The 121,896-nt window shown below is 41.2% G+C and overlaps 8 protein-coding genes across 10 annotated transcripts; 3 read left to right on the forward strand and 5 right to left on the reverse strand.

Moving 5' to 3' along the window:
• Nucleotides 1-11,278: 11,278 nt before the first annotated feature.
• On the reverse strand, nt 11,279-41,635 carry rai14 (retinoic acid induced 14). Of its 2 annotated transcripts, XM_028417202.1 has the most exons (22): nt 41,039-41,635; nt 39,915-39,997; nt 23,903-24,033; nt 22,749-22,837; nt 22,550-22,614; nt 21,722-21,779; nt 21,481-21,551; nt 18,788-18,894; nt 18,522-18,706; nt 18,084-18,109; nt 17,660-17,746; nt 17,212-17,301; nt 16,498-16,632; nt 15,927-16,028; nt 15,064-15,786; nt 14,506-14,975; nt 14,255-14,423; nt 14,007-14,174; nt 13,697-13,717; nt 13,559-13,627; nt 13,399-13,464; nt 11,279-13,144 (listed from the first exon to the last, which is right to left on the reverse strand). In XM_028417202.1, the coding sequence occupies exons 2-22, from the start codon at nt 39,948-39,950 to the stop codon at nt 13,058-13,060; spliced, it is 2,955 nt and encodes a 984-aa protein (XP_028273003.1). In that variant the 5' UTR covers nt 39,951-39,997; nt 41,039-41,635; the 3' UTR covers nt 11,279-13,057. The 2 variants fall into 2 exon arrangements, with proteins under 2 accessions (XP_028273003.1, XP_028273002.1); XM_028417201.1 differs by having other exon boundaries at nt 13,559-13,717; nt 41,039-41,626.
• Nucleotides 41,636-42,812: 1,177 nt separating this feature from the next.
• scarb2c (scavenger receptor class B, member 2c) lies at nt 42,813-50,856 on the forward strand. Its single transcript, XM_028417246.1, has 12 exons — nt 42,813-43,039; nt 43,519-43,676; nt 44,633-44,777; nt 45,020-45,211; nt 45,425-45,516; nt 45,790-45,909; nt 46,513-46,691; nt 46,805-46,923; nt 48,136-48,209; nt 49,042-49,093; nt 49,316-49,468; nt 49,683-50,856. The coding sequence occupies exons 1-12, from the start codon at nt 42,917-42,919 to the stop codon at nt 49,719-49,721; spliced, it is 1,446 nt and encodes a 481-aa protein (XP_028273047.1). The 5' UTR covers nt 42,813-42,916; the 3' UTR covers nt 49,722-50,856.
• A 627-nt stretch (nt 50,857-51,483) lies between these two features.
• On the forward strand, nt 51,484-52,548 carry LOC114443364 (liver-expressed antimicrobial peptide 2). The gene is made up of 3 exons (XM_028417309.1): nt 51,484-51,635; nt 51,714-51,853; nt 52,064-52,548. Exons 1-3 carry the CDS (start codon nt 51,570-51,572, stop codon nt 52,083-52,085), a joined length of 228 nt encoding a protein of 75 aa, XP_028273110.1. The 5' UTR covers nt 51,484-51,569; the 3' UTR covers nt 52,086-52,548.
• A 10,164-nt stretch (nt 52,549-62,712) lies between these two features.
• Nucleotides 62,713-64,917, reverse strand: cimip2b (ciliary microtubule inner protein 2B). The gene is made up of 7 exons (XM_028418509.1): nt 64,817-64,917; nt 64,435-64,569; nt 64,322-64,353; nt 63,746-63,900; nt 63,358-63,478; nt 62,971-63,159; nt 62,713-62,870 (listed from the first exon to the last, which is right to left on the reverse strand). Exons 1-7 carry the CDS (start codon nt 64,870-64,872, stop codon nt 62,713-62,715), a joined length of 846 nt encoding a protein of 281 aa, XP_028274310.1. The 5' UTR covers nt 64,873-64,917.
• A 994-nt stretch (nt 64,918-65,911) lies between these two features.
• On the forward strand, nt 65,912-69,519 carry LOC114443325 (uncharacterized). The gene is made up of 6 exons (XM_028417253.1): nt 65,912-66,596; nt 67,601-67,753; nt 67,949-68,120; nt 68,237-68,319; nt 68,413-68,501; nt 68,767-69,519. The coding sequence occupies exons 1-6, from the start codon at nt 65,970-65,972 to the stop codon at nt 68,846-68,848; spliced, it is 1,206 nt and encodes a 401-aa protein (XP_028273054.1). The 5' UTR covers nt 65,912-65,969; the 3' UTR covers nt 68,849-69,519.
• Nucleotides 69,520-69,719: 200 nt separating this feature from the next.
• On the reverse strand, nt 69,720-76,768 carry rnf208 (ring finger protein 208). Its single transcript, XM_028417280.1, has 2 exons — nt 76,049-76,768; nt 69,720-71,805 (listed from the first exon to the last, which is right to left on the reverse strand). Exon 2 carries the CDS (start codon nt 70,848-70,850, stop codon nt 70,074-70,076), a length of 777 nt encoding a protein of 258 aa, XP_028273081.1. The 5' UTR covers nt 70,851-71,805; nt 76,049-76,768; the 3' UTR covers nt 69,720-70,073.
• A 1,919-nt stretch (nt 76,769-78,687) lies between these two features.
• slc5a1 (solute carrier family 5 member 1) lies at nt 78,688-83,863 on the reverse strand. 2 transcript variants are annotated; one of them, XM_028417226.1, is made up of 15 exons: nt 83,685-83,863; nt 83,240-83,311; nt 82,972-83,076; nt 82,740-82,799; nt 82,546-82,650; nt 82,356-82,461; nt 81,875-81,955; nt 81,579-81,787; nt 80,975-81,110; nt 80,789-80,896; nt 80,557-80,707; nt 80,308-80,476; nt 80,012-80,227; nt 79,658-79,763; nt 78,688-79,580 (listed from the first exon to the last, which is right to left on the reverse strand). In XM_028417226.1, the coding sequence occupies exons 1-15, from the start codon at nt 83,820-83,822 to the stop codon at nt 79,366-79,368; spliced, it is 1,977 nt and encodes a 658-aa protein (XP_028273027.1). In that variant the 5' UTR covers nt 83,823-83,863; the 3' UTR covers nt 78,688-79,365. The 2 variants fall into 2 exon arrangements, with proteins under 2 accessions (XP_028273027.1, XP_028273026.1); XM_028417225.1 differs by having other exon boundaries at nt 80,789-81,110.
• A 10,882-nt stretch (nt 83,864-94,745) lies between these two features.
• On the reverse strand, nt 94,746-117,848 carry gnaz (guanine nucleotide binding protein (G protein), alpha z polypeptide). Its single transcript, XM_028417271.1, has 3 exons — nt 117,551-117,848; nt 102,973-104,289; nt 94,746-95,753 (listed from the first exon to the last, which is right to left on the reverse strand). Exons 2-3 carry the CDS (start codon nt 103,693-103,695, stop codon nt 95,409-95,411), a joined length of 1,068 nt encoding a protein of 355 aa, XP_028273072.1. The 5' UTR covers nt 103,696-104,289; nt 117,551-117,848; the 3' UTR covers nt 94,746-95,408.
• Nucleotides 117,849-121,896: the final 4,048 nt, after the last annotated feature.

Genomic DNA, 121,896 nt, shown 5'->3' on the forward strand with positions numbered 1-121,896 from the left:
TTGTGTTATCATCTCATAAATACTAGGCTGACCTTGAGGTTCCGATCGTGGACATCTGTTCCTCTGTTAACCCAACAGATGCAGTGATCCTCATGGTGGTAAATCTGTCAATACCTCTGACGTTATATACGTCTGTCCCACGCATCTAGCATAGCCAGCCACTAGCGTGAAATCAAGAGGAGTCTTCTTGATGTTGGGAGGTGGAAAAAGTGTGCCGAGGATATAGAATTCTCTATATCCTCGGCACATAGTGATGGTGCTTCTTTAGTGCAGTGCTGGAAGTTGTTTTTATTTCACATGGACATCGTGTGTCTTCATCAGGGGAAGCATTGCATATTATCTCTAAATAAGTCACTAGTTTTGTCATGGCTCAGTTGTTTTCTGGGTTGCTAAGGTGATAACTTCGTTTAGAATCACAAGCATGCACAAGACTATTAGGTCACTTACACTTAATCTTTGTGTTTGTTAAACCACCTTCTGGTTGCCTCATTTGTAACTGGATATTGAAAAATTAATTTAGCCTTTATGTAAACAGAAATGAAAACATTTCTTTATATTTCTATTTATCTTGTAGGTTAACCCAACAGACAAGTTCATTTTGTACTTATTAACAGCACTTTTTACGGTAAAAGCATATTTTACTGCTTGGTTGACAGCCTTTGAACAGATCTTATGTTTATTTTACACTTAATTACTTGAAGGAAAAAAATGGCGGCTGGTTAAAAACTCAGCAAAGAACTCGGGTTTTAGGGATGTCAGCTTTCAAGCGCTGTGTGTGTTAAGAGTGGGAGTGTGTGCGTTTTGATATATGACATAACAAATGATGTCACGGCAACAATTTGTCTAGGAGATAAAAAGAAGACGTGAAGTAGTTACATCAGAGGACGATGTGCCACTGATACATATTAAGATAACTGCAAGCTTTTTGTGTGCATAATGAAATCTATATAAAGAGTTTTAAAGTGCGATTGTTAGTTTATCATTTTTCCAGATTGTGGCCTCCAGTGTTGTGCAGAGTTTTAGCTCTAAGATTAAGCTTTCAGTATATTTTCCTTTTGATAGATTATGTATCATGTTATTTGTGATGTCCAAGACGAACTGTTGCAACACTGCAGTGCTCTCCCATTTCTTCGTTTGTCACTCCCTTTGCAGAGCCGGGAGATCTTGTAAAAGTCCAGCTGGGAAGACAAATTCCAGAGCTTCCAGGAAAAATGCTATCAGACAGCATAAGCCCAAATAACATTGCTGATTAATCATTTACTAACAGGCTCTGACGTCGCCTCATATGAGAGACATCCAAAGGCTAAGGCATTACTCACGCCGCCTGGTCTAACACACACACACACATATATACACAATAGAAACTGGACTTAGAGCTTGTGCCGGCCGCTCTCAGGCTCTTTTGGCCTGGTACCTGACTGTAGCTCGCGGACTAAGTTTGGTTTGTAATTCAAGCCCCCTTTTCTCTGAACAAGCAAAGCTCCAGCAGGTGACAGAGACGGAGAGGACCAAAAGCTGATTTGAGTTTTTCCTCCCAGTGAGAAATTAACCTTACCCAGAAACAGTGATTAATTTAACTTATCAGAAACACATGGTCAAACTTCTCTGATGAAAAAGCAAAGCAAAGCAAAATCAAAGGGCCAGATACTCTAGATCTAATTCATTACTGTATGTACATGTAGATGAATTGCCTCATCGACATCAATGGATCAAAGCAATACAGTTTCAGCAGATAGGATTACCAGACTTACAGTAATGATGTTTGCCTCTCACACGCAGATAAAAAGGGTAAGAAGAGGGTAAGAAAAAGAATTTAGTATCTCAGTAATCCATTGGTGCAATAAATAAATGATCTTCATGCTCATGTCTCCCTCATTACCTTAAAGCAGAACATATGTGCGCGGTGTCGTTTGTTTGTGTTTGTAATTAAAGACCTGTCACTTAGTCACACTTAAGTCTCCTCAGGCCAAGACACACACTAAGAGAGATGTCTGTTCTATAATAAAGCTAAATGAATCATTGTAATTATAGTCAGACGGGCGCTGGAAGGCAGCACCTCAGAGGCCTGTGAGCATGGGCCTTCGTTTGTGTGTATGGTGCCTTGGATGCAGGTGTAAAGCAAACACAGGACATCAGCCCAACAGCAATTATCACCGTAATACAGTCCAAGAAAGTATCCAGGAATTTAATGGCATACCTGCTAATGTGTCATTGCACCAGACAAATGGCTTTAAACAGCACCGTAATACCTTTTTTAAGATGGAAAATGATGCACACAGGCCAAGTTGGTCCATGAATGATGTTTTCATTTTTTGGGTTAAATCCTTCAGTGCAACCACTGTTAAACTAAGAGGGGAGTAATCAGGGTCAGGTGAAACAACACGACGGACCATGAATCACTAGGAAAATACCACACTTGATTAAAACTTGTATTGGGAATGTTAAGCAATGCTTTGGATTGCTTGTATTATTTCAGGGTTTCAGCTTTACTTATGAGATGCTGCCTCTCTTCTATCTGCCACTGTGTGCTGCTTTCCGCAGAGCATGACAGATTAAACACCTGCAGGGATTCCAGCCCATGTTTCTCCCTCTCAGGGTTTTAACTTCATGTAGAACACAAGGTGGTTCACATTTCTTCATGGACATAAATCACACCTCGTTATTTTGAGATCTATAAACATGTGCTCATTTATGTTGCCTGTATGGGACTGAATGACTTATGACACAATCTTAGTTAAATTTCCATTAGAAATGTGCTGACTCGTAGTAAACAAAAGAGATCCTAGGAGCAACTTTATCTTCACAGGATGACGAGGAGTAGTTAATGTCTGTAGATCCTACACAGCAGATTGTTTTGATTTTCTGGCCCACAACTTTGCTGCTTGTATTTCACTCTGTGCTCTCATCAGTGTCGTTTGCAGACGGATGAGACGCCTGTTTTGAGCGGAATGATCTGAAGATAGACTGCATGCTTACGAGCTCATCACTGAACAGTACACAGTCAAAATGATCGGCTGGCTTGTAAACACAGTGGAGAAAATGTGCTTTGTTACTTGATTGGCCAACATTATAAGACTTTTGATATGTGAGATATGTGATTATATATGAGATTTGATATGTGTTGTTTTCAGCTTGCTTTTATTTACCTTTTAGTCGATGGCACTAGAAACTGCAGTTCCTTAAATGGCCACTTGAGAGTGGCTCCAAAATGAGTTAATCCTTATAGACCTCAATGTTAGAATTATCAAGAACATTCAAACTTGTTTACAGCTGTTCATGAGTTTAAGTTATATTGTGGCATAAAGGCTGGATGTAGCTGACAGACGCTACCAGGCTAAAGTAAAAATCTAAGGTTAAAGCACAAGACCTTTAATCTCCAGTTTGTATTCTGTTCATGTTTTTTTTTTTCTAAAATTGATGGCATTTTGATGGGTTTAGTTTAACACGCATTGGATAAACAGACATATTGTATACAGTCATCAGGCGGAAACTAAAGTATTTCTAAAGTTTAGATATTGGAGCTTTTCACACACAGTGGTTGTGCTATCAGAGAATGTGAATCCGTCTCCTCTGGCTGTGGAGTGTTTAGTCTGAGAGCCTCAAACCACCATCTGCTTCACAGCTGCCTGTCAGAAGGTCTAATTAGAACAATGATAATGTCCAATCATCTATGCTACATTAGCCACAACCAATCAGGAGGTCAAAGTCAGAGGACTCAAAGAGCTAAATGAGTGGATTTATAATCATTACATATAACAACCAATCACAAACATATATCTGCTGCTTTGTTTAGCTTATGTGATGTATCATGCCAGTATAATCTGTACACTAGAGGTGGATTAATCCGTTAAGTCTTTCACAGCAACTCAACTAGAGGTCCATAAGTTGGGAGGGAGATATCTTAACATGGAGGGATTAACCTGCGTTCAGACAGAGCCTTAAGTGCCGAGGGACTTTTACACTCACTGACATAACAGCCCTTAAAAAACCTGCACTCTAACAGATTAGTATAACCCTGACACTACCTTCCCCTGAGTCTGACCCTTTCTCCGGTTATTCCCCTAAACCCCCAACATCAGTTACAGTACATTTTCCTCCCTCCTCCTCTTCCTCTTCATCCTTTCTCTCTCTCATGCCCCTCAGCCCTGACACCAGCCTCCCTTTGAAGTCCTCTTTTAAGAGCACAATTAACCCCCTCTTCCAGACACCGCACTCACTTCTCACCTTTTTAATAAGGCACTCATAGACAAGTGTCAGACCTTTTTTCTTTTTCTTTCCCACTCACATGCACACTTAGATCCACAGGTCCTTACAGCATGCCTGTAAATTCTTTGTCACTTGGCTGCAAACTCAGAGACCCCTTCCTGTGTGTGTGTGTGGATGGCGGTACTGTAACTGTGTGTTTGTGACGTTGAGAGACGGCAATTGAAAAGGAGACAGAGGTGGTTTCTGGTGTTTTGACTCAGTGTTAATGTAACTTCCGGTGCTTTGATACGAAGTGAATCAGTGGTGACTCGGGGGGGTGACAAGAAGCTATTAAGGCAGTCGACCACCTAATTGTTTCTCAGCATTGGCATTTTTTGTACACAATATCTACACAGTTCAATTCATTTCACTGACATACACAGAGAATTCCCGTTTTTTGGTCAGGAGAGAAGATCTTGGAATCTTGAAAAGAAGATGTGGTGTTCATTCTCTTGTGATTTGACCCAACGCTGCCAATTTCTGTACATGCTCAGGGTTTCCTGCACTGGCGGGATACATGGCCTCAGGCTCCCAGGATAATTTGGTGCAGGTGAATCTGGCTTTTGTGACTCAGCCTGTAGCACAAGGATGTTTCCTTTGTAATCCAGAATGAAGACACTAATGTGATGCACATCACATTTCGGACACTGCAAATGTTTACATGCTCATCCGTCACACAAAAAACTGTTCAACTTAAAGCAGCAGTTAACAACCGAGTCATATAGATATATTTATTTTGCGGCCTGCAGTGCTGTTTATGCATAGAGACCATTTTAGTTTTAAGATAATGGAATGAGAGCACACAACAGCAATGTGACTTCCACAAATGGCTCGGTTACTCAAGACAATCCACAGACCATGTGGTGAGCAACTTCATGGAAGAAGTATTTTTTACCACACTTTCAGCCCTCATCTACAAATATGCAGTTATAATGCAATAATCTCTAGTTAGATTTTCCAAGAGAAAAAAGGATCAATCCAGTTCAGATAATGAAAAGTTGTTCTTTGTGACAAAATATATTTATATCAATGACATTATTAATGTGCTCTAGCCACTTGCATGAGGGAATGAGTTATTGACTTGACTGTGCCCTTTCTGTCCCCTGTTTAAGATTAAACAGCACTCAAGTGCTGTTTAATCTTAAACAGCACTAATTTGCTAGAAATTCTTGGAGCACACTGTTTAGTCAGTGAACACCTCCTCTCTCTCAGCCAAAACTACACAGATTCCACTTACGTTTGAGCATGAAACACACATCTTTTCATCAGTCAAACGTGTGCATTGGGGTCCACAGCTCAGCAGCTTTACGAGCACTGACATGGATCTAAGCCTGCTGAGCAATGAGTTAGATTGAGAGGATATTCCAAATGCAAACACAGACGTGTCATTTTCCTATAATAACTTCCTCAGAAGCGGCAGCAGCTCAGTGTTGAGCTATTTAAGACCAGCAAGCATTTGAGGAGGCAGGATTTTCCTTCCCCACTCCTCTCTCCCTCTGTCGCTCTCTTTCTGTCATTAATAATATGATATTGTCCCATCTGTCGGGGGAGCCAGCGTGGAGCACGTGTTTCCAGTTAGGCTCATCAGAACCTGATGTGGGGAGGCCGAAGTGAACGAGAGGGACTGAAACTGGGAAGCCTGCATGGCTGGCCTGGAGTGGGAATGTCAGCACAGGGCAAGATAATTAAATCACAGGGTCTCCATTATTTCAGGTATACACTTAAGTGATACGTGAAAATTCACAAAGTCTGTTTGGAATCAAGAGGAGCCGTGGGAAAGATAGTCAGAGCAGCAAAAATTATTCAATAAAAAGTCAAATAAACCTGCCGTTCTCACATGATTGAACATTTTTTCCTTTACTGAATCTTTTTCTCATGGCTCTCTGCCAAATATTTATTCTTCACAGTATACAAGTGATTGTGTAATTATGTTGTGAATGATTGGTTCGGTTTGTAAGGTGCCCTGGGACACGAGTAAGTCGACATCACCATTAACATATTTGTAAGATGCTTTAATGTAAAACCTAAACAAGAAAATGGCCTGATCAAAGGCCCTGTTCTCCCCACTGCTATTACCCCACCTCCAGACTGTATTGCTACAATCATTCTGTGCTAAATCAGATGCAGAAATAAACATCTCCAGGGTTTGCATCTGTAGCCAAAACTCTCTCAGATCAGGGACCGTGTCCAACTATCCCACATCTATTACAGAGGAAAGCAATAAGTTTGATCTGTGATGGTGCACATTCTTAATGCTCTGAATATTATCAATAACTGAAGATTACACAAATTACACTAATAGAAATTAGGAACCAAATTATGGCTTTTGTGACCAACGATGCACTACTTCTGGTGTTTTAGTGCCGTCTTCCACAGTCCTGAGTGTAACTGTATCTCTGTGACCTGGGTTATGGCTGTAGTCGGTGCTATGATGTCAGGCAATATCATCAGTGTGCGTCGAGATGGTGAAGCAGTTTGTAGGGAAATACCCTTCAATTTAAAGCAATCTATAGAAATCATCGAGCTTTTCTCTCAAAAGCCAGAAACCTGAGAGCCAAGGCCGCAGTCTGTGATGTCATCCTGGTCAGTTGCCCGTAGTGACAGATAAGATGTAGTTGAATTTTTGGAAGTGATATAAAATGTTTGTTTCCTCACAGGAAATGTTCCAGCGTCCCACTTTTCCAACTTTCCCAATTGATTTTCTATGGACCTGTGTGAGCTGGTCGCAGAGGGACGACATTAAACGCTCTCATGCTGAATATAGATTCAGCAGTAAGGAAATTTTATATTGTAATGGTGTAATTCAGATGAGCTTCCTGTGCCTTTCATTCCAAAGATCTGGCCTCCGTCCTGTGTCAGTACCCTCCCCTCCCTCATTATTTCTATTGTGTAATGTTTCACGGGCTCCTACCAAGAGCCAAATGAAAGGCTGCTCAAAAGCATCTTTGCATTAATATCATCTTTCATCTATTAAACACAGGTTCAAGGGCCGACGTAAGATGCCTTAAGGGAACACAACCCGTTGATTTCGAATCAGTTCGATTTGGTTTGCTTCACAGAGGAGTGCTTTTGAATGCTTTCCATCAAAGGATGGTCTTGTAGTTGAATTAAAACCTTGTTTTTCACCAGCAAAATTTCCAAAGTTAGTGTTGTCTTCACTGCGTACACTGTGTGTGTGTGTTTCGTGCCTTTTTTGGTGCATGCCTTCACATGCATGAGTGTGTGTGTGTGTGAGTGTGTTTGTGGGCCACAGTAGGCTGCAGGCGAGGTTACATCTTGCAGCAATTAAGCTGCATGCGTCTCTTACGCCCCTCCATTCATCTACTGCAGGCTCTTATTTCAAGGCCAGCCTGCATTACACAAACTGAGAACATTAGATGCCTTGGTGAGTGAACACAGCAACAAACATGTTGCACTCATCAGTTAATTACTCGACAATAAAATGTGGTTGCATTAGATGGAACATGAGCGTGTTAACAATGTTGACAAACCATAGCGTTCTGAAGCGGGGAGGGTGGGGGAAGGCAGAGGGGCAGGTGAAGCAAGGGATGTTATGCAAAGTTATACAAATTTGTTCATGTGTCAAACACATCTTATTTCATTACCAGACCTCCCATTAAAATACCCCTGTGGTCTCAATGTTCTGCCAAAGAGAGGAGCCACAGGTCAGTGAGAATCACTCTTTTTCCTCCCTGCTGACAACATGCAAGTAGTTATCATGGCTGAGATTACTGACATACCGAAACCTTTCACTGTTGATAGAATCCTGGATAGTAAAAGGAAATTCCCCCTCAGATTGCTAAGAGGCACTTAACTTGACTAAATGTCACCAGAACACAGCAGATAATCAACAAACAAACAAGCAGCCCATTGGGGGTGTAGGGCTGCATGCTTAAGTATTGTTTATGGAGCTTTGGAGCTGTGTTTTTGGAAATTAGTGCGTAGCAAGCTCCACACTGCCTGTACACAAGTGCTGCAGTGGGTTCTGTTATTCTGCCTACAATCTCGGTCACATTTAATAGATTCCTTTGTAAATTGATCTAGTGCCGTATCTTGGAAAACAATGAAAAAATGTTGATGACTTATCCTGCAGTCAGGGCTGTTAACATCTGCCTCTGTGAACAAAACATAGCAGATATCTTCTGCTGACAGCAGTGAATCTGCTGCATCAGCCTGGACGATCGATCGACTGATGCTTACACTGTCATTGATGCATCAAACGACATGGTGCACAGATTACTGTAATTTCCCACCATAGGAAAATGTTATGACATCCACAACAGTGACACATGTTGCTGTGTGCACATCTTTTCATGTACAGATGTACAGTAATTCCTGGTAGGGAAAGTGATGCTCCGTCACCACGCTTTGCTGTTTGACACACATGTAGAAGAAATCTCTGAACACAAACTAAAAGGGTTGTTGTTTGGATGTCTCTAATAGCAGCTAAAAATGTTCAGAAATACTTCATTAGCACAACAGCAGGAAGGAACTGCACACACAACAGGCAGACACAAGTACCGACACTTGAGCAGATATCACAGGACAGCTTGCTGAGAGCAAGCATACGGCTTATGACGCACATGAGCAAGAAGCCATTCAACAATATTTACTAAGCACACAACCCCTGATTAGTCGGAAATACACAGTCTAAACAAATAGTTAGAAAAGTCACGGATAGAAAATTTAAAAAATGTTGTAACAGAGGCGATGTGGCAGCTGAAACTGCACAACTTTATTGCGGCCATTGTTAATCAATAGTAAGACATGGTTGTCAAGAAAACTCAGAGGCTGACCTCTTCATCAGCAGCTTCCTTCTCAGGCTTCTGGCAGCTGATTCACGTTTGCGCGCTGCTTCAGGAGGAGTGTGTCGGTGGCAGATTAGTCATCCTCCCAGTGATTCAACATACACACTTGTCCCTCTCTCCTGATCTGCAACTTCTGCTTCTCCATGTTTTTTTCTCCTGGCCACAAACTCTTCTCATTTCCTCCCCGAATAGGCTCGTTCAGCTGCCTTCCTCTCCTGGGCATTGACCTTTGGTTATGACTTCCCAGCATCATCTGAACTCCTCTCCGCCACATGTCATTTCTGAATTGTCTTTTTTAGACACAGTTCATCTTTGAACATCTGTATAATTACATCTGCATAATTAACTCCATGTAGACCTGATTTGTGCTTTGAGGCTCCTCAGGGTTTGGTCTCAGATGATGATGATGATTTGCCATTATATGGGCTAAATCAATGAACTTTCAGTTCAGCAGTGTACACTGCTAAATTTCAAATTATATATAAAATTGGAAATTACCTAAAAAAAAAAACCCTGAAACAACAAATACTAATTTAATCTTATTCAAACAACGTTTGAAAGGGTCATTTCTTTTCCATCCTTGTCAGATATCCTGACATTAAACATTCAAGTTGAGCAGAGTTCATCCTGTCACTTACACACTCCAGACTTTGAGATTTTTCTGCTGCCCAGGATGCCTGACAAATATAGACCCTAACTGGATTAGAATCACAGCACCAGATCTCTCTGCACTAACCCCCAAGGCCTGAGGGCAAAACGTGTGGGAAAGCAAGATTGACAGGAAGTTGTCGTGTAAAGGCAGAGGTGTGTGTGTGAGTGTGTGTGTTTGCCCAGCGGGCAGAACACCAAGCCAGGGCAGGAAACGAAGTGGTTGTGCCACCGATTAGAGGAAACAGAACAGTGGATAAATTACTCTGAGTCAGGCTGGCAGGACTTCTAAAGGGCCAAAGCTGAGTGGACATTGAGGGTGGACGGAGTGTTGACATGGTGGATGGTGTGGCCTAGCCAACAGGAAAACAAACAATGCATTTGATATTTTTTAGGGCTACAGAGTCTGAAGTGTGTGCTTCTTTTGCTGATGTTGGAGGATGATCAAGAAAATGCTTGTGCAGAATGACACATTTAAGGGGAAAAACCCTGACAGTGAGTTCCCATGAGTAGCATCAGAGTTCCAACAGATATCCCCTTGTTTGGTGTCATCAACAGAAGTTCTCAGCTTCAGAGTGATCAAGCAGTCTCATTTATTTAATAATTTGTTTATTTTTTTTGCTGTTTCCTATATCTGCGAGAAGAGACCACTCACACTGTGAGCAGTGAGAGCAAGTGTTGACAAATGCTGCCATCTAGTGGTCATTTATTGTCTGTCCAGTCTTGTTCTTCTGATTTTTTTTTGTTGTTTGTTTTTTACTAAATAACCAAAGCAACTTACACAAATTCTTTGTTATAACAGACATATGGCTCTGAATCATGTAACATGTTAGTGTTGGAAAGCTTGATGATTGTTGAGAGCTGGAATTTCTCGTGTGAATACAGTGTTGGCAGACAGTGAAAATATTTCAACAAGCTGATATGGGAGGAATATGTTTTCTCTCTGTTAAAACCTCAAAATATTCTTGGGTTATGGGAATGGAAGGATTTACCAGTCTGTTACAAAGATTGAATCTTAATTGCAGAAATCAAACATGCACTTAAGAAATGCCATTTTGATTAAAGCTTTGAGTGCGCTGGTGGTGCACTATTGCCTCACAAGAAGATTTCTGGTTCGAATCTGCTTGTGGCCTTTTATTGTGAACGTTACATGTTGCCTATTGGTGTGAGCATGACTGGTTGTCTGTCCTATGTGTTAGTACTGCAACATACTGGCGGCCTGTCAGGTGTGTACCCCGCCTCTTGCTCATTGACAGCTGGGCTAGGCTCCCTGTCACCCTGTAGTACAGGACAAAGCAGGTTAAGAACATGGATGGATGGATGAAACAGTATTACCAAAGCATTTGATATTTTTTCTCTTGTAGGAACATAACTGCATGTAACAGGAGAAATGCACTACCAGCCATGACTTGCATGGTAAACTGCAGTAAGAGGAAAAAAAGTTGTATTTAATGGGAAAAAAACTGCAACTCTGTACTTAATCCAACATGAAACAAAGCAGCACATAATATCTTCAGACTAAAAGATTGTATAATTTAAATGCTCTTATAACAGATAGACACAAACGGATAACCGCATAGTATTTTTTACATTTATTAAAGTGGGCAAACAGACATTTTTTTCTTGTCACTACAAAACTGTTAGTAAAGAAACAACCGAAGCTGTTTGTTTTCCCTTTCTCAATATAAAACATTTCAGTCAAAGCCTAGAGACAAAAAATAAAGTGGTTGATGACACTGTACCCTAGAACCTATAAAGACACACAAAAATTCAAACAGATCTCAGTCAGGTGTGAAAAAACAAGATACAAATTCATTTAATGTGCCTTCAGTTACACAGTGTCAGTGTGTATGCTGGACACCGCAGAGAAGTAAGGTGATCTCTAAGTGCATATGGCTTTGAGAGAAACAGCAGTAAGGCAGAGGAGTGTGGTGTGAAACAGTTTAGAAGCCTCTAAATGAAACCTGTTCTGTACCTACAAAAAGCACTGACGAGAAAATGCAAATAAATTAATAAGGTGGTGGAAGGAAGCCAGGTGAAGATCATGTATAGCCAGAAAGAATACTGTCTGATTACAGGCACGTGTCAGGAGAAACCTCATGTCAGTCATGATTTATATACCGTTCAAACACCACACTGTAAGATGAGACGAGAGGAAGAAGTAAAAGTCTTACTGTCCTCTGAGTCAAAGTATTGCGCTCATACTGTTTTGTTACAGTTAAAATGCTTGTTTTTACTACAGTAAACAATGTTAGACAATTATCTGTGAAATATGTATAACAGGAAAAACAACTATTACTGAGGTGACAGTAGAAGAAATAGTGCGTTGTTATACTTGAGGAAAAAGAACCACACAAAACACACAAGGCCAGTAAAAACACAGCTATTACACTCTAAGTACAGTTACTTAGAAAACATCACATACAATTCAGTAAAATATATATTTTACGCTTCTTTGCCTGGTAGGAAAATCGCAATAGAATCTTTTTCTTCATAGAAGTGTGGCCAAAACTAAACAATCTGTGGGATTTTTGGACCTGGGCACATGCATTGTTCTGAGGGCACAAATAATTTAGATTGCATCAGGAAAACATAGACAACATGAAACATTTAGAGGAGAAATAAAATAATACTAACACTGTTGTATCATAAAATAGATACTTAGAACAGCAGCGCCAACTGTTGTTTTTCTAAGCGCACATTGTAACAGAACCTCACTGAACTGATTAGAGCACACACAAAGTAAACACACAGGTTCAAATTACACATGTGCAACTGCATTTGATTTTTAAGGTGAGTGCACATTTTCAGTGTACTGTTAACATGTACTTTAAACATTTGGCTGGTACAGAATGCTGGGCTGTTCCCCAAAAACATTTTCCATTGTAACATCGATGGCCTTTAAGTCCCATTTATACCTGGTATGAACATGAGATCTGAACATGTGATCATTTTTCGGCTGCTCTGTTGGCTTAGCTTAACTTTGCTACCTGTAGCTTTTGGCAGACTTGCTTGGGTTAGGAAAAGACACCAGGTGTTAGAATTTATCCATCTGGAGGGTCACACTGGTGTAAGGATTGAACTGGTGTTTGTTGTGTTATGCTTCTATTTACACCTTGCAATATAATGCCTTTTTTATCCAGTTGAGATGTCCAGGAGCAGATCACGTGTTAGCACCAGGTGTACTTGGGTCAAAATGACATTTGCAAAAGGCAATGAACACATCTTTGTAAACCATTTCCTTATAACAACGAAATACTTAGGGTTTATCCAGAGGCACCATGTGTCAGGGCTGTCCTGTGATCACTTTTCTTCAAAGACAACATGCTTTTTGGGAAACTGTTCCTAGTGAGCCCTCAGCAGGCCTCCTTGGCTTGGCTTGGCATCTTGCACATCATCAGTATCTGCTTCAAGGCTTTTTGCACATCCTCATCCATCTGACCCTATCATAACAAAGCACAGATTCAGTGAATCAACCAGATTAAAATAGAATTATTTTAAATATTCATGAATTATTTTCATTATTGATGTAAGATCTGGGTAGATGACGATTAAAAAATGTACATTAAAGTAATATTGCCACTACCACTGTCTAATGTAGGGAGACAAAATCTTTGTATTTGTCATATTTTGGGTGAACTAACCCTTTAGAAGTTACCACTGACAAGGATTTGTGAGGAAAAAAAAAGTAAAATACCTGAACAGCATAGAGGAGGTGCATTCTGTAGACTGACACTATTTCATGGTGCTGCTTCTTTGACTCCTACAGAATAAAACTGTATTAGTATTTAAAGTACATTTACATTAGGCTTGAAAATGGTTACATTTTATTCAAAGATGAGTGGAATAAATCTTACAGCTAGCTGGTACTGCAGCTGTTTGATTTGTTGCTGCATCGTCTCCAGCTGTTGGTTTTGCTGCTGCCTCTTGGAAGGGGAACATGAGCTGTATGAGAGCTGTGACAGGCTGTTTAAGGCATCCTTTAGTTTCCCTACCTCCCGAGACAGATCATCTATCTGAAAGGAGACAAAAAAAACAGGTTAATGTATGTGCTCTCATACCCACTGTTAAGAAGCACATTGGTTGAGTGGTGATTATTTGGGCTTGTTTTGCAGCCACGGGACCTGAGCAACCATGAACTCCTCTGTATACCAGTGCATTCTAGGAGCAAGTGAGGCTATGTGTCTGTACATTTAAGCTTGCTTGAAATTGTGCAACATGACTTTGATGATTTTTGAACATGACTGTAAATGTACTGTATGTCCAAAGGGAGCTTATCCTATAATCTACCAGCTTGTTACTGACCCTCTTGTTCTTTTCTCTTTCAGAGGCGACGTGATTTTCCACCAGCTGCTTGAGCTGACACACAGCATCCTGCGACTCGGCCAGTCTGGAGGTTAATGTCTGGTTCTCCTTCTCCCTTGACATCACCAGCTCCTGCAGAGCTTCCAGCTCTGCATGATTGTCCCGTGCCTGGTGGATAGATAAAAGAGGTTAGTTAGGTAAATGTTTGATCCTCTCTGTGAATATCTAGATTTGTATTCTCCTCCCACCTTTTGCCATGCACCAGCAGCCTCCAGAGCCATCTCATCCTGCTTCCTCAGTGCCCCCTGGAGGAGCTGCGTCAGATTGTTCACCTTGCCCTCCAGCTGCTCTCGCATTGTCTCATGCTCCACACAGGATACTGAGTCATCTGTTGTGACGTCTTTCTCTGTTGTCAACCTGTTTTTGAAAGACACACAATAACTATGTGGTACCAGCTATAGCTGAAGTGCAGTTGTTTCATGCAAAAAGCTCTACTCACCTGGTCTGAAGAGCCTCCACCTGCATGGTTTTCTCATGCAGCTGCTCTCTCAAGGCTTCTAATTCGCTTTCCAACTCTTTGATGGCATTTCCAAGAGATGACATAACCTGTGTGTGGTCGGCAAGGGCCACAGAGCTCTGTGCCTGAGCCTCTGCCTCCTGCTTCAGGAGTGAAATGTTCGCTTGAGCATCTTTGTACTTTTTCTCAGCTTCAGCTAGCGATGCCTGCAGTTCCTCCACCTTACTGTTCAGGACCTGAACCTGTTGTTGCTCTGAGGAGGAGGATGAGGCTGCGCTGCTCTCAGCCAGCTCTTTGTGAGCAGCACTCAGCTGACTCTTGGTTTCACTATAAGAGTGTGAGAGCTCTAGCAAGCGACGCTGCAGCCCTGCAATAACCTCATTTAGCTCAGCCTTCATCTCTTCAAAGTCTTTGGCTGCAGCTTCAACAGGCACTGTGCCCCTCAGAGCCTCCTAGAGAACAGGAAGGAATAGTAGAGATTGAGTCAATAATGAGACAATATTTAAAGATGCAAGTAGACAAAAAGGATGTTATTATTACCTGGAGCACCCTGACTTCCTCCTGTGCCTCCTTGTACAGCTCCTCAATCTTTGCTGCCCTCTGTTCTTTCTCCTTAACAATGCATCTTTCTTCCTCTGTCCTCTTCAGTTCCTCTTCCAGCTGCCTGATTTGCTGAACTGCTTTATTCTGCTCAGATCCTGATTGGATGAGCTGGGCCTTCAGCTGTTTTACTTCTTGTTCAAGTGTGGATGATGAACGTCTGCCGACCTCCTGTTTTTCTCTAAGATCACTGTCTGCCCTCCCCATCTGTGTTCTCAGGTTGTCTACTTCCTCCACAGCTTGGTGGTATCTCTCTTGGGTGTCTGTCAGCTTTGCCTGCAGTTCAGCTAGACTCTCTATCAACTCTTCCTCTCTTCCTTTTTCTCTGATGGCTTCATCCTCTTCTCTCTCTCTGCTTCGCTCAGGTTTCAGCTGAGCCTGAAGTGATCGGTTTTCCTTCCTTGTTTCAAGCAGTTTTATTTGAACACTCTCAAGTGCCTGTCTCAACAGTCTGATCTCCTCTTTGCTCCCTCCTCTCCCTCCTTCACTCTCCTCTTCCTCCAGCATTACAGAGTGGTGTTCCCCTTCTTCTTGGGTGGTGGAAGGGACCTGAGGCAGAGGATCAAACTCATCCTGGGTAGAGTGGAAGGAGGAGTTGGAGGCCATGCTGTCAGGACGACTGGCATCCTTCAGGTCCTCATTTGCTTGGAGGCATGGATGTTTCTGTGAGGCAAAGATTGCAGAGGTAATCATGACTTCCTCACTTGCTTTGTCTTAAATACATAGTGTACTAATGTTCCTTTGAGTATGTTTAGTAACGTTTTTTGGCAAAACCCTTGCACATGAATGAAAGGGTTACATACCTTAATCTTGCTTGCAAGTTGCTGGTTCTCCAATGTAAGAGCAGTAATCTTGGCTTGCAGAGCAGAAACCAGAGCTGCAGATGCTGTAAAACTCTGCTCGACCTGCCAGCACAGACACACATACATTAACATGCCACATAGAGGCAGTGTTAAGGACCAATAGCTACCTTCTGAAAAACAACACAAGTCCTGACACGTCTTGAGCTTAGGTTAGACCTCCTTTAAAAATGCTGAAGGTTAAACAGTTCAGTTGTTTGTCAGATAACTGAACTAAACAAAAAGTTAAGTGTTAATTAAAATGAACAGGTTCTTTATGTAAGTTTATCATACATACAAAGTTATTTAAGATGAAAGTCAAAATATCCACTATGTGCATTATTGCCAACATAAAAATCTATAACATGTTTTCTTCACATTGGAACTCTTAAATTAGTTATTAGTAAATTAGTTTGTTTCTACAGCATGAACATAGTGAATGTATGCCAGTGTACTTTTACTCTGATGCCATTATTGTTGTCCCACTCCTTTAACACACCTGGTTTAAAACCTGCTTATCTGTGTCATTTTTTACCTTTATATCCAGCTCAGGACCAGTCGCTGTGTCCACCGTCTGCTTCAGGTCTTCGATTGTCTCCAGCAACATGTTTCTCTCCTCATGAAGCTTCTCGACCTCCTCTCTCAAAGCTGCTCCTCGAATCTCATCCTCCTTTCAAAAAAGGGGAGGAGAATGAAGCAAGGAGTGGCGGGAAGGAAGAAAACAGACACCAAAGAGAAAAGCATATAAAAAAGGTAAGAAAACCTGGTATATGATGTCAATGAAGTGACAGGTCAATGACCACAAACAAAAAGCTTCAACTGATCCTAAATGTGGCTGCCTGTGTTGGAGAGTAAATCCTGTTCCAAGAGTCTTATCTAAACAGTAGTTATGCAGTCTTCAAGTGTGGAACCAAAGCAAAACACAATGCTGACTACTTTTAAATCCAGCCTAAAGAACTACCTGTTTATAGTGGATTGTATGTGTTTTTTATGTTTTTAGTATGTTTCCCATGCTTTTCCCTGGATACTCTCAAAACCCCCTTTGATTGACATCGGACATAAATGCTAAATTAAGTAAAATTGTATATGTATATAGAGCATTCTACTAAAAAATATTTCTATATCTAAGCATATACCCCACACATCAACACATAGACATGGTGGGGAGTTGAACTGCTGATCTTATGGTTGGTAGACAACCACTCTTACCACCTGGGCCACAACCACCCTAGCAGCCTTCTTGTCGTACCTTGTAGTTGAAACTCTTGGGAGTGTCACTTTTGTTAGATGCAGGAGTTCCAGTAGATGTAATGACAGAAGGAGAGGACGGTCCCGAGCTCTGAGGAAGGATTATGTTTAAGGATTATTTTTTCTGTATATGATGTCTTTAAAAACTAAAACTCATTTGTTCCTGAGCTCTAAAACGTAAACCTCCTGACACATGTGTTTGCAATCTGTTTGCATAGAAACAAAGGACATATTTAGATCTTAGAAAAACAAAATATCAAAACATAAATTAAAAAACAGTAATTGAGAAACTCAGTAATCTGTACATACACAAAAACTTTTAGACTATACTCACATACTGTAGATTGGACTACTCATTTTAGGAATATACTGCAGACATGCATTCATATTAATACAAAGAGTGGCACACTGATACAAGCTGACAGATACACAGAGAGACATGCTTTTACCTGCAGTGGGCTAATAGGAGGTGGAGGTGCTTTTCGTTTTTTGGGAGTTGTGATCCGTTCATCACTTAGCTTAGCTACTTGATCATGCTGAGGAGCCAGCGGAAAGAGGCAGAGTGAAGAAGGCATCAAAAAGAGAGAAACAGAAAGGTGGGGGGATCAGTGCTGGTTAGTAAGAGGGAAGTTGATCAATGAGTGCTACAGTAAGAATTGTTTTTCAAAAATAGAAAACTAACAGATTTTAGGAAATTTCATACTACACAACACAGGAGCAGTTGATGTGTAGCTACACTATTCAAGCTTTCATTCATTATTTTAGCTCTTTTTCACATGAATCATCTTGTCATACAAACATATTTAGAGGTATACACTCTTCACACTTGATTGGTGGTATAAAAAGTAGTGAAAAATGAGAATAGTGTCTTACCGGTGGACTTCTTGGACATTTGGAATCTGTCAAAAAAATGGAAGGACACCAAAAATAAAAAAATTAAATCTATTAATAATTCCAGACCTTTTTGAATATGTTACATGTCTGCTGCAGGGTATCGTTTATAGAGCACTGCATACAGGTCTGAAAAACAAATCATCTGAAAAAAAACCTGGCAATTACAGGAGTGGTACTGCAGATGGCAGTGTTGGCTTTGTTGAAACTAGAGGAGTACATAGAGGCAATGCCTTTATGTGTTTATATTGTATTGTTCATCTTGTAATAAAAAACGATCTAAGGACCAACTACATCTGAGGTGGGAAAACTGGACAAGGCAGGATCAACCACTATTTGATAAAAAAAAAACAAGCAATTTTGTGATCAAGTAAAGTACTCATGTTAACTATAAGATAAGGTGTGCAGTGTAGCCCTTACCTGAAACTGGGTGTCTGTTAAGTGTAGCCATGAGAGCAATTTTGGCTTCAGCATTGCCTGACAGCTTGATGTAGTGTACAACATCGTGGCCTTCTAAGTCCACAGCTGCCAGGTCTGCTCCTCGCCGAACGAAGACTTCGACAGCAGAGACTGCATTAGACTCTGCTGCAAGCATCAAGGCTGTCCTACAAAACAGATGGACCCAGGTATGTATTGATGAACAAAAGAATAACCAATACGTGCATTTTTGTTTTTTCTGTTTTTACCTGCCAGTGTTGTCAGAAGTGTTGATTTCAGCACCACAGTCCAGCAAAGTGCTGCAAACTTCAGCATGACCATGTTTGGCTGACAACAGCAAGGATGTGACACCATCCTTTGGAACAGGCAATATAAAGGCATTAGATATGACCACGGCTGAAGCAGGACAAACTAACACATTCATAAGGGCACACACACAGGCAACATATCATTATGACATTGGGATGTGGGCCTTGACAGGGAGTATGGTAACTATCTGTATCTGTGTGGTGAGAGAAATCTCAGATCCATGTGAAAATGGACTGAATGTCTCCTACTGTAAATGATTTTCCCAATAGATAAACAGAAAGTCCAAAGTTGTTCTTCTTTCTACAGTGCTGGGTGTTTTAATATAAGTGAAATATGAGCAAGGGAAAATCCCCAAATGATGTAACTGCCGTTTAAATGAATGAACTCAGTGGTTGACTGCACATAGCTGACAGACTGCAGCTGTATTTCATGCCACAATTTTCCAGCAGGATTGATGGATCCTAACCCCAAGTATGACCTTTAACCTAACCTCAACCTTCTATTACCCAAGTCCAAGCTAAACAGTCGATTGGCTAAGATTGTTGAGGGTGGTGTCCAGGCTTAAAGGGACTCCTGAGTCCAGGACAATAGTGCTGAATAATCAAGTAACTGACTTCACAGTGAAGAACAATGCTTTCTACAGAGCTTTCAGATCATTAACAATGAAACAAAAAGTCATTTTCACTGAAAAAAGTAAAAGAATGTGAAGTAACTGCAAAGTGTGTCAGCATACTTGTGTGTTTTATATTACAAGGCTGCCGTTTCCACGCACCACAGAGAACAAAACTATGTTCCTGGTTCCTCTGAGTTCAGCTAAAGACTTTAACAGCCACATGTCTGCTCTGCTCAGTCTGTGTTTCAGGTTCTCTGGAATCTCTAAGACAAAAGTAATTCTGTTCCCCTGTGCATAATAGCTTCAATGTGTGTGTGGATGTATGAGGCTGCACAGGTGTATTAATGCTTTACTTGTGTTTACGACTTGCTGTCATGCTGTCAGTTATTTAAAGCCAAGATTATCCGAATTTGGGCAACAGGGTAAAACCTTGGCAGAGTTGAAGTGGGGCAAGTATCTAGTGTTGGAGCTGAGGAGGCCTGCTGATCATGACAAACCATGACCCTGTTTAAAGTTTAAAGCAATTCTACATGGAACAACACTGCATCCAGACATTTGCCAAATCAAAATTGGCTTTAAATCTTAACTATTGATTTCAAAAAACAGCATGTTGAATCCAACATCTATTATATTAACTGGACCTTAAATATTCCCTCATGGCCTGACTTTAGCTACTTTAGCCTCTGCAGATGGAGCATGGCAGATCTATTTTATATACAAGTGGCCAGCTTAATGTATACCATGCATCATATTGAAGCATCCCTGTGTAAAATAAAAAAGCAGTAAATACAGTCTTGCCTTCCATTCCTTCCACAGGGATGCAAGAAAATTACAAGGCCATGTTGTGTCTGTTAAGTTTTATAGTACATAATTACCACTGTCTCTGAGCAGAATTAAGGTTTACACTTACATGATTTTTATATAAACATTCTTTGTCCAACATATGTTTGACCTGGCAGATGTTACTTAGTTTCTTTCTAGATCCTGCCTTGTATTTATTTAAAACGAATATAGATCAGGTACAGATACAGCATACTGCAAGCCCAAGGCTAACAAGCTGGCATGATATACTCTGCGTAAAAACACATCCGAATGAATGAGCAATATGTTCCAGACAACTTTGAGGTTTGCAGTCGGCATGTCCACTAAAGGAAAGAACTTCTCAAACCTCCCATGCACATTTGCAGATGATTAGGTCAGTAAGACCAAAGGCTGTTCGATATAAGCAACATAAGACTTTCTCCTGTTTTATCAGAAACCAGCAAAACTATGACAATAGGTCTGTCATGTTACATGTAAAAACTGTAAAACATATTGCTTATAATCTCCTAAAAGCACTGACTGCATTATTTTTTTAAGGTTTTCTACAGGGGATGTGAATATCATAGATAAAACACTTCATATCAGCATTTCAGACTTTAAGGGGGTACCCAGCTAGCTGTGGTATCTTTTAGTCTGTCTTCTGTCCAGTATGGGACAGAAGTAAACTTAAGACAGCATTGGCATCCTAATGAAACAAATATCAACATATCAATCACCTTTTCTTTAACTTTCTCCCTTTACAGACAACTCGAAGCACACACATAATTTCATGCTTACACACCCCGGGAAAAACCACAAGCATGGTGCGTCACTGCAATGGAGACCACATGTCTGCGGCTTAGGGAACAGAGTTCCCACAGTACACTGACCTTCTACCTCACGCAATGTGCGGTATTAATCTAACAAGAGCACACAAACAAAATGGAAATGGTTTTCATACTGTAGGTTAACAGCTATGAAAAATAACAGCAATCAGTCTAGATTTTGAGGTACAGTTAACCGTTTTACACTGCTGTCCAAAGCAGTCCTCAAACAAATTCAAGAAATTCCTCCCTGGAAATATCACAGAACAGTGATATGAATGAGACTAAATGGAGCATTTTTGTGGTCTTCAGTCTGGTTCTGAGCTCGTTACTATCATGCCAGGAAAAATAAGTCTGGGGAGGATAAAGTGGAAGTAATAACAAAAGTACATACTGCATCTTTTAGGTTGATGGGACTTTTGTGTTCACACAGCAATTGGACAATCTGGATATTCCCACTGGCAGCTGAGGATACAAATACAAGCATTATTGGGATAATTTTAAAACCTTAGTGTTTGATTGAGCCTAAATTTGATGATTATATCAAAATAAAATTCCAGCTCAAACGTAATCTTGCAGTATATTTTGCACTTAGTGTACAATATATTTAACACTCTGGATCCTGAGACACCTACCAGCATGATGCAGAGCAGTCTTTCCTGAGCCATCAACAGTATCGATAGGACATTTGCCCTGAAATATATTGAAACAGAAGTCTTTTATTAGGTCAATTAAAGTGACTGTGATAATGTCAGTGGAAAGGTATTTTTTAAAGGTGTACACAAGAACACTTTAGCCATGCTTACAATGGTGCTTCATGTGGACACATTTTGCAAATTCATTAGAAATGCACAATATTTCCTTTGCATATTTTGGTTTCTCTCCCCATGCAGAAGGGTGAAGCGAGGCAACTTCACAAGTCCAGTTGCCTGGCTTCGACCTTCTGAATGAAAATGACCTGGATCACTGAGAATCTTCAACATCTTCTCTCCCCATACTTTACTAACAGTGATTACCCTTACTAACAAGAAACAAAGGTCGTCTCTGGCTGTTTGACCAGGCATATATGTGCTGCTGTAATGCTGCAGACTGCAGATCAGATAAGGAGATCTGCTGACCTACACACACACACACACAATCAGCAGCCTGAGGAAATGAAGCAGTGAAACTGTCTGGTTTCAGGAATCCGAACAGAGCAGTAAGACAATTCAGACTGTTGGTTTCACACAGTTCATGTTCCTGCTTTACCAGCATTCATTTTTTCCCCACACACCAACTAATGCCTCCAACGAGATGTCCTGCTGGGTGACAATGATACACACTGGCATTTAACACACTAAGAATCATATTTCTGGTACTTTTTGTTAATAGCACACATTTTTGTCGTGTTACTGCAAACTCGGGTACTAAATCAAAGATTTCTATGGACAAAAATTATATTGTTTACTTTGAAAAAAACTTACCTGAATGAGCTTTTTGCAGCATTCAACATAATTGTTTTTGGCAGCGAGATGTAAAGGACTAAAACCTGAACATAAATAAAAACAAGACAACAAATCATTTGACTTCACCATTTACAGTATTTATAGAGGAAAAAAACAGAGAAGGATAGAAAACAATAGCATATATGGTAACACTATTAAATGTAGCTATAATACATACCAGCAGCATCAATGATTGACAGGTCAGCTCCATGAGCCAAGATTACAGATAGGCAGTCTGTCTGGCCACGAGCAGCTGCTACATGAAGACTACACACAAAGCAAATAACAAATTAGAGGTGCAGTACTTAAGAAGTTGCTACACAATAAAAGCAGGAATTTACACTTGACCATTAAACATTGCTCAATTAGTAAAACGCTGCCCGGTGTGCAGGAATGTCATAAGTTGATATCAGCCGCCATGTAGAAAAAAAGCTCTTTCTATGAATTGTGTGGGCCTGTTTGTGCATATGTATGCAGAAGGCGATCAATACAACCCCTTTCCACTTCAGTGAGCAGAAAGAAAAAAACACTACACATGCCCTCCCTTTCCTTAGTGTGTGTGTGTGCATAGAATACACACACACACACACACACACAACTATGCCCACATGCCTTTCAATCAGGTTTTATCACCATAGAGATACTGTAGACTCCTCCTTTGTGTGTCCTGAAAAGATTGGAGCAGTGCGATTCCAAACCACCACATTCATTTTGATTTACAAAGGCTATGAGTGTGCATCTGTATGTGTTTCAGTGTTCCAGCTGCGCACGGAGAAAAAGGTCAAGGATGTGAACTATTCGTGGAACAAAAAACCAGTGTGTGTGTTTCAGCATGTTTAGATATGTGTTTTATGTTGCTGGCTCAGTATGATCTCCTCAACACATTGAGGTCACTGGGTGTTGTGTTTCAGAAAAAGAAAGGGGTCAAATATTAACACTAAGCCTCTGTGTTATCAGCAATCTCAACTGGTAAGCCAGAAAGCTCTGCTGCCTCTGTGGCAGTCTGAAAAAGACTGAATGTCATGGAGGCTGAGAGAATAGTTGCAAAATGTCAACCTTTCAAGAACTGAGGAAAACAGACATATTTTTAGATTGGCCATTCATTTTTAACAGTGTGCTGTCGAGCATGAAAGTAGTTACATAAGCCCGTGTCCAAGAGGTATGTGTAACCCCTAAATTTAAAGGAAAACTACTAGAAAAAAAATTCTAACTAATTAAATGACTTCTTAGTAAACTTTGTATGGGCCTGCTATTACTAAGCCATATTTTCTCCACATTTTTACAGACTGTTGTCTCTCTAAAGAATTACGGTGTGGAATTCAGAATTCTTACGCTGATTTGCCTTCACTGTCCAGCTTTACAGCATTGGCACCTTTCTTGGCAAGAAGAGACGCCACTTTTTCTGCCTCGCCATGCTCCACAGCAGCAAGCAGGCGCTCGTCATTTTTGTTCCACTCGTTTACCTGGAGAGGATGACAGAAAAATGTGATTAATATATCTCAGACTAAGTACAAGGTTTTTTTTTTGTTCTGCCTTGGCACACAGAGTGTCTAATGTGCACATGCTCCCTGACACGCACACATACAAGCCAAATGGCCACACATTTGTATCACTCACATGCGGTTCAGATATGGAGAAGTCAGCTATTGGAAAGCTCAGAGCATGATCTCATACACAGACAATCTAGCTGTGGTACAAGACAGAACAGCAAGCAGCTTTCCAAGCAGAAAAAGAGTAGTATGGCCAAAAAAAGTTGTATCATTCCAAGGAGAACCATTTTAAAGACAACAGAAAAGGACCTTCAACAAATGTAATGTTTCCTTTTTCTAACAACAGAATAAGAAATGAACCCATGTCCCCAAACACAAGGTTATTAAGTCAGGTCTCCTGACCTGTGCATATTAGGATGCAGTACAGTATTAGATTTGACCTGATAGCCCACTGACCTACACGTGATAAAGAAGTGAACTCTCTGACTCCATAAATACTTAGGGTAGCAGACTGCACCCTATTTCAGGAGCGCAATCAGCTAACATAGCGATACAGGGTGTAAATAGCCTCTGTGGCAAATACCCAAATGCAACCACTGCATAACATTTTGCACACCTGGTGGAAAAATGCAGTGCTATATAAATCTCTAGCAGCTAGGATGACCCATAAGCTCTGCAGCCTGTCCAGCAGATTATTAAGAAAGATCAGGGGAGAGGTGAAACATCTTTTTATAATTATGTTATTTTAAGACAGCAACAAATCTCTTGCTTTTCTAACAAGGACCTCTCGAAAAATGGTTCTCATCCAGTTGTAAACTGACACCCATACACGATAGCTACGATTACTTTTGATCCTTCAAATCACCAAGGATGAATTACTATTGTATGTGTATGTGGGCTAAGACGGGAATGTCCTCTGACAGATTTGAAGAACATCCTGTTATGATCCTGTGTTTGTTCCTGGTTTTGTATTCTTATTGTTTATCCCTCTTGTCATTTATTAGTATTTTTGAGATTTGGTTCCTCTTTCTCTGCTCTTCCTCAGTCCTTCCCTCTCTCCTTCTGTTCCTCCCTCCTCCTTCTCTGCTCCTCCTCAGTCCTTCCCTCTCTCCTTCTGTTCCTCCGCCCTGATTATTAGCTCCCCCCTGATTGTGTTCACCTGTGTTTCACCCTCCTTATTTAAGCCTTGTGCTTCCCTTTGTCTTAGTCAGATCATTGTGTTTGTCACTCCCCGTGCCATGAACTTCTTCTCCCCAGGTTTGTTGTATTGCTTTGTACTTTTTGTTGCTCAGTCATAGTTTAGTTTGGTCCTTCTTGTACCCTGGACTGTATTTTTGGCTTCATTAAAGCTCACCTTTGTTTAAACGCTACTTTGGTCTGCATTTGGGTCCAATTTCCTCACTGAACACAACAGAATGATCTGACCTAAAAATGGACCCAGCAGACCAATTGGTTGACCCGGTGGAGCTCTTTTTCAGTTGGAGGGTCTTAAACGATCACATGGTAAGGCTCCATGATGCCGTGAACTGGGTGGACCACATGCCATCTCCCCCCTCAGATGAAAGGGAGATTCAGCAGTGGTGTGCCCACCGAATGTCCCTGCTGCTGCGCTTAGGGGACCTCCACGGGGAGATGCAGAAGCTGCGGGTTAAGATGGAGGAGGTCCTGGTCACTGAGCCGTGGATGTACTCAACCTACCACCCTGTGTTCCGGAAGATGGAGGAGTTCCCCCCTCCGGTGGCTCCAGCACTCCCTGCCTGGGCCGTTCGCCCAGCCCCTGCTACCCCTTCAGCTACTCCTTCCTCGCCTGTTCCTGCTTCAGCTGGCAGGTCGACGATGTCGCCCCCAGCTCATCTCTCCCTGGGTGTTCCTGCAGAGGCCGAGGGCTCCGTTCAACCCAGGGGGGCAGGTCTCCCCGCTCCGTCAGAGCTCCTCCCCGCTCCTTCAGAGGGCGGACTCCAGACGACGTCGCTCCTCCCCGCTCCTTCAGAGGGCGGACTCCAGACGACGTCGCTCCTCCCCGCTCCTTCAGAGGGCGGACTCCAGACGACGTCGCTCCTCCCCGCTCCTTCAGAGGGCGGACTCCAGACGACGTCGCTCCTCCCCGCTCCTTCAGAGGGCGGACTCCAGACGACGTCGCTCCTCCCCGCTCCGTCAGAGCTCCTCCCCGCTTCTTCAGAGGGCGGACTCCAGACGACGTCGCTCCTCCCCGCTCCGTCAGAGCTCCTCCCCGCTCCTTCAGAGGGTGGACTCCTGGCGAAGTCACTTCCTCCCGAGCCACCCGAGGGTGGTCTTCCCTGTGCTGCCCCTTGTGAACTGTCTAACGAGACAATGGATTTTTTATTTTGTGGAACAGCTGTGGCTTTGACGTTGACTCTGGGGATAGTCTATTCGGATTATGTTGGACTTTCAGCCTCAGCCTCCTGTTCGGTCCTGGGTCACAGTCCTGACCCAGTAGAACCTTCAGCCATTGTGACCGGTCTAGTCACCGAAGTTTCCTCGTCTCTGGTTTCCTGTCCGGCCCCCGGAGGGTCCTCGTCTCTGGTTTCCTGTCCGGCCCCCGGAGGGTCCTCGTCTCTGGTTTCCTGTCGGGACCCCGGAGGGTCCTCTGCCTTGGCTTCGTCTCGGTCTTCCTGTCGGGACCCCGGAGGGTCCTCTGCCTTGGCTTCGTCTCGGTCTTCCTGTCGGGACCCTGGAGGGTTCCCGGCCTCGTCTTCGGCTCTGGCCTCCTGTCCGGACCCTGGAGGGTCCCTGGCCTCGTCCTCGCTGGTGTTCTTCCGCCCTGACCCTGGAGGGTCCGCGCCTCCGTCTCTGGTGGTCTTCTGCCCGGACCCTGGAGGGTCCGCGTCTCCGTCTCTGGTGGTCTTCCGCCCGGACCCTGGAGGGTCCGCGTCTCCGTCTCTGGTGGTCTTCCGCCCGGACCCTGGAGGGTCCGCGTCTCCGTCTCTGGTGGCCTTCAGCCCGGACCCCGGAGGGTCCAGCTCCCTGTCCCTGCTGGCCTTCAGCCCGGACCCCGGAGGGTCCAGCTCCCTGTCCCTGCTGGTCTTCCGACCGGACCCCGGAGGGTCCAGCTCCCTGTCCCTGCTGGTCTTCCGACCGGACCCCGGAGGGTCCAGCTCCCTGTCCCTGCTGGTCTTCCGACCGGACCCCGGAGGGTTCAGTTCACTGTCTCTGCTGGTCTTCCGACCGGACCCTGGAGGGCCCATGACTCCGCCTCCACTGGCCTTTTGCCCTTCTCCCTGCCTCTGTTGGGCGTCTGTCAGGACCCAGAAGGCCCCAACCCCTGAGTGTTTTGGCCCCCTGGCCATTTTGACTCTGTGGCCTTTGGCCATTTCTGTACCTCGTCGTCCTCCTGAACTTTTGCCCATTGGGTCACCCTTTGTTGAACTTTGGCTCCTTGTAATTTTGTTTTGGTCCCTCCTCCGGGCCTCCCCCCTCCCTCCCGGCTCAGCTGCGCCTTTTGGTTTTCTTTCCTGGGACGTCTGGGAGCCGTCCCTTGAGGGGGGGGTACTGTTATGATCCTGTGTTTGTTCCTGGTTTTGTATTCTTATTGTTTATCCCTCTTGTCATTTATTAGTATTTTTGAGATTTGGTTCCTCTTTCTCTGCTCTTCCTCAGTCCTTCCCTCTCTCCTTCTGTTCCTCCCTCCTCCTTCTCTGCTCCTCCTCAGTCCTTCCCTCTCTCCTTCTGTTCCTCCGCCCTGATTATTAGCTCCCCCCTGATTGTGTTCACCTGTGTTTCACCCTCCTTATTTAAGCCTTGTGCTTCCCTTTGTCTTAGTCAGATCATTGTGTTTGTCACTCCCCGTGCCATGAACTTCTTCTCCCCAGGTTTGTTGTATTGCTTTGTACTTTTTGTTGCTCAGTCATAGTTTAGTTTGGTCCTTCTTGTACCCTGGACTGTATTTTTGGCTTCATTAAAGCTCACCTTTGTTTAAACGCTACTTTGGTCTGCATTTGGGTCCAATTTCCTCACTGAACACAACACATCCAACATCATGCCAATCACAGACAAAAACTTGAAAGAAATATTAATTTATTGAGCAAAACAAACAGAATCAAACAGAAGGGCCCTGCAAAATAGCTGTAGATCAATTGAAATATTCAAAAATGTGTTTTTGTAAATGGTGTGCAAAACATAGCAAAACACTATGATCACCTCACCTGAAACTTATAAAACATAAAATTCTAACCTTCAAGAAAAATAGAGTAACTATTTCACATAGCAGCTGCAAGAAGCAGGAGAAGCGTGAGTATCAGTCACTAAGATTGGTGTGCAGTGAAACATGATACAGTGGGAGATAGTTGGAGTTATAAAGGATGTGTCCCATATGGTGTAGTGGGTAGGATTTCTTGTTTTCACAGAGGTGAGCTTGCTTTTTCTCCCAGTATGCTAGCATGGAAAGTCTCATGATTTTCATACAGTCAGACAGTCATGTGTTGTTCAGCATGCAGGTCATCGAGGTAACTGTATACTAAAAATAGTTTAGTTTGAGAAATTGTATAAAATCAAACACAAAAGATGAAGATGGGCCATGTGAACACATCCCCTGCCTGAGTTACAAAATTCAAGAAACAGGATGTAACTGGAACTTCAAAGAGTTGTTTGTTTAGATTATTCAACACATATAATTGAAACAGAGGCAGTGCTTGTTTAACAGTGAGCAGCACTGTTCTTATCTTGTTTTGTGGATACCAGGAAGGGCAGAACCTTCTGTTGTAATTGAGTGCCTTTGAGAACCGGAAATAGAAACAAAACAAATCCACCCTTATAGATGACAGAATGTAACAGGAGCAATCAGAGACTCAGGAGGGTAAAGTGACACTTAATCCTTATTTCAGGCTACTAAAGCTGAATTTAAGCATGCAAACCTAAAGTTGTGTTACTTAGATCTAAAAAAGAATTCAAAGTTGTATCCATTCTGTTTGAATACAATATCCATCTATGAATCTACCTTAACCTTAATCATGTTGCATTTAAGATTTCTCAAATTAACAAGATGCAGCAATGACCTCTGATATATTCTCCTGAAGCTGACCTTATCTAGGTTTCACTCAAGCAGCAAATGTTATCCAATGTTAACCAGCATGTTACAAATTACCCTAAATGACCTATTGTATGGAAGTGTAGCTCAAAGTAAAACTAATCCTGCATGTAAACTCCTGTCATTTATATGGATAAACTCAGGAGCTTATCTATATAAATGTACCCACTCAGGATTTACACACAGTCCAGAGGAGATGGAACAAAGTTGTCATAAAACCTTAAGGAGGACAGAGTGAGGAGTACTGACATGCAAATTAGAGCTTTTCAGTAAGGGGAAACCACAAAAGAATGGCATGTTGTATATTTTCTTAGGTTTTGCACTGTCATTAAATACACTAGTAAGAAGAGGAAAAACCCCTCTCAGTACACTGACTTCAGTATATTTCAATTTGTTCATGCTGTGGTTGGTTGTGAGTTGTAGCACTAACCTCATTTGAACTGCAGAGTCAACATTTTCTTTCTCTGCCAAACTGTATTATACACTGTTAACATTTCCTTAACATGTCTTATTACCCACAGGGGACTGCAGGACCAAGACATTTGCACAACTAGTGTTCATGGTTAATTTCACTTGTCTCCTTGAGCAGAACTTCCTCTTTGTACAGTGAAGCATCACACTGGTCACGCTTCATGTAAACATAAAAGAAACATCTAAGTGAATGCTCCTATCATGGCCTAACTAATAGGAATTCTTGTGAGAAGAACTGGAATGGGCCAAACTTCTATCACATACAGAACAAATGGAACATACACTACAGGAAGATCATGCCTATTAGTTTCTGTGTTTTTAATAGGCTAACAAAAAATGAAGGGCAGCTACGACAGAGCAGCATGACACTGGTAGTATTAGACTACATTGTAGTGGACAGGTTTAAGTGGAGCGGAATGCACTGCTCCAGTTTCAGGCCGCCTACAAATTCTGTCATTGCAGGGTGGCTGATGAAATAATCATGGCTGGCAGAGATGAAAGTCCTCACCAACCCAAAAGGTAATTGAACAAAGCATGCTTAAAGTTTTTTACACCAAGAAAACACCAGTTATTCGGCTATTCTTATCTGTGAGGACACGCAAGAAACAGTTTTTAAAAGCTACAGTCCTATTTCTTGGACTTTCTTGGATGGAACAAAGAGCTTGACTAACAATGTACAGACACATACATAACAAGGGCATAACAAATGAACCCTGAATAACTTTGAACAATATCTACTACTGCCCACACAGGTTTTCTCCTATCATGGGTCTCTAATTCTAAGGTTATAAACCAGTGACAACACTGGTCATGTGTGAACTACCAGGAAGTGGTGCTTTCTGTTCTGTTTCCTCTGACTCTCTGTCCCCTCTTCCTCCCCTCAGGGTCTCCCTCTTTCAGTTTCTTTTAGGCAGCAGTAAGTGTGTTTACAGTGGAATCAGGGTGTGTGTTCCCTCTCTGTCTTTAGCCTCACACTCATTAAGACACACAAATGGTGTGCTGATAACACTAAGTGTTTCCTATTTGTCCAGGCCTTAGGCTGGCTGCAAGGACAAGGACAGGCCGATGTGTTCAAGTAAAAAGGTGAGGAAGAGGATTTAATGAGTTGGGAAAGACAGACTTAAACGCCCCCATTCCATATGTTCCTGCTTCTCCACATGTGGTTTGCACCATGTGAAGTCTTGAAAATAAATAATGGAGCTGAAACTTCTTTTGTCAAGTCATTACTACAGTATTACAATTAATTGCAAAGAAAACAGTTGCTCTTCAAGTGTGTAACTGTTTGTTAGCCTAATTAATGTAGTGTAAACATTGGTGCTTTTTTTGTTCCTCTGAACATCCTGAGTTTGCTGAAGAAAAAACAAACTAGGATCAGGAAATAGTAATTCCTACATCATATCCAGTATGTTTGTAGAGTTCAACTGCTGAGAACTGCTGGAGCAGAAAAACATTTACTTTAGAAAAGCTTTAGTATTTCCCCTTCAGAAAAAGCAAAATAACATTTTTGTTGTCTTGGCCTTCAAGTCTCTATTGTTCATCAGGTCTGTGACTGAAATCAGGTTGAACCAAAACATAAAACATGGGTTTTCCAGGCAGGTTTAATGTATATCCATAGCAAATTTAGCAAATTTCATGGGAATTCAGGAATTACTTCTCCAGATGCCATGGATTAAAGAGTTGTGGAAAGGAAATGTGACCTGACAGAGGCCACAAAATCCCAGTTAATAATACAATGGGGATGAAAGAAATACCCAGACAAATTTCATGGAGATCTGACCAATAATTGTCAGGGAATCTTGCTCTTGCCCTTAAGTGTTTGAGGGATAGCCAGACCAAGGTTCAGCTCTTGATTGGGCATGAAAGACAAATAAATAATAAAAATAAATTAACAAGAAAATGGACTAAAGATAACTGACTGACGGAAAACAAGACTGATCAAGTTATATTATGCAAAATACCCAAAAAGTCTCAGAGAGGTCAACTGATTTAACATAAGATGAACAACCGAAACCATCCTTTATTCCAGATCAAAGACACACAGCTTTTCCTTTTGTATGAATAAGAATTACATTGCCTGTAGGATTACACACAGAGAAGAGAGATGAATGCAAAAGGAAAGTAGGTTAGATGACAGAAAAAAAAACACAGAAACGAGTTTTAAATCCAGAGGGGAATGACATGTATGCAGGTTGAAAAAATATTCTTTTGTTTGAGAGTGGCTGAGAGATAGAGAAGAACGGTAAAGGACAGGAAGTCAGGAGGAGGACGGAAGAGTGAACATAAAGGAAAATAGAATAAAAGGAAAAGAAACTGAAGAAACTACAGAGACTGACACATCTACAATATCTCAGCCCTTTGATCAGCAGTGGCTGTTAACTTCAAACCCCTTATCTGCAACAAAGCAGATGCTCAAATATCCTCAAACAATACATCCTTTCTCTCAAGCCACAGCTGAAACCGCTTACTGCCCTCTGAAACACACACACACACACAAGTTTACTAGACTCTAAAACTCTGAGACGAAGAATAAGAGTTAGTATACAGAACTGTTAAACAAAGAACAGATGGTTGCTCTTATATTGAAAGATGGTTGCTATTTATTTCACAATACTGTCTAGTGTAGGCTACACATTTAAATTTATATCACAAGAATGTTCTGGAAGTTTAAGAATCCTTAAGTACACTTTACTTGCACCATCTTTTCTGCACTACATGACCTCTAGACTAACACAATAGTCACCATCTTATGGGACGTCGTGTAGCTAACAGTGAAAGAGAAACAAATTTGCACGTAACCATGTCAAAATTTGTGATAGAAAGTTCAGGGGGAAAAAAATCATTTAAGAATGAGCGCAGCTTAAGATAACATATCTTTTTGTTCCATCTTCAGAACTTGAGTCACACTGTGAAACAGCTGAATGATAGTAAGGACCTCCACAGGGGCAACCTGGCCAGTGTGCAGTTAGGGAAATACAAGAGTGGCAGAGGGTGGTTAGCTTTACACTTTAATACATACTGAATCAATCTAAATACCACTCCTATAAACACCCCATTTATGCCAAGAAATCTGTTTTGCACTAACTTAGCCAAAAGCAATGAAACTGCCAAGTAGAATATTCGTATCTTGGATGCACCAAGCAATAATTTTTAAATGTGTGATACAATTATGTTGGCCTAAAACTGGAGCCGTATTTTTGCAGTGTCTTACATATATTTTAAACCTTCTATCATTTGTGTTATTAAAACCCATGTCATTTATTATTAATGGCACGTTTAATAAAAATCTAAGTAGTGGTGAGAGTGACTCAGACATGGACAACATACTAAATATACCACTGTACAGTTTGGAGGGGACTACATATATTATATATAACACGCCATGAATGGTTCAACTTCTTTATAATATGCAAACTAAATATTTAGAGGATTCAATTGCTCTTTTAAACACAATTTCCTCATTGAAACGTAGATAGTTCATTTAAATGCTGAAGGATCGCTGCAGATGTCCCACTTGGGGCCTTTATGTAGCAAGAAGTCCTCCAGTAAAAAACAGCTCTCGTGCAACACTTCCTCCTGACACAAATAGCCTTTCCTGCTCTATAAATAAACACTGTTGGACTTGGAAACTAACCAGCCTCATTACGCTCATAAAGTCAGTGGAGCAGGAGGAAAAGAAATACACTTTAGTCAAGATAGTGCAGGCAGTTCAAACACACACACGCACATGGAGTAGTACTGTAGAGTTGAATTAAAACAAATAAACATTACACAGCCTCATTGATCATTCTGTTGAGCTCCAGGCACCACAAACCTTAAACATGAAACTGTATTTGTCTGGCAAAACTGTATCCAAAACTGTGTCCATAGTTTAAAATCATTAGACGGAGCTGAAACACATCTCACACAAATTACTGAGTGAAAGCAACGTTTGGAAGTAAGCAGCAAATAAATCAGTGCGATTCTATAGAGGAAAGTCTCATTTTTTTCAGGTGAACGGAGTCTAACCCTTCCCTCCATCCATCTCCTAGCATGAATATTATTCCAGTTGTTCACAGAAGGCCAAACTAAACAACCCATCTGAACTAAACTGGGGGCGGCGAGCCTGATGGCTCTTCTCAGGCTTCTCAACAAACAGCACTGCTCTCCTATATATTTTTCTCTTCGGCTACAATCTTTCACTCTTTTCATCATCCCCAAACGTACATCTTATCTGTCTCTGTCTGTCTGACTGGTGTTATCATTATATTCAGCGATTACGTCTTATGACTTCATCTACGTGTAGTGCAGAACAAGGTCGACTCATGTTAGTGGCGTGTCTCATGAGTCAGGATGTGCATTGAATGTCTGAAAGAACTTTAACCTCCCACTGATAAAATACACCTCCATGAACAAATGATCAAATGCATGGCTCCACAAAGCAGCAGACAAGTACCTTATTGCCTTGCATCACCACTGATGTCTTCACACCCACATCAGGCATCAACACTAGCCCAGGCACAAACTCACACCCACACACAAATGAGCATGCCAATGCATGCAGACAAGAATCGTACACAGCTTTGCTTAGCATACTCAGGGTTTTCATACATTTGCTGACAGGCAGCTTTCCTGGTCATGTGTCTAGAGTTCATGTACACAGGCGATAAGGAATAAAGAGATTCCATGGGAACTTCCTATTTTAATTGGATCCATGTTTAAACAGACCCTAAACCATTTTCATCTGACTTTCTTCTGATTAATTTATGTATGTCAATATGCTATTGGCAACAGACACACACCCTTCCTCAACCTCTCAGATGGTAATACCAGGTTTTACTGTCTCTCCCAGGACTAATACTCTTTCAGTGTGTCCAGCCAGAACAAACCATAACATGCCAAACCAAGTCAGACTGGGCAGAGTCAACTAAAGCCATGTGTGGATATTTCAGGCTGTGGCTATGAAGAAACCTTCTATAACTAAAGCAAGGTTGCATTATAATTTTTATCTTGTATGAAAAAATCAGGGCCTAACATTTTCTTCAATGGCTACATTTTTCTTGATGCACTATACTAAGAACACTGGGAAATATTATGGTTTAATGTTTTTAACCACATAGTGTGCAAGGCATTTTTTCCCAGGTGGTCAGCATGTGATTTTCTTCGCAGTCCTGCTCCAGTTAGCACAGCATTCATTCATAACTCCTGATAAGGGCACTCCCTTGCTCCAATGTTTATACAACTTCATATTCAAATTCTATACATTTGAAGGTGCCAAAAATACAACAAATATACCGTTTAGTCTTCAGTGTCATGAAGCTTACTCAGATGAACTGAAGCTATGAAACAGCTGTGTAGGAGTGAGAGGAGACAGCATAATCCACACATCAATTAGACACAGAGAGGCTGAGTGATAAGGGGAGGGATGTGTCTGCTGTGCATACTGGTCTGTGTGTGTGTGTGTGTGTGTGTGTGTGTGTGTGTGTGTGTGTGTAAGCCTTAAGTAATCCCGCTTAGTCTAGCAGCTGTGGGAGCAGGTTTAAGCAGTATGACAGTATAGAGGGATGGGTGAGCGTTCAATTTGAGGACAACTGTCAGTAATAAAACATGCAAACAATAACATTCACCAGTTCAGTCTATTTGGAAGCATGTGTGTGTGTACATGCGTGCGTGCATGCGTATGTATGTGTGTGAAGACACAAAAGCACAGCGTGTATAATGCTTGGGGGATGGTAGTAAAGGGCTTACAGTAAGATAATGGTGGTAGCACATTAGCTCATTTAGAGAAGCTCTGGTCAAACAGCAGGCACAGGAGTTGTTAAAATTGTCTCAAAGGGTCCAAGCACACTACAAGACTCAGTCAAGATTACTCAAACTGTTTTTTCCCAAGACTAAGGTTGTTGGGAAAAAACCCTAAGAGTGCTTTTAGGGCTTATCAAATCCCACTCATATATAATTGTCAACCAATGCAAGTCTAAGCACTAGAAATGATCAAGCACTAAAAGTGTAAGCACTGAACTAAACAAACATTCTTTTAGTGAGTGCTTTTTGTTCAAACTATAGTCAAATTACGAGGGACAGGCAGACATTTGCCAGTTTTTGGCTGTATTTTTAGACAAAGCTCTTTTTCGGTATACAGTACACAGTATTTTGCAGTCACAATCTTTTGTTTCTTTTCTTTAAAACAGGCACACATTTGTAGATTTTATTTATTACCAAAATTTAATTGCATTTAAATATTTTGAATAATTGAACAAGACAAAGAGAATCGTTGTCACTGATTTTATTGCTGCAAGTCACAGCAAAACCATTTCTGACTAAACCATTTCTGACTGCTGACTGCTCAGACATGGATGAAGCAGCATGCCTGTAAGTCTCATTGTGGCTGTTAGCCAAACCCATTCCCAGAAACCAGATTACACCGTCTGCTTGTCTTAAACACTGCTCTCTCAAATACAAACACATAGACGCACAAACGCAGAAACTCTATCATTATGCTGTTTGTTTTTTGGCAGGGTTATCCAAAATTATCCCCAAACAAATCCCAAAATGTCAATAATGTATTGCAGAAAAAAAGCTCAGGCAGACACAGGGTCTATAGCAGACAGGCAAGCAAACATACATTGACACACACACTAAGGAATTCCTCTAATTTACTTTGACCTAACTACACACCTGCTCACATGTTCTGATAAAGCAACACTGCTGCTTCACCCAATTAGGCACTGGTATGCATAGAATTTTGCTGGTCAAATATGATGTGGCAAAAATCACGCATTCATTTGTCTTCACATTTAATCTTCTGTGCAGCATTAACGCTGTTTGATATTTAGTTTTTGAAACTTGGAACGCCATGAGCACCTTGGCCCAAGCGTAGGCAGCATTTTCACACTACTTAGCCTCACAGTGCATTCACAGGGCAGCACTGGAGAAAGCTGATCTACTTAACCTGGTGACACGTACTGCTGAGTGTGCCTGGCTGTACAGTTTTAAGCTAGTCTGCATGGTATTTTCAACAATCATACAGCCACACAAAAAATAATGACATGCAAGTTAAAAGCATTTGGAGAACATATTTCCAAACTAGTGCTCAATCAACAGATATTTACATTCAAATCTCAATATTATTTGTGATATAATAACATTCCTTAATGATATTAATGATAATTTTTGCCAGGGCAGGAAAAACACAGGTGGAACTATACCATCTCTGCAGCAGTGTTCATTTTGTTGACGAATCATTTTTGTCATAAATAAAAACTAACGCACGGTGCCAAAAACGAAGACGAAATGTACTGACACTTTCGTCAACGAAGAAAAACGAGACGAAATTATTGATGGAGACGAGATCCAATCAGAGCAAATTTTGTTTATGGAAGGGAGGGACGAATCAGGAGACGGTGGCAGAGAGCCAATCAGAAGTGATCTCTCTGCGTAAGGACGTTACCCCGTGATGCTGGAAGAAGGCGTACTCATGCATGGTTTGATGTCAAGACAAACAAGACGGTTTGCAAACCGTGTGGAGCGACTATCAGCGGTAAAAACACAATAAACATGAAGCGACATTTGCAGACGAGTCATCTTAACTTCCGTTCAAAGATACACGTGACAAAATCTATAAATTAAGACACCTGCTGCTGATGGTTTTACAGCATGCGCACTGTTTCACTTCAAGTTTCAAGTTGTCACTGAAGTATTTTGCTGTAGTTATGGAGTATTAATGAAGAAGGTCATGACTGAACAGTGTATTCAGGGAGAGCAGCTCACTGTTCACTGGTTCTTTTGTGAAAAGGTCATAGCAATTAAATAAAGAGATGTTTGTTTCAAACAACAAAAGTTAAAGCTGTGCCTGTTTTTATTGCACTTCAAACCTTAATTATTTCATGAAAAAATTTATATCAGAATTCTAGTCGACTAAATCCACGGCAGATTTAGTCGACTAGAATTCTTTGATATTTAGTCGACTAAAACTAGACTTCAAGTTAAAAAATGTTGATGACTAAAATGTGACTAAAACCAAATGACATTTTAGTCACAAGACTAAAATAAAAACTAAATCAGAAATAGCTGCCAAAATTAACACTGCTCTGCAGTCTAGTAGAGTTTAAACTTATCTGTAAAGTCATTAGCCACACCTGTGCTTTCCCTGTTGAGTCTAAATGCCTGTTATAACAATGTCTATGTACAGAATTTTAATCCTAGTGTAACCTTTCTAGCTTGTATAAATTTACATAACCCTTTGTCAATAGTTTTAATCGTCTGGATGTAATCATTGTCATTGTCTTGTTTTTATATTACATTAATAGCACATCCTGTTCTCTTTGGCCTCATATGTTTGTCTGACTGACTCATTCAGTTAACTAAGCCGAAGGGAGGATCATGAAAGTGAAGTATTTAGAACATCTGACCCACAGATTCTTTTGCACATTATCAGGGAATATCTTCAGAGAAAAAGAAAAGCAATTTACGAAAATATTTAACAGGGATGGTTTTCAAGGGGTAACATTCCTTAGTAATCTGCCCCTGACACTCGGAGCTTAAAATAGAAGCAAAGAGAGATTTTCTTTCTATTATGGTAGTTCAGGTTTTCTATAAAAAGCAGTGGAATGGCTGTTGGCTAGAATAAACAAGCCAGTGAAACTTGCTGCATATCTTACTGTTATGACAATTAATTTTAATCACTAAGTGTGGACTACAGTGCTGGCACTCTTTCACCCACCCAGGTTTCCTCTGCATAAAAAATATCTAATCTTTCAGATCATATCTTGACTCTCAGAACATACTTGGCTACATACAGTATACTTACATGAGACCCAAACTCGCTTAATATAGTACAATCAATACAAACGGCATGACATACATACACAGAGGGGGTTGCATTGACTTGATTCTGAGCAGGGCTCTCCATGCGTCATGACATACAAAGAAATTAGCACGCATTTCCAGCCCAACAGTGCTGTAGTTTACTGTTCATATCATATCAATGCACAGGTATAACAACAATCATTATATAACAAGCAGAGGCACACTGAATGATCTGAGTGCGACGATGTATGTAGGTGTAAAGTCTGCATGACAGCAAATGGCATCACTTGTGTTTCTAAGCAACATTCACATCCAGTGCTCTTCCCTTTCTTCTCCCTTGCCGCCTACGATTGGCTATTTCAGTGAGGATGAGCTTTTCACTCCATGAGCACCAACAGTTTGCTGCTGTAGAATACAGGTTTGGACTGAAAAACACTCAGGCAGACACCGTCCACACTAACAGGGAACTATTTGACCTTGCAGCCCAATGCTGCAATCAACATTTTCTAGAACAATGGACACTATTGTAGTCCACCACATAGCTCACCGAAATTGCAATAATATACTAATATCAGGCAATAGGGGCATGTAAAATTGGCAGTAGGGATGTGTAAAATTGAGAAAGAATACTATGTTTTCCTTGCTGTTCTACAGGTGGGTCTCAAGGGAGTAGATTTCCTCTCTACTAGAAGACACAACTACAAACTAATCTATGCTCTTGCTGTATGTTATGGGTATAATTAAATAAGAGGGATGTACTCTACCTAATTCTCCCTCTGCATAGCATGCCATTAAACCAAAGCGCACCATCCTGCCCCACCACAAACTCTTAATCTTATGGAAACTCACTGCATAAGCCAAGTGTCTCATACAGTCAACACCATTTGCCAACTTTTCTACTTCTCTGAGTCTGACACACCCTCTATCACACCAAAGCTCGTCCCATTCATCACACAACACTCCAGACTTTTCCTGTCTGCCGTTTGGCTCTGTGTCATTAGGGTCACTGTGACAACAGATGAGTCAGACGCCGTGGAGACGCCTCACTTCCTGTGAGTGAAGAGCGACTAAGAGTATGATCAAATGAATGACTAAACACAACATGGAGAAATCCCTCCCAAAAGACTGATTCTTCGTAAGCAGGATCAATTCCTCATCTTGATCAAAGACTACAGAAATGTTGGGATCTTTAAAGGATAAATTAAAAGTACTTTTTAAAGTAACCCAATATGAAATTTGTTTTGTCTGTGTCATATTGCTAACACAATAAACGTCTGGCAACCTCCCTTATTGGACCTAGAGTTTTATAGCACACAATAAGAGCTTCCAAGTTCTGTCATATGAAACTGTGCAGGATTTTTTTAATTACACACACACACACACACACAAACATGTAGCTCTTAAGGCTTTCTTGTTCAAACCTATGTTTGTTCTTAAGCAGATATCTTAGGCCAAACTCATTTTAAGCCATACATACACAGACAGCGACTCATCCACTCAGATGTACGCATGTGCACAGGAACAGTTTACACAGCCATGTATATGTTAAAGTACTTACATCAGTCTTTCTAAACTTGGCTTTAAGGCTCTTCATGATCAATCTGATCCATGCAGTCACTCACGCAACCACTCAAGTCAAGTCTGTGGGGGGGGAAAAGAACAGTTTAAACTTAGACTCAGTGTTGTTAGCCCCCATTTCAAATGTGATTAAGTGTTTCTGAAGACTACCTGAAGTATTTTGTAATGTTATATGCACACAAGCAGCAGTCGGTATGAGTTGTAAACATGGACTGCATCACTGTGGCATTAGTGTAATCTTCATTTTGGTGTTTTAAAAGCCTCATTAGCAACTATTGTTCAGTTAATGTGTCATTTTGGGTAATTCAAACCTGTTGCTGTTGCTTGTTTCCAGCAAAGATGTTATAAAAATACCACAGAACCCTGAGGGAATGACTGTTGGTTATATGTTTGCACCCTAACAGTCTAACCTTTTCCACAATTTAAAACAGAAATATGCTCTTGAGCATTCCAGCCGAAATTAGTCTCATAACTTCATCTTAATGTTACATGGGGTCCTCTGTGCTTCCTTGTATTTCCACTGAGATCAACTTGTAAGCAACATGAGACTCTGGAATAACATTTTCTAATACTCGCATTCATAAGAAGATGCTGATGTGTACAATAGGTGGATGCATAATGAACACCTATGTGCAGGCTTGTGCAGAACACAAAAATCATTTGCCTAAAACACATTAAAAAGAAGAGCATGGCAGTAAACTGAATGATCTCTGTAGATAGTTGTATAATGATTTTAAATATCCTGGAAAATAGCTGCCACTAAAAGAGATCAAAGTTAACCCACAGTCAAACTTTCTGTTCGTGCACGCTCATATCTCTCAGCAGTTTTGCATGCTGCACATAAAACATACAAACTTTTGCATGAATTTCGTGAACACATCCACAGACGCTGGCAAAGCTGCAACTCGTTGTGCACAATAAGTATCAAATGTACGCAAGGAGGTGCATCATTGGACAGCAGTCAGATTGAACGCTTTGTGTGTAACTGCGCCTTACACAGGAGCAGTGGTTGTTTAATTCACCGCAGAGACTCACAAACATTCAAACTTGACGTTCTAACAAAAAACATCAAAAACACGTTTAGAAATAATTGGACACACTCACCCCTCTTGTTGTGTGTTGGAATGGCAGGACGGCTAAAAAGAGACAACCGCTTCTTTTCTCTTTTTTTTTTAAGCTAAAAACAGACTAGCTGCTGAAGTGAGAAACCAGCGAGCGGTTGTGGAGCTAGGAGTCGAGCAGGAGGATGCATAAAGAGAGAGAAAACAGCGCGGCGCTACTCAGCGGCTCGGCTTCGGCCCGCATACATTAAAAGTTGTGCTGTTCGTGGACTCCGCTCTGCTGGTCTCTGCTGGTCTTTCTCTCAGGACTCAACGGCTTCTGCCCGGTTTAGGAAAGTGACGTCACTCCCCCCAGTGCTCTCGTGACCGCGGCGCGAGCCTCCTTCTGTTCTCTCCATTGTGCCCCATTCATGTTGTGGTTAAAGGGGTATTTCCCACAAAATCCTCCCTCACTCAGCTAAAACAGAACAAGGTAGTCTACATGTCGGTTAACCACAGAGTGTATGACTTTTAGTACATTTTCCAGATTGCATATGTTTAATAAGGTTTGAAAATACATTACTTTAAACTTATTTAAATACTGCCCACTTCAATGTAGGCCTAATGACGTCCACTGAAACAACCTCAGAAAGACGATAAAATGTCCTTTAAAAGCTTTGTAAGGTTACACTATAAAATCCTACATTTCCCACAGTGCAGTCTGCTTCCCATAATGTGCTGCCTGGTTTTTATGTGTATTTCATCTCTCTTATCAAGAAACTCAGTCAAACAAGCTGTGTTGATGTTATTGGGCAGGTGTTGCAACATTACTGCAATGAATGCAGGTAAGGACCTGTCTCAGCTGTGAAGTAGTACATTTTATACCATTTGGAAACATGAGATAATACCTGACCTGTCTGTGTGTCATGCCAAAATCAGAAATTGAGGCAAATACTCCATGTTTTCATTCTTATGGTGACAAGCTTGTTGACAAAACCACTTTCATCATTTATATACAGTCGGTGGTGGTCTACTTCAAACCTGCAGGCAGGTCTCAAAACATTTACTTAAGGGAGTGTGAGCGACAGCTTTACATCATGTAAATTGGTGAGTTTTAATGTAAACGATGACACTGGCAGCTGCTCATAGGTTTGTCTGCCTAACCGAGGTGTGGCCACTTTTATATGACACTTTGTCTCAACCAGTGCTATAATTTTAGTTTATAGACAACAAAGAATGTAGGGTCTCCATTAATGTAAAGATAGTGACATCTAGTGGAGATGTTATTTACTGCTCTGCTGCTAGGCTATGTATATAAAATGTAAATGTTAAATATAAGGTCCTAAGATTTTAATCATTTGTTTAAAAAAAAATAAGCAAAATGTGTCTTCAATTAGTTGAATCTATGTAGTTTTCCCATCAAAATTTAAATGTGAATATCATATTATAATCTGGTAAGGGAATTTTACATGTTTTTCACTTTTCCTCCAGTATCCATTTAATTTAATAGCTTATCTATATTTATATAGCTTATATTTTAAATTTTAAAAACGTCCTAAATGTGGTCACATGACGTGAAATCAAAGAGTGTTCACCGTCAAGATTGATCACTTCTTGCATGTTGGTGAAGCATGTGTAGACTTTAGCAACCAGCTAAAGTGAAAAACAAATATTTTGTCTGCCACACTGTACAATTTAGCACTAGATAAAACAACAGTGTAAATAAAATGGGTTGTTTTAAGCAAATCAGTGCGGTATTATTGTCACGGCTGAGGAAACGGTCGATGGTCAACGAAAGCGGAAGTGGTTTTACTGAATTATTTCATACCGGAAGTGAGCTTTTGCTTCACCGAGCAAGTTCCTGGGCCATCAAAACAAAAACAGGAGGCACCCAGTAGTTGGTGCCAGTGGAAGCCCACTCCAGTCTTTCTGCTGTCTCATCATGCCTTTCAAATCATGTTGCATTTACAGCACCGGGGCTCTTTCTATGCTTTTGCTGATTCTTGGCATTGCTTTAGCTTTATCTACCGTCTTTCCACGTATTCTTGACTCGGTGGTTAAAAAGGTAAGCTTCTTAGTTTGGCTAATATTTTATAATCAGCGTTAACGTTACATCATCTAACGTTATACAGTTTTGCTGTCAGCTAATGTTAGCATAGCCTGAGAAACAGAAACACGCAACACTGTCAGGATGTCACCACGTAATGTAAATGGTAACTTAATACTTTTATAACTCTTACGATAAGTTAATCTTTTACATATGACTCACATGCAGGAATATAATGTGAAAGAACCTGTTGTGGCAGCCAATGCTACATGGATTCAGCCAGTCAGTGCATTGTATCTTAAAGACGACTTTCAAATAAAGTATCTATCTATCTATCTATCTATCTATCTATCTATCTATCTATCTATCTATCTATATTTAAAATATATCATGATTTCAAAGCTGGTTTGAGCACCTGCATCAGGCTTACAGTGTTATCTGTCATATGATGTGTCTGAGGTCTGACATTTTAACCCACTACCCTTTGTCCCCTTTAGGAAATAGTTTTAAAAAATGGCACAGACGCATTTGAGGCCTGGGAGAATCCACCGGCACCTATCTACATGCAGTTTTACTTCTTCAATTTGACGAATCCCCTAGAAGTGCTGGATGGAGACAGACCAGCTGTAGTGGAAATTGGACCATATACATACAGGTGAGAAGACTACAGAGATAATCTTAATTCATCTAATTTTTCACACTTCAACAAAAATAACAAAACAATTGTCAACAACTTGACAAGTGTCGAGATAATAAAATATTAAAACCACCACATAAAACACCACACAGTTTTTGTTGTGTGTGCAAAGCTTTTGAATGTCCCATAATGAGAAGTAATACAGTTTCACATTTAGGGTTAACTTAAATCGAGATCAGTCAAGGTACATGATACCAAGATTTTCTTAGAAAAGGCAGGACTGAAAGATTTGACTATCAAACCAACTGCCATTGGAGCCTTGTATGGGGAAGTAAAAATGTATCCAGGGTTATATCCAAAGGTAGAAATGAGAATAGAAGCGTTAGGCTAAAGGACATATTTTCATACTGAGGCAAGGCAGCATAACTATCACATACAGACTGGAGACAAGAAATACTGTTAATGATTGTCTTTTTGTAACAACAGTGACAGCTGATACATAAGAGATATTGGTGCAGTCTTTTTGATATATATTGCAAAACAGTTTTTTCAAATGGTTTTTTGGGTCTCCACTCTCAACATTGACAGATTCAGTTTTTTTTGTAGAGCTGGCACACTCAGAAAAATAAAACGATGTATTATTGAGACACTGTGTGTTTTTTTTCCTGACGTGTTTCTGCAAAGAAAGGCATTTTCTTGTGTCAGGTCAGCATTATTTGTGACTCACAGAGTCTGTGTGATATTTTCACCGACTCTGTCCACTGACTCATAATATCCCGTGAACACAGCTTTAGAAGGTTACTTTGGTGCACAGCTGATGGTTTTCTTTCCTTTATTTTGATTGGCACTGCCTGGAATTCTAACAGAGGTTTTACTGGTAGTCATTTTTTAGGTAATTAAAGACATGAGTTGTGTGGTTGTGGCCCTTGTTGTCTAAATATCATCATAACTTGATTCTTTGTTTCTGTGCACAGAGAGTACCGGCCGATGGAGCAAGTGAACTTCCAGGATAATGGTACTAAAGTGACAGCTGTCAACACCAAAACCTACATATTCCAGCGTGACATGTCTCGAGGACCAGAGACTGACCTCATCAGGACAGTTAACATCCCTGCAATGGTGAGCCAATGAACAGCAACAAAGTACCAGTTCTGTATGATAGTAGAAAAAGTAATATAATGCAGAACACAATAACATAATGATATTACAGAAATGTAATGGCAGATCATGTAACATGAACAATCTTACTTGAGTAAATAATGTATTCAGCCACTTGTTCTTTTTTATGTAACTTGTGGAAGTTAGCACCTTATGCAATACGTTGTTTTTAACAACATTTTTCTCTACTCTGCTCATGCTAGACGGTGATGCAGAAATTCAAGGATGAGGCGTTCATAGCCAATCTGATCTCCTCCTACATGAAGGCCACCGGTGTGGGCCTGTTCTCCACCCACACAGTGGGAGAGCTGCTGTGGGGATATGAAGATTCCCTCCTTAAATCCCTCAAAACGTTCAAACCTGAGCTGGATGATGTCTTCGGGCTCTTTTATAAGGTCTACTATATACACAGAGATATTGTATCTTAGAGTACTGTTTAATTTGTATAGACATAGATTTTGCATATTCATAAAATGCTTCAATATATATCATATAACTAAAACATTTTAAACATAACTTCTAGAATGGTTTAATAGATTGTTTTTATTACTTTCTGGTGTATTTTTGTGTAAAAATCTGATGTTCCTTTTTTTTTTTTTTTTTTTTAGAACAATGCTTCAAATGATGGAGAATATGTGTTTTTCACTGGCCAGCAAGACTACAAAGACTTTACTAGAGTGGACACCTGGAATGGTGAAAGGTAATCATCTCCTTTTAACACCAGAAGAAAATGATAGCTTTATCTTCACTCTGTAAATCCAGTCAGTGAGAATCATTGATTAACATGACATAATTTAAGGCATCCAGTTGCATCCATATGATAACATTAACAGAGCTGAGTGATTGTCCTATTGTCTTGTCAGCGTTGTATCACAGTTTATATGACACCGATCCTGAAACTCTCTGTGTTGATGAGCTAATTATTGAGATTTAATTATTAGTTGAAGGAACTCTTTTTTGTTTATCTATGCAGTTCTCTGAGTTGGTGGACATCTGATGAATGCAACATGATTAATGGAACCAATGGGGCATCTTTCCATCCTGTAATCAACAAGAAGGAGAAGCTCTACATGTTTTCCTCTGATCTGTGTAGGTGAGTAGATCAGAGAGACCATACCAGGGGTGTTTTTATTAATGTAATCATTGTCAGATGGTTCTAAATGTTGTTTTTCTTTTGTTTTCTTTATATTTAAACACATAATTTATTTTTGTTTTCCACACTATTACTATGTTTTTCTGTAGAGAAGGCATTTAAAGCACGCTAGAAGCTAACATTCATGTCCTGTTTTGCTGGCTTGTTACAAAGAATTTCTGGGTTTAAACCACTGGCTCGAGCTTGCTAGTGAAATGTCCGCCCTCTCAGTCTTCCTAATCCTTTCCCCTGCATTATCCAGGTCTTGATATTGGATTAAGCTTACCAGTGTAGCCTGGCATGGTTTACATGGCTAGTCTGCCTCTTAAATGAGGCCATTGTGAACTTACAACCTATTTAGTTCTGCTTAAAACACCAGTCGCCTTATTGTTGATACATTAGAAGATGTAGGTTCAACTAAAAAGAGAAGCACAACTTCTCAAAGCCTTTTGGTAGAATCTGCTCATGCACAAAATGAGTGCAGACATTCCCTTACTGTTACACCTTTAACAATATTACTTCTGCCTCCAAATAATAACCAACATAATGCATCCTGTTTCTAAGGTCTCTGTACGCTGAGTATGTAGAGGACGTGAGAGTGAAGGAGATTCCTGGGTATCGGTTTGTCCCACCCAGCGAGGTGTTTGCCAATCTCACTGTGAACCCAGCTAATGAAGGCTTCTGCGTGCCTGCTGGTAATTGCCTGGGCTCTGGCGTGCTGAACGTCAGTCCATGTAAACAAGGTATGAGAATGAATGAAGTGGCTGTTCTGTATAAAACACACAAAACAGTGGTCACCACACATTTGCATTGTTCACATGGTTGTGTTCTGTTTTCTTTTATTTTGTGTGTTAAGGAGCTCCCATCATAATGTCTTCACCACACTTCTACCAGGCAGATGAGAAATTTGTCGAGGGTGTATTTGGGATGAGACCTAATAAAGAGTACCATCAGACCACTATTGACATCCATCCGGTAGGAGCTTTCATTCCTAAATATACACATTATGTGAATGTTGTTGCTGTGTTGTTGATTGTGTGATTAATGTAAGTGCTTTTTCTTTCCAAAAAAAGAAGCCTTCACCACTAGATGGTGATCTTAGTTTTGTGTCAACGATTATCCATGAAACAACTGCAGTTAAAAAGTACAGCCAAGGTACATGGTACAGAGCTGTCACCAAAGATAAGCACTAACAGCTCTTGTTATGTTTATGACTGTAATAATGCAATCCTCTGATTGTGGTCAATCCTTGATAAAGAAACACAGACTGAAAAAACACACTTCCAGTAGCACAGTGTGAAGCTTCATATCTGTGGGATTAGATGAGTTTTAATCCCTTGAAAAATAAAATTTGTAAAATTTGACCAAGAAGCATGAATCTTTGCTCACATACTGTCAACATAAAAAAATATCAAGCATGAATGTTTGAGCTGGGAGCTTTCCTTTCATTTCTGTGTTATAGCTGAAAGTGACGGCATCATAAGTTCTGAAGGAGTCTTTGAACCCAGTAAACAAGCTACTGTTTTGTTCATCTATCCTCCTTCCTTTACTGCAATCTTTACTGTGCCACTGCAGGGGATCGTTGAGACGGATCAAAGTACTTTTACTTCTGTTGTAACTGCAAGGTTGCAGTGACCTGTTCTCAACAATACTCCTCAACCACGTTGACAGCTGTGAAGCTGTTTTAGCTGCAATAAAGAAGCACACTGACAAATTATCTGTTATTGTGCAGATGTTTTATGGATGGATTTATTCTTAGCTCTCTCTACCTGTACACCTGTAAAACAGTTCAGACGTCCACCATGAGCAGCTTAAGTGGTTCCATGCAGGACTTTTACTTGTAATAGAGTATTTTTATATTGATGCATTAGTGTTTATACTCAAGTGGAACATCAGAATACTTCCTCCAATATGTTCTCTTCATATATTAAGTTTGAGTCAGTCTGGAAACCTGAGGTTTCGGCTATAAGGTTCTGTTTAATGCTGGAGTTGCCTCTTCAGCCTTGTTATGCTGAAGACTCATCAGATGTCTCATTGATTAAATTTTGATTACCGGTACATAAAATTTAAAAATATAATAATGTTTGCCTACTGTTCTATGTTGTTTGGTCTTTCACTTCATTACTCAGGAGTGGCAGGCTCCTCTTTTAACATGTGTTCCTAACAAGTCTGAATCCTGTTTTGCAGCTAACAGGATTCATTCTCCAAGCTGCCAAGCGACTCCAGGTTAACGTCTTTGTGGAGCAACTTTCCACCTTCAGGTAATCACCTGATTTCCTCCCTCAAATCTCTTGTTACTTTTTAAAATATATCATTTGGCTTCAGATGAAGCTGTTATAGATGAATGACCGCATATAGCTTGTCAGCCAATGGTTGGCTGTAAGATAACGGTAAAGCAATTGTGCCACCATCATCATTATGATTGGACTTTTGGACAGTCCTGGTTCACTTGTTATGCATCTATCTGGCATTTGCAGGAACAAACAGTGAGATAATCCAAACCTAACAGATGTAAAATCCAGAGTACTTTGTCTTCACAGTATTTAATTTCAAATAAAATAGTAAATTATATGTTGAATTGGTGTGGGTGTACACCAATGTGTTGGAGTTGGAGTTCATGGATTTCTCCACACATACCTCTGACACAATTTGCTTTGTTTCATAAGCCCTAACAATTGTATTCCTCAATTCTATTTTCATTTCATTTCCTTTTTTTTTTTTTGCAAAATGCAACCCAGACTTCGTTTTCCTAGATGGGAATTGCATGTTGTGGTGAAGATTCTGTTCACAAGATCTCTTCTTGGTTGCTGACACAACATGCTGAAACATGCATGTCTACATCTAGACATGCATGTGGTTTTTGACAGACAATGCCACCTCAATGGAAAACAAATGGAAACAGTCACCCATGTGTTAGTCAAAACGTAATAGTTTTAAAACTTTATATTAACAAATGTGCAGTGCTACAGACTGGACATCATAGAACACTGTGATATTGATATGTATTGTATTATTATTATATATTTTTGTGATCGCATCACTTCCATTCTTAAAGCAAGAAGACCATTGTGAGTAGTTTTTTTTTTCTTTCAGTCAAACAGGAAAGGTGCCGACTGTGGTCTTCCCTGTGGTTTATCTCAATGAGGTACAAACACACATTTATACACAGAGCACTGGTTTACATGCAGATCATAAATTGAATCCAAATTTGTGACATAACCAAAGGACATATCATTCATTGATCTTTTTTAGCACTTAGTGTCACACCTTCATCGTGTCCTTATTTACACTTGTCTATATTCTGGAAGTTATTGTTTGTCAGATGTTTTTTTTTTTAATGGCATCTGTTTTCTTACTAACTTGTCAGAGTGTGGTTATTGACGACACATCAGCCCGTAAACTGCATGTGATTGCGGTCGAGCAGAATGTTGTGGAGAACATTCCATACATGCTGATTGGTGTGGGCTTACTTCTGGGAGTGATCTTCATGTTCTTGATGTGCCAGCAGAAGGTACCTGAGGTAAATGCTCTTTTTTACAAATCGTCCATGAAATGTCTAACTATCAGTAAAAATGACAAGGTATTCTTTTGACATATACAATGCTCATTTAGAATAAAATACTTAGATTAGTGCAGGTAAATTATAACCAATTTATATGTAGAGAAAATATAATGATGCATAATAGTATTTTATTTGCTAATATAAGATATCCGCATGGGATTTTGCTTTTCAGAGCACTGCTGCTGAACGGCAGCCACTACTGTCTTCATAGGGGTCTGAAGACACTACAAGTGTTCCATGGATTTTGAATCACTACCAAGTAACAATTTCCACTGATAAGCAGAGTTCCATTTTTTTAATGTATTTTTAATCTTACAGTCAGAGCGAACTAAGTGAAGAACCTTTGAGCTGTTTGGGGTTGGTGTATTTACTTTAAGTCAGTTGTAATAATGCTTAAATCCCTCTTTTTTATTAAGTCTTTAACTGACGATATTGACCAGGTTATGTGTAAATATAGGTCTTTTGAAATGTCCCTCACCAGATCTAATTAGTGTGGATGGTCAGAGCTCCAATGAAAACTGCAGGTGCTCTTATTTGACCGTAGCCATATTTTAAATATTTTAAATGTGTGTGTGTGTGTGTGTGTCCATAGGACACATAGCTACAAAACAGGAACTTGTGAAGGGTTACTGCCACTTTTTTAAAGACGAAAATCTACATTTCACTTTTTTTTTATTTAAAAAGTGAATAACAATAGTCAAATTGCTGGCAGAGTGTTTTAATTTTTAATGTAATGACTATAATTTTGTGTAGCACATTGTGTGTCTGTGTATGCATGGGCGCGCCAACCAGTGTTACACCAATGGTAGCAGGATAAAGGGATGAGTTGTTGAGTTGTTTTGATGGCAGAAGGCACAAAATAACTGAAAAACAGATTAGTTTTTTCTTGCTTTTAATTCAAATCAGAAATTTCTGATTATATTCTCTACTGATTAAGCTGCTATTGCTGTATGATTAACTTCATGCTTACTGCTACTAAATGTTTAACAAAAGCGGGAAATGAGGTTCCGTTTTTGTGGTTAATTTAAGTTTTTATCGTAATTCTACATTTCTAAGCAGTTTATTGTCCATCATGATACATATGACACAATAGTCCTGTTAAAAGTTTTATTTTGTCTTGTTTTACTTGCCATTTAGGTACCACTAAAAAGCAAAATGCCTCTGTTTACTGACATGTTGTGTGTTGTTATTTTTTGTGTTATGTGTAATACATAATATTGAATGTTTACAGTTTATTGAAATCTATACTCTACACATAATCTCAGTTACATATTCTCGAACAGTTTGCACATTGTCTTGTCACATCCTGTGTCTCATCAATAAATTTTGGTCTGCTGTCCTGTGAAGACGTGTTTTTGTGGTGAATTCCTGCACATATAGCACACTTTCTAACAAAGTGCAGAATCATTACTGGCTAATTTATTATTTGCATGTTGGTGTTGAACCTTGTTATGTTAGCAGTTATTAATTGACCCCTAGACATGACAGAAAATACATACATACAAATAAAACAGCCCCCCCCTTTTCTTTTACTAATGCTGAATGCTAGCAATTACACTAGATGTGAAATCTATACCATGAGAAGATTTATTAATTTGTGCTCAATATACAGACATACAGGACAGCTAACTCATATCTTTGTGCAACAATAATAAAGGGATTCTCTTTCTGTCATGAGGAAGTCATGGAGGTGGCCTCTGCCTGACTTTTATTCCGTTCAGTTTCTAAATGTTTGAATGCTCACAGGAAGCATCAACGTTTCACTTAAATACCTCTGACGTGGAATTGTCCTTAATTACCTGGTTAAAGTGTACTTTGGATCCCCAGAGATAAACTTTGACTTCAGATATTATTATAAAACTGATAAGTATCACTGTGTATTTGATTTGCATCACTGACTTTGACTTGAGCAGCCAAACCCCAGCCTTAGTCATTAAAGTGTCAAATTAGTGCATTAGTCAGAGAGTAACTCCTCCCCAACCCAATTAAAGCCTTTAATACAGGTGGCAGGGGACAGCACAACAACCAGCATCACTCCGGAGCTTGTTCTGCAAACATCATGAGGACTCTTCAAGAAAAAATCATCATTCTCTCTGTTTTTGTCTCTCTCTTATGTGTCATCCAGGTAAGTTTGTTGCCTAGATCAAAATCGTTCATCCCCTCATTGCAGTTTAATTTTCAATTTGTATATTTGTCTTTACAGACTGACTCACTTCCTTTACCTGACAACTGGAATGGTTTGATCCTGCGGACTAAGCGGTCACTGCTGTGGCGTTGGAACTGCATGAAGCCTGTTGGAGCCAGCTGCAGAGATCACGACGAGTGCGGCACAAAGTACTGCAGGTAGAGAAAAGCTTTTCAAACATACTGTGTCCATGTCTGTTTCATATCTCTGACATGTTTTGTCAATAATGTCAAACCTAATGTAACATGTAATAGACATGATGATCCTATTTATAGCTTTCACACCATGTTTGTAGTCAAATCGATGGACCATGTTCTGTCCATGTGTGTAGTGCATGGTGTAAAGTAAAGTTATTTTTATCTTTACAGGAAAAATATCTGTTCCTTCTAGTACACCGCTTGAAGAGGACACACACATACACACACAAACATGATTGTCAGGGTGGCTGTCTACAAAACAAACATCTCCCTAATGGACCAATCCTACCTGTCTTCAGAAAAATCTTGTCTGACCTTCTGGTTTAACCTAAAGACATACTGGAAGCTTATCAGACTGTGTTGGAGTAATCTGGCACAGCACTGCAGCAAAACAAAGCTGTAAAAGGCAGGGTGCATGACTGGTCATCAGACAGGCTGTATAATTTGAACATGTTTTTAATAAGATAATATAAATGCTCATGCAAAGTTTAAGAGGTGCTCTGAGTTTATTGGTTCATGTTATTCTTTGTATTTATTTGTACATATTGTAATGTAAATATTTAAATATACCATACCATTTTTAAGAGGCATTGCCTCCATCTTCTTTGACTTTTTAACTGTAAAAACCTTCAAAACAAATTAAAATATTACTTGTAGTTGTTGCTATTTTTTGGTGGAAAATAATGGAATATAATGCACCACTTTTCAGGAACAGTGGAATATTTCTTTATTCATCATAGCCAAATTCTTACAGACAAATGGACACGCATGATCTCACAGCTGTTGCATGGTTTACCATTAGTGTTCGGAACTTCCATTAAAACCATAAAAAATAATGGTCACTCATTTAACTATTTTCAGTAGTATTTTGGGGAAATTATAGATATATTTGACCATCTTAAGATTTTATAAATTCAACAATTTAAATTCAAATTATATCACTGAGGAGATCTGACTCTTGAAACAGAACTATACTGATCATTTGAGGTGAAATCAGCTTATAATGGAAGTACTGATGTGATGCATACTGAAAAGTTGCCTTTGATGAATCAGCAGCCGACCTCTGTATTCTCATTTTTACCACTGGGGGGCAGGCTGAGCCAGTTTATGCCATGTTGTAGCACTGTACTGCTACTAACTGTGGTAGTATTAACCAATCACCAGGTACAGTTATAACAGTATTTTTACACAATATTTTATGCATTTTACATGCATTTTTTTTTACAATACAACAAGGTCAAACAATACTCAATATAATTTCTTATTATTTCTTTAATATTTAGTTCTTGTTCAGTTACCTCGATTTAAACTCTTGGACAGAACATGACCTCGATGAACGAGAGCATCCTCAGACATAATAAATCTCTGTGTATTTATTTGAAGCCTCTGTCTTCTTTCCTGGCTGTCTTGGATACTTTGAATTCTCTCTCCCTATTGGCTAAAGGCTTCGTGACGCAATATCTCAGCCGGACTGAGCGGTGCTGAAGCGGCGGCGCGTGGGGACCGCTGTGACTGTCCGAACCTCAATGTCGGACCGGTTTCATGTGTTGTGCACAGTGTCATATTTACTGCGGATTGCCTTCAATAGAGACAGAAAGAGATCAATTAGCAGCTTTATGATGCACGTTTGACGTTTGAGGTCGGAACGCGCATCCTTAAAAAACAATGTTTGTTAGTGTGATATCTGGCGGAACCACGTAGTCATGATGCACCCGCAAGAAGAGGATGGAGATCACCTTTGACTGACGGCAGTTACAAAGTAGGTGTTTATTTTCTCCTGCCTTGTCCTCTCTGTTCCGATGACTTGTGCTTGCCCTGAAGTCAAGTATCCAGCTGAATCTAGATTCTTTTGTTTCTTAGACTGTTATGTGGTTTTTTGTCATATTTCTGCTACCATGGCTGTGTGCACACTATGTTGTTTTAAATATTCTCATTTTAGTGATGGAACACACACACACACACCTGACCACAAGGTAAGATGTAGGTCAAACTTCAGTGCTAATCATTTGTAATGCCTGAAACTTTACATACAGAGCTGTAATGACGTCCCATTATGCAGACATTACTTATAACAAGCAGCATCATGATCTCACTGGGTTTTTAAGCGGGCTCATCCCTCACAGCTGATTTACCCTGACAGACATTTCCAGAGAAATAATTCAGTCCATCACAGACATTCCTATGTGCTCCATTACACAGAAGACCGAGCTGACTGGCACACATTTGTTTGTCTTTTCCAAGTTAAGAAGACTTTGAGCAGAGCTGCAGTGCTGTTGTTAGTCCTCTGCAGATAGTCTACCATAGTGGCCTACATTCCTGTGGTATCAAACTCTCGAAAGTTAGTGTGGACTATTACACTATATCTTCTATATTAGATTACCTGAGGTAGACATTGCAATCAAAAGACATCATGTTGATCTGGTGACAATCTGAACTAATGTGAGTGTGACTCACATTTTTGAGGAAGACATTGTCCCTATAAATAGCACTGTCTGAGCTGTGAGTATATTAAAGAGACAATAGCCTAAAACTACATGCACAAGCAAGATGTGTGAACAAAAACACATTGTTTACATATTATTCCCAGGTATATCACAGCCCTGAAAGATTGACTGTGTGATTTAATAAAGGGCACTCCTTTGGCTTTAAACATGATCTTTCTTTTTTTTTTTACATTAAAATGTAATTTGCTCTCTCCAGTGTTTAAATATTTATGTCCCCATATTGGGTAATTATCCTCATAACTGACTGATGTAACTAATATGAAGTGAAGATGGAATTTATTTTTCTACCTGTGTGTGTGTGTGTGTCTTCCACTGAATACAACCAGGAGCACTACATGTAAATATGACAGAACACTTTATATTAACTAAAGTGATATGGAAGTGTATTTACTGTTAGCAGTGCCAGTGGAGCATCTCTGCAGTGCAGCTGCCCTAGTTACAGAGCAGCTGAGTAACCGTGGTTGGCCCAGGCAGGGAGGAGGAGGAGGAGTCTGGTAATGGTTAAATTATGGAGAGTAGGCTGTGCTGGCGGCCAGAAGCAGACAACACACTGTTTTTATCTTACTTTGCTCTGCTGGGACGTTTCACTCCAGATTTAAAGATGCATTTTTTTATTTTATACTAACTATAAAATGTTTAATTAGATCCCTGAGGTGAAGAGTATGTCAAATCTACAGCTAATAATTCACAAAGTGTGTTCCTTCATCTGTTTATGAAAGGAGTTCTGCAAAGATCTACAGGGATCAACATGAAATCACATGCGAATATGTCTGCACAGGATTCAAAACATTTCCCTTATCAAGTCAACTACTTCTAGACTAACATGCTAACAAAAGGTTTCCCATACTGTTTTTGTGCATGTTTTAACACACACATGGGAAGATTCTGCTCTAATCTTACAATTTCATGATTTGTTTTAGGAATATGGATACAGCTTCCACGCTGCAGCCTTATCCAGCAGTATGATTGGAGCATCCAGTCTCTCAGGGGACACCTTGATAGCTTGCCACTTCCCTGTGGTGCAGCTTCCCACTTGGCAACTTCCTGTCCAGGCCCTGTGCAGCTCAGCCAAGAGGCCCAGCCGGCTATGCTCAGCCGGCCTGACCCGGGCTGTGTCCCTTCCTGAGCAAGACTCGCTCAACCGAGAGCATGCCTTCATAGGCGGTCACAGACATATCTCCAGCAGCTACAGCAGCCTCAATGAGGACCGGGCAGAGGAAGAGGGGGCTAGCGACAGCAGTGGGAGGTATGACTCCACTTCATCACCTGAAGAGACAAGTTCACTTCTGAAGAAGGAAAGCTCTGGAGGTAGAGGCAGCCTGAGGTCCCACAACTCATTCCTACCTAATACAGAACTAGATGAGGATGAGGAAGATGAGGATAGTGAGGGGGATAATCTACACAGATATCATGAGGACTCATCTTTTGTGTTGCATGGGAATTCCAACTGGCCACTGAGTAATGATGCCATAAATCATACCACGTCCCATGGGGACATGGACAGTGAATGGGGCAATGAGGGGACGATGCTGAGTACCAAGAGTGATCAAGAGTGGCTCTCTAACCAACTCGAGGGGATGCACCCTGAATGCCAGTGCTTTCCGACGGCTCGTTTAGAGCAGGACTCAGACAGACGGAAGGATAACATGTCCTGCTACATCCACAGCCAGCACAAATGTTCCCCTGAGCTGCTGTCCAACAGTCACACAGAGTATGTCAGTGACTCCTCCTGTAACAGCTCTGATGGCGTCTTAGTCAACTTCTGCACTATGTACAACAGGAGCAACAATCCTGCCACCCCTCATGATCTCAGCAGTCCTGCGCTTCGCCCGTCTCAGTCATCTGAAGGATCTGTGTTCCTCAACCTCCAACCTGTTCCCCAAAGTGACAGTGACTGCACGACGGTGGTTTACTCTCCCCGAAAAGAGGAGAATCATATGACACTCGCTGCTTCCCGTTGCTCTCCTCAGGGCCTCGACTCAAACTGCAATCTTTACTCTCTAGAGCCGCTACCCTCAGGACTCTCCTCTCTGGAGGTGTCAGACCTGACTGCCTGTCTTCAAAGCCAAGCTGTGCTGTCTGTGGGGACCAACCAGAAGTACTACAAGCTTGTAACTTGTGACCTCTCCTCCCAGTCACCCAGCCCTGCTTGGTGCAGCCTCACCAGCTGCCCTGAAGGTCAGAACAAAACCAGCCCCTTCCTGCTCGAACATAAGAAGGAAGAACAGCACAGTGAAGTCAAGAAGGTAATAATGGAAAACAAATCCGTCTTTTATTACTCTGTTACATGTAGATATGTTCCAATGGAAACCCATTATTCCACCATTTTAATAATTTAAGTTACACAATTTAAATCTCAATATTATTAATCTGTCTCCTACTAAGATCAAACCTATGCCTTTTCTGCCTTTCTACATTAGGAATTAGAGCCTCAACAAAAGGAAAAGAAGTCCTTCTCTGCAGAATACAGCTCTGCCTTCAACTGTTCTCAGTTTCACACCGATGATTACCAGGTTCCAAGCACCTCCACTGACAAAGGCCTCTGCCGGAAGAAACATACAGACGGCATCAAGAACCTCTCCCACTCGCCTTGTTATCTGTGCCCCAGCCAGTGTAGCCCACATAGCAGTGAATGCCAAGGCACAAGAGCTGCATCCACACAACCATCTGTGACTCAGGACCAGGAGCACAGTAATATTGCTGCAACTGAGAAGGGGAAGGTGGCAGAAGGTAAGACAGACATCTGATTTATGAAGGAAAGATATTATAAAATGAAAAAAGTGAATCTAATATCTGTTCAAACTCTTTCTTCTCAGGAGTTTGTTCATTGGATGAAGAAGTGGTGCGTTATAGTAAAGCTCAGAGACCAACCTCGCTACCCATCCAGCCCTTTGTTCTGATCCCTGCAGGAAAACCACAGTCACAGGTCCAGCATCTCGGCTGTCTACTGGAGCAGTACATTAATCAAAAGAGCAGCAAGCCTGCTAGCTCCCAGCAAGGCTCCAAGTTTAAGGGCAAGCGCAGCCAGTGTTTTTCTAATCTTCAGTCATCACCGATGGGCAGCCAGTACCCCATATTCCTGGAGGCTCCTTCCAGCTCTGACACCTGCTCTACCTGCACGCCGAGCCCAGAGTGCTTCAGCCGCAGACACATGTGGAGCCACTCCAGCAAAAGTCCGTGTACATCAAAGAGCAGCCTGGATCCACATCACACAGGCCTAAAGTCTGTAGTGGTGCAGGAGCAAGACAAAACAAGTCCACTCTCAACTAATACTCAGCCTAACAGCTTTTTAAATCAATCCAATCTTGTTAAAATTCCCACCTACCAGGACCTGATCAATCTCCCCTCTGAACAGAGCCATACCAGTCCTGAGCCTAGAGGTTCCGCTCAGTCGGTGTCCCACACCTCTTATCATCCAATATTCTCTCACACACCACCCACTTTACCCATAACCACAGACACCCATCACACCAAAGTACAGGTGACTGTGTCTCCTCCTGCTGCCTCACAAGCACAGCAAACGCTGCCAGAGTATCAGGCTGCGCCTGCAGCTGATTCTGTTTTTTTCCACAGTAGTTTTACAGCTGCCCTCTCGTCTGTGGCTCCTCTCTCCTCTTTGACTTCTCTCCTCTCCCTGGCTGCTTCTGGGCTACATCTACATCAAATCCAGGACTCTGCCGGGCTCAATTCGAAGCCAAGTCAGAGTCATCACAGTGAATCTCTGATCCTGAGTGACAGGCCGCCCACAGAGTTCTGCCTCTCGCCCGATACATCTTATGAGTCCATGTCTATCAGCCACCTTCAGAGGAGAGGTGAGGGCCAGCTAATGACTGTGTCAGTTGTGAACGTTGTTAAGTACTAATTGAAATCTGAGTGCAGTGAAAGTTGCGATGAGTGGCTTCCTTCTTATTTGTAGTGTCTAGCCAGTGATGAGCAATAGAAACTCACTGTGCTGCAGCAGTGCCTTCAATACCCTGAAGGGGCTTCCTCTCAAACATGACCTATTTTTAACTCTCGCAGCACAGGATTGGCTGAGGCTCCTGCTCTGTAGCCTATGTGTGTGTAGCTGCAAGAGGATGAGAGGGAGAACAGTGCAGTAGAAAGAGTGCTAACGATTCATATCACACATGATCATTTCAGTGCTGCCATATGAGGTGTAAATTTAGCTATAGGATTGTGAAATATTTCGCGATGATTAATCACTGATGGAGGCATTTGAAAAAGCAGCGAGGAATCGGTGTGGTGCAACACTGCAGGCAGCATCAACATGCATAAAGAATTTACTGTGACATTTGCAGAGGCTGGCCAGTAAGAGATGAAAAAAAGAGAGGCAGGAAAAAGCAAGTCAATGAGGATTGAAATGGAAAAAATGACTCTTTCATCTGGAGTTCACAGTCACATTTGCATTTCAGCAGTATGATAATGAATCCTGGAAGCTTTCCCTCTCATGTTTCCATGCATTGACCCAGTTATCCTAACAAAATTGGATCTTAATTGGAAAATTTTGTATCTGTTCAAGCCTCAGCCTGTCTAACCTGTGTGTCTTCAGGTTTGCTGAGGTCTGTTAGCAGAGCAGTGGATTTGATCATGGCTCATTTTGGCAGCAGTAGAGACCCTGAAGAAAAGGTATGAATTTCCGGGGCGAAGCACCGTGAATGTGTGCCCCCATGGAACACATTTATGGTGTTTAGCCTTGGTGCCGCATAAGGTGTATTTTTAGGAAAAAAGGAGTCAAATATCTTGCCTCAGCAGTCAATATTCTGTATAACATTTCCTTCTTCCTGGCACAGATGCGTCTGGGTAACAGCTCTTGTAGTCCTACTATTGCTGGTCTAGTCCTGGAACACTTGTGCCCAACGATCCAAAATATTTTAGAAGACGGCCTGAAGGATCACAAACTGGATTTCATAATTGGGCAGCGCCGCAATCACTCCTGGAGTGTGGTGGAAATCTCTACCAGGATCGGTATGGGTACCATAGTTATTATCTTGAAATCAAAGTCTGGATCAGTCACAACCAAGCAGCACTAGTGGTAAAGCGTTAGTTGTGGTACACACTATTGTTCTGAGCGCGTTAACCAACTTTTCATGGTTTTTGCTGCAGGTCCGTCCACCAGAGTCCTCCACAGCCTGGTCTCTAAAATCAAACAATGTCCCCAACTCACCAGCCAGTGCATGCGCCTGAGAGCCTTCATCATGGGCCTGCTGAAGTATGGACAGGAAGTTATCTTTAGCTTTACAAATGAAGCAAAGAAAGAAGTGATATGTAAACAAAATGACAGCACATGACTTATATTCAGCTTCTTTTCTTCCAGCCTGAGAGCTTTGGAATTCTGGCTCAGTCACCTTCAGAGTCAAAAAGGTGAGTGCACCCTCGCTTCACTGCACACTGTATAACTAAATGAACAGTTATCAATGCAGAAATAAGTACTATTTATAAAATAAATAGTAAAAATATATATCTAGTCTATGGTTGGATCGTTGTGTGTTTACACTCGTTACGTCTCCACAGATGTCGTGACAACATACTACCATTCATGGGGGTTCCTGTCCATGTCCCTGGGTCGCTGTCAGCCATTGTTTCAGGAGTTGCTGCTTCTCCTGCAGCCGCTCTCTGTGCTGCCCTTCGACCTCAACTTGCTCCTGGAGCCCAGACTTTTACATCACAGGCAGCTGCGTTCAGAGGAGCACGGTGTTTCTCCACCCCAACCATGTTCTGCCCTTTTGGTAACCAGCTGGCCAAGACTTCAAGCTGACAAAAAGGAAGCCCACAACTATAGTAGTCAAATTTCACACCAGACACCTCTGCATCACCAAGAGTCTCAGAACACAAGCTGTTTCAAGCAACTACGTGGAGGTGTGCAGGCCAGCAGGAGTCCAGTGTTAGCTCCAGTCCCAGAGTGGTGGCCTAAAGAGCCAGATCTAGTGGATGGTGTGGTTGAAGCAGAGGACTGTAGCCAAAAGTCTACAGATACTTGGTTTCAGGTAAGTATGGACAGCAGGCAAGAAGAGAGGACAGTAGGGACAGACTGTGTGACTCCAAATGCTCAGGAAGAGAGTCCTTGTCAGAGTGGGCTTCGCTGGGCCAAACTATTTGGAGCAGCTGGTACATCCACCAGAACAGAGGCAGCTTCTCAGAGTCATGTGGGTGCTCAGACCAGAAGGTAAAAAAAATGTCCATTTTTTGTTTGAATTCTCCAGATAATCTTTGGCCTTTATTGGTTCTTCTTTCATTCTTATCATTTCTGTCATAGGCACAGTCGACCATCACAGTGGCTACACTTTGACAGATCGCAGCTTGGACTGTTGGCTCAATCCATCAGGTCATTGAAGTTCAGAGGAACTCAAAACTGAGAAGAACTGCTGAAAACTAAACCCTCTGTGGGGGAAAGAACAGGGTGGAGAGTATTTACTGTAATAAGTCCTAACTGCATGAAAACACACTCATCCACTCATCCGTACTGCTGAACTGAAAAAAGCACAAAAACGAACAGCTTCGGGAATGGCCCATATTCTTCAACCTTTGTGTTGCACCAGCTATTTGTAAATTTCTTCTTTGTGTTGTGAGTGCAGATGTCATCCGTCATCGGCTAGTTGCTTGAACTAAAATATGTTAACTGTGTAAACAGTATCACAAACTGTAGCAGTATAGAGTTTAACTTTATACTTTTTGAGATTAACCTTAGCTTTTTGTTATTTAACGTAAAGTGTGTTCTGTTTTGTTTTTTGTTAAATATGATTTTAAATATTTCCTGGTTATTTGTTATTAGTCTGCATTTTTTATCATCTTGTAAAGCTCATGCATTGTATTAGCAAGCTAAAATTAGCTTTGCTGATGTAGCTATGTACACTGGATGTAAATATGCAGGGCCAACTAGTCCCAATATCCATTTAGAAATTTCAAACAACTGGTGCAACTGGCTCCTGAGCGCTTCTACAGTGTTTATAAATTATACTCAAACTAGTTAAAAGATTAGATTTAAAATTACATTAAAATATGTACTCCAAATATTTTATCAAATACAAACTTCTACAAGAGTAGCAAGGTAACATGTGTCAGCTCTTTGTTAATTCTCTCCTTTCTACACTTTCTACACTTTTCAAAGGAAAAGCAACACGATAAGTTGTGTTGACTCTAAAATAGCAATACCTACTTTGCAATGGCAGAGCATATGCATAATCAAAGTGAACTACAATTTTATCTGTCACTGTAATAGCCCATGCTAGCTTTACTTTCATAGACTGTAAATAACTAAAGACAAAGCATCCGTGATGTCATCTGTATGTTTCCGTAGATAGCCAGGCGGTGGAAGCAGGAAGCTTGTGCTGTAAGTGAGCACCTGCGTGTCACTCAAAGTGGACACACCCATAGTTATACACAATTCTAGGACTCAATATATATATCTATATATATAGTGTTATTGAAAAGGCACTAATCAATATATCAATTTTTGTACCAGGCTGTAGCAGTGGACTAGACCATTGACAGCCTTGCTCACATGCAGCCATATGTCTACAGTAGTTTACTGGCAGGCAAAAGTCCAGCACTTTAGCTTTAAGGATAAAGTACATCCTTAACTATTTTCCAGGAAACAGCTTGAAGAATAAGGGCCACCATGAACTCTTGAATACCTGCAATTAGGTGCTTATATTTGTATTTTCTGTAGGTGAGTATCAATCAAAACATAATTATTGATAAGATGTAGACTGTTGGATATTCTTGTGGTGCAAAACTATCCATTTTACATTTATCACTGTTGGTCGATTTATAGTTTAATCTTTAAGTTTATCAAAAACAAAACACTCTGAGCAGTGCCAAAAATGCCACACACACACACACACACACACACCAGCCTCTTTTAGTAGACTGTCAGTGATGTTTTTATTCCTGGTGCTTTTTTCCTGCATCCTCCCAGCACAGATTTACTGTAGGTGCATGAGTTAACAGTAGGAGTTCTTGTCATTCAGATCTCTGAATTTTTGGTGTTTTTGTAGTTAAATTTGTGTAATTGTATGGTTTATACAGTTGTATGTCTTCCAGTGAAGTTGGTCCAGTTGCACAAAATAAGCCCTCTGGTGGCTGTTTCAGGTATTAACTGAGTGTCAGGAATAATTTTGGATAGTCAGGTAAGATGGAGGAAAGTGAAGTCTGCATTTGCTAAATAGAGATTTTTTTTTAATGTGAAGTCTGTGAAATAGTTCTAGCTATGTTTGTTCTCTTTCTCTGAATGATTCCTCTGATGCACAGTGACAATCAACCTCAATAAAGACTTAACATGTATACTTGTCTCCTCTGCCACAGAAATGTGAGGTGTCCCTAATAAGATCTGACTTGTGTTGCCACACTGTTACGGATCATTTTTGGGGCACAAGATGTTTTTATTACTTTTTTTTGGTAGAACTTGTTGATGGCCCTCTGTTCCAGAGCATCCTTGGAAAGTTGACCAAAGGTATGTCCACACATGAACATGTATCCTGCAGGGTGATGCAGAGTTAGACTTTGTTGTTTTTATGTTTTGTTCAGTTTACAGTTCACTGTGAAGCCTTGTTGTGTGTGTGTGTTGGGAGCACAGACCTGGGATGTGTCCTGTGAATGATGTCACCATGCCCCTGACTGGTGGATGGATATTGGGCATAGTATGGTTCTTATTGCTGGGGACGTCTCTGGTCTGCTGCATATGAAACTTGCTCAGTGCCTGGCTGGTGATGAGAGGGTAGCTTTTGCCTATTAGGGAGCGAGCCCTTGGCACATGTCCTGTAAATCCTGCAAAAAGACATCTGCATTAACAAAGCCTGCACTTTACACAGTTTCTATCCTCTTTTAACCCATTGCTTATGTTGGAAATCATAATGTGTGAGAGCTTTTTCAGTTCTATAGTGCAATTTAGGTAATAATTAGGTAAAATCAACAGTAAGACACTGATAGTTTTTTAGGATATTGTACACCCCTCCCTCTGTTTACCTGAGATATGGAACTCTTTGTTATCATCCATCAAATGTGGTTTATCACCAGGAGTGTTGGTCTCTGAAGGCCTGTAGGTGATCACTTTGTCAGAGGTCACTTTCGGAGGAGATTTTGGTGTCTGTGCCAAAGGATATAACAGAGAATAGTGTGTGAGTCAGAGATCATATGATCAATACTATAAAAATGAAGAAATCAGTAGGCTATATAAACCTAAACACAAAGTTCAAAATGAGAGCATGCCTATCTGGAAAGCTGATCATGTTCTTCCCTCTTTTTTTAAGTTGGATTACATTACAGTCAACTGACACTGAGGTTAGATAATTAAACAAGTGAACCTACTTGGAGGTGTTGGTGTGTGTGTGTGTGTGTGTAAGATAGAGGTTACATCAATCTGTAGACTTGTGCCGTTGACGATAAGCGGTAGATCTCTTGGTATCTTCTGGAGTCTCTGCTGCTTTTCCTGGTAAAACTCGGTCAGTGCTTTCTGGCATATTTCAGAGTAGTTGTAGGAGAAGTAGTTCCTGCTTTTTGGGATGAAGCCTAAAACAGCAACAAGCAGAGGTGATGATTGTAACAAATTGTGATAAATAATACACATGGTGTTGGCACACTGATGAAATTCCTCTCAACACAAGTGAGAGGGCTGTTTTGATTGGTACATGCTTTACTAATCGACCGCCTGCTCACCTCACTGTCTATGTTCTGTTCACATTGTTCTAGCATCTTAATAATTCAGCAGTTTGGACACAGATAACTTGGTCTCAAGTTGTTGTGAAAAGTCACATTTAAAGGCCTGTGTCCAGATTTCAGTCATAACTACACAAAGCAGCTGACTGGCTGTCAGTGGCCAATCACAGTTACAGCTCCTAAATGTTATTAAACTGTGTAGGCTCCTTTGTCATATGAACTAATCCCCTCTGAGGTGTTCAGTTTCTTTGTTGGCCCCCGGAGCTCAGAGTACCTGTGTATCCAGGTATCATCCTCTTCAAGTTACTGTCAGACTTTACAGTGGGGACATGACCCGTCTGTTGGATGTGGTGGTTGGAGGGTTTCGCCACAGGACTAGTGTCAGACTCTGGGTCTGGGGCGTGATCCTTCAGGACTAGGCATTTAGAGTGTTTCACCTCAGCACTGGCCAGCAGCTCAGCTGTTAGCCTGGCATAGGATTTCCCCATACAGAACCTCATCTGTGGGCAATATCCTGTGTAGCTGTAATGCATCAGTAGAAACATATCAAACAGATCATTTTTGATAGAGATTAGATAATTTTGATGGCACATATATTGCAACATTTTTTACATGTAATGATAATTATATGGAATATTAAAATTTAACATTAAAATGTTCTGTATGCTTGTAACAATGGAAACTCTTCAATCAACACCTGTACCTGTAGCGTTATAACATAACAATAAATCATCACGTCATTTAGATGTTTTGGCATCAGGAGACTCACCCTGGGATATAATGTGGTTCTGCTGTAAAGAGGAGTTTAGGTGCGTATTTCTCCATGTTGGTCCCGCTGATGCAGGCGCAGAGCACAGTGTTTACTGGTTGCTACAGAGAATCAAGCCGAAACAAACTGCAGGCGCTCACTGTCACCGACGTGTCTACAGAAACGTCCCTTACGCACATTGGACAGTGGGCATACACTCGTTTTATTAGCAGATTTATTGTAGCAGAATATTTGTAGATTTGTATCTCACGTGGTTCTGAAACAGACGCTGAATAATGTCAAAACTTTATCGTGTTTTAAATTAAGTTTAAACATTTAAATGGTGAGAGTAACACATTAATCCGGATTGTATTTTTTTAAACAACGACGACCCCTAGCGATGGTCTGCAAGAAGTGCGAGGAAAAGTAAAAGTTTATGACATGCTTAGGTCAAGTATGGATTGGTTTATGTATTTATTTTATTGATTACATTTTATTTATTCATTACTAGTTCAATCACTTCCATCAGTGCAGCAGTAAATGTCGGTGTGTGTGCTATCTGAGCCTGTGTGTGACCCATGTCACTGTTCACCTGCAGAATGTGAGAGTCCATTCTACACATTCCTGCACTCTCTGATAAATCTTTGTTGAAGTGACAAAGCGTCTTTTTCACTGTTCCTTCTCACACTTCTGCTTTTCACGCACATACCTGAACACTGAGGAATCTCTGCAGATTAGCTGCCTGCCATGTAAAGGCATGCAGATCATTTCAGTTTCCATCTGAGCTTGTCGGAGTGCTTAATCTGAATCTTGCTGTTTAATCATCATTACTGAATTCTCAGTGCTGTCTGTGAATACAGATAATTTCCAGATTAAATCTGTGTGATCATGTCCTGGCTTGTTGTTCAGTTTTGGATTTCCTACAGATGTGAGGGCAAATCGGACTGTTCACATAGCATTGCAGCTGAATCACCTTTTTTTCTCAGTATTTGGTGACAGGAAGGAGCGGGTATCAACACGTTGTGCTGAGAGGCGTGGTGCGTGAACGGAGGCGGATCTCATGGGATGTTTCAAATTCTACATCAGCAGTTCACCTTAGCCAATAACTGTGTGGGTTGTCATTTTTCTTTCAGGTTCAGCACCAGAGGTGTGAAGGACAGAGGAGATCCTTGACATGAATTTATACAGGAGCTTTGGAAACCTTTTGGAGGCTTGGGTGACTGAAGGAAGTCCATATCCGGACTCAGAGTGGCTTGGAAATAATGCCGAAGACTCTGTTACACCTTCCTCTGACATGGGAACTAACCTGCGCTCAGAATCGGTGGACTCTGGAGTGGAGACAGCCAGCTCTGACATGTCTTTTCTTGCTACTTCCAGCTCTGTCTTAACGGATAACACAGACTTGTTTATGCCTCAAAGTGAAGGAGTCACTCCAGCATCCAACTCTGAGTCTCCTCTTCTCTCCTCTCATGTGCCTTCCTCTTCCTCTTCTTCGTCCCCTCGTCCCATCAGAGCTGAAAAAGAATCCTCTGCCTTCCACCTAAAAGTGGAGCAAGCACTACAACGGATAGACTCTAAATGCTTGAAGGACAACCCAAAGCCCCTGACGGTGGATGAGGTGCTCAGGCGGCGGCCTCGGGCATCTTCTCTGCCCAAACGGCACACACCAGGGTTAGTGAGAGGTCAAAGGTCAGAGAGTTCCTCCCTAAGGCGGACAGCCAACACATCTGTCCCTGTCAGGCAGATGTCAGAAATGCTCAGACGACCTCAGTCAATGAGATGTGACAAGCAGAGACACGAGGTGAGATACCAGTTATGTCACAGAGTGATGTGTTTTGTAGGTCTTGGCTTCATACATTACATAAGTTACATGTCTGGTCTTGTAGAACACAAGTTTGTAAAATGTTAAAGAAACACCTGGGAGAGAGTCTCACAAGTTTAACAAGGCCTGTACTTTTACTTCAGTTACTCATTCACAAAGTTGCTCTTAAAAATAAAGTAGGGCAGACATGTCATTACTCACACAGGATCGCTTTCATGCTCACAACTTGTCACAAGCCCGTCTTCAATGAAAGGGATCATAAACCAGTCCGTCCGGGTGACAGGCATGACGGGAATGGATGGAGACAAGAGGGGGAAGTTTAGCATTCTGTGGTTTTTCTAATGTTTTTAACCAGAAAAGGGGGGCGGTGGCGAAATGGTGTCATGATTTGGATTTGATTTTCACCTCTGAAGTGAGACACATTGTTCTTCACATCAGTGTGAAAATCAGTCCACGCCGGCAGCACAAACATAGTTGCTGAAACAACAGGATTAAGTGTAACATTTACATCTAATTAGGCTGCTTCTAAATGTTTGTTTAGTCCTTGGGTGTGTGTGTGTGTTTATTTCCTTGTATTCTCTTGGCCAGGGTTTAATGGCTTTGGGCAATACAACACAGAGAAGCTGTGTCATAATTGAACAATTATATACTTTTGTAATTATGTTTAATTACAAAAGTCTAAATGTGTTTAATGATCGTGGAGTAAAAGCTACATCAGGATATTCTGGTTGAGATTGTTCTGGTTGTAGAATAAGATTCATGAACAATTTTTTTCACTTAATAATATATAGGTCATGATGGCTCTAGAGGACATTTGAGAACGACATCATTGGTTTCATCCTTAGAGAACCAGGATAGTCATTGACATATTTTGTCTATAAGATATACATAGCACTAATAACATAGTTTTTTTTAAGAATGCAGAGAGGGTGCATTGTATTTTTCAGAAGACTTACACTCTCCTTCCTCATTCGCTTGTGCAGAGCTGTGCTGTCGAGCAGACAACCGAGCTGAGTCCTGGCCTCTGCTACTTAGAGCAGGTGTGTAAAACACTGGAAGAAATTGCCAGACGGCAGATGCACAGCCGAGGCTTACAGTTTGAGATGGATGCCCTGTGGGAACATGAAGACATGCAGGTGAGCTGGGTGACAACATTCACGTTTGACACCTTTAGGTAGACAGTTAAGAGAATGTCCCTGTTTCCACGGTTTTACAAAAACATAACAAAGGCATGAAGCTTGTAAAATTGGTGATGACAGGATGTCTTCTTGCAGCTTGAGGGTTTATGTGAATTAAACCATTGTCTTTCTCACGTCTTGATTTTCTATGAGGCTGCTGACACATGTCAGAGCGACTGTATAGCTGCTGAGGAGGAGCCGTATTCTTGTCAAAGGTTTGAAAAGGCAGAGAACCAAAGAAGTTCCAGTGAAAGGCAGCGGCGGAAACATGGACATTTTCGGCAGCGATCAGCTTCAGACACAACTATTGCAACATTGCATTTAAGTGAGTCATCATTCATGTGTTTCTTTTCCTGATTGCCTGTAATGGAAGTTTTGTTGTATGGTTATGCAAATCTGGACTACTATGCTGTGTCATAATGAATAATTATATCGGTGCAGAAAAGCTGAGCACAGCCAGCAGAGGCCAGCATCTGAGTACACATGACTTGCTGGAGAAGGAAGAGGAACAGCATGAAAAGCAGGTAGACTACATTTAGATGCAACACAATGCACAATCAATAAAAAAATATGATCATGTTTGATTGTGTTTTTTTCTAAATGTCTGTGAACAATAGTCGACAAAAGAGGAGCCCAATAACAGGAGCTGGAGGTTAAAAATCGGGTCTTTGAGAAGAGAGCAGTCTGCTCTGTCAGATACAAAGAGGTGAGTTGTAGTATTTATAGCTGTAACCTCTGAGGAGGGAGAAATTATTAATCACATAAGATGCCTGATGCTTGGAGAAAAAGTATCATGCTGCTCCATCATGGCAGCCCGCCACACAACAAGCAGTGATGCAGAGCTAATGCACAGTGGATGGAGAGTTCATTTTCAGCCTGTGCTTCTGTTCCTTTTGAACATGTCCACTGCCTCCAGTTCTCCACAACGACTTTGCTTCATCTTCTGCCTGATAAATTTTTTATCTGTGAAGCCAACAGATGCAGTCGCCCGAAAAAAAGTCAACCCGGCGACGGTTGAGCCAGCTGTTCAAGAGGAGAGGGAAAGCTCAGTAAATGGACCACTTTGTCTGTCTCTGTCTGTATCTTAAGAAGAGGATGCTGTCCTTTGAATCTGCTTTGTCAAGAATTTCCTGCTGTGGATATGATCTGTATATTTATTACCTTTTTATTTATATAAACAAATGAAGCCTTTTTTGTAAAATTGTGATACAAATATATAACATCATAATTTAGATGTCAAAGCCTGTGTAATCGTCCTTTATGCACAACAATTATTATCCTATTATAGGTCTAGGTTATGTAGAATGATAACTTTTAGCATAGCATAGCATTTGGGTGTTGTCAGATGCAACATATTAAAGGCTGTTATTCCACATAAGAAAGAAATAAGCAATATGACTGTTGTTGTTGATGCCCAAACCTGATCACATAGAAAAAGAAAAAAAGTCAACTTCAACTTCATAACAAAAAAAAGTAGAAAATGACAGCAGCTGCACACCAGGAGTCACACCCCTGTCTCTTGACTGAAAGTCGCATGTGTTTTGAGACTTTTATCACTCCAATCTACTAACTCACATCTAGCAAAGATTTATTATTTTGACTGATAACGCACCTTTGATGGGACCAGGCATGTGATAACAACTGTTGATTGGTCAATAAACACTAGACTAGAGCCCTACTAGCCACATGTTTGGGATAATATCAGTTACGATTCTAAGAAGACTGGACTTTCTGACTGGTGATGAGATCAATTCAGTAATTAATTTTAGTACAAAATGATAAAATTCATCTTCTCCCTAAAGTCCCCCTAATTGTGCATTAAAATGATTGAAATGCAACCATTGTCTTCAAATTCACTGCAGTGTAGGAGTCAAAATAAGAAAGAGAAGGCCAGCATTCTGCATTGACAGCCACACAGAGGAACTTTTCTCATTGATTTAATCTTTATTCACCTAGGTTGGGGGGATAGACCTCCCCTGGCATTCCCATGTAAAGAGATGTCAATGACAAACACGTCCAACCAAACGAGAGAGGGTGAATAGGATTCCAGTCCATACATAAAATACATTTATTTACTATTTACTGAACCACCAGCATCCATTAGTCCCACACAGCATCCATCTGTGCTATTAAATATATAGAGATAACATCTATGGAGGGTTTATTTACTGTAGATGTGAGAGAAGGGATGGGATTGGCAGAAAGGGTAGAGCTTATAGATGAACAGAGTGGTGGTGGGGTGCAGTGTCAAGTCATGCCTGCAGCGTCCCCCCCTTGCCTACATGATGCCACAAGAGGACAAAGGGTTGGCGATCTGGCAGGTGCAGGCTGACTGGCAGTATTGACGCACAGTCTGGTAGCAGCTGCGGTCGGCGTCCCCGCCCCATTGCACAGGCCCGTTGGGGTCAGAGGGCAAGCGGCTCAGGATGCTGGTGTTGATGGCCAGGGCAGCCAGGCCATAGTCAGTGAACAGGACTGTCTCACGCCGGCACGTAGGGCAGGAGATGAACTTGTACTTGGGACAGGACTCGTAGAGGATCTGCAGGCATTCCTCACATACCGAGTGCAGGCAGGAGAGGATGCGTGGACGCTTCCCGGCAAAGTTGTAGGTGTGGCCGCAGGTGGGGCAGTCCAGGGGCTCACAGGGCATGACGGGCCCTGAGGAAGAGGAGGAGGAAGTGGAGGAAGAGGTGGAGGAGGAGCGCAGCACATACTGATTGACTATGACGTCTTCCATCTTGTAGTGGAACTGGTGGTAGCAGATTTCGTTGGCACTAGTTTTACGCTGCGCCAGGAAGCTTTGCTCCCTGCGAGTCATTGGAGCTGGGGGGGACACCATCGGCCTGGGGGAGCCTGCGATGTCCAAAGTCAGATCGCTGCAGGCCTGGTTGACAATGATCTCTCCTTCACCTCCGCCATCCCATGCCACTCTTGGGGGCGGGGCATAGCGGGGCTGGGTGACCGGCACAGGGCACTCTCTGGGAAACTTTTCCGACTGGATGATCTTGACGGTGTCCATGGGGATGGTGACGGGCTGACGCCTGAGGCAGGACATTCGCACGTTTTTAGAGGTGGTAGAGAGAGGAGCTGTAGCTCTAATCAGCAACCCTGCTTGGTTCTGTGCAAGGGGAAAAGTATTGTTCCAATGTGTCTCTGAAGTCAGCCATTAGAAGGTACATGAGGACGGATGGTTTCCTCCATGTTTCCCTCAGATATCCCCTCAAACGGGTGCAACTATCAGTCTTTATGAGGGTGAGACAGATGGAGGAGCTCAGCCAGAGCACCACAGTCAGTAGCTTATATGTACAGATGCTTTAACAGTCCAGCTTACAGTTTGTGACCAGTGTTGACTACTTAAAGGTACGCTGATGTTCTTGGCTCTTTGTTGAACATACACTGCTTAGCACACAGATATGTTCTCACTTACTGATAGAACCAATAAAGAATCTCATATGCACACAGATGCTCATGTATATACATACAGTACAGGTTGGTGGATGTCTGTGTTCATAGAGTCCGTTGATTACAAGCAGTTTGTGAAGGTCTAACAGGTATTGTCTGAAACCATTTCCTGTGCCCTGCTTTACAAGTGTTTCTCTCTCAAACGCTGCTTGACTTCCTGTTTTTGGCCGAGGGTGTGTTACACATTGATTTCAGTGCGTGAGAAAGAACCCTCAGACATTCTCTCTCTCTTTCTGCTTTTGGTCCTGTTGACCCAGCGTGACCCTCTTCGTTGGCTTGTTGATAAGAAGGAGGGAGGAAGGAGGTCTTTTTGTTGGGAAAGGGGGGCCCGGTGGGGGGAGCCCTATAAGCTGTTGGAATGACTCCTTTAAACTCCAAGGCTCCTGAATTAGAGGTGGGAGTGATGGGGTTTTTATTTGGACTTTCAGACAGCCCTCCCAAGCAAGCAGAAACAGTGATAACAGTTCGAGGAATGTCTCTGTGCTTGTCTCCGTTTTTTCAGTGCGTCAGACACATCACCTGTCTCCACATTCCTTCGGCCCATCTACCTGTGAAAAAAACAGATACATAGAATAGTTTTAGTTTTTTTGTTTGTTTTTAGAAGAAAACATAGGTGCAGTTTCTGTGTATTTTATCTGATGGGGATGCCAGGATAGTTAATTCGGGGAGAAATGTTTTGTTTCATTTCCTTTTGGCTTCAGTTCAGGTGTGTCACTTTACTGAGATAATTATCGTGTTGTCATCTGCTCTGGGGCACGGCACAGGGAGCACGCCTTTGTTTGGCTACAGTTAGTGCACTGCCATGTCTGAAGATGACGGTGATAAAAAAACAAAAATGTACACACATGCTGATGTTGTATGTTAGGAGTGGGTGAACTAATTCAGTTAAAGCTACAGTGCAGAGCTTTTGTCTCTCACAGAAACAATGCATAAATGCTCACACGACATATACAGGTGATACCTAAACTGAACCTCCCTCTATATGAGGAAAAAGAAAACGTTTTATTGTTGTTGCTCTGCCTCATAAAATGTGTATGAATGTGTGCACCAGAGGACGAGACTATTTTTGGAGAAGTGTTGCAGCACTGCGGTGCTCGTTGGAGACATTTGGTGAGATTTTGAGTGATGCAGGCTAACAGTTCTCTGCAGTGCATTTACACCGACAGATTAATGGAGAGAGGATAAATGAGAGAAACAAATGTCTGCCTGCTCGTCCAATATGGCTTCCTACATCACGTGAAAGGACTTCCGCCTGTTAGGTGCGTCGTTCTCATTCTGTGTGAATCTTTAGCAGAAGGTTGAGGGGGGCAGGAAACCACTGCGAAGTGCACAGATAAACAAACCATAAATAGAAGCCCTCTCCTCTCTCTCTCTCTCTCTCTTTCTCTTTTTCTTTCTCTCTCTCCTCCCCGCCATGTAGGTCACCTCCTCTGCTCAATTTTTTTCATCTCTAATGAATCATCACTGTCGACAGCCTTGTAAAGAATGAACGATGTGTCATCCTCCCTCTTATGCTATTTGGCTGCTTATTATTTTGGTCAAGCTAAAAAATGTTTGTTCTTTTTTTTCATAAACCCACTCACAATATGACACAAAGCCTCCATCATGCAGAGTGGTACATGTTCCCACGCATGTCAGAGTCAAACCAACACAGCTTAGAAAGACGTCAGGAAGTAGGAAGAATGACAAGTGCAGGGCCACAACTGTGTCACAATAACCTGCTCTGACCACACAGTGTGGCAAGCTGTCTGTTACATTAACAGTTTGTATGCACAGACTTCTTCTATTACTCACACTACCGGTATATGATGTTTTAAATGATTTAAGATGTCCTTAAATGTACACGATGTTTTATTTAGATCTTGCATTCAGAAAATAAGATGATTTTTTCTTTATTTTTGATACATTTACATTAACAGATGATGTGGGCAAGATGCTACAAAGTCAGAAAACTAATCCTAAGAGAAATAGTAAACAATATACACTCACTTTAAAGCTGTACAATATAATGCAATTCTATACAACAGTCCTGCCCGAAGACCTGTCTTTTAAAAAGGGTTTAATGTTCAGAAAAGTGTTCGTATACATGTGTATTACTAATGTTTTTGTGACAGGTGCCCTACTTAAATGCCCCATAAGACCAACATTAGATAAATCAAAATAATGGAAACCATACATTAAAAAAAACGTTTTTGTCAAGGAGAAATTTATCAGAAGTACTAACTGTTTACATATTTTTATAATACCGTGATCCTTGTCATGCCTCATACATCCAGTTTGGCTTAAATAATCAACTGAGATCTTGCATGTCTAGACGCACAACAGCTTGTAAAAATAAATCAGTCTGATAATGGCAGGGGTTAAGTTGATAAAGCATTGAGGCTGCATGAGGAGCCTTTGAGCCTGGGGGAGATGAAGCAGCTAAAATTACCCTCTAATTTGGTGACAGTGCTATGAAAAGGACTGATAACTGATGCAGGCTGCCTGCTGACGGGCCAGCTTTGGCGCAGCCTCCTCCTAATCGACCGAGCCCTTTCCAGTTATGTAAGGAGCTCATCTTCTACACCCAGCCACCATATTAACACAGTGTAAAATGCTGCAGCTCTCCACAGCTTTGACTATGTGTGTGTCTGCATGTGTGTGTGTCTGTGTGTGTGTGCGCATAGCTCGGAATGCTCTTCTTAGCAGAGGAATTATTACACTAATGAAATCATGGCAGGCATTTGACCTCATCATCACAAGCAAGAGGGAGGAAGAGGAGAGCTGACCACAGAGATGTCAGAGGACTCTGCCTCAGCAGCACATTCCTCATACCATACCATTACACACACACACACACAGGGCTGCATTCACATTTAAGAGCCACACACACTTGCTAGATCTTTTTCACTCATAGACAACTCCTCATCACATACAGGGCGCCACCCTTTACATTCCTGAGAGCTGATAAGAGCCTGATATGAGCCGCTAAACTTAGTATTTTGTAGTCTTCTGTGTTGTGGTGAAATTATTCATTAAAGTGACACATAAACACACACCTGAAAAGAGTGAAAAACACATACTGCTTCACATGCCTAGAACATTCCTATTATATCACACTCACACTGCATTTGTGTGTTTAACACCCTCACACACACACACTGCTCTGCCGTGGTCTTTGTGATCACACTGGATAGATTCCACCTGCAGATCGGAGTGCAGGAGAAGGGCACCATGTTCTGAATGAGTCATAGAGGCTGTGCGCCTGCCTGCCTGCCTGTCTATCTCTCTGTCTCTGTCTCTCCCTCTCGCTGTGCATCCATCTATCTGTACCGGTCAGATCAGCACACAGGGTTCAGGTTGTTGTGCCCCTATACACCACATACCAGCAGCACGTCAGGTATGCCAGCTATGTTGAGATTTGTATCCACATTCATCCCTTGGCTCGTGAAATACATTGACACAGCTCTGCTCTGATCTGTGTGGGAATATTATATTTTGATTATGTAACATGTTATGACCTTAGCCTGATTTGAGGACAAATCCCAGGATTTACTGTATGTTTGCTGGCTGCAGCTTTTCCCAACATATTATGCAGATTCAGTATAATGAGAAGAATCAAATGGCACACGTGCCTTGCTTGTGTTTACGTTCCTGATGTTTAAATGCTTTTGTTTCTGTTTTTTTTTAATGGGTATACAAGTATTGTTTTAATACAGGGATGTATTCTGATGGTTGTTAAGCTCCTGTAATTTAAATGCACCATCTAGACACTTAAATCCATATCTGATGTTTGCATCCATCTGTCATATTTACAGTCAGCTAAATGATTGCAGTCTGTGGTTTATGTCTTTGCATGGGCAGAAAGTGCCCAGTGTGCATGTGGGGAGGTGTTGTTTTTAATAATTCAGCCTGCTGTCATTCATGGCCAACATCGGCCATTTTGCCTCGCATTTCATTACAGCCAAGTGCTCTTTGTTCTCATCCATGTAGCTCTCACAGCAACATGGCAGAGCTGCACACAGGCAGAAAAATAAAAGCGGTAACCAGCATCGCTCCTCCTCTGACACAGACCTCATCGAAGATTTATGAGGGAAAAGCACTGCAAGTGCACAGCTCCTTAATAACAACGGTGGCTTGATTGATTAAAGTGATTGATTTTTTTTAAAGAGCCTGTCTAAGCACAGGTTTAAGGTGGATGCTCAAGAAGGGCTCACATGTGAGACTCAAGCATGGTGGCCAAAATATTTTGGACAGTGTGAGATGGAGCAGCTTAGTGTGCTGCTTTGCATGTGGGAGGGGTGGCAGTTATGCAATCGCAGCATGGTGTACCCAGCAGTCTCACTGCAGCGCCAATGTATGGCCAGTATGGAGATGCCTCAGTGTTGCTGACATCTACAGAACAGGCCGTTCCTGCTCTGTCCCTGTCACCCCCCTCCTCCCGCTGTCTGTCTGTGCAGAGGTCTGTCAAATGTCACAACCGCTTGAGACAGGAAACCCCTAAAGATTCTTCTATCTCATCTACACCCAGACTCACAGATACTGTACAGATAAGCACGTGTGTGCAGGTGTTGAGTCTGTGTGGGCATGTTTGTATGTCTCCATTCATACACCTGTGTGTGTGTGACTGCAAAATGGATGACCATGATGCAACAGCCATGCAAATCCCAGCTTAATGTAACAATATAAAACACAAAGACTACCATTGCCAATAATGTGCTACAAAGAGAGATAAAAGGTGACGTAGATGAACCACACCTCACAGACATGAAACATATAGATTGTACAGATAGACAAATGCCTCAACCTCACCTGTGCCGACGCACTTGTGTTGTTCTTTTATTGCCTCCTGGCTCCTTTCTCAGTTTTCTGTGAGAATCAATGTCTATTTCTTTGTCTCTCCAGATCAAGGATGCTTCCTCCTGTCTGTTTGATTCTAGAAAGAACAACACCAGGCAGCGGTGAATGGAGGAAAAGATGGGGGAGATGTAAGATGGAGGCAGCTGTTGCAAGGTAGATACATCATGTCCCAGGCTGCTTCCGTCGACCTCCGCATCCCTCTTCTTCTCTTCCTCTCCTCTCTCTGGTACCTTTGTCCTTCACTCACTCAACGCTGCTCCTTCTCCTCTGAGCTGATGTGACTGAGCGTCTCCCTCTCTCGATATCTCTCCCTTCATCCCTTTTTTTCCCTGCTTTTCTTCTCTCAGCTCATTCAGTGTACTCAGTGCAGTGACCTGAGCTCCTGTGCTGCGTGTCAGATATCCCTTCCCTTCTCTTTCTGCCTGCCTGTCTCTTTCCTCTGGTCCTCAGGTAAACCTCTCCTTTCCTTCTTTACCTCTCCTTTCCTGTTATCTCTCAGCTGCCGTTCATTACTGCTCTTTCTCCTCCTCCTTCTGCTCCAGTCAGTGTGCCTCACAATCACACATGCGCAATGTTTTCACACATACATGCACACACACTCACACACATACACGCTCGCCCTCTCTGGCTCTGTGCTTCTGGCTGCCTCCTTATGCATGTGGCTTGTTTTGCCTGCCCACCCCCTCCTCTCTCTCTTTCTCTCTCTCTCTCTCTCTCTCTCTCTCACACACACACACACACACATACACTCTTTTTCTCTCGTTCACTCTCTCCTGCTGCAGCACACACTGCAGTGCCTCTGCAGGCAGAATCACGTTTTCTCAATGCCAGAGAAAATATTTCAGCCAATGAGAACCACTAACAATACTCCCCCCACCCTCCCATGTAAACACACACATGCGCATATACTCAAACAGCCTCAGATATAAAAGCACCGAATGCCATATTGTAAATGTAGACACACACGCACATGTGCACCAGCCAGGCGCACAGGAAGCACAGGAAGCTGATCTAATCTACAGAGGGCAGCACATCTGAGATGGCAAAAACAAACATTAATTCACTCACAAATTAGCTTCATATCAGGCTGCTGATGCAAAAACAAATCCATCATCTTCACCACAGACCATACGCATGTTTGCAGAAATAAAACACCCAGCACAGCTAAGCAGACAGGAGTCATTTGTATTTATTCCCTGCTGAGTTTCTATAAATTCCCTCAGAAACTTTAAGGCAGCATCTTAAGCTCCTGCCACACATGCAGAGATGTTGCATAAAATTTAATACGTTTTGTATCTGCACAAGCTTTTCTGCTGACCAATAAATAATCCTTGGATCAAAGCAGAATAAAAACATGACATGAATTTTCAATCGATGTAAGAGGGATGCGCTTACATATGTGGGCACCGAACCCATGTAATCAGTGACAGTGGAGCAGAGTGCGGCAGAAACACCAATAAGCAGTAAACACGGGGCCTTCGTGTTTCCAGAAACTTGCTCTTTCTCAGAGGCTGGTGACAAAGCCACAAACTTCTGTGTACTAACACATCGTTGCAGGTTCCTCATGCAGTTTTACATCACGCTCTTCTTTCTGGTTGTGCATGCTGTGTTTAAAATAACACTTTTTTAATAATTCTCTGTAATTTTACATATTCATGATGGGAAGTTCAAAAGAACACCACTTCTAAGAATAGTTTAAATGACACTTCATCATTTAGACACACTAATGCATTCACCACACTTAAAATAAACACCTTTTATAGCTCATGCATGAGTCGTCTTTAGTCTAAAATTGAGTATTAGAACCTGTCACAACTCATCAGAGACCAGAAAATGATTCAGAATCACAAAACACCATTTAAAGCATCATATGTACCACTGTCAGTGTTGAAGTTGATGACGGGATGTGTCACTTAGAAGGTTAGGAGGTGAGGAAAATGTATTCACCTGGGTGCAATCTGTAATTTCACCACTATATGGTGCTATATACTGCACCCTGATCCGTTTTATCGAGCTATTCATCCTTATTTTTGAGGGACATGCTAACATAGAGAGGTATCAATATTTTGGATGTTAAAGATATAATTAGTTCTGTAGCTTTGTTTCTGGTGTATATATATATAAATATCAACGATTCCTTTTAAAACAATGACTCAATGTCCTTCTAGGCTACAGCTTTTGTTTACCAATTTCAAAGAATTCTAAACATGTTTGGCATGTTCATTACTCATCACAGTGGGTAAGGATGGCTGATGTATGGGTTTGCTAAAACATGAACAACAGCATGTTTCTTCTTCCACTGATGAGAGCCTCCATGCGGCTGACCTTTGACTGGTTATTTACTCTTAGTCATGGTGCGGCTCAGCAGAATCTCTGTCAGTCATATGATCCACACATATAAAGTTATTCACAGCTGGTGGATAATTGGGCAAGGGATAGGGGAGATAAACGGGAACCAAACGTGCAGTTCCAAGGCAGAAATCATAAATCATTCAACAATACGTGTTCATTAACCACAGACTGAGAGATAAGGCAAGATAAGACAGTAGGTATATTATAATAGGAACAACCCACAAGTATAAATGAAAAACTAAGTGCATGTTTTTTTATTGAACAATACAGGTTGAACTTTATGCAAAAGCATATAAAGTTTAATTCCATGACAACAAACCAGAGGGAATCTAGAAAAAAGTGAAGAGAGTGTGTCACCCCTCATCCCTGAGATGTTTTTATTCATTAACACCTAAAACAACATACAGTAAGGTGTATAGATTTAAGAAGTGTTGGTTCTCTGGACTTTGAGCTCATACAATGAGGAAACACAGCTCAAACAGGAGGAGGTAGCACACAGTTGGTTTCAAGTCTCACTTTTGTCGTGACTTGAGGCAGCATCTCGTTTTAAAGCAATATGTAAACACCAGTGAGGATGCATTTAGAATTTAGATTACATGCTGTATATGCAAACAATTAGACTCAAATGTACATCTTCATTCATAAATCGTGTTTATAGTCATGATCAAACAGCGGGTAGCCTTCATTTGTGTGAATATATCTGTAGTATTTCAACATGCTTTATGTGCAATATGTGTTAGTATATAACAGAATTTCTTTGAACCTGTTGGCTGGGGACTTTCTGTGTGGAGTTAAATACCAGGAAAGGTTCACTGAAATGCTTTACAAAAATATATAAATACTTCTGAGGGTTGAGTGCTAGTGGCTGGTTTGTTTGGGTACATTTATGTAAAATCAGTAGAGCAGCTGAAGTTCCTTTAAGCGAAGAAGCCATGGCAGAAAACAGCCACACATAGAAGGATGATAGCATTGATGTTGACGACGTTCCTCCACAGAGGCACCTCTGTGGTGTCCGTGAGCTTCTTCTGCAGCTCGGCCTCCTCTTCTGGAGTCAGCTTGGCAGCTTTTTTCTGCTCCAGTCCACAGAAACACATGACTGCCTTTTTGCAGAAGCCGGGTTCCTCCTCTGGTTCTGCAGCAGAACAAACAAAACCAACAAATTAATGAATGTATTAATGCATCTTTCTCATGAAAGTGTTTGTGCATTACCTTCTATGTCCATACTGTTGGAGTCTTTGTTATCAACCCAGTCATCCTTTTCAAGGTCCTCCCTCTCCTCTGTGCAGTTTCTCAGGCTCCAGCACAGACGATACAGCTATTAGAACACAACACAGTTTCAGAATCAAAGGATGACTTTGTATGCAAAACGTTACATATTTCAAAACTTCCGCAACATTTCCTGCAGCCTGCAGCCAACTAAATTTGGCCAGAATTGTCAGATTAAAAGAAAGTGCCCTCACCCTTGCATGGTGTTTGTATAGCGTGTTGTAAGCGTGTGTGGGATTGTCTTTCTACTGCAAACAGTATGTCAATGACTAGCCTTATCTCTTAGTAGGTACATACATGTTTGTCGTTGATGGGTTTGGTCATGAGTGAGACTCCCAGTATGATGATGCAGGACACAACAAACAGGATGATGGCAAAGTAAAGGTAGTGAACTCCACATATGATGGTGGGACAGTTACTGGGGGCCACACAGCTGCCAGTCCCGAAGGCAAACTCCGCGATCATTCTGGAGAGGCCAATCAACAGGCCAATAGTGAGGCCATAAAAGGCACCCTGAGGAGAGAAAGAAAGAGGAAAACATTAACAGAGAAATTCTGGATTCTGGATCACAACGAACCAAAGAGGAAACTCACAGACTCATTGACACGTTTGCAGAAGATGGCAAGCATGAAGACTGCTGCTACGGGTGGTGTGAGGTAGCTGGTGATGGACTGGATGTAGTCAAAGAGCTGACCGCTCTGGGCTGTCTGCACTACAGGGATCCATGCAATGCTCACACCAATCAGGACCAAGATAAACACTCTAGTGGAACACACAGCCAGGAACCGTTATGAACTAATCAATAACCACAGTGAACACATCCTCAAAAATGTGGGTTTTACCTGCCAGCAATCATCAGTTCCTTTTCACTGGCGGTGCGACGGATCTTTGTGTAGATGTCCATGGTGAAGAGAGTACTGGCGCTGTTGAAGATGGAGGTGAGGGAGCTCATCAGAGAGGCCAGCATCACAGACAGCATAAGACCTCGCAAACCTAAGGGTTTGAAGAAGAGGACAAGTGTGGAGGCAAAAACCTGTCATTTCTATTCACAGGTCAAAGAAGAAATCCACCCACCATTGGGCATGAGGTCCACCACCAGTTTGGGATAAGCGATGTTGGTGCAGCCCACACTGGCACCACAGTATTTTTCACATTCAGCCGGTTCCACACAGGCCACCACATCTAGAATAAATAAATCCATCATTACACCTGTGATCTGCACAAACTCCAACAGTACAAACATTCCAATAACAAGCTCACCTGCATACAGGATCCTGCTGATCATGCCGGGGAAAACCATGAGGAACATTGGCAGCAGCTTCAGGTAGCCGCATAAGATACAACCACCTTTAACATGGGAGAGACTCTTGGCAGAGAGGCAGCGCTGGACGATCACCTACAGATTTGACACAATCAACAGTACATTTCAGAGGGCGGTAAGCCACTAAAATTTTTGCTTTTTTGGTGTTTTTTTGTACAACTCAGTGATGTTTTACCAAAATTAATGAAAATATGAGAACAAATGCAACATTTTGAGAATTACCAGGGATGTATTTATTCTTATCAGCATCATAGAAAGGTAATATAGCTCGTACGGTAACCATAGTTTGCTTGCGTTTGCTGAATGTCAACATTATGAATGTTTACTACCTCTAACTAAAAGCCCTTCTCTTACAGTGGGCCACCTCAGCCTGAGTGAGTCTGGAAAGATAATGGTGAGTAAGTGTGTGTACAAATGTTCTGGAATCAATTGAATGAACCTGTTTATGACTTTGAATTGCTGTTAGTGGACAGTAAAAAGCCATTGGCACCGCAGAATTACAGTAGGCTATCCACAACAGTTCTGTCTGTTAGCTTTACTGACCTGATCAGTGCACCAGTACCAGGTGGCCTGGATGGTGAGTCCAAACACCAGGCCAGGCCAGGGCAGGTCTCCTGTTGTTGCACTTCTAAAAATGTGAAAGGAGTCTGCCCGAGGCTCGTAGCAGCTAGCACTTATGTTACGCGTCAATGTGGGGATGGCATTCATGTAACGCTCCTGGAAGCTTTCAAAGTCCCCGACCTCATTGAAAGCTGAGGAAATTTAGAGGCAAGTTGGAGACTCTGACAGGAATGATCTAATGAACAATAATGACGACAAAAAGGAAGATATGATATTACCAAAGCCCATAAGTATGAACGATCCAACAATCATGATGATGGTCTGTAAGGTGTCAGTGTAGATCACTGCAGCCAAACCACCTGGAATACAATAATCAGATCAAATGCTTGTTTGTTTTTAACACCACAAACAAAGCTACATAACTAAGAAAAACTTCATCACTGTGTCATGCACTTGGTTCTTTCCTGCTTATCCTATATAACCTAAGTTAAGGCGTGGATGCATTATTACAGAGCAGCAGCAGAAGGTCTGCCCCTGTTACCTTAGTCCATGGGTAATTAACTACAATAACTCAGCAAAGATAAACTACCCATGATGAGTGTCTGAGATGTGTGTGTGTGTTTCTACACAATATGGCCTTGACAAGACTTTACCCCCCAATCATGAGGCCATTCATAGAGATAAGACTCCTGGCTGTAGTTAATGGTGAAATACGCTGCGCTCAGTGGAGAGGGAAGTGAACTAATCCCGAGCACAGACCTGTAACGGTGTACAGCGCTGTAATCAGCAGGAGCATAATAACAGCAAGGTAGATATTCAACCCGAGAGCCTGATTGATAAAAATGGCTCCAGAGAACATGTCTGCCTGTGTAGAGAGGGAAATAAATGCATCAGTTGATTCAATAATATAGAGAAAGATATACCGAATGCACCTGTCACAGACACTTACTGAAATCTTGGTGAAGACATAGAGGAAGAGGGAGAGCACAGAGAGATAGATGCGAATACGTTGCCCTCCAAACCTCTTCTTCAGGTACTCGGGCATGGTGACCACCTACAAACATTCACAGCTTTTAACAATGAATACACACACAGATATTAGAAAAACATGAAGCCAGCAGGCAGCCTGTGTGTTGGATTTACCCCAGCTTTGATGTAGATTGGCACAAAGAGCCATCCCAGAATGACAACTACAATGAGAGCCTGAAACATACAAGGTGAAATCATTAAGGCCACATCCGCTCCTGTTTTCCTTCCATCTTCTACAACTGTCTTTGTAATCAGCTCACCTAGCAGAGATAAGTGTAACAAGTCATGAACACATTTGTGTAAGAGGTGATAATGGAAGAGCTGGCAGATTGTCACGATTACTCACATTCCATTCAAATCCACCGATGGCTATTCCCGAGGCTGCACCAGTACCAGCAATCCCTACGAAGTGGCCACTGCCAATATTGCTGGCAAACAGTGATGCTCCGATCTGTGGAGAGCATATTACGTTTGTCCTGTTCTCTTTGTTTAGCTGATTATGTGATTATAGTAATCAATAATTTACACAATCTTATATCTCTTAAAAACAATAAAAACTTATTGCAGGAAGATTTTAGTATCTTTTTGTCTATTCTGAGCGGGACCATACCCACCGGCCACCACACCATACTCCTCCCTGCAAGGAAGAAGCCACCTACAGTGGCTCGGTTGGTGCGCACCATAGCCTGCAACAGGACAAAGCCACACTTAATCTGTTGTTTCAACTAGCACACTGCTTAGAGACAAAAACAGATAACAGATAACATAAAAGAAAGAAATCTGCACATAAATATGTATATTTTATTTTAACTAATGTACTGTACCAGGTTGCTGAGTTTGTGATTGCACAATATTAGTCCACTCCACTGAAATCTCATTTTAAACTGTTAAGTGCTGCCATAAAAATTTAATAAAAAATATACACAAGAAGACATCTTTTGCACGAACACAAAAAAAAATTATTTGGCTGATACAGGCAAAAATCTCTTTAAATTTTCAATAGCAGGGTCAAACTGAGGTGTCACATGAAACACCTTCCATAAGCACTGAACAACTCACCCATACACCGACGAGCAAGACCACCACGAAGTAAACCACAATAACAGAGATATCCGCTGCATTGTTCAGGGCCACTTTGGAAGTGTTGTTAATTGCATTTCTGTTTATGTAAGAGAATCCATAATAATCTGCAGCCATGTTGCCGGAATGGAGAGTGCAGAGCAGGATGTGTTGCTGGAGTTACTCCTCTTTGTGTGAAGTGCTCACACTGACACTTACCTTTATACCTTTGGGTACGTGTGTGTGTGTGTGCGTCTGTGTGTGATTGTGTGTGTGTGTGGAAAAAGAACAGTGAGGTGTAAACTAGGCGTTGAAATGAATGAAAAGTTTGGATGCCCAGATAAACTTTGGTGCTGATGCAGGAATGTTAATGTAAAAATTTGTTAAAATGTGTAACCTTTTAGCAAATGCTGTTGTTAATCATCAACCTACAAGGAAACCCATGTTAGAGAGGAAGGAGGTGTGATTTTTTTTTTTTAACAAAGGACCTTCACATAGGCAGTATATATTTAAATTCAGTTTTTTCAAAAGCACAGAAGTACAAAGCTCTGGTGATATTTTTGGATGTTTATATCCTTTTAAATTACTTTAAATACGTTTCTCAATCGTATAAAATGTCTGGAGGTCAAAGGGTGGCCTTCACTTTTGATCATAATACGGAAGTATTTTCTTTTATGACACTTACAAAGAACGTAGCATGCCCCCACCCCCCACATACACACACACACAGTGAAAGTTAACAAACCTTCTTCATGCATGTCTGTTTGTTTGTGTGTTAATTATTAGTGTCAGTGCAGGTGAACTGTGGGTCAAACATGACAAATCACAAAGTGTTTTTTTTATTTATCATATAAGCTACAGCAACAACAATGTTCATTGATGTCTTTTTGGTTTAGGACAGAACAGCCCTAATTCCAAAGGCAGGTTTGGAAAGAAGCTTCATATTGTCATCAACAAGAGGATGGCAACACTATAAATTCTAAAAGAAGTGGCATCTAATTACATTGAAATGTCACATTAGGTTATCTCTGTAGTTGTATATAGTAGGCTATATGTAAAAATATCAGTGTTACTGACCAATATGGTGTGCACAAGTATAAATGCAGTACTCTAAGCAGCCACTAGGTGTCTCTACAGTACAATAAACTATTATGCTGTGCTGAGCTTCCACCGTATTTTGTTTAGCATTTGATAGCCAAACCATACAGCAGGGTTAAAAGCCACCCAGTGATGTTTACTGGTTCAGTGTCTCCTCAAGGAAGGCAGCTCCCGCCCTGTCCATGAAGAAGAGGGTACACACAAGGACTGCAGCAGAAACATGGGATATGATAATTAGAACTCTCAGTAAATAAGAGTATTTATGTAATTAAATCCTGTAATTAAATGGCCTTGAGCAATCTTCATTCACAACAACGCAGCCATCTAATCTAGACTAAATAAGCAGTTACTCCTTTACTAAAGGCTGTTGTATTGAATTGACTAGGTGCACCATCTCATCTGTTTATGTTAATTAACAAAAATGTGTATCTATTAATTTTCCTTTACCTCACATTACTGTTCCATCCATCCTGCACAATATGTATGTAACACTACCTTAAACGTGATGTTGACCTGCATGCCTGTGTGTCTCGAGTGCTTCGACCCAGTGAATTATCCATCCATCCAATGGTGACACACCCAAGGTTATAGCGCTCTGGTACTGCAAGAGCTGCGTGGAAAGGGCAGAGAGGAGGAACTGAATCCTAAATATATAATTTTTGGTAAATATGAGCAGAAATTCAACAGTTTATTTTTATTTATTGAGACAGGAATACAGTTGAAAAATTATGCTTATAGGTTTGCAAAGAAAAGATTAATTAATTACTTAATTTGTCACATCATCTCTAGGTGTCCACTCCAATAAAGTACTGCTCTATGCTGCCTTGCAAAGGCAAAATGAGGTAACTACTGGGAGGGCAAAAATGTGGTGTTGTTTCAGGCTTTGCATTTTTGATTTTAGGCCAACCCAACCATCTGACCATTTAACCTTCCGCTTCATGTGCAAAGCGATGACACATAATGTGTGAGTGCTGTGCTAGTTATGCATACATAACACACAAAGCCTCATAAATTTAAATGAAATAAAATAACAGAATAACAGTGGTTAGCCACAAATTAAGCCTAAATGACATCACTTTCTTTTCTGTTGCAGGTTTTATTCTTGAAAATTGTTGAATTTTTTGTGTCTTCATCTTATTTCCTATTTTATTTTGGTAGGTCTCTCATGAGTTCAGTTACTTCCTGGCTGGCTGATTGAATGCCCTGCCCTAATTATCTACACCTGTGCTCTCCTTGTGTGCTTAGTCCACATGCATCCAACGTTTTTAGCTTCTTTATTAGCTTCCACCTTAAGGCTTGCTTTAGAATTACTGTAAAAACTAATCTACACTGTGTAACACTGTGAGGGCAGTGAAATGCAGGAGGCTTAAACATTCAGAGCATTGATTGAGACTATAAATGTCAATAAACATTTTGTGACGAAGGCACTAACCAGCACATCATTCTACAACAGTCAGCACAATGTGAGGAAAAGATATAGAGGAGTGAGATGGGACTTAGACTGGTACTGTTACATATGGCTGCTTGAAATCCTTAAATGGGGACAATCAATATTCACTTGAATGAGAATCAATCAGTGGAATGAGGCCATGCTCTATGGGGATTAAAGCTTGGTCACACCCTCTGGTTTCAATCCTGATTTTTTAACCAAAGAAGAGGCTTGGGAGACAAGGTGAAATTTCTGCACTTTGGTGTGGTGGTCCTGTTTATATTACTTTTTGTTATAGTGGAAAAAATAGACAAGTACATTTGTCAATAATGGTAGAATGTTGTGTGGAAAATGGCAGCATGTCTTCACAAAAACATCACATTTGAATGATAATACACCCATGGAACCTATGGATGCATTGCCCAACATACAACATTGTGTTACGTGTACACTGATCTGACACTCGGAAATTTTTCTTACTGTCTTTACTATCTGTAAGGTTCAGGAAGGCCTCACTGTCTATAGCAGTGAAACAGAACTGCAGGCCTGGCCTCAGAAGACAGACGAAGAATTCATCTTGTGACCCCAGCACCAGTGAGTGTTCACATTTACATCATCGCTTTCATTTACAGTTTTCTTGTTTCAGTTTGATTCCCATCCATTCATATAGATTGTGATTTGCAGTTTTGAATGCTTACATCTTCATTAAAGACAAGAGGTTGTTGAAAAGTAGGTGCAGTCTTCCATTACGTAAGGCTTTATCTCTCAAAGAGGTCCAGGAGGACAGGTTGGCATTACTGGGCAAGGGTCCTCCTTCTAACAGCTTAAAGAAGCGGGCTGCTTGGTTTAGATGTGGCAGAGAGAGCCTGTAAGTACCATCACTACACAGTACACTGCACTGTGTCAAGAGGCAATGTGTCACCATGGATGAGAAAGAACAATCAAAACAGTGAAAGCGCTATGAGCCACCGGCTCCAAAGAAAGCTAAAGCTGGGATGTAAAGGGAGTCCTGCCAGTGGTTTGCATGGAAGGCTGATAAATGAAGTCATTTAATGTCCAGAACAGTGGACATAGACACGTTTTTTTCCTGGATTTGGTACCATCAGACTGCATCTTCTTCCTGAAGATGCAGAGGGGGCTAAGCAGGGTGGACATTTTGACAGTTATGACAATTTTTTATTCTGCTGCTGTGGACCATTTTCTGAAGGACACTAACTTCTACATAGAAGAGATATGAAAGCTCCGTGTCTACCTGACCAAGAGTGTTAATGTAGGGTAGAACTGTTGTGACTCCCTTATGTCAGCCATGAAATCAGTCCTGATTTATTTGAAGTGGATGGAACCAGACTGTGTAAAGCTGAGACAAATGAGTATAAAAAGACCTAGGTTAGGTGCCATATAACTGCTAGATATGCATCAACAAATTACCTTAACTATTGGGGCTTCTCTACTTTGCAGTTAGACAGCAGTGAAAACAACATGGCAGGGTTCACTTACAGACCAGACATAGTTCATGTGGTTCAGGAGTTGTTGTTGTTCAGAGCCTCATTTCTGGGCAAACTTCCATATCCTGCAACAGAGGCGCATTGTAAGCAAAAGTCATGACAGAGTCTAAAAGGTTTTCACCCAAGGAGCTGTTGATGTCATGCAGGATGGTACAGTAGATATGGGTGACGGGAGCACTTCAGAGGCCCAGTCAGTGGAGGTGAGGCTCCCCCCTGTATGTCAAAGCTGCAGTTCATGAGCAGAACTGTGGGAACTTGCTGCTTTTCTATCAGTTGTTCTAACACTGAGCTGTAGGAAATGGTTCCTGAGAGGGACACGAAAACAATGTGGAAAGAGACTACAGGAATTCTGGACTCTCAAACACAAGAGCGATGTTATTTATTGGAACGGAGTCATCATTTAATTAGTTGCACCTGTAATGTTTTCAAATCTGTGCTGCAGAGATGTACCACAAAACTTAAAATTCATCTTAATTCCTCATTATCAATACATCAGGAGAGCATTTAGTTTGTCAGTGTATGATAAACAAATAAAGACATCATTTTCATTTTCATCAACAATGCTACTTCATTTTAATGCATCTAAATGCATCTATTAAATCTAATAGATGAGCTGGAAAGTTCAAACATTTATACTGCGTGGTGACGAAAATAACAGAAATCACATACTTAAAATTGTTTGTCATCCACAAGGTGGCACAGTTGTACAGCTCTGCAGAAAAATGCTGCATTATTGTGATGTGCAGAAAAATAAACATCAGACAAACATAATGAGATGATACATTGTGATCAATTACAACCAAACAGAGCTGCTTTAGCTGCGGTATTTGATCTTGGCCAAAAAAAACAACACTCAGTTGTGGATTTTTAGAGATTTTGTGTGTGTATGGACAATACCTGCTTTCTTATTCTCGTACACTGTATATCTATGACTTTAAGTGTGACAAAACAGATTAACTGTATCCTAATTGTTAAAAAAAATAATACAAACATGATCAGTGTGTTACTAAATGGAGTTTCCTCCATATGTGCTGCACTTTCTTTATAAAGTAGAAACACATTTTTGACACATAAGCTGTGTAAGATGTGTCAATGATCAGTGAAACTGATCTGAACCCGCAGGCTGACAGTGTCTTAACGATAGCTTAACGTCAACAATGGCAGGTTATTTAATGGTTGCACGGCACAAATGAATCAGTGCTAATCTGAATAACAGTCAAAACCCTCCACTATAGATGGTTTATATGTGTTTGTTAAAGAAAACATAATGAGGAACAGAAGGTTTGGTTCATTGTAGTGACAGAAAAGTGACGGTTATGTAGTTTATGGTTGGGATGTTAGCTCTGTCCACATTCAGAGAGATGCTTTTAATCAGAATCAGAAATACTGATAAATACTACAGAGAGATTTCTCTCTCTTGATGTTGCTGCATCCCAGCGTGGCAGACCCATTTCCTCCAATCCTCTCATCCACTCCCTGTGGATTATAACCTGTTGCTGTCAAGCACCCATCAGCTGGAGCTGCAGACATTACCTGGCAGCTTAATTATAAATTTTTCCAGAGGCCAAGAACTCAATCAGTACCTCTAATCAGTGCTCCTGTTTGACCCTGCAAGATTCCATCCATCCATCTGTTTGTTTTTACCGAGCGTCAGCCTGTGGTGGTAAGCAATGTGGTCCTGATGTCCCGCCCTTCCCAACAAGGTTTTGGAGCATCAGACTTTCTAAAAATATGCCTGTGAACATGTCAAAAAGAAAAAGAGAGAAAAAAACAAATAGATGGGAAGCTACAATAAAAACAAATGTTTATGGCAGTAAGGAAAGCATTTTGTATTATTATTAGCTGAGGATAAATCAGGGCTAAAATGATCAGAAAGGTCAGGTTAGATCATGTTAGTGATAAAGCATTAGAGGCATTTTTAGACTGGTGTAATAAAGTATGACAGGAGGGCAGATTGCCCAGAATTTGGAAGCCAGTAAGCCTATTAATTATAGGTGGATTGCTTCTCTGAAATCATATCTTTGTGATCTTTGTGAAGTAATGGAACATATGACAACCGAAGGACTTACAAAGGCTGGAAATTAATCATGTCTTTAAGAGGTTTATGAAATGGAGGGTGACCATGGAAATGGAGATAAATAGAAGCTTAAATTGGGAAATGGCTGCAGCTGTGTTCTTTTTATGGACGGAAATTAGGATATAAAATCATTTTTACAACAGTTTGTTCTGTTCAGGAGAGGACAGTGTTCTTGTCTTCTATTAGAAAAGTGAACAGTGGAGAAACAACAAAACAAAACACTGTCATTTTGGTTACTGCTGTTCTGTGGCTACATCCTTCATACACTCTGATGAGAAAATGTGCACCAATCGTCCACCAATCGTGCTAGATCCTTTAGTACTTGATGTTGAAAGTATGACATGCACCTGGGTGACCAAATCAGGGTCATGCCCTGATAAGTGACACACGAGTTCACTCATACAACAGCAGATGCACTGAACCTGTCAGTAAAGAGAATACAGTATGTGTTTGTCTTCAGCATTGCAGCAAATATTATATTTTCACAGTTCTTTCCAAACAGCCTCTAAAATGGTTAAAATGTGTTAAGGAACAGAATAACTTTACAGATTAGGCAGAAATTGTGGCAATTAAGGAAAGATAACATTAAGAAATATGAACAGACGACACGTTGTTCCTCCACAGTTCTGAGAGCTGGACAACAGTTCAGTACAGAGCAGGCTGTTCAGTACAGCATGGTGCCAAGATTTTTGAAGGGTTTGAGATGAAAAGCAGAGATGTAAGCAGGCTTTTCAGATATGCTGTCAAAGTTGAAACAACTAGTGTTTTAATTAAGTAGTTATGCAATTTCTTGTGGTCGTGTGAAAAACTGCTTGTAAATGTAAGAGCAGGACGTTAGATCAAGGTAGCCAAAAATGGCAGAGAGGCTTGTTGCAGATAGGAGACATTTGAACATTTCTCCCCACCTTCTCTGCCTAAGGACTCTGAGCAGAAAGGATCATGGTTGTCTTTTTGGTGCTCTTCTGCAGTCAGCCCATCCTGTGTGCATGTGAGGGCATGTGGTTCCAACTTGACCAAATCTATGCACAGAAACTACACCATCAACAGACAACACAATCAATGAGGAGGCAGTAGCTCACTGGGGAATAAAAGAAATGCTTCTTGTGCTAGTGTTTTAGAGATCAGTTCCTGTCGCCCATCTTTGGTAGGGCTGCAGTACACTTTCTTTGTTTGTCTCTCTGCATCAGTCTGACGGCTCCTGGCTCATCTGCAGATGGCTCTGAGGTGGGACTTGTATTGCAGGCTGGCAGCCTGCTAGTGTGATGGAGGACTGGTGTGGTGGTGTTTGTCTGTGTCATCTATGAATTCAGTGTGTTCCGTTGTGCTGTCGGCTTGTATCTTATCCATCTGCAGCATTTGTTGTGCTTGTGTTTGTATTGCAGCCACTAACATGGTAGGACTCAGGATACAGGAGGATCCAGTGACTGATGATCTATGAAAGCCAAGTGATTGTGTTGATGGCTGTAGCTGATGATGAAGAGGCTGATCTGATAATTGTACAAAATGTGTTGTGTGGCTGCTCACATCCAGGTAAATCCTGAGTTACAGCATCTGGACATCATCACATGCTTCCGCAGTTCAACTCATTAGAATTCCATTTGAATGAATGGACTTCAGCTGAAATTGCTTGGCTTGGGCGCAAAAGGATTGATGCACAGGAGTCTTTCTGACTACGTAAGGCAGAGCTTCTAGGCTGAAGTAGCTTTATGTGTTACCTTTGAAGGATGAAGTCTCTTTTGATTGATTGATGATTAAGATTAAGGCTACACAGGTTAGTCCTTTTACACAGGGTGTGTGGTCTCTTGGAACGTCCGTAGAACAACAAACAGGGTCCTAAAAGAAGGCTGCGCCAATAGTTTTAGAATTTAGACTGAACCATGAATGGTCTGGAATAACTGCCGATATTGTTGTGTTTCCACATGTCAACCAACATGTATAGCCCATCAGCTTGACTCCAGTCGTCTGCTAAGTGCTCTTTGTAAGGTGCCTGTTCTGTCCATGGAGATTTGTCCATTTAAAAATATATTAATTATTTAAATCTTTAGGTTGTTAGGGTAAATGTGACAAAGCCACAAAAACAGCTGACTGGCTGTGGTTCATTACATTGCTGGAGCTTCTTGGAAAAAAACACACATTTGGCAATACTTTGTTACTTAATCTTTCAGGGGAACTGCTGCATTAGACACAATCCAGTTCCCAAGTCAATAAAACTATACACACAAATAACAGGTGCTGCTGGAGAAAGCAGCCATAATAGAAGTCACATGGGTCAGGAAAAGGTTTTGTGCAGAGCAGCAGCTCTAACTCAAAGACAGATGGTTCACAGCCAGATGTCAGGGAGGGGTTGATAATATTCGTCAGGAAGTAGATCAGATCAGCAACTATGGTCCAGGACAGGGAGAAGGGAGTGGGTTCATAAGGGCAGAAGTTAAATCTGCACATTTTTTTCAGGACTTCATTTAGGAATGGTTGAGAGAGACATTAAGCTCATGTTGAAGGGGTCAGAGGAGGAGACAGTGACCAATGGTTGGCCTGGAGGATGAGTCTCGGCTGTCATCTCACTTTTACGAAGCGACAGCAGAGGGAGGGGGGCGCTGGGATGAGAGGAGAGGAGAGACTAGTCTGGGTCAGAAGCAGAAGACTGGATTTAAAGTGCTAAATGGCAGATTTGCCAGCAGATAGAGGCAAAGAACGGAAGAGATGAGTTACTAAACCTCTTCCAAGAAAGCCAGACTTGTGGAATTTTTCCCCAGCTCCCAGAAGGGTTGTCCATTTGATTCAGTAGGCGGTTTACAGCTAAGGAGCAGGTGGAGGTCAACGAGGAGCTGCATAAAGGAGGAGTGAAGAGAGGTGAGCTGAGGACAGAGGGAAGCAGAGGTATCACAAGACATAGTGTGGTGTTAGGAAAACCGGTCCAGACAGGAGTGCAGGTAAACAACATGGAAAGGGTCAAGAGCAGCTGCACCTCTGCATTTTCTTTAAAATCCTGGCCACTGCATACATATTTAAATGAACATTTATTCACCATCAGCTGCTTAGCACCACCTTGTGTCAGAACAAGAGGAAAAATTCACCTGTAAAATTTTACTTGAACTCAATCCCCTTGTTTTTCCTCACGTCTACATACCTCCTTTGGATTTTTTTATTTAGCAGATACTCTCCTATTCTGTAACTCAGTCATTTTAATAGTTGGCACTGACTTCTACCACATGACAGTCATAAGGCATGATTTCAGCAAAACTCTCCCTTCTCAGCAGTGAATTTTATTTATGTTCATCCCTCAAACAAATTCCCGCTGTTGCTTAAATCAATCCGCAAAAGAACATTCCCATGACCTGAAGACGTTTTTCACACATGGATGAAAATTTAAGATGAAGTGATATAACAGGCAAAATGTGAATGAAAAGCCATCAGCCACACATGAGAGTGGCTGTGGTTTGCTGAGTGTTGATGTAACAACTCATTATTTGTCTAAATGTCTTGCAGAGGAGAGTGTTGCAAAATAAAGTCTGAGGATCTAAAAAGTTAAGTGCAAATTATGCGTGTAATTGTGTGTGACAGACCTGTTAGCAGACTTGTTGGGTCAGCTAAAGTTGATACACTAATTAGAGTGGAATCTGAACGCTGTCACCTCATCACACACAGGCCAAGTTCATTCAGGAGCCATTTAATTGCACACTTTATGTCTGAATTCTTCTTGCCCCAGTGGCTACATTATAATGAGAGGACAAACACTTTTTTTTATGTCATGACTTTGGACACTGAAAACGGAAGCGAAGGATTTTGGACAGGACGTTCTCTCCCAGGTGGCAAAAATCATTTGATGAACATTCACTCATATTTGAAGCTGAGACAGTCACCACCAAAGACACATTTACTACACCATGAAAATTTGCATAAGTTGTTTTATTTGTAGTTATTGTCCTTTTTATACTTCTTTTTTTTCATTGTTTTGTCTTTTGTTGAAGTGGACATCCCGTAAAGTCAAGCCTGAAGCCCTTGGCTGAGTGGTTCTCTGAACTGAAAAGACAGAGTAAGAGGAGGAGTGCAGTGGGATCTTCCTCCTCTGTCTCTCACTCTATCTTTTATCTCACTCACAGTATCCCAACTCAACCTTTTTATTTTTCATTTGTTTGAACAAAAAGTGTACCTTACAGTATATTTACACATCATACTGACTGACTGTTTAACAATTTCCACTTAGATAATGCAAGGAAGATTGAACTTTCAAAGTTTTTCTTTTACAGTCTTGTTCTCCTTTCACCCACTTTCTCCTCTCATGCTAACTTTACAGTGAGGTTTTCTTTGTCAGCATCGTAACCATCTTCATCTTTTTCATTATCATCAACATTATGATCACCGTTATTATATCGATATAACTCTTTTCAATAGATTCCTCTCTGACAACTGTACAATCGTACACAGTGTTTGACTTTTATATATATTTTTGGGAATATATTATTCAAAACCTAGGAAAAGAGGAACATAATCCCAAAAGAAAATATATTAGTATCCCAAAGTAACAAAATCATGCATGTTTTAATGTATTCTTTTCTGTAAAAACAGAACCAAACAAACAAAAAAAATAATAATAATGTAACGATGGGATCTGGTTTTATTTACAAACTGATCTTGGCACTGTTTTTTAGTTGTCTCTTGAAACTGGAATGGTCATAAATACTTTTGACTCTGCCGAGTGTAACATACTCCTGGTATTATGAGCCAGCGACCTGCTATAAAAGGCAGGTTTGAGAGACGTATTCTTTTTTTTTTGTTTTGTCTTTAAAGCACAAAAAGATAAAAGAAAGAAGGGAATGAACAACATCAGAGGGTCAACCGGGGGGAAGAACAGAAACAGTGTGTAGAAAATGTTTTTCACTTCAACATCAGACTGTGGCAGTTTCCTCTTTTAGGCAGACACCCTGTGACATCATTACATGTATTTTTTTTTTCATTCCCCAGAAATACAGACTCTCTCTACGTCTCATCAGGTGCACTCACTCTTTACTATTGTTTGGGTGAAAATCTAAAACAGAACATTGATTCTGTCAAAATTCTTTGTCATTTTTTTCCTTTTTTTTGTTTTTTGTTTAGTTTTTTTTGTAAAGCAGCATTAATTGACTCGGCGAATAAAATAAAGGAGACAAAAGTAACAGAAAACTGCCATACAGACCTGCTACTCAGTCTCAGGTTTGGCAGGCAGGTTGGGGTAGCTGTCTAAATTTTCCAGTGTTGTCTTGTCAAACAAGTGCTTGACTGTTGATCCAAGGATCTTGTGTGTGAGCAAACAAAGGTGTGTGTGTGTGTGTGTGTTTGGGTGTCTCTGCATACTTATATTCAGTGCAAACACGTAGGGTAAAAATCCCATCTTCACCATGGCCCATCAGCTCTGTTGTTTCTATTAAAACAGTTAAATCTACAGTATTGTCCATCCCTGATCTTCTCACTACCTCATTTGCTTTCCAGTTCTCTGTTGCACCTTTTCAAAGCAATAAACAGTCAGGGCGACTGACATGCCTTTTTGTTTATCCAGCCTGATGGCAGGCCTAGTGCTGCAAAGCAGCCCGTTTCACCCACCTGCCCCACCCCGCCCCCACCCCACCCAGCATCAGGTCCTAGCATAGCCCAATGTACTTGAGATTGTTCTGGATGATCACGTCCGTGACAGCGTCGAACACAAACTGGATGTTGCTGGTGTCAGTGGCACAGGTGAAGTGCGAATAGATCTCCTTGGTCTCCTTGTTGCGGTTGAGGTCCTCAAACTGCCGTTGCACATAGACAGCTGCCTCCTCATAGGTGTTTTGACCTTTGTAGTCAGGGAAACACACTGTCAGAGGAATACGTTTTATCTTCTCAGCCAACAGGTCCTTCTTGTTCAGGAAGAGGATGAGTGATGTGTTGGTGAACCAGTTGTTGTTACAGATGGAGTCAAACAGACGCAAGCTCTCTGCCATACGGCTCTGTGTGCACATGGGGAGAGAGAAGGAAACAGACCATGAGACAATGATTTCACTAAGAAGCAACAAACCAAATCTGCCAAATTTATCACACTATCCAAAGGGTCATGTGAGTGAGCAGAAGCCAAGTGAGAAAATTAGACCATGTAAGGTCACTGAAAGATTTCAGGGTGATCAGGGCGAGAGAAGATAAGAGGAAGTCTAAAATCATCCAGCGCACGTCACAGATATCCACTTGACCAGCCAAAGGTACGCGTTCTCTGTTATGTCAACAGAGACTTGAGACTCAGACAGACAAAGACCTGCTGCTGAACTCTAACATTCTCCTCTGAAACAACTAGTTACCTCTTTGACCACCATGAACTTTCTCCAAGCCCAATATTATGAAATGATCAGTCACAGAGGAGGAGCAGTAGTCTTTCATGTATTTCTATTCTCAAGTGAGTTTATAATAGAGAATAGTTCATTAACATTATAGACACAAAAAATGTCAGGGTCACCCTAACTGAGCTCTTAGGAAGCCACCATGCTAACTTCTTTGACCCGTGCTCTGCCTCTGTTTGCACTCAGGTGTTTGTAGTCATCAGGGACATGAAGATTAGTGACAGGGCTATTCACACTTAAGTGAACAGTATGGCAGAGACAAGCACCCAGGTATACATACGTAATATTATTATTGGCACCCAGAGTATAAATAACCAATGTGTCTACAGCCAACAATGCTATTAGCACCTTGGAAAAAGCCAATTACAGCTACAGCCTGGAAAAAACAAGCACATAGCACACAGAGAGGCTTTTTAACAATTTAAAATGTCCATGAACCTAAACCATAATCAAATAATCTGTACTCCAAACCGAACCAATTTGGGACTAAATCTAAATATAATAATGAACAGAATGAAAATAACAAGGTAAATAAGTCATCTTCAAAGGGTAAGAAAACCTGAATCATCTGAGCGAAATGGGTCTCCTTGCACCATAACCTTAGAAGAGGGGCCTCCATGGATCTGTGTGTAAATAGCCAACGAACTGTTGACTATTTACACACACCGTCCTAACCCTGTGCTGCTCTTTGTGTAGTTAGCTTACAATGCAGGGGTTGTAGTTGAGCTGTGAGGTTCAAGAACTATCAACGTCTCTGAAGCTGAAAAACACATTTCACCACAGTGTGATGGAAATCACTGATATCTGCCTTTTCCTGCAGACAGATTAGCTGCAGCAAAGTGTGAGAACAGCAACAGAAAAAAAATCAACATTAAACCAAAAACTCTAATACTGTCACACATTTGTTAAATGGTGATTTCACAATCTGCATTATTGCATTACTGTAAATATAAATAACCCTGTTTAATGTGAAGGGTGTTAAAACACTGTGGCTTTATTAGAAAATGCCTGCAAACATCTGTGTGAGTGTGTGTGTGTGTGTATATGTTACGCCTACAGTTTGAGCTCATGTGATGTTGTGAATGTATAAGAGAAAACAAAGAAAAAGGGAAGTTGATCTGCTCATGGCAGCTGCTGGCATGTGGCGACTGGCCAGTAGCTTGTGACTGGGAGGTTGTCAGATGGAGGACTGCTGTTTAAAAGGTTACAGAAACAACATGATGCTCTGAGCAAATCACAAGATCTGCACAGCATGAAAAAAGACACTGAGGGGAATAGCAGAGGATTAGACAATCATTGTGCAGATTCAAAGTAAACCCTGATTCTTCGGTGGTGTAAGTGCATTATTTTTGGATAATGATGAAAAGGCTACAGTTATGAGAAGCCAAAGTTGCATGCAGTCCTTACATAACACCCAAAATATTCTCTTAAAATGTAGGCTTTGTATCAAGCCTACATTTCAATTAAAAGGTAAGTCGTTGTTGGACATTTTTTCATTAAGAGAAATAATACATCTTATATCCAGGGATAAAACTTGTAGCGATACAACTAAACTCTGAATACAGTCCCACTTTTCTCTACAAATAAAGTTTAGGCAGTTAAAGTGAGAACCACAGGAGGAAGGAAATCAAGGAGCTTTGTTCTATACAATGTGCATACGAGTGTGTCTGCAGTTCTGGTATTGCCTCGTAAATGCCTCGTTCTTCACCCAGATGTTCCCATCCTCGTCACGTGTTGTTACCCGATCGGTTTGAAACTTAACCTCTGCTTTCTGTATATAAGACAGAATCCCTAAACATTATACATTATACAAGATCACATCAGACTTTTTGACTTCACCCCTCTTCTTTCTAGGGTGTAAAAACAAGAGTCCAGCTGCTATGGAGATAGCCAGCTGAGCCCAGGGAGTCTCTTTACCTGGCCTCTGCAGCTCTTTGTTTCTTAATGGGGAGTGGTGGCGTCGGTGTGGGACACCCAGGAGCATTAAAGCATGGAGACCCCCTGCCTCTGCTGCAAATTCCCCCCCACTGACACACACACACACACACACAGACACACACACAGAGCTTTCCCCCTCACCTCCTCCTGTCAGAGTACTCGAGAGAGGCACAGGCCTTAATTAAGCTTAAGTATTAATGAGGAAGTTCATCACAGTGTCATTGCTTTGTTTCCCATATATACAAGTCATTTAAATGTGCAGCCGCTCCTTTGTTATTCATTGTGGTTTATTTTAAATGTCACTGCCTTACAAGAAAGGTGTGCTTTGCATTTGATGATTTTTTTTTAAAACTTCTGTTTTTCTTCTTCTTCTTCTGCTTTTTTTTCTTTGGCCGTACCTGAGAATTGCATTATTCAGGCTGCTCCCTTTCTGTTTTCCCTCTGTTTAATTACTAATGTCGTTACTGCGAGCAGCCACACTGCTGGGTCAGACATGAAAACAAGCATTCTTTTGAAGTTTGCAATGTGTTCCTGCATCTTGTACTATAGCTTTGTTAAATGAAATAACAACATGCAAGTCATATAGCCAAAGAAGCTATGGGGTGTCTGGGGTAAACAAATAAGCTTTTATTGAAGAAAATATTCTAATAAAAACACTGGATAATATAAAGGATGCACTGAGAGCTGTGAGAATGTATAGCCCCACTTTGTGTCTGTTAGAACATCTCATTCTGTTTTCTGTAAAGCACACCATAATGTCATATGAAGCAATACAGCAATGGCTTTGATTAGCCAGTAAAGCAGTTGAGAATATTCTTGAGTATGTCTTAAATATGTGTGATTCTAAGCAACAGTCAACGTGATCTATAGCCACAGATCAGGAAGACATTTTTTGTTTTTATGTTCCGTTCAAATGTTGTTGCTGTAGCTTGAAAAGAAAAGCACACAGCTCTGGCATAAAAACATGAAAGCCCCAATAATTAAATTCCTTATTCTGTGTGACAGGTAATTAATTCCTGTTTGATAAAATAATAAATGAAACAATAGAAACAGAGCTGACACTGTAGTTAGTGTGTGTGTGTGATGGTGCTTGGCACAACATAGCTGCTAACCTCATATCTATGCTTTTACGTTTTCACCTCACACACACACACACACACTAAATCCACTGCAGTTGCTCAGCCTCAGCTGTTGCATACAAACCTGCACTCCATATTAATAAAAATGCAGCCACAAACCCTCGCTCAGACGCACAGAACATGCACATTCACATGCACCTCATCTATTCTTTTCCAGAGCTGCTGTCCTCCCCACCCTCCACCACTCCTTTCCCCTTCTCATCCTCCCCTCCCTAGTCACAGCTCACTGTCAACAGCGCAGGATTAGGAGCATTTGACTGGCCTGTTGCTTAGCAACAGTAACCATGGTAACCGATTCATTATGAAGACAGGGATGGGACAGGGAAAATGCATCAGGGAATGGGTTGATGGGTAAATGTACTGTAATTATTATGGTGGTGTTTTTTTTCTGTCTAGTGCAAACTGGTGCATTAAAGTGAATGGGAGTCTATCCTGGTCAGATGGATTTTGTTTTCTGCTTATAGCAATCTTAGAAAGACAACATGGCATCAGTATAAAAGTGACACTTTTTTTTCAAAGCAACTAAAAGTTTTTTTTTGTAGAGCCTGTTTCACAGCCTTTGGAAGTCAACATGCATGCACATAAACACTGATAAATTTCCAAAATTCCCTTATTATTTTTAGTCAAACTCCCAAGCTTTGCAACCTTTAGCTTTGCTACCCAGCATCTCTCTGCCTCAACTTCTCTTCTTCTATCTGTCCTCCTGAGTGCAGATTTAACATGCCTTCATATCATCTCTGTCACTGTGGTTCACAGACACGCAGCACTTACAACGCAATTGTTGAAATAAATGAGTCAGAGTTTCACTGGGATGAAAACTGATGAGTCACATCTGATCTGGAAAGTTGAATCAGTGACTTTGTTGCACCACCTCTTTGAAGGATTAAACCTTTTTTTATAGCTTTTTATGCACAGCAGCATTATATATGCTATAATGTTCTTTTATGGTATGGGTTAAAACTTAAAGATTATGAAAGCAAGAACTGTAATTAGTGGTAAAATGTATAAAAGTCTTGAATTATCTGACTGAGGTCATGCTTTTACACTGCCTCCCAGCATCCCTTCCAACTAAATGAAGTATTGCACAATCTTTTCTTTTTTTCACTTCAGTGCATTGACATTAATTTGCTGTTACAAAAGGATGTGGTCTCATCTTTATCTAAAAATCGGATGGGTCTACACAGCTGTCTTTCCTTCCGTACAGGCCGGCTAAACTGATGAAAAGCATAACTGTCCTTTTCTTAGAAATACACAAGTGTTGTTTTCCATCAGCACAGTCTGCCTAATATTCAGCTGTTGACAGCTTTTGTGCTGTTAGCTCTCTTTTCTAATTGATACTGCATTAAGCTGCAGCCACATGCTACTGTAGAGTTATCAGGGTGTGGCCCGATTGACAAGCATTCTCCATTTTCCTCTAATACTGGATTTAAATATAATTATAGACTTAAAAAATATGGACTCAAAGAAAGACTTTTATCACAAAACCTCCCACAGAGCAACAGAGATGCAAATTACAGCTTTCTAATGGCACTTCTCACTTCACTTATGTGTTAATTACTTATATATCCTTATTTAGATAACAATTCAACCAGTTTAGCCAGTAGCCACATCGTATAGAGAGATAAATACGATCATTTCATCACTCATATTCTTCCAGTTACATGGTCTCATCAGCAATTTTGACAGGTACAATTGTAGCTCAGTGATTAACACTGTCACCTCACAGCTGAAGGGTTTGGTGATAGACTGACAACTTGTTAGGCCCAGTTTCCATAACACTTGGTGTCAATAACATGAATATTCATTTCAGGAATTCACCCTCACACAGGAAGACTATGAGAACGTGTGAAAGGCTACACTATGTGCTAATCATCTCAACTACCCAACCAGTAACTACCTGATATCACAGGGAATGGAATAATAATTAGCATGACACTCTTATCAGGTCTATGCAATTGAATCTTTTTCCACGCCAGTTTAACACTGGATGACAAAAACACAAACTTCTTGATAAGAATGAAAACATTTTTGACATGGTTTGTATAAACCAGATTTTAAGTTTTACCCATTCTGTCATTCCTTGTACCACTTTAAACCAGAGCTGTACAATGTCTTTGGATTTTGCTGTTTATACTTGAGGATGTGTTGCAGCAACTACACACAGGGCACATCTAAAATTCTGCTCAGTCCATTCGTTTTTACACTTATGCAAGTAATAGTAGTGCAAAAACAATTTGTGGAACCATTGTACATAACATAATGTCATAGATCAAATTGTGTGTGCATGTGATGTGATGTGTGGGTTTGCACAGCCTCTTGTGTGTTACTATATAACAAATAGCTTAACCACAAGCAAATCATTAAAATGCATTAGTAGACATTTAATTCATCACAGGGTTAAATGCCTATAGGAGGACTCAGAGTTCTTCTTCTCTGCCTTCTACCTTTGAATCATGAAATTTGTTTTTTGTGGCACCATTTAACTCCCATTGCTACAAAGTGCCTGTGCAATCTGCCAATTCTCACAGGTACAACCTCACACTTTACTCTGTGAACTCAATTAACACCACACTGCATTTTCTCCTCAGACTTTATTTTTAACCTATAAAACTAATTGATTTCATGTTCCAACCTGGCACCGTGCACACGCAGTTTTATCCGGGTAACCCATGCAGTATCAGGCCAGTTCAGTTACACTGATGCCAAAGTTTCCTCTGTGCTTGAGCTATTTCCAGAGCTGACTGTAAGACGTCAAGGTGAACGTGGATACTGGAAAGTGAGATCATGCCATTGAGGGGGAAATATATTTTTTTTAAAAAGGAAAATGACCCCTCATAGTTTTGTCTATTTAAAAGAGTTCTGTTGTTGATCTTTTATTATCATACAGGCAGTTAAACAAGCAGTAACTGCACAACTATTCCAAAACACTCAGATAAGAAGATGGATGTGCTATAATTGTTCAAATTCCACAACAGTAGGGAGGTGATAACACCAGTCAGTCTGTTCACCTTCATTTTTCTGAATACATTAATAAATAAATACATAAATTTAGAAGGTTTTCCTAACTGTTTATTAAACCAAACTGAACTGACTGAATTATAGTATGTTGTCAGGCAGAATGAATGTGGTCCTGGGACCTTGCAAGATAAAAAAATGTACCTGTATTTTAAGTTCTATTTAAAAGTCCACTTTACAGTTTAACATTAGGTGTGTGTTTGCCTGCTTTGAATGGTAAAGCCTTTAAATAAGGTAAAAATATTCAATGCAATAGGTTTACTAATGTCAGCATAGATGGGGAGGCAAAGCTGAATGATCAGCCTCTTTCCTTTGTACAGTGGTTGTAATTAATCACCACAGATACAGGTACCAAAAAAGGTTTTGTCTCAGTCTGATAACAGTGTCGTTCTTTGTATTGTAGAGGGGAATTTACAGACAGGAACTGACACAGCAGAGCAGGCTTGTGTTCAGTTTGCTTCTCAGAGCTGTTAAACCTTTTTGTCTCTCTGTCTTTTGGACAATTCAAAATATTCAACCTTTGTTCTTGTGAATGGAAATGTCATCTTGATCTTTCCTTCATTCCGTTGTGGTACTTGACAGATACACAGGGATATTTATTGGTGTCTAAAATTGCTGCAGAAAAACTGAAAAAAATATATTCACCAAAGCTCTGCTGCACTCATGGCTATATTTATGTGTAATATATTGTACATGAATATTTATAATATATTCATTGGTAGCCAATAAAAAACGAATGTTCTTACCGTCTGGTTGTCCTCATAGAGTTTGAGATCATAGCCACTTAGCTCAACACAGAAAATGATTGCTGTCACGCCCTCGAAACAATGAATCCACTTCTTTCTCTCTGAGCGCTGTCCACCTACATCGACCATCTTGAACGTGAGCTCCTTGAAGGTGAACTTGTTCTCCACGATGCCTGTGGTCATGTCGCGGGACCGTAGGATGTCCTCTACAGTGGGGATGTATTCTACTGCAGAGATGCGGTCCAGGTCGTTCAGGTAGTAGGCAGTGTTGTCCTCTAAGTGGTATTCGTTGGAACGTTGAAAGCACTCCTGGACACCTGAGTCTGCCCACAGACGTTTCATCACCCCCAGCAGCTCTGGAGTGATCTCCCCCTTGCTCTCAGCTGGGCCTGTGAGGGCAAAGAGCTGCACGGCATCGCAGGCGCGGTCAGGATTGTGAAAGTCAATCTTAAGGGTGGTGAGGGCACGGATGATGCGGGTGAGAGAGTCGATGGCATTGTACAGGATAAGGGGCTTGTACTCCTTGCAGGCCTCCAGGTTGAAGCCTCCACTATGTATAATTTTCATCTGTTTGACAATGGTGCTCTTGCCAGAGTTGCTGGTGCCCAGCAACAATAGCTTTATCTCACGCCGCTGCCGCTGACTTTCTGAGCGCAAATGGCGGTCGATTCGCCTCGAGCGCCGCGCTGCTTCCTTCTCCTCCGAGCTCTGACGGCATCCCATGGTCCTCCACCACGTGGTAAGCACAAAGGAAGTCGTGCTGCTGTTTGATGGGAAAGCAAAATTAGAATGAAGAGTTGATTGGAAAGGAGCTGGTGGAGGAGCAGCAGACGGTTTAGGCGAGTGCAAGCTTGCAGGTGAAGAGGCAGACAAAACCTCACAACAGACCACTTTAACTCTCCACAGGAAAGCCACCACACAGAGGAGCGACTCAAGAGTATTTCATTCTTTTTGTTCAAGGGCAGTCTGTGAGTTCTGTGTGGGCAGAACCCAGACTTGTGGGATGCCCACACAGCGCCTGGCACTGAGGTTGGACTGCCTGCTGAAGCCAATGGAGCTGGGGTTCATAGCAGGGGCTCTCCCTGAGGAAAAGCTCTAGAGGACGACTGGGGGTTGTTCAGTGTGTGTCAGTAGAGGAAGTGCTTGGGCTTGATGCATGTGAATAGCAAACCCCCCTCACTCTCCTCCCACATGGCTCTTGTGTTGTGTTTTCCTTGTTTGGCTCCTGCAACTATCCACCTCTCTTTGATATTGGGTCCGTTGCTTCTTGATAATTTTTTTTCCTGCTTCTTCTGTGGTGCGATATCTCCCAGACAACTGCAACACAGAGACAGAGAAGAGGGATGAAACAGCTTTAAGACAAATTGGAGCAGTTTTATTACTTTTAGTCCCATTTTTGTATCTGCTACAGGAAAAGAAAATTTGGATTATTGATATTCTCTGAGGGTAAAAATAAGGTTCCCACAAGAGGTCAGTATCTGAAAACTAGAAATGGCTGTGAGGGCAGTTTTCTGAGTAATATTTTTGACCAAAGCCAACATCGGAGCAGAAGATGAAGGACAGAGGAAGAAGAGAATGAGATGACAGGAGACTTGGTTGGCATGTAACTCCCTTAATTTATTGAATCTAATAAAGTAGTTTGTCAACTAAGGCAAAAAGAGCAGATCAACATTCCTTTAAATGCTTTTGCCACCTTGCACCTGCTCAGAGTTCCTGCAATAGAAAAAGCCTTGTGTGCTCTCTGCACAGAGTCTGACAGATAAACTGTTTGTTACAAACATTAGGTTTTATATCATTACTAACAAATTAGACATAGCAGTATGTCTCATCTCATCTTCATGCTATCAAATATACTGTTAGCTTTAGAACATTAGAGCATTGTAGTGTTGGTCCGTCAGACCAATCAGCGTCCTGGGAGAAACATCAACGGCTGCGGGTGAGATGTAGGTCTGCTGTGGTGATGACACCATGAAACGACCTAACAGGGGGAGGGAGGTAGTCAGTGACAGACAGATGGTTCATCCAATCACCTGCCAAGTACTTTCTTAGTGCATGCTCTTCCTACATACATTACACGGATGACTTCCAGATGGTTCTGTGTATCAAGCCATCTGGTGGATCAGGTTAATAGCAAATGTTCGACGCATACACTCTATCAGACGCTGAAAAGGTGTGGGCAGTAGACTATCCAATATGCAGCTTGGGAAAATCATAAATCCCACTTTAATCTAGCAAAGATGGTCTGTTCTAGTGACCATTGGAAGTGCAGGGAGGTGGATTTGTAATTCTGGATACAACAAGGCTAGCTGCTTTTTATCTAGATCAACTTGTTCCATAAAAAGCATATCCAGTCACATGCATACTAACCTGCACACGTTTCATTCAACCACTGCTAACATCAATATTCTGTGTACGCTGCCTTTTCAGGTTTCTCCTCCTAACACTCACAGCACAGCTCTCTCTCTCTCTGCAGTCCTGTGTTACCATAGACTCCGAGCCAAAGTAGATGTTAGCTAACCACACCTACCCATTTAACATCACACACACACACAGACTCATTATATACACAATCAAGGTCAAACATACGGTTAGAGAAAAAAACAAGGCCATGATTTGAATGGAAAGATGCAGTACAAACAAGATGAATATTTCCTGGTTGCATCTTTCACTGTTTGGCTCTGACTGGCCTCTTTTTGTTCTATCATATTATGCTGTTCAGCAAAATGTACATGTGAAATGCCTGTTCACTATCACAGTGGAAAATAACAGACATTCTTTCTTTCCACTGTAAAGCCCCTTCTCCTTGCCCACACATCTGTCTTGTTATCCCTTAAGTTATGCACTGTGATCAGAAGATGAACACAAATATTTCTGGGAATGCTGTTCATTCTGCACCTGCTTTGATACCATAGCTGTTTGGGAGACTCTGCTTTTACTTCAAACAGACTTTGGTAACAAAATAAAGTTTTATGTTATGTTATGATGTGATAAATTGGAAGCAAAAACAAATAAAGTTCAATGATAAATGGATGCGTGCTGAAACATGCTATATGCTACTGGCTGAGTAACAAATGTGAAATCATACTGTGGCCTAGTTTTGGTGGTGAAACTATACTCCGCAGATCTGTCAGAGAGAGAGAGAGCATTTCTCTCGGTGAGTGAGTGAGGTCCACTCTTCAAAAGACTGTGAGGACAAACAGAGCAGAACAAAGCCATAACAAAGCATCACAACACAGAGTGGAGAGCATTGTTTCCTGGCTCCAGGCACCTGACTACCTCTCAAAATGGCACAGCCAGCCAAACTGGTTAATGCACATCACTGATTTTCAGAGCCTATGAAACGCATTAAAGCTGCACATGAAGTAGTTTCACTTTCATAAACAAGCACTTGCACATTTCTGCACCTTTGCTTGATAATTGTTGTGGAAGTAGTGTGCCGCCAGCACAGTATCAGTGCGTATTATTATCACATTAATTTCATATAAACAACATTACATGCTTTTTACGTTGCATAGACAACAGCAGGGCCCGTTTCTTACCTACACCCTAAAAACTGGAGCACAGCGCAGCAGGATGGAATGCCTCCAACTTTTAACATTTTGAACAAAAAATAAACAAATTTAAAAGCGCCCACAGGACGGAAACATGCTTTCACTCTTTGTAACAAATTACATAGTCTAATTTAAAGTTGAAATACTGTTGTGCTAAATGCAAGCAACAGCAAATAACTGACAGTGTATGTAAGAAAACATGATTCCTATGGTGCATCTGCATGATGCCTACGGTCTATACCGTTATTAACTCTTATCTATTTTGAAGACTCATCTCACACGTAGTCCAATAGTCATAGTGCTTACAGATCTCTTTGTATTAAACATACATTATACAGGTCTGCAGTGGCTATGATGTCATCAGTGTTGAAAATTTAGTTTCCAGAGATCAATGCAGAAAGGCCCTTTCCTAAAATGACCTTTTAACAGCAGAACTCCCTGTGCATCCCCAGGGTTCACATATCAGGCTGCCATTTTTAAAATCACTTCTTTACTATGCTGTAAGAAGCAGCACCATCCACACACATGTCTTCATGCAAGGGGGTAGTTTTAAATTTGAATTTAAATTTGTCCCCAACAATAATTTTATCCCCTCACCCCCTTGGGTGCGGGAAGGGTTAATTTCTGTTGTTTTTTGGTGTCCTACCAATAGATATCCTCCTATCGTTGGTCCTACACAAAGCCCTTGATATTCTGATTCTGACTGGGTTATATGAAGGGATCCAGTCCTACTGTAACACATATGGCCATGTGATTGGCCTTTCCCTGCTGTCACATGTGCAGCTACACTGGTTGGCAGCACCAAAACACATGCGAGTCATTACAAGTTACCCTGTTAAAAAGTCCAAATAATGGAAAAAGTGTGCATAACGTGGCCTCACCAATTATTGATTTTTGTTTTTTTTCTATCATACTTTACTTGCAGCAGATTCAACTATTAATAGTGATATATTTTTAAAACATCAATGATTTTCTTTTAGTGCACAGTTCTTCCAAAAAAGGAGTGGACAGTGAGTGAGTGAGTGGCAGAGTGATGAGTGAAGGCAGAGCTACGGGGGCCATGCAGAGAGGCCAGCATCTCTGTGCATCATGAGGGGTGAGGAAACTTGATAGCCAGCATGACACCAAGCCTGGTCACTCTCCTGCCTTCCCTTCCCTTCACAGCTACACACACACACACACACAGATCCCCCTACATCACTCTCCTCCAGTGCTTACCTACTATTATTAATTTACTGCACTGCGAATAATTACTATCACACCCTTTATTAGAGATGAGTACAATGCAGCCAGTGTGTTTCTGTTGTGTAATCTCTGTTGCTTTCTCGCTGTGGTTATTCAGTCTGCAAAACTGCTATTAAAATTAGGTTCAATCACATTATTAGATTGAGTGATGATTTTAATCCATTAGCGGCTCAGTGTTATAGCTTATAGGTAGGTGCAAAAACATGTGACAAGAGAAATGCATTATAGCACATGTATATGTGAATGAGGGAGTGTTGAATATACTAATAGTAAATCATCAGCTGTAATCAAACAAAATTGAAAAACATAACCTTAAATAGAAGTAAAGCCTCTTCATCTTCAGGTAAGTGCCGACAGTGAACTTAGTGTTCTAGTCAGCATGTATAGAGGATCCAATTGTATCTGAAAGTAGTGCAACAAAAGTGTGCTGAATCCATTTTGTGTTGGCGTGAAATCAATCTCACCATGCTACAGAGGACATGTGATGCAAATAGAATTACATTAAAGTCATCATGTCAATGGGGTAATATGCAGGTGAGGTGTACTGATAGAGAAGTCCTGCGCATTGAATGTGTTACTTTATGAATGGAAAAAAAGTGTGCAATGTTAAGAGAAAGGTGAAAGGCACAGGCGCGCTTTTAGTCATCTTGTAATGGTTTATGAATGAGCAGGTGTGTGTCTGTGTGTCAGCGCTGTGGTCAACACAGGCTTGCATTTCAGGAGGGATCAGATGAGAAGTTCTGGGTCAAACAAACTCACCCTGGAAGAATACTATGCTGCTAACCACATAAAGAAAAATAACTGCACTCTAACAGCCAGCAAGACTTTCAAATTCCCATCTATGAACCACTTAACCTATTTACATCAAAACAAACTATGGCAAGAATATAGTCCATTTATCACAGCTAAAGCAGGTCAAGGACTTCTGAATGAAGAGCTGGGGACTAGCAAAAACTACAACCACCGTTGCATTCACAAAGACACGCGTATGAACAGTTCAATCCACCGCAATATGGTGCTAAAGAAAAGCTACTCTTGATAACTGTACAACAATTCACATTTTATAGGTCGACTTGACTCATCGTCATTCACATTTTTTTTCCCAACAGACCTTGGATTGTGTAACTATCATAAAACTTAACAAATACCAGTAAAATTGTAATGTTTTCTCTGACTGGCTGATGAATGTCACTTAAAATATTTCAGCAGAGCAGCTGGAGTGCCTCCAGCAAACTATCATATAGACCATGCATACAGAGAAATAGCACAGCTCACATGCCTTACGATCAGCTGCACAGCAATTATGTTTCCTCATCCTAAGGCCACTGTTTTCGTGGTTCCCTGACAAGCCCTTCCCTGGCTCTCTGACAAAAAGAGGTTAGTGAAAGACTGGGCTGTCCGGTCAGTGTCCATATACAGACTCTTACTGGAATCTGAGTGCTTTTTGCTATAATATCCAAAATCCCAGGAGTGAAACAGTAGCTAATCCCAAGATCTGTGCTAAATCGGACCATTGTGTCAAGATTAAACAGTTAGAGGGAAACCGTGATCAAACCTTTGGGCTGTGGCAGATATTTGTGACGTCTGTGGCGGCTATCAAGCAACTGTAAGTGATTTTTCAATCCTGCATTCATCGCCTGTGCTGTGCTAGACCGAGAGGTGTTTAGAGAAATCAGCAGATGAGACACAAAAAAGACAGGCTTTTTCTGTGAGATTCCTGGGATGGCCAGTTGCCCAGAGAGGGCCTCTAAGAGAGGCTCTACTGAAGAGACGTTATTAATTTATGTGATGCCACAGAGGCGGTGAATAAGCAATGCATTAGTGAGAAAATCCGAGAGGATCAATAGACATGCACTCCTCAGCTGCTGTTGTCTGCAACAGTTTATACAACCACCACAAGGTCATAGATAAGACAGTCCGGCATGGACAGAGGTGAGCTGGCCAACATGACTCATTTTAACTTGAATACATCGAAAGCTTTCATTCTCAAATGAAGGCATATAAATCTTGTAAACGGACGTTAGCCCCAGCTAATCCTCTTTCAGATAAACATGACTGTTGGCATTTTGTCCAAACGGTGCAGTGATGTAAAATGTGCCAAGCGAAAAAAGGCAGGCTGGGAGGACTTAAATGGAAATGCTAAAAATGATATACAGCTACACAAAACAATGCACTGCTGTGGATCCGTTGACCCCTCAGTTGACCCAATGTCAGAGTGACATTGGCAGGTGTGTGTTGGACTGTTTGGAGCTGTGTTTATGTTATTAAGCTAAGGTAATGCACACCTGCTTGAAGGTTGACATACATTTCCACGGACGTTTGCATTTCTGTGAAAGGGATGAAGATTTTTAAACGGTGGTGATGACACTGTTGACAGTCGAAACAGACCAGGAGAATTTCATCTGCAGCTGCAGGAACAGCAAACACAAGAGCTGCACTCTGTACTTTTGATTTGCCCACACAAGAATCACCAACTGTGAGAGAGTAAAATATTTAATATTGATATGTATTAATACTGCTTGGCTAGTCAGTGGCAGACTAATCACAGTCTTGGGGCTGTTTTCTGTGAGAATTTTTAAATATTTATTTAGGACTAGACATGTTAGCTTTTCAATAACCCACTATACTTAAATCTTTGAACATAAACAAGCCTTTTATTTGATAGAAATCTGGGGTTTTATCTTTAGTTTGGGGGAAAATGACTTTGAATTGAAGACATGAGGTTCCAGTCTTTTCAGTATTATGCTAAATACTTTGGGCTCTTTGTGGTTGATGGTCCACACATGACTCAAATCAAGTCTTTAAAGCTCAAACTCCCTTTTAGCTACTCTGGCTTGAAATACCAAGAAGTGAGTCTATATACTGTTGCCATATAAAAGCACATCTATATGAGAGGGACACTATGTCAGCTACACAACAATCAACAAATTGATCACCTTCCTGACATATGTACTACTAGATTATTGGATTAGACTGTGCCTTACAAAGCAGCAGCTCCTTCTGTTTATGATTGGCTGTCAATGTCAATTCTGACCATTATGTGAAGGTTTATTTAAGAGTCGTAATTTGTTTAATTGTCTAATGATGATTAAAAACTTCAGATCTTTACGAGCATAATGGTGCTTATATGGCTAGACTCCCCTCGGTGGTCATGTGAATAAGTGCATTTATCCTCCCCCAGTTGTGGTGGGACTTGTTAGGATTGTAGACAAGCAAGTTGCAGATAAAAAAGGTTAGAAAAATTATAAATAAATCCAAACACCAAGATATTTTCTTCTTTGCCTGTAATATAACTGCAAGTCTATGGTTGTTAATGCCAAATGGATACTTTCAGGCCTGGAATAGTGAAACCAACATACAAGCAACTTCCTCAAATGGCCATTAGCAGCTTGCTCTAAAAACAAGATTAGCCCTCCATAATGAAATGCCCAACTCCAGCCTGATACAAAAACCCTGTTCATCAGAACTGCATGTAACCCACAAGGATTAATGTTAGGCATAATTAAAGGTGTGACCGCTTTGAGTGACCGGTGGGTGCCATCTCAGGACGTCTGCTGCCTGCTTAGGTGAGTTACATGTTGTCTTCACTGGGTGTCAGGATTCACTGCTTGTCAATAAAACAATATTATAAAAAAAAGCAATTATTTCATATGCCTGGAACAATACAAGCAGTTATATAACCCAATCTTAATCTGTCTTTTGTGTGTATTATTTAATCATACTGTCTTTTTTATGTGTCCTCCTTTAAGCCCTTCTGCTGCTGAAACTGAGAGGCGTCTTATATCAGTTCTGCCAGAGTTACTGAAAAAAAACACCAGCAAAAGTTAGCAGTCTGGGAACGTTTCCACGAATGAGACGTTCTGATAAGATGGAACTAGCTACACAAAATCTAGTGATTTATAAATATATGTATATATATAAAAATGCATTTGTCCTTTCCAGCTTGCTTGATGTTCTTTTTTATGAGCCATAACATATTTAATGTCAGATCAATGTACTTCCAAAGGCCAAAGACGGAAACAATGATTGGCTCTTTACTTTAATAAGTGGTTTATAGAGCAATTTGTAATTTGCCACAGGACAGACAGAAACTGCACATTTAAGGTGGATGGTCTGCCAGGCACAGCACTGAATGGTTCAGTGTGCATTTCATAGATTGGATATGCTGCAGCTATAACATTGTGGAATGTGGGACAAAAAGCAGACAGTCAATTTTTCTGCTTCGAGCTGCAGAACCATAGATCAATGTCACCCCAATGCCAGCTGCTAACAGATCCCGTAGATAACACTGTATCATGTGATATTTCTGCACAAATATACAGTGTGTCTGTTGCACATCACAGTGCAATGAATTAAATGAAGTATAGTCCAACCAGGATGGGCTGCCTCTACGTGATGAGTCAGAGCTTTGTGGTCGCCCCACTCTACGTCAGAATCATTTGAGATATAGGTCGCATGCAGGCAGAAAGATCTTCGGCTCCATTCAACAGTTTGTATTTGTTATTTGATCTAAAAAAAGCTGCTTCTGGATCAACCCTCATTTTCCTTATTAATCACATTTCATCATGACATTCTATCTTCTTGTGTGTCTTCCAAACAGATTGGATTACAGTGAAAACTGAGCAAACTTTGGGTCTTATCATTCATGCTGAACAGGGATAGCAAGTTTATAGCCACATTTATGCAGTGGAGACTGCTTGAAAGCCACGTGCACATCAGGGTGTATGGGGGGGGGCTAAATGAATGCAATCTGTGTAACTAAAACAAGGTTAAAACCTATTACTTGTCTTGCTACTTACACGTCACATTGTTTTTTCCAGTGATGTGAAACAGCTCATTTATTATGGATGCCTCAAATCATCTGGGAGGTTTAAAGGTTTAAATCAAATGTGAGCTTGTAAAGTGAATTATCAAATGTAGTCATTGTAAACTTTCAAATTACCTCTCATAATTGTTTGTTCAACTTTTTGTGCTATTACTCTCCGACACATCATCCTGAATGTGGACTTCAGAGAAAGCTGCCTGTATACTGTACACACATGTGAGGACACTACTCATTCATTATGGGAAACAATGATGGGCAGTGTTCTCCTCTCTACTCCCCCCAAAAAACAGAGGGCCGTTTAAAGGGTGGAGACAGGGTGGTGGTGGTGGTAGTGGTGGGGTTCTCTGTATGCTAGATGCTTTTTCGTGATAATGCTCTGTTTAACATTCTCGATCTCAATGGCTGTGTTCCCCCTTCTCCAATCCAGCGGGTCACACTGAGTCACAAGGCCAGCTAGAGATGACAATGGCATGTTTGTGCACAGGCTGAGCTATGGGCAGGCTGTCTGATATGAAGGGATAAGATGGCACAAGGTGGACACTACGGTCTCGTGTGCGTGCACTGGTGTACAAGTAAATGTGAGTACACTTGTGAGCCTTTAGATATCTGGATGTTCAGAGTTAACAGGCACGAAACTACTCAAGTTAGCACTATTGACTTAACACTGATACTCATTTTGGTTCATGACAGATAATGCTCTTTGCAACAGAAGGAAATTGTGGGTAACATTCAGCTACAGCCCACAGACATTATCTGCTGATTTGATAACTGGAACAGGAAAAGGAAAAGTATCTCACACTGGAGCAAATGCAACAATATAGCAGCCATTAACCCACCCATTGAGCTCCACAAAATTAATTCTGTGAGGACAATGATGAGTTAAAAATCAGCCAAGTGTAAAATAGGGCGGTTGCTCTTTGCAAATGATGAAAATGATAAAACATACAGAAATTTTGACATGAGTTTCAATGTGGCTAAGCTGCAAACAGTTTACCTGTAAGCATTGTGTTTGCAGGATGAATGTGTGAGGAGCTGGCTGACCAGAAAACAGTAACGGTAAATCACTATGAATCTGAATGGACTCCTTTACAAGATCACGCCACAAATTTGAAGACATTAATTCTCCCCTTCTACAAAAAGCCTCTTCTCCAATTCCTTGACTACCATGGTAATAACTGTCTCCTCCAGAAAATACATGGACAAACTAAAAGCTGAAAGTACTATTAGGGTATAGAAGTAACTGACCTACACCACCATAATCACACTGCTTTTCACTAATTTCCTGGAAAAGCTGACCTGAGTGGCCTCATCAAAACAAGCTAATGGTCCGCTTGGTTTTTCCAGAAAGCCTGTATTTAATGTCTCAGAATGTATTACACACTGCATAGCCATTTAAGTGCATCCATGCATATATAAACACACACACACACACACACACACTCCTTTCATTTCTTTCAGTACAGGCCACATCCCTCACTAGTGGGTTGTAGGCCATAGCACTCCCTCATCATCCCCCTCCCTCTCTACCACCTCCTTGTTGTCATATGACCGCTGTTATGTGTGTGCAATGGAACACAAAGTTGCTCTGTTAGTCCCCTCTGCTCTGCCCTCTCATCACTCAGATTTGAGCGCTGGAAGTAAGGTCCTCTCACTTGCTGGTCTCAGGAAGACAGACAGGCCCCTGTATGTGACTACCAGTAAAGATTAGAAAGGAGGGCAGAGAGTGAGAGCGATGGGTGAATTGAGCTGATGTTGTTTTATGTAACACCGAAAGATAACCTAATCCTTACTCACTCATGGAGCCCCGCCCTAAGATTTTGTTCAATTTAACCAACAAGCCTTCCTCACCGACGCATCACTGTTAAGTAATTCATTAGTCCGCTCTCCACATTGGCGCCTGTGTATAGGACATGCCTGCCAAAAAACGTGTCTTACAGCTGCTTGTGTGGCGATGACACGTTGTCCCCTTATCTGGCTGGGATTAAAGACCCAAAACAAACACAAATGCTGAGCAAGCTGAATCATAGTGAGGCCCTGTCTGAACATACAGGATGACAAAGCATGCTAAGACACATGCACATGTTTTTTCTTTCATATTCATGTTCATTTTCATAAGGTGTATAAATGTCAAGTGGAAATTCTGCCTCTCTCTCTCTCTCTCTCTCTCTCTCTCTCTCTCCAGGAAATAAATGGTACATTACATTAATCATTGTATTAAGTAGACTGCTAAGGGAACTATGTTTGCCCTCCTTGATACTTTACTGTAATAGAGCTGAGTTTAATTGTCCAAGTTGGTCGTTTGCTCACCTACAAGCATATAGATGGCTGAATGTACGCCCTGGCAGTGCCATTGGCCTCCTCTTGTGTGAGACCTGCAACTTCAACAGCCACTGTCACTTTAAAACCAAGTCTATCCCTGCTGTCCCCTGCCATTATGTCACCCAGTGGAATGAATGTAGCAAGTAACAAAAGAGGTGGAAGGAGGTCAACTCAGCGTAGGGTTTGCACATTATTGCTCTCAGTATTTTTATGCATTAAAGCCACATGAGCTGCAGCTTTTCTACTTTTTTCACAGAAGGAACAAAGCTGCTGATTGAAAAACTTAATAAAACTAAAATCTCCCACTATGTGGGTAACATGATGTTTGTCAATGTTTGTGTCTAAAACTCGGTGAAGGCCATAAATATGCTGTTTATGTATTTCATATATTTCCACTGAAAATTGTCAACCATCATCTGACATATTTTTTCATGTATGTAAACATTACAGCTGATATACAAAAAATTCTGATAGTTACCAACAAGTGACTGAGAGGATCACTACTGGACAAAACCACCAAGGACACTCTGAATTGTGTATTACAGCAGGTATAGCACCAATATTGTTTGTATGCAAAACACATATTGTTGTGTTGACCAATCCTGATTCTGGTTGGTCCACCCTTTTTTTTTTGCTTGCTTTTTTTGCCAATGACTGATATGGCAACAACATGCCAAGCGTTGAGGAGTCAGGGTTCTTTATTACCTGCAGGAGATGGTGGTCGGCCTGCCCCCAGTTTAAAGAAGCAGACAGCATGCTTAATTTAGAACCTTGCCATTAACAGACAGTCTTTTCCAACTTTGAACTGAAGCCGTTATATTGAGCCACACTCTCTTCAAAGCCACCAGACTCTATTGACAAATACAGTCATTTTACCTTGTTTGTGTTACTGAGTGAATTCAGTGTGTTAATGTTTCAGTTTGGATCTAAATGAACATCAAAGTTACATGGCTATTTTCCAGCAATTTTTGTGTTGTAGAAGGTAAAAATGCTATTTTGTTTATGGAATCTAGTGGCTTTGAAGAGAGCGATTCATCAGATTCCTTGTCCCAGAAACGGCTGTCTGGCTGCACAGTAACATGACTTTATTCATTTTTTCTACAGACTGCTTCCAGGGTAGTTCATTACTGGTTGCCTTTGACACTACTCCTGTCTGGTTTTGCAAAAAAAAATGGCTGGCATGTTGACCACCATCTGATAATACACTGACTGTGGAGTAACTCACAGAAATTAAAATGAATAGCCTATACTGTGCTAATTGTGCTTTTCATTTGGACAGTCAGGTCACCTCTCTGCCTGGAGAGTTTTTCCCATTCTGTACACTTTGTAACAATATTCCCATTTTTTTCCAGAATGTCTAACTATTGAAGGAAGACAAGCGTAGTAGCATTTCCACCATCTTTGCCTTGTATCAGATGTCTCAGGGCCTCGGTGTGCGCTGCTGCTGCTGCTGTTGCTGCTCCTGCTGGTGGAACTACAACAGACACATCCAGCATTCTTTCTGTGTCACATGTTCAGAAAAGCACTGTCTTGAAATTATCACAGTTATCCCCTTCACCGCCGCCTCTACCATCACCACCATGTCTCATCCATCCAATCTCTTCCAAATCTTCTCTCTTTCCTTCATTCTCTCTCACTTGCTCTCTGCTGCATCAACCTCCGCCCCTCTGCCCCATCTGCCTTCCTACTGTTAAACCCCCCCATCCCCTCAACCCCTCCCTGCACTGGTTCTCCCTATTCCTCTCTCTGTCTCTGTCAAGTATGTAACACAAACACACGTACAGTAAACAAAAATACACATGCTCTCCTAATGCCACACAAATCGACCCCCCCATTGAAAAAAAAATTACAGTAATGCTCTGCTGAAAATATGAAAGATTGTAGATGCAGAGAATGTCACAAATCATCCTGTTTTGCTTGCTGAGTGATGAGCACGCTCTGCTCACTCCCTCCTTCCTCGTCTCACCGTCAGGATTTATATTCAAACACACACAACCAGACACAAGCAAACCAAATAAATCCCAGATCAAGATCCAGATTATTAATTGATGTGAAATTACGCCGTAGAACAGCCGACACCAAACCCCGCTGACAAATCCGTCAATGTTCCTGGGCCCGCTTATCCCAGTGCCTTCAGAAGCAAGCTTCATGTACACCTCCCACTGCACCTTCACATCCAGTGTCTTGTAGAGCTAGTTGTAAGCACTGAACACCTGATTGTGTGTGATAGCGATTTTACTCTCCCATTTCTGTCATAGTTATGGCCTGTACAGAGCACAGAGACTCAAGCATACACACATCTTTGATCTTTGATGCATCCTCCACTTGTCCTACATACAGTAATTATTGTGAACCAAGCATTGCATCCACATTAAAGCATTCTATAAGAATCAATGATGCTCCTGGGAGATGATGAGTCAAATTGCAAGCATAAGATAGCAGCGTCCGTTGGCACAGAGCTAGCAGGGTGGAGGAGGGGACTGGACAGGCTGCCTGCCTGCCTGCCTTGGTGACATCTCTCAACATCATCTTCCCTTTTTTATCAGGAAAACACAGCTTCCACAGAATGGCTACAGCTAGTGAAATATCATCTCTAAGCCTTCCAGCCTGAGAAAAAAAATGTCAGAGTCAAGCTTACCGTGTTCACAAGCCAGCATCCATTTACAAAGGATACTGCAGACAAGCCCTTGCAGGGAGAGAAAGGCTCTGTGCAATCCACCTTTAGTCCTGCTGCTTCATCTTCATATCTTCCTCATATTCACAGGGTCACACACTCACATACATCTCGCTCTCTGTCTCTCTCTGTCTCTCTCTCTCTTTCTCTCAGCACCCCTCTTTCTCTGTCTTATTAACGTCTGTGTTCTATATCCTCTCTTGTTTGCTTCAAGGCAGTTGAGACACTGCAGCGATGGGGGTGGAGGGTGTGTATATATGTGTGCGTGTGTTTGAGTGTGTCAGAGACAGAGAGGCAGAGAGAGGGAGTGCAGAGCAGAAATGGAGGGAGGAGTCAGCAGGGATAGAGAGAGAGAGAGAGAGAAGAGGGAAATGGTCAGGATTAAATCATGAGAGAAACCAGAGAGGGAAAGAGAAAACAGGCTTTGATGGTTTTACCTGCAACATCCAGTGTATCTTTGTGCCATGCTATTAAATATACATTAGTCATTAGGAATCTGAGCCTCATAGATTAGATTAGAGGTAACACTGCGAGTAGATCTGTTCCTTGAGGTGCTATGTGCTTGATGACAGGCCAGCAGCAGGATTGGTTGTGATTTCATTGATGACTAAAAAAACATACAAGATAGGGAGAGAGGGAGCAGGAGGAGGGGACTGGACGGAAGAAGAGAGGAGAGGAAGGGAGGGGAAAAATGACGACAAAGGAATGGGAGGGGGATTGGACGATGGTGTAATGTGCTGTTTCCGTGCCAACTGTTTCTGTGACAGTGGGACCACTTCCTTTATTGCTATTGGCTATAACTAAGAATTGATAGAAGCATGGGCAAATGAGGCAGCATGCCACAGGGTGTGAATGGGTGGTTCTTTTTTGTATGTGTTTCTTCCTCTTTTGGTTAATGTCTGGGAATAACAAGTAAAGAAATGAACGGGTTTTGCATGACTACAGCAACAGAGAACACATGGAAACATAGTGATCGCACTGCTGGCTCGCTTTTTCATTATGGATGCCACTAATGTGTAAAAAGGCTCCTCCCTTTTTTATATCACAAACACGGACATGCATGCACACACACAGAGAGAGAAACACATGCTGTCCAGCAGGAAAAATCCCCAGATCAGGTTGCTCAGGGTGTGTATAGTGTAATGCAATTGCCTTGACACCAATCCTGGTGTCATGAACTGTGAGATAATTAATCGGCTACAGGCCAGAGAAAGTGCACATCTGGTGGGGGTGAACAACTTTGCCTCTCCCTGACCTTTCATCTGGCCCTTTTAATCCGGTTTGGCAGGCAGGTGGTGCATTTTCCCAATTATTTCTTCCTCTCACTTTCTTCCTACCTCTTTTTACCAGTCACTCATCCTATATTAATAATTACCCTAAACAAAAAAAACTCTTCTTTGCTGTTTAGCAGGCATTGAATGCTGCAGAAATGTCTAATTGCTCCATTTTGGGCTGTTGGTTTAGAACAACGGAAGCTACAAACAGTGTTGCAATAACATGCTGTAAGTCAGGTTCATAAAATTGGTATACGCAGAGGACAACATACATGCTGCCTGTTCACACATGGCATACAACAGTCAGGGGTCTAAACTAGGTCAGTGTTTCTTTGTAGGCTCAATAGTTGTTGACAATTCACCTAAAAGTTGAAAAACAAGAGTAGATACATATCTAGGTGTGACAAAATGATTTTATGTTACACAAAAAGGTTTCAGCCACTGCTCTGAATGAGGGTCTGAAGCAAAAGGCAGTCATGTTTTGATGAGGTGATGATAATATGTCATATTGTCATATCACAACCAGATTATAGAGAAAAATAGATATGTTCAGAAGGATATTTTTCTATAAAATGTCTTAATTTAAATCAGTGTTGTTTCCATAAATGCATTGTAACCAGTCATTGTTACAATTTGGCTGTGCAATGATGTAAAGCAACTATCCAAATATTAGGACTTTTAGTACAGAGGGCCTCACCTCAGGGTGCAGTATTAACTAGCATGAACAAATTGCTTACTAGTGTAGCGAAATACTGTCTACCTTTGAATTCTCTAATATAACAGTACTGTAAACGATAACAAACAATAACATTTTGGGGGGGAATAATACAGTAGTGCAGCACAAGCGCAGTACGCAGCACAGCTGTGGTACTGATTGAACCAGTGCCCAGGATGCTCCTTAGTGAACACATGTGAGCACTGTAACAGCAACAGGGTGTTGGCTGCAGTTCACATGCAGGCCACAGGTGTCATACTCCTAATTAGCATTTTCTAATGATACGATCTTCAATAATAATAGTTCCTTAACTAAACAAGACATTTTGTGACCATTTTGTGGCAAGTAATTCATCTTATAGACAGTAATATACCCTAATTCTTCTCAAGTGAGATTTCCCGACCTGGAGCAGCAACACTGTTAGCTAATTAAACAAAGCATCACTTAACACTGCTCTACACTGATGGCAAAAGTGATTTGAAGAGTCTACTGTAATGCAGTGCAGGGATTGTTTTACAGCTACATATCAGACTTCACACTTCATAAGCTGCAGCATAGCCCTGTCTCTTGAGAAAACATTTTTATTAACAGAAGGTGGCCAAATTCCCACAATTCATACAGAAAAGTTGCAAGACTGTATTTTACAACAGCCTCAGCAATTCATGTTTTATAGAACGCTCCTTTCAGTCCACTTATTGCTTTGCACCACTGCATCGTTTCATTAAAACACTTCAGTTGCATGGGTTCATTCTATATTTTGCCTGTCCTCTGTGAGTCCTTTTGACCCTTCTGTCTTCTCTAACATTTCTCCATCCCTTTCACTCTCCATAACCCTTGCTATCCCTTTTTGTCTCTCCCAGATTGTCTCTGTGCCTCTCCCAGCTTCCTGTCTCCCTAATCCTTAATCCTGTGGAAATCGGTCAGGCAGAATGAGCCAGCTTTGATCAGGCTCTCATATCAGGCGTGCTAACAGTGTCAGCACACCCGGATCCCACAGAACCCTGGAGCCCAGGGGGAGAGCTTCAAACAGGCGTTCGCCCCCTGACTCAGCTTGAGAGGAAATAGGGAAGAGAGGCTCTTGTCTACAGACTTTGACATAAGACTCTGCCTTTTAGCAAACATTTGCATTATGACTCGACACCATTTAGCTGTGATGACACCTATGTTTTTCCGCATGAGCTAAACTCACTGTGGGAAAAGAGATCAGCAACCAGTGCAAAGCCGTTTTGTGGCTGAGGACAGTGTACAGTAAAGAGAGAGAAAGTCACTCCTTGTTTTGTCAGTAGTGTCCTTGACAGCAAGCATGGAATCTGTGTCATTAATAGTGTGATCCACAGCCAGGAATAATACCTGCCAAGTGGGAGGCTTGTCACAAAACACCTGGTGATCTTGTGGCATAAATGTGCCATGCGGGAATATTAGCCTTCCTTAAAAGGTCAGCTTTGTGGAAAGCCTCTAAAAAGCCAGAGAAAATATACACAAAGTTATTTCTGCCTTGTGCCCACATTTTAGTCCGAGCAGTCAACCATGAGAATATGGAATGGACACTGACGTGCATGTACTTGCTAATTTTACTTCAGGTGTTGTCTTAAAGCATTTACTGACTTGGAATGAATGTCACAGGTCTGAATAACTTATATATACTCTGCATTCTTTCAGTCAAGCTCCTCTCAACTTGTGTGATTTGATTATTCCACAGAGTGTACGACACTACAGAAGCAACAGCAGTGGTATATAAGGGGTTTTCCCTTCTCACAACCACATGACCTGGAGGTCAGGGCTCCTCTGCAGATCTACAACAATACTGACAGTGTACTCAGACTCTCCATTTAATCAGTTCAGAAGTGTAATCAGGTGCTTTAAATCAGCCAGACAAATGAAGCATTAGGCAGGACCCGTCTGTGTACAGGATGTGCAACAGATATGTGATTCACGACCATCCTACCTGTCATAATGAACTCAATTATTTAACTGGATTTTAAATAGATAAAAAGGAATAATTACAGCGACAAATGCTGGTGAACACAAGATTTAAGGTGAAAATAGTCATGTGATTTTTTTAAACTAAAAAAAATCTGTGTATTGTGTATTGAACACTGATACTTAAAGCATGTTTACTGTAACTATCTTACATCACTTGTACATATGGCACGTCATGCAATTTCTCATTGTAAATGCTGACACCTGGTGGGCACGTGTATGTCCTACTAATTACTTTTTTAAAACAGATTTTTGTTGTAACCATGCATGTTACATATTCAAAAATAACTATAATAATGCTGATTTCTTGATTAATTCCATCCATCCATCTTCTTAACTTA

The sequence above is a fragment of the Parambassis ranga genome, chromosome 12 (assembly GCF_900634625.1).
Source record: "Parambassis ranga chromosome 12, fParRan2.1, whole genome shotgun sequence".
NCBI classification, from domain to species: Eukaryota; Metazoa; Chordata; class Actinopteri; family Ambassidae; genus Parambassis; species Parambassis ranga.

Bases quoted from the DNA above. Each gene is read 5' to 3' on its own strand.
- LOC114443325 (XM_028417253.1), top strand. From the start codon at position 65,970: ATGAATTTATACAGGAGCTTTGGAAACCTTTTGGAGGCTTGGGTGACT. The intron at 66,597-67,600 runs GTGAGATACCAG...TCGCTTGTGCAG, and splicing joins GTGACAAGCAGAGACACGAG to AGCTGTGCTGTCGAGCAGAC. The intron at 68,320-68,412 runs GTAGACTACATT...TGTGAACAATAG, and splicing joins AGGAACAGCATGAAAAGCAG to TCGACAAAAGAGGAGCCCAA.
- rai14 (XM_028417201.1), bottom strand. From the start codon at position 39,950: ATGAAGAGCCTTAAAGCCAAGTTTAGAAAGACTGAT. The intron at 14,976-15,063 runs GTAATAATAACA...CCTGTTCTCTAG, and splicing joins AGGAAGTCAGGGTGCTCCAG to GAGGCTCTGAGGGGCACAGT. The intron at 13,145-13,398 runs GTATTTTACTTT...TTGTTATGATAG, and splicing joins ACCTCCTCTATGCTGTTCAG to GGTCAGATGGATGAGGATGT.
- LOC114443364 (XM_028417309.1), top strand. From the start codon at position 51,570: ATGAGGACTCTTCAAGAAAAAATCATCATTCTCTCTGTTTTTGTCTCT. The intron at 51,636-51,713 runs GTAAGTTTGTTG...TTGTCTTTACAG, and splicing joins CTCTCTTATGTGTCATCCAG to ACTGACTCACTTCCTTTACC. The intron at 51,854-52,063 runs GTAGAGAAAAGC...TTATCTTTACAG, and splicing joins TGCGGCACAAAGTACTGCAG to GAAAAATATCTGTTCCTTCT.
- rnf208 (XM_028417280.1), bottom strand. From the start codon at position 70,850: ATGTCCTGCCTCAGGCGTCAGCCCGTCACCATCCCCATGGACACCGTC.
- slc5a1 (XM_028417225.1), bottom strand. From the start codon at position 83,822: ATGGCTGCAGATTATTATGGATTCTCTTACATAAACAGAAATGCAATT. The intron at 82,651-82,739 runs GTAAATCCAACA...GAATGTTTGTAG, and splicing joins CAATCTACATCAAAGCTGGG to GTGGTCACCATGCCCGAGTA. The intron at 82,462-82,545 runs GTAAGTGTCTGT...CTCTCTACACAG, and splicing joins ATGTCTTCACCAAGATTTCA to GCAGACATGTTCTCTGGAGC.
- scarb2c (XM_028417246.1), top strand. From the start codon at position 42,917: ATGCCTTTCAAATCATGTTGCATTTACAGCACCGGGGCTCTTTCTATG. The intron at 46,924-48,135 runs GTAGGAGCTTTC...CCTGTTTTGCAG, and splicing joins CCACTATTGACATCCATCCG to CTAACAGGATTCATTCTCCA. The intron at 48,210-49,041 runs GTAATCACCTGA...TTTTTCTTTCAG, and splicing joins GAGCAACTTTCCACCTTCAG to TCAAACAGGAAAGGTGCCGA.
- gnaz (XM_028417271.1), bottom strand. From the start codon at position 103,695: ATGGGATGCCGTCAGAGCTCGGAGGAGAAGGAAGCAGCGCGGCGCTCG. The intron at 95,754-102,972 runs GTAAGAACATTC...ATGTGCACACAG, and splicing joins TCTATGAGGACAACCAGACG to AGCCGTATGGCAGAGAGCTT.
- cimip2b (XM_028418509.1), bottom strand. From the start codon at position 64,872: ATGGAGAAATACGCACCTAAACTCCTCTTTACAGCAGAACCACATTAT. The intron at 63,901-64,321 runs GTACTCTGAGCT...TTGCTGTTTTAG, and splicing joins GATGATACCTGGATACACAG to GCTTCATCCCAAAAAGCAGG. The intron at 62,871-62,970 runs GTCTGTGCTCCC...ATCACCCTGCAG, and splicing joins ATTCACAGGACACATCCCAG to GATACATGTTCATGTGTGGA.